A 139,376-nucleotide genomic window follows, 5' to 3' on the forward strand; every position below is an offset into this window, starting at 1 on the left:
TGATCATACACCCTTATCCCACCCCCTAGATACTTAAGAACTGCCTAGGGGAAACTGGGGCACCCCCACACTATTCAGAGGAAACATTAAGAACAGTCCCACTTCATCACAGGGGGTGAGCTTGTGAGGGAACAAACACTGTGCAGGACTTTGAGCCACGCTTAGCCCTTCCCAGCAGAAATTCTAGCAAGGGGTCACTGCCAGAGTGGGGGGTTGCCTGTGGTGTTTAGAGCCAGTTCAGCTAATAGCACAGGCTTTATCGCTGCAAACCCAAACATCTGCAGGGTGCAGTGGAACAGGCAGAGTCCTCGTGGGGAGCCAGGTGCAGGGCAGGTGGGGAGCGTGGCCTCTGGCAGGACAGGGATCCATTGCTCTTAGTCAAGGAGGGCAGAACAAGGCATCAGAGGCTGCCCTGGCAGCAGGGAAGTTTAGGTTTGGGGATGGGGCAGGCCTCTGGTTCTAGGAGCTGCTCCATGACAGATGGGACAAGCTGCTGGGTTCTGGTTTCGTCCTGGGCTGCCTCCATCAGGGAATTTAGGGACACTGGGAATCGTCCCTGCTTGGGTTGAGGGGGTGAAGTGATGTGGCATGTTGGGGAAGGGGTGGCCCTCTCCTCATGCTAATGACCCAGTGTTTGGGTGGCTTTGCTGGGTCTTTGGACCCTGCTCACTTGGCTAGGGCAGGCAGCAGCAGTGGGTTTGCTTGGCAGCTGTTCTGCCAAGCCCTCTGCCACACCAGAAAGCCCATGATATCCCGTCCTGGAGGTGCTTGACTGTGCCCCTAAGGCTGGTCCAGGCACCATCCAGGCACGTCCGTGCAGCTCTGAGCATGGCAGGCTCCCTGGGGGGTTAGCCTGGAGATCAGAAGCCAGCGTCCATGACCCGCGGGGCCCAGGCTCTTTCTCTTACTAGCTGGAGGAGTCTTCCTAGCAAGCAGCTCTACGGCTTCCTTGGGTGCCAGGGAGCAGAGTCTGAAAGGCCCGTGTCTGCCGCTGCCACTCTTTGGATAGGAGCTGGAACAGCATTTGTCCCACTCTTCGATGTGACAGTGTGGGGTTTGCTGGCCTCGTGAGCCAGTGAGGGGAAAGGGGCTTCAGTTCTCATCGGCACCAGAAGCCTGCTTCCCTGGCTTATTGTTATCTGGCGTTTGCCAGCAGCCTCCAGGAGTCCCAGGCACCTTCTAGCAGCGAGCACCTTTCAGCTGCCACCTCCTAGGCAAACAGTGGCCATGGAGCTACACAGCCTGGCCTGTACCTGCCCTGGTCTGTAATGCAGTGGAGCAGCCTACAAGTCCAGCTTGCAATGCTTCGGCTGGGAAGTGGCATTGAAGGCTGTGGCTTTTGCATTGGGCTCCTTTGTGCTAATTAAGAGTGGTCCTCGGGCTGCCAACATGACCTCTTGGCTGGACAAAATTTGGCCTAGAAATGGCCACTGGCCTAGAAACTGAGCAAACAGCCAGTGCTTTGAGTTATTGACCTGTAACTTCTTAAGGGTTGGGAGTAAAGGGGGGAATATTTGGGGTTGGTGCCCTCTCTGCCAAAGGGCACTGCCTCGTCCCTCATGTGATTCCTGCTGCTCAGCACAGAGTTCTCGTTTAGCTCATAGACTCTTCTAGAGGTTGTGCTGGAGGGTTGTGCTTGGTTGTCATGTACCTGCTGTTCTTAAGTCTCCTTGCCATCTATGTTGCTTCACCTGGCCTGGTCATGGGAATAGCTTCTTTGTTCTTTGGACACGCAGTCGTATAGTAAACAACGTGCTCTATTTGTGTTATCTCTGTCCGGTTTCCTCTTGACAGTGATTCCCATTTTCCTAAGCAGCTGCTGACACACCACCTGAAAGCTGTTTGGAGCAAAATCCTGCCAATGTAACACATCTCGGTGCACACATCACACCTGCATTGCTGTGTTTCCAGTGATGTATAATAACCTGAAACTACCAGCAAATTTCTTCCGCTTCTCTTACAATGTGTCTGTAGAGCAACTAGCACAATGGGGCCCCGATTGCAGCTGGGGCTGTTAGGCGCGACTGTAATACTAATGAATAAGAGAGTGCATGGTCTTGTCTGGAGGGGAACCCCGACCCATTCCTGCTGAGTTTGAATTTCTGAGGTGGCCTGGCTAGAGAATTATTAGCTCAGAGAAGTCTATAAAAGAAGATAAAGAAATAAATCCACACGGGAAAGTAGGCAGTTAGCCAGGGTTATCCAAGGCCTCGTCACTTTAATAATCCATATTAAACAGTTTCTTCAGCGGCGGCGTACCAGCCGCGGAGGGGCTGGGCAGGAAAATTCCCCTTCGGTTTCGGGCAGGTATGCTGCAGTCTCTCCTCTGCTTGGCGCATCAGTGGCACTGGGGCATTGTGGGAGGTGTAGCCTTGCTGTTAGCGGAGGGCACTGGAAGAGCGGCCTGGGCCCAGGTGAGGAGCAGGCATGTCTCCCATTGGCTCCCGGGGGAGTTCTGGGTGCTTGGGACTTTGGAAAACCCCAGCTGGTAAGGTGGGACCTGGCACGTCTCTGGGCTGCACCTCTGAGTCTGTCCCCACCTGGCTGCGCAGCAAACCTGGGTGACCCCCAGGCTCCCCGCCTTGACTGAGCAGAGTTCAGATGTCCCGGCTGCTGGGGAAATCCGTTGTGGCCTCGGGGCGCTCTGGAGGCCAGTGGTTAGTGCTATATGGGGAGCAGGAAGCCAGTTGCTAGGTCACATGGACTGCGTGATCAAGGGATTCCACATTAAGGAGCACTAATTGCCATGCAACCACTTGACAGCTAATCAGCTGCTCTTCGCCATGGCAACCGTCGTGTACACAGCAACATTGGAGCAGTGGCATTTGCAGGCCCTTGGAATTCCACCCTGGGTCCCGTCAGGCCCCAGAAGGGAGGGTATCCATGGTGCTGCCCTGACCGTGACAGACAGGGCTGGGGTCCCAGTGCTGGCCAACGGGGTCCCTGGCCCTGGGAAGCTCTCACCAGCTGGCTGAGACCTTGGCTCTAAGGAGCAGGCTGAAAGCAGCAAGTTAGCTTAGCATAGCGTGGTCTTCTCCCTAGCCAGATGTCCGCAGGGCGGGAGAGAGGGGCAGAGGGAGCAGGAGGCCCCTGGCCCCAAGGAGGTTTCTAAGAACCCTGCAGGGGTAAAGCAGATGGTGACTTCTCTCTTCCTTGGGTCTGTGGCCTGGACAGCTGAACCCTCCTTGGTCTGAGTTTTAGCAGCAGCTTAATAACTGGTGGTGCTGGCAAAGACTAGCGCAGGGCCATTGCTAACTGTGTCCTGTGCCCTAACCCTAACCCCCCAAGGCTTTGCACAGAATGCCTGCAATTCAAAGAGCTGATGGCTGGGTGTAGGATCCAGCTCCTTGGACCGCAGAGGGGCAGCTGCCTGTACCAGCTGGGGGCAGAGCATGTGAGTGCTCCTGCAAAATGCCCCCATGTTCCCTGTCGTGCTCTCTCCACGTTCAGGACTTACTAGCCTTCCCCCCCGGGAGGCTGGTACCAACAGCAAGTCCCCGTGGGAAGCTCCTCTTTGCCGAAAGGAAGCGGCTGGCCAAGCACTGAGTGACGCTGTCCTTTTAAGCAGGACTGAGGGGAGATGCAGCCGTCCTGCTGCTGCAAGTGAGATCTGTGCCCCGGGTGACTGGCCCCCAGCATGAACTGTGGGGTGAAGTCTCTTCCCTGGCACTAGGCTCCCAGCTGCACTTGCAGAGCCCATCTCCCCGGGCCAGAATGCTCTGCCTGGAATCCACCGGGCAGCTGGCCTGGCTGCGTGTCTGCTGCAGCAGGGAGGAGACCCGCCCTGCATCACGCAGCTCCTTGGAGCACGCTGATGTGGCGCTCTCCGAAGGGCTCCTCGGGGAAGCCCTCGATCAAGCCAACAAGGATGTTACTGATCTGAAAGCGGCTTTGCCTGCTCGTGGGAGAGTTCCGGCCCGGCCATTCACAGTTGTCCTTGGAACGCAGCTGCCTGGGGAATCTATCTCCAGCCGACACCTCCACCCCCAGTGCTAAACACTTGGCAGAATCCACCTGCAGGCTCCTCGCCCCTTCCAAATGAGAGACCATCGGCCCGGCAGCCAGCGCCCAACCGCTGATCCCAGAAGCAGAGTGTGAGTGGGCATCTCCAGACAGCCAGTGGGGCCTTGTCCCTCCTCTCCACTCCCAACCCTCGGTGCCCAGGATGGGACCAGGACTCCTGCAAACCATTCGTATCCTGCATGCTGCTCACCACCTGTTGCAGAGTGTGGTGCGCTGCCCTGGCATGGGGTCAGCTCCAGGGAGCAGCTAGGATCGCTTTTCCGGAGGCTTTAGAAATAATGGGCCGGATGACTGCCAGGAAAGGCTGGGGGCATTTATTGTTAGTTCCGGTTTGGCTGGTTCAGCAAAGCTACTTTGTTCCTGTCCTGTTTGGTGCCACAGCAAAGTCCTGCTCCAGTGTCCCCCTCTGGCACTCTGAGCTATCCCTGTAGCCCTGGTTTGCTGCCTGGCTGTCTCTTAGCTTACCTCAGCTAATAACTCAGCTGCTGTGCGTGTCCGCGAGGGGAATAATGTCCCGATACTCTGCATTAAAAGCTGAGTGGGATAAAACTGCCCCTAGCAGCCACCCTGCACTTCCCATCACAGATGGCTTTGCTCCTTTGGATTTCCTCTTTGGTGGAAAACAGATGAGTTTCCTCAATATCCCAGGGCTCAAGGATGAACTCTTCAGCACACCACAAATGCTAACTGGGAAGCTATGGCGTCCACTGTTCCCCCAGCTCCTGAAACCACATTGGAGCAGAGAGATGGGGGACTCTTTTTCCAGACAGAGTGTCTACCATGCACAGCCCCATTGGCTGGGAACAGAGGGAGGCGAATTAGCGTAGCAGCAGAAGCTGGTGTAATTCCTGCATGGTATTTACTGCCAGGCGTGGGGTTGCTCCGCTGCCCAGTTCCAGCTCTCTGACATTTGGCCTATTCATGCATGAGGAAGTGAATTGATTATGGCAGGAAGTTCTGCTGGACCAACTCCCTAGAGGACTTGGTGAAACATGGGTCCTCTGGGGCCTTTGGCTAGGAGTCTGCAGACAAGACCCCGGGATTCTGTCAAGCAGCATTGTAGCGGGGTCCTGGCTTCCTGTTGGCTCAGCTTGACGTAACTGGACCTTTAGATGGCAGCTGGTCAACGGTGGAGATTGTTATTGGCTGACAACCAGCCCTGAGCAGCCGGAATGAATGCTGATGTCAGATCCCCACTGGGATTACTTCATAAGTGCAGGGCATGTGTGCGTGCCTATGGAAAGAAAGAGTCCATAGAAACCCTTCAGTGATCCTGAAGGCTCCCCAAAGCTCATTCCTTTTCCGTGCTTTAAGGAATTTGCCTTGTTTCTGCACGCAGTTGTAACCGCGAATTGGCTTGTGAGCAGAGTGGGGGCGGGAGAACTTTTGCAAAATTTCTGGAAAACTTACAGGGGTCTCCTGGGGCGGGCAGGGAAGGGGTTGGCTGGGAGCTCCCAGCTGTGCGGGACCCAGGTGTGAAGTGAGCATGGCGGGATGGGTTCTTGGTCTAGTCCTTCCTGTTGATGTCACAGCTGGCATTGACTCACCCCTGGTTTGCAGACTCAGTGGCAAGGCCAAGGACTGACTGGGCCATGATGTTTGAGCCCCCTTGGGGCTGTCGAGGGCAGGACGAGGCCTGCTGGTGGGACAGGGACATGCTGTACCTGTACAAAGGCCAACCCCCTCCCAAAGGCTACATGGCAGCTGGCGCTTTAGGCATCAGACGTGCCAGCCCTGTGCAGCACCCTGCAGGGCAGAGTGGGAGAGAAAGGAATGGTGCCTTTCTGGGTAGTGGTATGCAATGCCGTTCGAGTTGCCTGGCCCTGATGCTCTCAGGCTCCTAGGGCAAGTTCCAAGGTACTTGCTCTGTGTCTGCAGCCAGTAGTTGGGCCCAGGAGCTGCCGGGCGATAGCACTGGAGTCTCGCAGGCGCAGCTCTGCGGGTGGCTGCTCTGTCTGGGGCGGGTGTCTCAGGCCAGGGTCCTGCAAAGAGCACTGCAGGTAGGGAACTCCAACAGCTGCTCCTCGCTCGCTCTCCCTGGGGGCCGGGGCAAGGCCAGGCTCGGCTGCCCTCCTGCGAGGGAATAGCCAGCAGACCCATCCTATTGCCGTAGCTTTGGGAACCTTAAAGGCACCCGTGATAGGATGGGACTGGGCCACTGCCCATGGCACGCCGTCCAGTAACTCCATAACGAACAAATCCCAAATGCTGCTGTTTGAAAACTTCTCCCTGCCGAGGAGGGCCCCATGGTGAATGTGGATGCACTCCGCCCAGGCATGGTGGGTGCTGCGTCGGGCTGGGAACATGTCTTAGGGCTGTGTCTGCAGGGTTCTCCCCACTTGGGGCGCTTGCAGTGGGGTGATCCTGCAGCGTTCCCTGTGGTCCCCCCATGTTCCCCCTCCCCCCTTTCTGTTTTAAATGCCAGGAATTCCCAACAACAGATGTTGCAGCGCCACTGCCTTGACACTGTAGGAAGGGATTTCGCAGCACTTTACACTTTCTGCATGGATCATTTGTGTCTCCCTCCCTGGCAAGTTGAGAGCTCTGCTCTGGATCTTGAGGACTTACTATTTATTTGCACCAGGGAGACCCTGTGCTAGGGGCTGTACATTTGTAGAGTAAAAAGACCACACGTCCCCACTGAATACACTCCCAGGTTCCCGGTACTCTTCTCCAGAGCCCCTGCTTGATCTGCAGAACTGGGACAGAGAGGGGATGCCAGTGGGGCGAGGAACACATGGCTTGTGGCAGACAGGCAGCTGCCAGGGAGGCTGAGCATGTTGTCTGTCCCCTGGGGAAGCATGCCAGGCCATGAGCTCATTCCTCCAGAGTCAGGCCTGCATCCTCTGCACACAGATGAGGGCAGATAGCAGCCAGCAAGTCCCGGCCGGGCAGGGAATGGCGTGTGGAACAATAAACCAGCCCAAGAGATAAGGAAACCAGATGGTTATTAACAAGCTAGCGCAGAGGACCGGCATTGTTCTTGGAGGAAGCGTAAACCCTCTCTGGTTTCTAGGCTCAGCTCCTGTGAAGAAAACCCATGTTGCGTCAGAACTGGAAGCGGGGCTGCTCCTCTCCTGCCTGGACCTGCAGTCAGGGAACGGTCTGCACTGCGATATTAATGCTGCTGGATGAGGAAGAGCCAAACATGTGTGTGACTGTCGGGGAAAGCCAGTTGCTGGTTGGTGCATTCAGACACAGCAGAGCTGAGGGGGACAGCGCACTCCATCTTGGGAGGCCAGGCTGAGCAGAGCTCGGCAGGCTGAGGGACTTGGTTCCTCTGCAACTGCAGCCATAAGCAGCACCATGCGGCTGCTGGGCGCTTGGAAACTGGGACTCTTTCCTGCCGAATCCTGCAAGGTGCCAAGCCCCTGGGAGAGGAGCTGCGCTCCCCACGATGCTCAGCAGCTCCTGGGTGCACTCAGTACCATGCACAACTGGACCCGGCAGGATTGGTGTCTTTGGGTCAGGCAGGTGGATCAGGCACAGGGCTGGGAGCCAGGAGTGCAACCGCTTGTGCGTTAACACACAGAAGTGTGGCGCTTTCCCTTCCAGCCACGGCAGGGCTGTGACTTCTTGGGCTGAATCCTCCTCTACTCCACCTGTAGCACAGGGTGACAGTAGCTGCCTGCCTGTGTGGGGCAGGGAATAACCCGTTAACAGCTTGTGAAGCACCCTGAGGCCAGGCCACGCACCGGAGTGGGCGCCTCCTGTTGACGGGCATGGGGCCTGGGAGCTGCTCTTTGTGGGGCCCGTCAGGCTCTCCCCTGTGCTTGGGAGCAGGAAGCTCCTCTCCACGTCGAGAGGCTCCAAGCCCCATAGAAGTCAAGGGGAGTCTCTTTCCCTTTGGCTTTGGATCAGCCCTGTTCTGCAGCGTGAAAAGGAGGCCGTGTGCTCCCTGATTCTGTGTTACTCCCGCCTTGGCCTGGGTGCCTGGTGTGAGCTGGGGCCTTTTGGAGTAAAATTGATCCCGTCCTCCCAAATTCCAATGCTCCAGGGATGGCGGGGAGCGGGGGAGGCAGGGAGGGAAACCTGCAGATCTAACTGTGGAAGCGGGGAAGTCCTGTAGAAACTGCTGAGAACGGGCATCACCTGCACTCTCTCTCCTTCTCCCACAGTGTCTGAAGCTGGGTTCAGGGCCAAGGTGAGGCTCAGAACTGGACCAAGCCCCTTCCCCTCTCTGCACCTCAGTTTCCCCTGGGGCAGAGTCTTCTCCCCCACATCTCCAGGGGGGTTTTGAGGACTGGGTTAAGGATGCATTGAGGACCTTGGCTGGTGGATGAAGCATCGCTGTCCTGATGCCATGAGTGCTGTTCCTCCTGCGTGAGCACTCGGGGCCAGTCCCTCCCTTCGGTGTCCAGGCTCTAATGACAATGGTCAGTGTCTCCGGATTAATTTCTCCTTCCCCTGCCCCTGCCCCCTTCTCTGTCCCTTGCAGGAGGTGGAGGGAAGCGGAAAGGGAGGAGTAAGAAATGGAAAGAGATCCTCAGATTCCCACACATCAGCCAGTGTGACGACCTCCGGAAAGGCCTGGGTAAGCAGCGAGCCGCAGCCCGGCTGCTCCCCGGAGCCGGCCAGCGAGATGAGCCTCGTGCAGGGACGTGCAGGGATTGTGTTGCAAGAACTGGCCAAACCTGCTTGCCGCAGAGCCTGGGTGCCTGCAGCGAACGAGCAGGTACAAGCCAGCGGGGAAGGAGGGGAGCGTGTGGGGAGAGCAGGCTGGCACACCAAGCTGCACTGTGCCCCATGGCCTCCTGCTCAGCAGAGAGGCCAAGAGCACCAGTGTGGCGCTGTAATGGGTACAGAGAGAGCAATGGGAAATGCCAGGGGCCAATGGGAAGCTCCATGCTAGGGCTCTTGCGCTTGACAACAAAGAATGTGATCATTTCCTGCCAATGCAGAGGAGAGATGCTTATCGGCAGCCTGAGGAGGGTGGGGCAGGGAGTCAGGAAAAGGGTCAAGGCTGGAGCTGGTAACCACTGCTGGAAAGCGGGTGTGCTCCCTGCATGCAGCTGGGGACACCTGCGCCACCTGTGAGAAGCCAGGCACTACCCCCCCCTATGCACGCCCACATCCCATGTGAGCGGGGAGTGGGGTGTGAGCAGTGCAGGTGGAAGGAAAGCGGCACCTCCCGCAGGGCAGGCCCAGACGCAGCTGCAGCACTCCCTGACTCTGTGTCACCCCCACCTTGCCCTGTGCAGGTCCCAGACCCGGCTCTCCACTCTAGCATCCTGGTGCACAAATGAGTAACCTGGCCTTCCTGGGCAGGGGTTGGGGCAATACATGTGGGTTTAGGGGGAGCTGTACTTGGGCACAGGGAATGAACTCCCCGGGTACAGCCAGCCTCAGTGGGGTGCAACCTCTCTGGAGCTTCCTTCCTACATCTGCAGCGGGGGTTTGGCCTTTCCCTCGGGTCTCCTGCTGACCTCAGGGTCCCGCATGACTCTAGGTGTCGGGGAGCCATTAGCTGCACAGTGCTCATCCAGCCACCTGCAGCAGCAGGCAGGCAGGCAGGCGGGTGTCAGTGTAACGGCGTACAGTTCTGTATACTAGAGCACCATATCTGCCCAGAGAGACACATCTCCTGCACCAAGGAGCTGGCGCTTCCGGGGCACCTGAGAGACCTGAGCAGGGTGGCTCAGGAGGGGCTGGGATGTGGCTCTTGCTGTGGAGGGGGAATGGTTGGTGCGAGAGGGGGCACGTGGGGAGGGGGCTGTTCTGGGGAGGGGGCTGTGCTCCAGGACCAGGGTGACGGAAGCTTCACGGCCATGAAAATGTGTCCCGGACCGTGAAAACTGATCTTTATGTGCTTTTATACAGATTTCATGGGGGAGACCAGTGTTTCTCAAATTGGGGGGCTTGACCCAAAAGGGAGTTGCGGGGGGGGGTCACCAGGTTATTTTAGGGGGGTCGCGGTATTGCCACCTTGACTTCTGCGTTGCATTCAGAGCTGGGCTGCTGGAGAGTGGTGGCTGTTGGCCAGGCACCCAGCTCTGAAGGCAGCACCCCGCTGCCAGCAGCAGGGCAGAAGTAAGGGTAGCAGTACTGCGACACCCCCCACACACACACACACACACACACACACCTTTTGACCTTTTTGGGTCAGGACTCCTACAATTACAACACCATGAAATATCAGATTTAAATAATTGATATAATGAAATTAACGATTTTTAAATTCTTATGACTGTGAAATTGACCAAAATGGACCATGAATTTGGTAGGGCCCTAAGGGGGAGGGAGCAGGGCAGCGAGGGCAGGACAGCCGTATGCAGGACCTTGGGAGGGACAATGCACTGCGGGTGTTCAGTCGGGGGATGACGGAGTCCCGAAGGCTCAGTGCCCACAGCCAGGCTGCAGCTTTCTTGGGAGAGTCGGCACAGCACATGCCAAAGAGCTGCCTGGAGCCTGGCCCTCGATGCTCTGCTGGGAGCCGGGAGGGTAGAGTGCAAGAGGGGTTAGGGGAGGACGTGCAGGTTGGAACTGGGAAGCAGAAGCATATCCTGTGTTTGCTGCAGAAGAAGTCGTTCTCCCCTGCTGTTTTTTGCAAAAGTGCAATCTGCAAGTAATCCTGCGTTCCCAGCATCGGCCCCCCTGCACACTCCCCTTCTGTCACATGGTCCCGTGTGCTGGCGTCGCCCGCCCTGCATGCCCCACTGCCATCACATGGCCCTGTGTTCCCGCCGTCAGCCCCTCTGCATGCTCCCCTGCCATCGAACGGCCCTGCATTCCCAGCATCGCCCCTTACCCCTCCTGCGCACTCCCCTGCCGTCACATGGCCCTGTGAGCCAGCATCCCCCCCCCCCCGCATGGCCCTCTGCTACCCCACGGCCCTGCGTTCCCGGCATCGGCCCCCCGCACGCTCCCTGCTATCACACAGCCCTGTGTGTCTGGCATCGTCCACTCTCCCCTCGCACACGCCCCTGCCATGGCATGCCCCACCCCCAGCCACGCTCTCCTGCCATTGCACAGCCCTGTGTGTCCGGCATTGCTCCCCCTGCCCCCCCCCCATGGCCCCTGCCATCGCACAGCCCTGGGTTCAAACCTGCTGGTAGTCCAAGGGGGAAGCTGGGTGATAAGCCCTTGGTGGAAGAGCTGGGTCTCTTTGTCTCTGTGAGGTGCCTGTCCCGGCTGCCGGCTCTGAGTCAGCTCCACTCTGGAGACATTTGCTCCAGGGAACATGCAGCCTTAGTGAATCTTCCCTTCCTGGCCCACCCCGCAAGTGCAAGCCTAGCCTTGTGGGGAGTGCCCTGGGAACTGGGTGCTGGGATGCCCTGGGTTCTGTCCCCAGAGGTGGAAGAGGAGCGGGGTCTAATGGCTAGAACAGGGAGGTGAGGCATTTCTCTCACTCCATTAGTAATCTCTGGGTCCCCAATGAAACCTCATGGTCAGCAGTATCCAAGGCAGGCGATGGGATGTAATAGCCAGGGCAGACCTGGTCCTCGTCCCTGGCTGGGATGATCCGTGCATGGCACCATTTCTACTCCTAGCCCAGCTCTGAATAATGACTGGGCAGGGCTCAGGAAGCCTGGCCCCAACTCCCCTGGGACCTTCCCCCAAAGCAGAAAGAGTGACTTGAGAAGGTAGATGGTGAGTGTCCACATTGAGGGCACTTTCCCTTCATAGAATCCTAGAATATCAGGGTTGGAAGGGACCTCAGGAGGTCATCAAGTCCAACCCCCTGCTCAAAGCAGGACCAATCCCCAATTTTTGCCCCAGATCCCTAAATGGCCCCCTCAAGGATTGAACTCACAACCCTGGGTTAAGCAGGCCAATGCTCAAACCACTGAGCTATCCCTCCCCTCCTCAGGGCTCAGACCAGACCCTCTATTAATGGGGATTTGATGGGGGAGTGACATCAGCAGTCCCCGTTTGGAGCAGACCTGGTACTTCCCTGTTCGGAGATTCCCTGGCTCCCCCAGAAGCTGGACTGAGCCCAAGAGGAGAAAACTAGCCCTGGCCCCCCTCCAGCCTCTGGAAAGCACTTACATCTCACAGAGCTGTTGAAACCCCGGGCAGATCTGCTGCTGCCCTCTTTGAGGGTGAGCGTAGGAGCCATTGTCCCCTCAGCACCCAGCAGAGTTTGGTGGAACTAAGGTTCTTGGGAAGCCCACACTGGGGCAGGCGCACTCAGAATCCAAGATAAGTGTGTCCTTCTCCCATGCTCCCTTGGAGATGTCAGTGACTCTTCCCATAATGCATGCTTTGCTCCTTCCCCTGGGACTCAGGATGCAACACCACTGAGCGGGTGTGTTATATGGCCTGGGAATGTGGTTAGGCAGAGGCCAGGGGCGGTTTCCAGCTCAGAGAAAGGAGAGAGCAGCGGGAAAAGACATTTGCAATATTTTAGTCTTGCTAGAACACACAACTGCAGCTGCTGGGGCTTTGGCCTGGAATTCATTGTGTGCAGCTGGGCCCAGCATGGAGCTGGGGCCCCTGTCACGCTACGCAGGGGAGATGCATGAGAACCCTCTGCCCTGGGGAGTCTCATGCATTCTCTGGAGAGAGAATTGCAGCAAGGCCTGGCCTAGGGTCCAGACGCACTCAAGCCTCTGGGAGGTCAGAGGCCACAATCTTGAGCCATCGAGGTGTTTGGGGAAAAGGGGCTGCCTGAGGGGGGCACATGCTGTCTTGAGGAGCTGGTCCCCTAGAAATCCCGGCCATGCTGTGCAGTGTCAGCTCCAGTGACTTCAGTGAAGGCGACAGGTGCAGTTTGTGCAAGCCAGCGTTTAACCCTTGCCTGCCTGTTTCTTGAACCAAGGCAGTGATATGCAGGTGCTCTGAGCCCTGCTGGCTGGGGGAGCAGCTTCCTGCCTTGGGGCTGCTTTCAGAGCCTTCACAGCGGGAGGCTGCGCAGTGGCCAACAGACGACATTGTTCATGAGGCAAGTCCGGTGACTCGGTGCATGGATCCTCGGGCCAGGGAAGAGCCCCATGGACATCCCTATGGCTCTGCCTCAGCACAGGGGCTCACCTGCACAGTTACCTGCTGGATCAGGGCTGAAATCACTGCTGGACTGCATGACTCACCAGCTGCAGCAATGCTCCCTTCTCCCGCTCCACCACCCAGTCTCCACCAGCTCAAAAGATAATCCAGGTGTGTGCAGGAAAGTGGCCAGTAGCTCTCATCCCACAGCCGGGTTGCACTATTGCCTGATGCAGCAGCGCTCTAAAGAAGCTCTTCTCTCCAGAGCTGCGTGTCTCGTTCGTCAGTGAGCTGCAGAACTCAGTCGTTTGGGAACAGAGCTGTGGAGGGTTACAGACTGGGAGGGCTCGTCTATCCGCAAGATGATCTTTGGGGCGCAGCATCTGTGGAATGGGCCAGTACGGACCATCGTGCACCATGCTTCTGTCCCATCTCCTCCTTCATTTTCTTTTCCAGAAAGGGACTACAGCAGCCTGTGTGACAAGCAGCCCATCGGCAGGCTGCTCTTCCGCCAGTTCTGTGAGAGGAGGCCGGAGCTGCAGCGCTGCATCCACTTCCTGGATGCTGTGGTAAGAGCCCCCACTAGTCGCCAGCAGCCCAGGGACTTTAGTGCTCCTGGGGTCGGTGCAGTTTGAAGCCAGGGCACCCTGCTGGTGTTCCTGGCCTACGTTGGGTTTTGGGAGGATCACGGCAGGAGGGATGTCTGTCGTGTATGGATTGCAGGGGGGATGACACTGTAATATATGGAGTGTAGGAAGTCCTGGGTTTGCTGTGTCGGGGGATGAGACAGGATGCAGCAAATGGAAAGCAATGGGATTCCGAAGGGAAGGGGAAAGTGGATGTAGGGGTGTGGGCCCCGGATCTGTGGGAATTCCCATGTAGCATTGGCTTTGCCAATAACGGATCTGTCTGGGAGCTGGAAGTCTCTCGGGAACATGTGCAGTGAAACCAAAAACCCACCCTGCACTGCGCACATAGCTCCTGATTGGAACAGTCCTCTGGAAACGTCCCACACTGCTTCACAGGGACTGGCAATTGCTCTTAAAGCCTCCTAGGGATGTAAGATCGAATGAGGATCTTTTGCACCATCCTATTGAATTCTACAGCAGAGCTGTGAGGGCCCAGTTGTGCAGGACTTTGGTACGAGGCATGTGCTTTAGTTAGACACATATGGTTGAACTGGGGCCATAGAGAATATCTCTGCCACTGAATTCTGTAGGAGGGTTCAAAGCTTCTTTCTGGCTATTCAAATGGCTTTGTAAATACCAGCCTACATAGAGGTGTGATTTCCTATGGCATTCTCTAGGATTTTTCCATGAGGGAGAAAAGGTCACTCGCCTTCCGTCTACGTTCTTTCCCTGTTGTTGACTTGTTAGGTGGTTGTGATGGACAGGTAGCTTCTTAGATGCCGGAGAAAATGAAATTGCTAAAGTGCACCCCTAGCACCAGTGTTGTGGGGGCAGTGCATTTCACAGCCCTTTCTAAGGCAGCCATGCAAAAATTCCATCCCGATAATGTGTAACTTCAGTCAGGCCTTCTAGTGAAATAATATCTTCGTGTTCTCAAGGGCTTTTTGTTTTTCCCCTCGAAGGTTTCCTGGTTCTGGAAGCATAGTCTGTCCAGCAGGGCTTGGTTTCACTCTGGGTCACACCAGAGGATTTGGGCTTTTTTCACTAGCTAACTTGAAGTTCTGATCTGAAATCCGTGTGCATCTGCTGTTACTCTCCTGATGCCAGGAGGCAATTTTAGATGCTGTTTAATAGAAAACGTAAGCCTCCTAGAATGATCTGTGTTTCCCATTACCAAATTGTTTATGTAACTGAGGGAGCTTTTGCCCTTCAGACTGAGAGGAGCTTGCTGAGTCCCATTTGGTTTGGGTCAGGGGAAAATCTCACTCTGTGTTGAAGGAAGCAGCCAGTCCTGCCAGCAATTCAAACTGGTGTATGAAAACTTAAGCATTTTTCTTTTTTTGCATAGTCTTGATGCATATGAGCGGCAGAAAGGCCGATCCAGTCATATGGGTGTTTAATGGGAAACACATGCCTGAAAAACAACCCTGGGTTTGTGTGAGGCTCTTTGAGCTTATGGAAGATTTAATAATTTAAAGAAAAATAATAAAAAAAATTTCTTGCCCATCTAAGTCAATTAAATAAAACTCCTCCAACCAAAGTTGGTCTGGTGGTTGCTGTAAGTGCAGGTATGTAACAAAGCCACAGGCTGTCTGTACCTTCTGGGACTCGCCATGTCTCCAGATACAAACCCTTTTGTTTCCAGCTAGTAAAATTCTGCAGGATGTTCCAGCTCCTCTTTCCACCACTGTCCTTCCCTTTAATTCCCTCCTGCCTCTCCTGTGGGCTGAAAGAGCAACACTACCCTTCCTCCTGACCAACCTCACGCATATGTGCGCCGCCTTCCACACCTAGCGTCTGTCTTAGCCCCTCATTCGTTGCAATTCAAGGTGTTGATTTAGATTTTGCGACGTGAAGCATGTAGCTTCTGATGTTTCAGTGAAATTTCTCATCCAAATTTCACCTGGAAAAATGGGGAGAACATTTTTCCTGAAGTCTTGGTGAAATATGTCCCTGTTCTTGACCCAGCTGTGATGTCAGTTTCTAAAGCTCCAGACTGTTGGAGTCTGGGGTGCTTTAGAAGCAGTCTCTCCTCTTTCACACCGCGAGCAGTCCCTGCATTTCAACACCAGCGGCTGACAATGGTTAAGCATCGCTGTGCACCAGGGTGATCGCCACGTTATCAGACCATTCTCTTGCATACCTAGAAAGGAAAAATGTTCCTGCGCTATCATGCTGGAGAACTAGGTCTCTAAGCTAAGACCAAGCCTCTGCCCTGGTTCAAATGCACATCTTTACCACTTAGCTATGGACAGGGAAGGCCCCTCTGCTTGGGGAGTCCATCTCCCACACAGCTGATAGAATGGGGGTCTTGTAGGGCATTGTAGGCAGGTCATATATTGCTTTATGCTGTTGTCTGAGCTGGCAGAGTGGGGAATGCTTGGCTCAGTTAGCAAGTAGAGTCCCTTTGAGCCTCATGTGGGGTCACTCTGAGTCTCGGCACATTGTAGAAACTGTGAACTGGAGAATACAGACGAACACAGCTGCTACTCTGAAACCTGTGAACTGGAGAAGTTTCACAGACTCTGGCCCGCCCCATCCATTCTCTATGGATTGGGAGAGACAGTCTCTGGGATAACTCTAGACTGGTTCAGGACTCCAATCCTGGCTCTGGAATCTCCTCCTGAACTTGGGAGCTCTGCCTGGGAATGGCTGCATCCGGATACCCCTGGTCTCTGGCTCTCTGCCCCTGATCTGGCGGGTGTTGGTGGGTGGGCTACAGTTCTCTGGCGTTGGGTGGGCTCTGACTCCTGTGTGCTCTCTCCCAGCTGCTGTTTGGTGCAATCATGAGGTCAGATTCGGTTTGGCACGGCCCGGGGAAGGCAGCTTTGAGTACAGCATCATAGAGCTGTCCCCTAAGCTTCTGCACTTGGGAAAATTCTCTTCTGGCCTCTTCCAGGGCCTGGTGTGCTGCCAGAGCAGTGTCTAAGGCTGGGTTGGGGCAGAGCGTCTCCATTGGCCCAAGTGTCTGTGCATACGCTGGTCTCATTTCACTTGGAAATGTCCCTGCCCGGCCCTGGCTGTGATTTGCAAAGGGCAGTGTGGCTTCCTGGCTGGGATTACGGGCACCCCAGCCCTTTGTGGTGTGCATGCCATTGTTCAGACCGCGCGCAGGGCCCTCCGGGCATGTTGGAAATTACAGAGAAGCTAATAACAGGAGGACTTGTGGCACCTTAGAGACTAACACATTTATTTGAGCATAAGCTTTCGTGAGCTACAGCTCACTTCATTGGATGCATTCAGTGGAAAATACAGTGGGGAGATTTATACACACACAGAGACATGAAACAATGGGTGTTACCATACACACTGTAAGCAGAGTGATCAGGTAAGGTGAGCTATTACCAACTGGAGAGCGGGGAGGGAAGAACCTTTTGTGGTGATAATCAAGGTGGGCCATTTCCAGCAGTTGACAAGAACGTCTGAGGAACAGTGGGGGGAGGGAAACATGGGGAAATAGTTTTACTTTGTGTAATGACCCATCCATTCCCAGTCTCTATTCAAGCCAAAGTTAATTCTATCCAGTTTGCAAATTAATTCCAATTCAGCAGTCTCTCGTTGGAGTCTGTTTTTGAAGTTTTTTTGTTGAAGGATAGCCACTCTCAAGTCTGTAATCGAGTGACCAGAGAGATTTGAAGTATTCTCCAACTAGTTTTTGAATGTTATAATTCTTGACGTCTGATTTGTGTCCATTTATTCTTTTGTGTAGAGACTGTCCAGTTTGACCAATGTACATGGCAGAGGGGCATTGCTGGCACATGATGGCATATATCACATTGGTAGATGTGCAGGTGAACGAGCCTCTGATAGTGTGGCTGATGTGCTTAGAGAAACTAATGACCGCGGCAACTGCTAACAGTTCGGTAAAGCCTCCCCAATGCCCTTCTTGTCTGTGAGAAGCCTGTGAACAGGGGCTAACCCCTCCGCACAGCTGTGGGTTTTCTCTTCCTGGTAGGGCTCCAGGTCTGTTCCGCTGTTGCATACCTCCCAAGCCAGGCAGCCTGGCATCATACCAGGGGCAGTGTGGCTCTACGTGCATGGTGTTCTGTCGTGAGCCCCAGGAGGGTACTCAACGCGCCGTCTCCCTGCTGACGGTCCCAGTAAAGAAACCAGTTTCCACTCTTGAGTAGTGTTTGTGATGTGGTGGGGCCCAGTTGCGCTGGGGAGCGGCGCACACAGGCAGTTCCTGCCCTACAGCGCCTACGATCTAACCAGGTGACAAGGGACCACGGGGGAAGCACAAGGTGACACAGAGGTGGGTGCTATTGGTGTCACGGGCAGCAGACCCAGCACAGCAGTTGCCTAGCCATTGTCGAGTGTGGTGTAGGCCTCATGGTGGAAGGGAGCTGTAAGGAGGGATTGGGCCAGCAGTGATTACTCCAGAGAAGCCAGGTGAGCAAGGCAGTGCATTAAAGACACTGGTTAGGTTGTCCCCCACTCACACCTACCTGCCTTTTGGTTTTTTCTTTCCAGTGGTTCAAGAACAAATTTTTTTTTTTTTTTTTTTTTGGAGTCATTGCTGGTGGGTTTCAAGTGACCCCCCCATGACAGTCGGGTGTGGTGTAAAGTCCCACCTGGCTTACAAGGTCTCTGTCACACTGGAAGAGAGTAACTCTGCCAGTGCGTTGCACCCATTGGGTGGAGGAGATGGGTGGGCGGAAAAATTGCAACCCCAAATCTCAGCCCAGCACGAAGGAGTGGGGATGTAGAGCACGCTGAGGGGGTTTTAATGCCCAGTGTGTGTAGTTTGCTTGCTCTACTGGTGGATTTACAATTGTGGGGGCTCTGTCAAACAGGCATGGTGCCTGGGGTAAAACTCAGGTCCATTTAAAAGCCAGTTTAGTGAAACCTGGGCAAGCCCCAGTGTAGACACACTGAGATTCACTTAAAACTGGGTATTTCAGTTTAGCTTGTGCCTGGAAATTTACCACTTCAGGCTAAATTGTTGAAAACAGGATTAAATTAACATTTTGGTCCACACAGGGTTTGGCACCAGATTCCCTTGCTTGGCTTGCAATTGTTCTGTGAGGTAAACCTTAGCAGCTGTGTGTGTCGCCTAGGCCTGAGTTGGGTTTCTGAGCCCCTCTTCCTGGCCCCAAGGTAGAGGCTGGACTCTCCCGCTGCAGCATTTGAGCTAGTGCAGTCAGTTTAGTTGCTGAGGGAAGTTCCATGTGAGGCTATTCTCTAAAATGTGCTTGGGAGCCCTGATGAAATGGGTTTGGTCTAGCCATGAAACTGCTCTTCTAGCTGTCCGTCCACACGCTCCCCTCTTGGCACTGACAGCCTGGCTGGAATACGGGCTCTGCAGCCCAGATTTTGCCCCTGCTGCACCTGTGCAACCCCGTTGTCTTTGCTCTTGTCAAAGACCAGGCACCCCTGGTTTGCAAACTGGTCAGGTTCCACAGCAGTTGCTGAGGGCCTGACCTAGCCTGGCCGGCAGAGCCTCTGTTGCTGGTGGTATTGAGTGGGATGAAGGAGCCCGTCAGACCCCAGGGATGTGGAGATCAGGAAAGCATTTTCACTCCCTGCTCACTCCTTGCACAGGTGGAAGGGTGAGGTTTCACCTGCCTAGGAAGGCAACAGGGATTGGGCACTATGGGATGCTCCAATGATCTAGCTTGACATACTGCAAAGGGGAAAAGACGTACAATGTGTAACACTGCAGTGTGTATGAGGCTGTCTTGTGGAAATGCTGTAGGACAGGGCCTGTGCCTGCCTGGTGCTGCGTGGGGGTCCTGGTCCCGGGGCGTGCGTCTCTTAATTCTGAAGGAAAGATAAACTGCACTGCTTTGGTCTCATCCGGCCTCCTGCAGCGTGCTGCCATCCGGCTCCAATTGTGAGCCATCCCCACAGCCCCTTTGCACGGCGGGCTGGTGGCACTCACGCTGGCAGAGCTGGCTTGTCGTGTTGTGTTATCTCCCCTTGTGACATTCCTGAGGGCACATGTGATCCACCCTGCAGCACCCCTGGGACTTGCTCTGGGATTACTAGCAGTCTCTGGGCACATCCTTGCCGGGTGCCAATGGGCTGGTGCCTCTTCACGGAGTGTGTTTTTCTTGGCACGTTGGCTCACAGAGGCTGCATGCCTGGGGGCCCTTGCAGGCTGTGCTGGCTTGTTGCTGGTGCTGGGGTTTGTTGCGGGAGGGAAATGTCACACATAGGGAGGGGAGGGAAATCGCCAGGGGCCACGAGGAGGCCCACGAGGAGTGCCATGCCTGCAGTGCACCAGGTCACATGTGGCACTGATGCCAGAGAGTTGCTGAATTTGCCTTCTATCCATGGATGAATCGCTGACCTTGCGGGTTGTCCTCCCGAGTGAGGGGCGGGAGGTGGGGTCCTAGTGGATTAAAGCAGTGGAGGTTGGGAGTCAGGACTCCTGGGTTCTGTCCCTAGCTCTGGGAAGGGAGTGGAGTCTAGTGGGTTAGAGCGGAGAGGAAGGGGGCTGGATGCTGTCCCCAGCTGTAGGAGCAGACATGGGGTCTAGCAGGTTAGAGCAGGAGGCGGGGAGTCCAGACTCTTGGGTTCTATTTCCTGCTCTGGGAGGAAATGTGGCCCTGTGGCTAGCGCATAGACTCTGCCACTCACTGTGTGATCCTGGGTCCTGTCACTTAACAAATCAGTGCCTCAGTTCCCCATCTGTAAAGTGGGGCTATGGACAGCACCCTGGGTCATGGGAGCTCTGTCTTGGCAAAGTGGACTGGTAACAGCTTGGTCCCTTTACAGCCCCCTCCCTTTCCCTAGCTTCTTGGGGCCTCGGTGTCCAGCCGGAGCTGCCCTCCAAGGAGACCCCCCCCCAGCGCTGTAGTTCAGGGCTGGCTCGGAGAGGCTTATGCAGCTCTCAAGGGACATTCCAGCCTGTTTGTTTCTCATGGCTGTCATCCAGTGGTCTTTTTATTAAGGAAAACACAGATGTCACTTGAGCCTTGAGAATGAGGGCGACCCGGGAGCCATCCCCGCTATGCTGGCCCTCCAGAGCCTATTTCCGTCCTTCCTGTTTAAGGCAGCCGAAACCTGGGACAGTTTTGAGAGCACCTGCTCCATTTTATTCCCCTGGTTGGCTCTCTTTGCAGCCCCCCTTTATTAGGGGACCGGGAGCTTAGCCTGCTTCACACCTGATCTGCTGCACTGTGGGAGAGGTGAGTTCTGACCAAACCCTTCGCCCGCGGCTCATCCCTGCCTCTGGGGGTCATTCCTGTGTCCTCCGTCTCCTAGCGCCCGGCCGAGTTCCCAAAACACTGGCCGAGGGAGCGGCAGGTCGGATTTTAATAGCCGCAGAGCGTGGCTCTTGGAGGAAGGCAAACCGCCAACACCCAGTGGGGAGGCGTGGGTGGGGAGGTGGAAATCGGGGAGGAATGCTGGGAGGGGCTTGCAGGGGCCCCATGTCGACAAGAGCAAAGTGGGAAGGAGACACCAGGGAGGTTGTCTGGGCGCTTGGCCCAGGGTAGGTTTTCCTGGTGTGGTTGGCTTTTTAATGAGGGTTTGGCTGCTCCCGTGTCTGGGAGCTCGTCCCCTGCTCTCTGCCGGTTCAGGCCCTGCAGGCCCGTTAGTGTTGGCGTTAGCGCCAGGTGGGCCACCGGAAGAACGAGCGGCTCTCGGGCAGAGTTGGCAGAGTCCGTTGCTGCCTAACAAGCACCGTCGTGGGGGTGACTGGGGTGTTTGAGCTCTGGCGGGGTCCATGCCCGCTTGCCAGGGGGAAGCCGAGCAAAGCCAGCTCTCCTCTGCTCCTCCACCTGGACCTGTGTCTAGGAGGCCTAGCAGCGAGTGCTTAGCAGAGCTCTGGGGTCCCCGAAGGTGGGTGAATCCCCCTGAGCAATGTCATGTTAGCTCTCCCCAAGGCAGTGTGCGAATCCAGGCTGTTCCGGCTGGTGGCTCCCCCGCCTTCGCAGTTGCTCGTTGTTTGGTTATAAATGGCTCCCACTGTCCGCACAGCTGTTCTTTTGTTGGGCTGGTGGTTGGGAACATTTGGCTGTACGCCCCCCGCCACGTTGGCTTCCTGCCTGTCCCAGGAGCCGTACTGCAGGGAGGGGATTGTTAGCCCAGTGCCAGTCACCCTGAGCGTGGGGCAGAGACCCACGAACATCGACACTCGCCAACAATAATGTCACGCAAGTAAATGCAGTCAGGCCCTGTAGGGGTGCCCAGGTTGCCCGGGAGCCGTCCGGGGCACCGGCCACGATGCCATGGCAAGCAAATTGGTGCTGATCCCATGAGCTGCAGCCTCAGCCCCAGTGGTGCCCAGCACAGGGGCAGGGTCTGTACCTGGGGAGCGTGAGCACCACACAGAGCCTGTCCCAAGACCTTGGCAGGCAGGCCTGAGCTGGCAGGGGATGTCATGGCCAGGCAGGGGGGAGAGCGTCTTGGCAGAGCTCCAGCACAAAGGGTGAGAAAAGTCAGGTCAGGCCAGGCCTGCTGGCCCTGGGACAACTGGGGCCAGGGCCTGGTGCTGAAATCCCTTCGCAGTCCGGTTCTGTAATGCTGCCGGCCACTTCAGCTGCGGAGCCCATGCTTGGTGCCAGAGCCCCCTGGATCCAGGGCAGCATGTGGCCCATAGGGTGGAGAGCGGCGAGGGCTGGCGCTGTGGGGTTTGGGAGGAGCCCTAGAGCATCCAGTCTGGTCTCCAAGGCCAGGTCTTGATGTAAGGGCTGGAGGGGGAACCATGGCGCCTCCGAATACTCGGCAGCGTTCCCTCTGTCAGGAGGCTCCCTGGCAGTGCCAGGCAGCGAGAGGCAGAGGTGTGGAACCAACCCGGTGTCTGCCTTGGTGGCACCCTCGCCCTTTGGCATTGGTGCCATGGTGAAATGGCAACGCCGTGCCTTGCCCATTGCTGGGGGGTGGACCCTGGGGGCCGGCTTCACAGCTATGGGCTGTACCTGTTTGGGTCTGGGGTTTTGGTTTGAGCCAGGCAAACCCTGGTGTGGTTCCAGCCAAGGCTGGAGCGGTGCTGAAATGCACCAGGCCTTGCAGAACAACAACGGCTGGACTGTCCAGCCCGGCTCAGTCTGACACCCCTTTTTGCCCCGTCCAGATCGATTACGAGCTCTCTCCGGATGAGCGGCGCAAGGAGATGGGCGACGAGATCATCCGAAGGTTCTTTAAAAGGGAGGTGAGTGTGTGCCCGGTCCCCCTCGCCCCCAGCGTGAGCACAAGGGGAAGGAGGCAGGCAGAGGCTGGCCAGAGGGAAGTGTATCTCTGCCGAGCAGCATGCTCGCTCTGTGAGGGGAGGGTGCCCCTTGCTGGCAGCATGGAGAAGATGCAGGTCTGCGTCCCTGCCGGAGAGTGGGGTCTCAGCTGCACTTTCTCTCATGCTGCTCTTGCTGGGCTAGACAAGGTGTGAGGAGCCTCGCTGTAAGTCCCTGGGCTGCCTCGGGCTGGACACGGCAGCTTGGTGTCTCCCATGCTTCCTAGCCAAGAATTGATCAGGTCGGTGGAAAATACCCAGGTGGGGAGCTGGCTGGGCTTGGGGACGTCAGCCGGGACTCAGACCTGCCGTGCTCTCCTTTCACCTCAGTCTTCAGACTACATGCCGGAAATCAGCCAGGCCCTCATGAAGCAGTGCATGGAGAACCTGGAGAAAAGTGCCTGTAAAGACCTCTTCAGCAGCTGTCTGGCGTAAGTACTGGGCCCGGCCTTTAGCGGCGCTGTGCGTGATACGGCGCGGCCATGATCCGTGGGGCTGGAGAGGGGTCCTCCAACGGGCAGCCAGGAGAGCAGAGCTAATGTCCCCTTTTCTCCCCCAGTCCTATGCACGGGTACCTGAGTGAAGTGCCCTTCGCCGACTATCGGGACAGCATGTACTTCGAGCGGTTCCTGCAGTGGAAGTACTTGGAGAGGTGAGTGAGGGCTGCTGTCTCCGGGCTGCATTCGACTGAGCTGAGCTGGGATCTTACGGGCCTTAAACATGCCTCGCGGCTTTGTCGTTTCAGGCAGTCGGTGACCAAGGACACCTTCCGGCAGTACCGGATTTTGGGCAAGGGGGGCTTTGGAGAGGTAAGGCTGTGCCTCCAGAGTGGGGGGCTCAGGGGCTGGGCAAGGGCTGGTTTCCCTGGGCGTGGCACAGGCTCTCTAGCCTCTGTGTAAAATAATCCCCTTTGATGGCAGCACTGGCCCGGCAGGCACTGGTGCCTGGGAGATGCTGCCAGCTGGTGAGGCCCTGGCCTCCAAGCACTGCTAGCCGCAGGAGCACTGGGTAGGGGCCTTTCTGCCAGGCTGAGGGGGCCTAGCCCAGAAATGAGGTGATTCAAGCTCTGAGAGGCCAGTATGTGGGCACAGCCCCATGGTGAGGGGCATGGGCACAAGGGCATTGTCTGTCCCTGTCCACCACAGGGGAGTCTGGGGCTAGCCGATGGGATCGTGCAGCTGGGCCCTGCTGGCTGGCCCCTGGGCTGGCTTTGTGTGGCGGGGGGGCTGCTTGGGGCTGGCTGAGTTGAGTGGCCTGCACTTGGCGCATTGCCCCAGACTCAGAGGAGCTTTGTAAAGACAATTGGAGCAGATAAGTCAGTTTGCTGCCGGCCAGGAAACCCCACGATCCCCTCGGGGAAGGCCCCTTGCCTTTCGCCCAGATGGGATCAGGAAGCTGAGTCGTTGCCCGAGAATCTGTTCTCCTGGTGGCTCTGGACAGAGACGCGGCTTTGGTCGGGCCTGGAAGGATAATGCCAGGCCTGTGGCCCAGGGGTCTCTTCCAGCTAGTCCAGTCCCATCTCCCAAGCACCAGGCGCTGCCCTTCCCGGCCTCCTCACGCTGCACTGTGTCTGTGCCTCCAGGTCTGCGCCTGCCAGGTACGAGCCACAGGCAAGATGTATGCCTGCAAGAAGCTGGAGAAGAAGCGGATCAAGAAGCGGAAAGGTGAGGCCATGGCCCTGAACGAGAAGCAGATGCTGGAGAAAGTCAACAGCAGGTTTGTGGTGAGTGTCGCTCTCCCGAGTGCTGGGCTCCCAGCCCCTCCTGGTGCTGCTGCTTGCTCCCTCCTCTGGTTCCGGGATGGTTCAGGAGCCCTCCTCCCGGGAGCTGGCCATCGGGGGGACCCCGCTGGGTGTCAGTGGGATGGAGGTGCCCCCACTCTTCGTCACATGGGTTGGGACTGGCGGTGTTTGTAAAGGGGTGGCTGGGTTTGAAGTGAAGCACGCAGAATGGGGGTGCCATGGGGACCCAGCCGGCATGCACCCCTGTGCCCTCCGGTCCGTACAAGCCAGCGACTGCCCCCACCCGTAACCCTGATGCTGCCATGGCGACAGGCAGCTGTTGGAGGCCTGCCTGTGGCGAGGGTGCCAGCTTTGACTCTGCTGGGGTGTTCTCGCAGGTCAGCCTGGCCTACGCCTACGAGACGAAGGACGCGCTCTGCTTGGTGCTGACCATCATGAATGGGGGCGACCTCAAGTTCCACATCTACAACATGGGCAACCCTGGCTTTGAGGACGAACGCGTCATCTTCTATGCGGCCGAGATCTGCTGCGGGCTGCAGCACCTGCACCAGGAGGGCATTGTCTACAGGTGAACGGGCCAGGGGCCTGACTCAAGCCGGCCATGGCTCCCCGCGAGAGCTGCTGGGGAGGAGCTATGCAGCAGCAGTGCCTGAGCTGTGGGGTTAGGAGCATGCCCTGTCCCGCTACTGAGTACTTGCTCAACCAGGGAGGAGATGGTCCCTGAGTCCCTCTCTTTCTCTCTCTCTGTCCCCGTGCCAGGGGCTGGGCAGGATCGCTCCCTACAGGACTCCTCCTGATCAGCTGGGCATTCGCAGAGTTCTGCGTGCTGGCCCCAGGCCTCCCCTTCCCTGCGCTGCTCTGTGCCTGTCCTTTCAGGCTCTGCACACTGTCAGGCCACAGCTTTCCCCAGGCCTCGGGTCTGTGCTCCTGGCACGAGATGCTGGGCCATGCCCTCCCTCTTCTCTGACTAGGATCTAGCCCATCCTCACAGCCTGGGCCGTGAGACCCAGCTCCCACGAGTTAGTGGCACCAAGCTGGCCAGCAGCGTCCAAGTGGCTCTCTTGGTCCCCCAGTGCACTCAGGTGAGCTAACGAGCCCCAGCTGGCATGCACTGCCTGTGCAAACGTAGCCGTCCCTGGGCTGCCCCGGTTGTCTCATTCTGAGCTGGGCCTGTCTCTCCTCCCCAGGGATCTGAAGCCAGAGAACATCCTGCTGGATGATGATGGTGAGTGGGAAACGTCCGGGGGGAGCTGCTGCGGTCTACACGGCCCCTTCCCAGGCTGGTGGGAGCGTGAGCCCAGCTGGCCCCTCCTGGCCGTTCCTTGGCTCTGGCTCTCTTCATTGCGTCGGCTTGCACTGCGTATTCCACCCTGGCCGGCCCCCAGCCCTGAGCCACCTCCGGGGCGGGGGACGGGCTCCCTCCTGCCCCGGCTGGTACGGCTCACCCCACAAGCTGGGAGTGACGGTGCTGGCGTGGGCTCAGCAGAGCACTAGCTGGAAGCAGTGCCTGAAACAGCAGCCCCCCGATCCACATTCATGTCAGGGTGAAGGAGGCAGACAGGCCTGCTGGGGGGGGAGCAGCTTCAGGCTCTAGGCATTAGGCCTGAGATGCCCCCCTGGGAGCAGTGTCTGGGCCCACGTGGGGGCAGGGGCAGTGACTCCCAGGTCAGACTAAAGGTGGAGGCTCTGTCTGCTCCGCACTAGGGGGTGCTGAGCTGGAATTCCCCACCCAGCTCCGTGCTGCTGCGCTCACCCATTCGCCGCATTTTGCAGTTGCTGGGGGTAGAGGTGGTGCCATGCTCTGGGATGGGAGGGGACGATTGTCATGTTTAATCAAGCTGGCATCAAGCGCTCTGCCCCCTTTGGGAGTGACGTTGCATGCATTGCTTTGCTCCTGAGGTCAGTGTCTCCCTCTGTTCCCCTCTGGGACTATCTTCCCGAAACCCATCTCCTTGGAATAGCCCAAGCAGCAGATGCCTCAGTCCCCGAAGGGCTGCCTGCTGAAGGGAGGAGCAGCCCATGGAGCTGGGAACGCCGGATGGAGTGGGAGTGGTGGGCAGTCCCACCACTGAGCCTTCTGATTTCCCTCCCGCGGCAGGACACATCCGGATCTCGGACCTGGGGCTGGCCATTAAGATTCCGGAGGGTGAGATGATCCGTGGCCGCGTCGGGACCGTCGGCTACATGGGTAGGTGGTGGGGCTGCCCTCGCCGGGGGTAGAGCAGTGGGAGGCGGCTGGAAGCCAGAGCTCTGGGCCAGGTGCTGGTGTCAAGGGGGAAGCCGCTAGGCAGGACGGCTGTGCTCTGTGGCGGGGCCCTTCTCCCACCTGTGGGCAGCCTGGCCTCGGGGCCTGGCTGAGAGCTGGCGAGTGATTCCGAATGGGGTTTGTTTGAGGGCTGTCCCCTGCTCTCGCCCTGCCAGCTCCAGAGGTGATTAACAACGAGCGCTACACCTTCAGCCCGGACTGGTGGGGGCTGGGCTGCCTGATCTACGAGATGATCGAGGGGCAGTCGCCGTTCCGCGCCCGCAAGGAGAGGGTGAAGCGGGAGGAGGTGGAGAAGCGGGTGCAGGACGAGCAGGAGCTGTACTCCGACAAGTTCACCGAGAACACCCAGGCCATCTGCAAGATGGTGAGCTGGCAGCTGGAGCCACCGTGCTTTGTGCCCATCCCTCAAGGCCTGTGTGTCCGCAGCGGGGGCCAGCGCCCTGCAGCAGGGGTGTCCAGGCCTGCTCTGCTGGGGGCCCTGCCGGCAGGGCCAGATTTGTGTGTATGTGGCCCCTCCCTGACCCCACGCGCCCGCTGTCTAGAGCCTGCTGCTGCTGTCAGCCGCAGACACTACCCAGCTTCCAGCTCTGGTGAAGAGGGGAAGCGCTGAGAGGAAATCCCCCGCCCCCGAGACACAGCTCTGCCAACCCACCCCCCGGGGTAAACGGTGTTGGGTCGAATTCTTCCCTCGACCGGGCTGCCGCCTCTTGGGGAGGTGGGTTAGCTCCAGCCGCGGGAGGACGTCGCTGCCACATTCGATGTGTGGACACCGCCCCAGCCGCTCTGTGAATGGCGGGTGATGAGACTCTTGTTGATGCAGCGTGAGCTCGCCAGGCAGGGACCGTATCACTGGGGTCAGCACCTGACGCACTGGGGCTCTGGGCTCATTGGGGTCTGGAGGTGCCACTGTCCATACACAGGCTCCTCCCCAGGCCGGGTGCCAGTGCTCTCCTGTGCGCCAGGCTGTGGGGGCAGCGCCTGCCCGCTCTATCTAGCCCGCTGCGCCGCGTTCAGTCCACATCGCCCCCCCCCCCGTGTGACCACTGGGCCTTGGTCCGTCTCCCCAGCTCCTGACCAAGGACCCGAAGCAGCGACTGGGCTGCGGGGAGGACGGGGCCGCCCAGGTGACACAGCATCCATTCTTCAGGACCATCAACTTCAAGCGCCTGGAGGCCGGGGTCATAAAGCCATCATTTGTGCCAGATGTAAGAGCCCAGGAGGGGCAGGATGGGGGCGGAAGGGCGGGCAACATGGCACAGGCCAAGCACCGGCGGGGAGGGCCACGAGTCTGTGCTAGGCCAGTGGTGATGGGCTGATCCTCCTGTGGGTGCACGTTGAGTCTGAGGGGGCTGCCTCCCCAGCCCAGGGGCCTCTAGCACCAGGGGAGTGGGCCCTGGAGCATGCTGGGGGCGGTCAGTCCCCTGCCCCATGCTGAGCACTCTCTGTGAGTCGTTCAGCTCTGGGGTATGGGTCCTGGGGCGGTCAGTCCCCTGCCCCGCACTGAGTGCTCTCTCTGGGTTGTGCAGCGCTGGGGTATGGGCCTGGGGCGGTCAGTCCCCTGCCCCACGCTGAGCGCTTTCCATGGGCCTGGCAGTGCCCTGGGGCAGTCAGTCCCCTGCCCCACATTGAGCGCTCTTCGTGGGCCCTGCAGCCTCGGGCCGTGTACTGCAAGGACGTACTGGACATCGAGCAGTTCTCCACCGTCAAGGGCGTTAACCTGGACCAAACGGACAGCGACTTCTACGCCAAATTCGCCACGGGCAGCGTCTCCATTCCCTGGCAGAATGAGGTACGGGGGCAGGGGGAGGGATTCAGCCATAATGACCGAACTCCCCCCTTATCCCACTGTGTGTCCCTGCAGACAGTGCCCCCATGGCTCTCTCTGGCACAGCAGCTGGCAAGGAGGGAGGCTGAGTCCATGTTGCTGGCCAGGGGGCTCTGGCCTGTCTGCTTTCTCCATAAGAAGATTGATGCCCTGATTCCCGACCCCTCTGCCTCCGTGCCAGGGCTGTGGGGCGCACCAGGGTGTGCAAACTCCTCTCAGGCAGGATGGGTGGTGGGCTTCCCCCTTGGGCAGCTGGTTCCCACGGCAAGGTCTGGGAGGACCCCACCCCTCCAGAAACCATGCTGGGGCAGAGCCTGGGGGAGCTGGGATCCAAGCCTCTGCCCTGCAGCTGCAAGCCCTGAGGAGGGTGGGTGGGAATGGAGCCTGGGTGACCCAGCAGGAAGGAGCTGCCCTGGGAGGAGGGGCAGGAGCCCCATGGCTTATACTGAGGAATACAAAGAGCCTGATCCTGCCGTAGCCCCATGGGGCTGTCCCTCCTCTTGCTGGCTCCCAGGGATGGTAGCACCAGTGTGCTGTCACCCCAATGCATCCAGCTTGGCCAGCCCCCTGCTCCCAGACACACAGGGAGCCTGCCTCTGATGGCCTGGGGGACAGTCCCATCTCTGGGCTGCCTGTGGCCCCAGGCCCCTCCCGCTGAGCTTTCACCTGTGCGCCTCTCCCCAGATGATCGAGACCGAGTGCTTTAAAGACCTGAATGTGTTTGGACCAAATGGGATGCGCTCCCCAGATCTGGACTGGAAGCAGCTCCCTGAGCCCCCCAAGCGCAGCCTGCTTCAGCGGCTCTTCCGGCGGCACGTAAGGCCCGTTGTGTCTACTGCCCACGGCCCCTGAGGCGTTTGCCCCGGTCTGGGACCCTGGCCTTGCTGGGGTTCCCCCATGCACTGCAGCAGGTGCTCGAGACTGCCCCGCTCCACACCTGCTTTCAGCCAGCACCTACAGCCAAGGCTGGCTCGACGTTGACCTGCTCCGGCCCAGGGGAAGCCAACGCCCCTTCAGACCAGCAGAAGGCATCCCATGGCTGAGACTGGCCCGGTAACCCCACGTAGGCTGTGTGGACGCCTTTGGCCCATGCCGGCCCTGGCTGGCTTCTGTGCCGTTGGTATGAAGAGCTCAGGTGCCTGGCCAGCCCTGAGACCTCCCTCCCTGGGTGGGTATCTCTGCCCTGCTGGGCTGCTGCCCTTGCAGACGTCCTGGCACTGAGGGAAGGTTCCTGGGGTCTCTCTAGTAGCCCCTCCCTTGTCCCTTGCCTTCCTGGCCAGGCTTATCATGGGGAGCCCATGGCTCGCAGGCGGGAGTGGCTGAGCCCTATCTGACACTCTCGTCCCTGTCTCCCCTGCAGCCGTCGGACTACACCATCAGCACCAACACACACTCCAACCTCACAGTGGGCGTGAACTCGCATCCTCCCACGGCCAACTCCGCCGGCCAAGGCCGAGCCATGGCGCAGACGCCTTCCTGACCCCCCCTGCTCCCATGGAGACCCTGCTCCGTTAGAGCCAGCACGGGCAGGCCCAGAGCCCGCCCGTGGAGCTGCCATCCTTGCCTTCTCAGGGTTACCGTGGATGTGAAGCTGAGGCGGTTGGCGCCAGAGCTGGGGTGAGGGGCTGTTCCATCACCCTGCCCCGCTGGGCTGAGTCACTCCTTGAGGCCGGATGGGAAGATGCAGCCCCCTGCCCAGGACCGCGTGCCAGATACTCTCGCTGCACTTCACCCCATCCGCCTTGCCTCTGGGCAACCAGAGCCCACTCAGCCCTGCTCCCGGGGCCCATCGCGCTGCAGGACCTGGCATGGCCGCATGCCAGACACAGACTGCTCAAGGAGCCTGGATCGGGGGGGGGGTGTGCGTGTGCGTGCGCACGCGAGAGGGTGGAGTCGGTGTTCGTTGTTGACCAATAGCTTCCTCGCCCAGCTGCTCCCGCTGTGTCCCCCTCACCCCCCACGCAGTTCCTGTGGCAACCCTGCCCTGGGAGGTACTGTCGGTGCTGTGCCCACCTGCATCTGTCGGGGAGAGGGAACTCCCCTGGTGTCGCACCCCTGCCTGTGGGGTCTGGATGAGAGGAGGGGTGGGGCTCACAGCCCAGGTGGGAGCCCCTAGCTGCTCAGGCTGAATAGGGGCAGGCCATAGCCAGCTGGCTGCAGAGACCTGGGGGCAGGTGTGCAGTGTGTATTGTCGCTCCTCTGCTCCTCTCAGTCCAGGCTGCGGGTCAGGATTGAGGGGCACCAGTGGAGCTCTGGGCTGAGGGGTCCCAAGGCTGGGGTAGCTGGGGGGGGCTTCAGGTTGGGATTGAGGGGCACCAGCAAGGTTGGGGAAGCCCATGCCGGGGTAGCAAGGAGGCTGTTTGAGTGGAGTAGGACCCAAGGGCCCTTGAATTTGGGCCACGAAGGCCATCAGTTAGTTGCACCCACGCTCCCTTGCTGGAGAAAATTGGTGAAGGGAGCGATGAGCAAACCCCTTCTCCTCTCACTCTCCCCGCAAACCAGGCACCTCTGGCTTCCCGCACCGCTTCTGTAATCTAAGCAAGCGTCCCAAAGAGTCAGTCAGTCCCTCTCCGACTCCTGCCCCTGCCCTCGGCCCAGCGGGAGGTCGCTCCTGTTTCCTCGGCTGCCACCTACCCAGGGTCGAGCAGCCTACGACGATAGCTCATAGCCTGGCCCAAAGGGTGAGACTAAGACCCCCTGACCCTGCATGGGAGAGTCTTGCTATGGGACTGGCCACGGCCCCTGGGCTGCCACTTGCCTAGAAGTGAGCCATGGCATGGGAGTCATCTTGGTTCGGGCTGGAACGCAGGTGGCTGGGAGGTGCTGTGGGCTCAGGTGGGACCTGAGTGCTGTTGCTGAGTGGGTGGCGCGGGGGGGGCAATCTGTTTTCATAGCACCTGAGCCCCAGTGCTTGTTGTCTCATGGTGAACATTTGTGTGACGTTGGGGGCCCGGCAGCGTGCAGACATGGGCCGTGTTTTTATCTTTAGGGCCTCTGCTGGCCTTGTCCCTGGGAATCTGTCACTCTTAACACATTTGGTGCTAAAGCAAGAGCTGCTCTCAGCGGAAGAAAACTCAGGCTCTAAGCAGGGGAGTGAAAGAGTTTCCAAGGAACCATCCCCTAGCATGAACTGCTGAATGTGCACACAGCATTCGCTCAGACTTCAGCGTGACTCGGATGTCTTCATACAGCCCTGGGTGCCTCTTTGCTCCCTTGCAGAGGCCAGAGTAAAGACCCTCTCTCTTGTCCCAGTGGCTGGTGTCCCTACCCCCTAGGGCTGGGTAGGGAAGGAAGCCCCCAGCTCTGCCTGGTGCTAGCGACGTCATGAGCTGTGACAAGGGAAACGCGTTTCAATTCTTCTTTATGTGAAACAATTCCTTCCTCTCCACCCCCCAGGTCAGTAGTTGCCAAAAGAGCTCCTTTGCAAAGGCTCCTCTCTCGAGATTGGCCCGTGAGGCTTTGTTGTCCCAAGAGCCGGGGCTGGCAATAACAGACTCCTGATCCGGCCCAGATCTGCCAGGCTGAGAGTGGCAGACTCGTTGCACTTTGTGGCTTTGCCGATTCCAAGTCCAATCCCCATTCTGTTCTCTGGCCTCACCGCTCCTTGGGGAGCTCGATGGCAGGAGTGGGCCACGAGGTCCAGAGGGGGACACAGCCCGAGCCGCTGGCTGTCGAGGGAGCTGCATGTTCTGCCCCGCTGCTTGGCTCATTGGAATCCAAACAAGACGCTCCGTGCAGACAATCTGCCCCATGGGACTCGTGTCCCAAGGGAGGGGCTCTCTGATGTGGGGACCAAGATTAAAGGCAGGCGGTGCCGTGCAGTCCCACTCAAGCTCTCCCTCTCGTCATGCCAGGAGCAGCGGGTAAAGCTGGCCACCCAGCTGACCCCTGCCATGGTCCTCTAGGCCTGACCAGAGCGCACCTTGTGAGCTGTGCCCCAAAGATTAGCCATTTCTGTCGGACTGACACCTGCCCCCGTGGTAAGAAAGGGTATTACAGCCTCATGCCTCTCCCCTTTCTCAGCTGGCGCGTGAGCCATGCCTGTGGTGACCTCCGCAGGTCCCGCATTCGAATTACTTCCAGCCTGAGCATGTCTCCTCTGGGGAGGGGAAATCTCTGGGAGCACCGCAGGGCGATGGGGTTCCAGGCCTGGCTGGACTCCTGATTGCTTGGTGGCTGTGCGGGAGGAATCTTCACCTCCCCAGTCTGGTTTGCACTGGTGGAACTGGGAGCTGAGTCCCTACTGGTGGCAGCTGCTGTGTAGGCTGGGCTGGGGCCCATCTCTCACCTGGCTTTGAGACCGGCCCACACGACAGCTCTCGCCAGCAAGGCTGTGGCGCTGGAGACTTGTGGGTCCCATCTTTGCCAGTGCAGATAGAGCTGTCGGTGCTGGTGAAATAGAGGGTAATGGCACATGGGTAAGGCTGCTCCCAGGGAGCATTGCTGGAGCTAAGCAGTTGGAGTCTGGATTTGGTCTCTGGAAGTGTCTGTGTCCCAGGCATTGGTTTGCCTGGACTGGCGTGAATCTCGCTTTACCCTGGTCTCGGCAACCTGCTTGGCTAGAAGTGCAAAAGATCAGGGGGAAAACAGTGCAATGTTGCGGGAGGTTTAGATGCATCAATGGAAGATGTGTCTAAATCCTCTAGACTGTTTAACAGCCTCAACCCAAATTAAAAAAACATTGATCCCTCTGCACTCATGTTACCAACAGGAACCGAAACAGAAAGTGGTTCCAAAAAGTTGTGTTCTTGTTTCCTTCATGCATTTCGCTCAGCTTGGAGGCAGAAATTAGGTAGGTTGGTGTCAGTGGGTTTCACTTCCTGGTTCTCCAGAACCAGCCCAAGATTGCAGAATGTGAATTGCAAATGCTGCAGGAGGAGGTGTAAAACCAGACTAGGTGGTGGTCATTGACACTTTCAGGTTGATCCAAACAATTGTTAAATTCTGTGAAACACTTCATTTAGGAAAAAGTAACTCTTGGGCCTAGATGACATGACTGTCCCTCTGAAAAATACAAACTGATGGCTTTGGTGTAAATGAACTGGGAAAGATTGTTTCAGATGCCATGTCTCTTATCCATGCAGTCTCAGCAGACATCCTGAAATAATCCCTGCTTGGTTTTTTGAATTCTGTTTTGGGGGCTGGGCAGAGAAAGTTTCATGAACATGATTGTATCCTGTTCCATCTCATCGGAGAGGAAAGTGTGTTCTGATACCATTGAAAACGGGGCGTGTGAGGGAGAAAAATAGGTGTGTTTGTTAAACAGACTGAGAACTGCCTTTTGCTGAAAAGATGCTCTGTGACCCACGGACCTTGTCCAGAGAGAGACTGTGTGCCACATGGACAGTGTCTGTTTCTATGCAAGGACAGGGTGCTGGTCTCATGCCAGTTTCTCCAGTGGGCAGCCCTGGGGATTCCAAACAAGACTGAATTTCCCCCTTGCAAAAGGACATCTGTATTTTTGTATTTTCCTTTCTCTCAGCATCCATGGGCTTTGGATTGGTTTTTTACACTGTAAATTCCTGGTTCTGGTGTATTCGGTTTGGTTTTTGTACATTTGTAAACATTTGTAAATACTTATATGGTGAGTGCCTGGATGTACATTTTAAAGCTAAAAGCAGCAAACCAAGCCATGTGGTGACTTGTACACTTCTATGTTTCAGGGATATTTTTATAGGGAATTTAAAACAAAACAAACCCAAGCTCTCAGAGGAAAAAGAGGATGTCGCTTCACCCCAGTCGAGGAGAAGCCCTCTTACTCCGCTGTATTTTTGTAGTAAGCTTTTACAACTTTCTAATTTGTAATTTAATTACAGGACTATATTTTAGGTTGGTTTTCTTTTTTTCCGCTTCCATTTTGTAAAGCACTGAAATTACATGCATGGTCATTTTTATTTTTTGGATTGTGCCCTTGTAACTTTCGGATATACAGGTATTTTTGGTTTTCCTGCCCCCCACCAGTAACAATATACACACCTTCCCCTAGAAACATGAGCGCTGTGTGTGTATGTGATGCTTTCCATTTCACTGATCAGCCACGCAAGTTTGTCAAAGCCATTCAGTAGGAAGTGCAAAGAAAGGGCTGGGTCCTGCAACCATATCCGTGCAGCTGGACTCTTTGGGCTTCATGTGGGTGCTGGGGCCAACCCAGGCAGGTACGATCGCAGGATTGAGGCCATAACCTGCAGCAGCTGCATCTGTCCGGCTGGCTGTCCAGTGCTGCTCCATGGAGTGTAGACTGCAGGCTTCCGGCCTAGCGCCGGGTTAACTTCAACACACAAGAATCTTCTGAATAATGAGGGGAGAGAGCTCCTTCCGAGGGATGTTTTCCTGCAGTGATAACACTCCTTAGCTCCTCAGCCATGGCTCCCAAAGCATTTAACAGAGGTAGGTGCCATCATCTTTCTCACAGATATGGGGAAACTGAGGCACAGAGCAGGAACATTCCTTAAGGTGTCTTTAATTTTCCTGATATCTGCTGGGAGAGCAATACAGCGGTGCATAGACAATCCAGGAAGTTTTTGGAAAAGCGTAGGGGACAATTTCCTGGTGCAAGTGCTAGGGGAGCCAACTAGGGGGAGCGCTTTTCTTGACCTGCTGCTCACAAACCGGGTAGAATTAGTGGGGGAAGCAAAAGTGGATGGGAATCTGGGAGGCAGTGACCATGAGTTGGTTGAGTTCAGGATCCTGACGCAGGGAAGAAAGGTAAGCAGCAGGATACGGACCCTGGACTTCAGGAAAGCAGACTTTGACTCCCTCAGGGAACAGATGGCCAGGATCCCCTGGGGGACTAACATGAAAGGGAAGGGAGTCCAGGAGAGCTGGCTGTATTTCAAGGAATCCCTGTTGAGGTTACAGGGACAAACCATCCCGATGAGTCGAAAGAATAGTAAATATGGCAGGCGACCAGCTTGGCTTAATGGTGAAATCCTAGCGGATCTTAAACATAAAAAAGAAGCTTACAAGAAGTGGAAGGTTGGACATATGACCAGGGAAGAGTATAAAAATATTGCTCGGGCATGTAGGAAAGATATCAGGAGGGCCAAATCGCACCCTGGAGCTGCAGCTAGCAAGAGATGTCAAGAGTAACAAGAAGGGTTTCTTCAGGTATGTTGGCAACAAGAAGAAAGCCAAGGAAAGTGTGGGCCCCTTACTGAATGAGGGAGGCAAGCTAGTGACAGAGGATGTGGAAAAAGCTAATGTACTCAATGCTTTTTTTGCCTCTGTTTTCACTAACAAGGTCAGCTCCCAGACTGCTGTGCTGGGCAACACAAAATGGGGAAGAGATGGCCAGCCCTCTGTAGAGATAGAGGTGGTTAGGGACTATTTAGAAAAGCTGGACGTGCACAAGTCCATGGGGCCGGACGAATTGCATCCGAGAGTGCTGAAGGAATTGGCGGCTGTGATTGCAGAGCCCTTGGCCATTATCTTTGAAAACTCGTGGCGAACGGGGGAAGTCCCGGATGACTGGAAAAAGGCTAATGTAGTGCCCATCTTTAAAAAAGGGAAGAAGGAGGATCCTGGGAACTACAGGCCAGTCAGCCTCACCTCAGTCCCTGGAAAAATCATGGAGCAGGTCCTCAAAGAATCAATCCTGAAGCACTTAGAGGAGAGGAAAGTGATCAGGAACAGTCAGCATGGATTCACCAAGGGAAGGTCATGCCTGACTAATCTAATCGCCTTTTATGATGAGATTACTGGTTCTGTGGATGAAGGGAAAGCAGTGGATGTATTGTTTCTTGACTTTAGCAAAGCTTTTGACACGGTCTCCCACAGCATTCTTGTCAGCAAGTTAAGGAAGTATGGCCGGATGAATGCACTATAAGGTGGGTAGAAAGCTGGCTAGATTGTCGGGCTCAACGGGTAGTGATCAATGGCTCCATGTCTAGTTGGCAGCCGGTGTCAAGTGGAGTGCCCCAGGGGTCGGTCCTGGGGCCCGTTTTGTTCAATATCTTCATAAATGATCTGGAGGATGGTGTGGATTGCACTCTCAGCAAATTTGCGGATGATACTAAACTGGGAGGAGTGGTAGATACGCTGGAGGGGAGGGATAGGATACAGAAGGACCTAGACAAATTGGAGGATTGGGCCAAAAGAAATCTAATGAGGTTCAATAAGGATAAGTGCAGGGTCCTGCACTTAGGATGGAAGAATCCAATGCACCGCTACAGACTAGGGACCGAATGGCTCGGCAGCAGTTCTGCGGAAAAGGACCTAGGGGTGACAGTGGACGAGAAGCTGGATATGAGTCAGCAGTGTGCCCTTGTTGCCAAGAAGGCCAATGGCATTTTGGGATGTATAAGTAGGGGCATAGCGAGCAGATCAAGGGACGTGATCGTTCCCCTCTATTCGACACTGGTGAGGCCTCATCTGGAGTACTGTGTCCAGTTTTGGGCCCCACACTACAAGAAGGATGTGGATAAATTGGAAAGAGTACAGCGAAGGGCAACAAAATGATTAGGGGTCTAGAGCACATGACTTATGAGGAGAGGCTGAGGGAGCTGGGATTGTTTAGTCTGCAGAAGAGAAGAATGAGGGGGGATTTGATAGCTGCTTTCAACTACCTGAAAGGGGGTTTCAAAGAGGATGGCTCTAGACTGTTCTCAATGGTAGCAGATGACAGACCGAGGAGTAATGGTCTCAAGTTGCAATGGGGGAGGTTTAGATTGGATATTAGGAAAAACTTTTTCACTAAGAGGGTGGTGAACACTGGAATGCGTTACCTAGGGAGGTGGTAGAATCTCCTTCCTTAGAGGTTTTTAAGGTCAGGCTTGACAAAGCCCTGGCTAGGATGATTTAACTGGGACTTGGTCCTGCTTTGAGCAGGGGGTTGGACTAGATGACCTTCTGGGGTCCCTTCCAACCCTGATATTCTAAGATTCTATGATTCTTGGGGACACAGTGACCGCATCCACTGCTGTGCTCTCAGCACTGGCCCATGCTGCCGCTCTAGAAACAGGCTGTTGGTTGTCTGCCAGGCCCCCGTGTGCCCTAGCAACCCGTCACTGGTGCGAGGGGGACGTGGCGACTGCATAGCTAGGACTCTGCTGACCTCCCCGCCAAATAAGATGAGTCCCATAAGCCCTGAGCCCCTTCATCTTCCGTGCGGTTCCTGAGTGCTTCCCCTGTAGCCCATTAGAGGGGTAAAACGGTCTTTGAAATAACCCACTCGGCTTTACACTTCCTTTTTTCAATGAATTGTCACAGACCCCTGAGCTGCAGGGAGCTCTCTTGGCCACTGGGTGGCCCCAGCGGGAAGCAATGCAGGGCTGTGTGTTCAGGGTCAGATTTTCAGCTCCGCACCCAACGTGGGGTGTGCGCCCCGCTAGCTGGGTCTCCTCAGAGTCTGGCCCGAGGCCCTGCAAGCAGGCCAGGAGAGGTTGAGTAGGGGGTGAATGCCAGTGCAAGCGGGCAAGGAGAGGCCGGGCGGGGGGGAATGCCAGTGCAAGCGGGGACCCTGGCAGGGAGATGGGTTCTGGTGAACTTGGCCCTTGCTAGGGGACACAGGTGTGTCCATGCACACAGGCAATGCACACAGGCTGCTGCTGTAGCCCAACTGTGTCTGCTGGAAACGAGACACCAGGCCCAGCTTCTGCTCTGGCCCTTTTACCCCCTCAATGCCGGACAGCCTGCTGCCGTCTGCAGAACTCCATGAGCCGCCCCTCCGGGTGCTACTGCCCCCAGCTCTCGGGGCCCCCAAACTGACCACGCTGAAGACAAGTCCCCCTCTCTACTGGACAGGAGGAGCAGCAGGGCAAGCGTCCCCCTGCTGCATCTCACAAGGGGGTAGCGGGGCCCCCTTGGTAGCAGTGCCCATTGCAGCCCGCAGTGGGGCGGTTGCGGCGCTCCTGGAGTGCGGTGCCATTTCCCCCATTGTTGGCCAGCTCAGGCAGGTGGTTACTCTTCTCGCCGCTTGGCCAGGCAGGGAAAGGAAAGCGCCTTGTAGTGCAGACCCCTCACCTACACCCCCCTGGGGCCAGTCCTGCAACCTACGGTGTTGAGGGTAGCGCCCCAAGGGAGCGTTTCCACCCCTGCCATGGGAGCAGGTGCTGGCTGGGGCGGAAGGCTCTGTGGTGGGGAGGGGGAGCTGACGGGGGCCCAGCTGCCTGGTGGGGAGGGGGAGCTGCATTCTAGCATCTCCACACCCCTCCCTAGCTGCAGGGCCATTGGCAGCTCCCCGCCTTGTGCTACAGCGTAGGCTGGTGGCAGGTCCTTGCTGCCTCGCCCTTGGGAGCGGTCTGTGCTCCCTCCAGGCGCTCTCACCCTCTGCACTGTTACCCACATGGCTCCCATGCAGCGCTGTGTGGGGAGGAAAACCAAATGGCAGTGCCAGAGCCCCTGCCCACCCTTGGTGAGTGGGTGGGGCAGGCCAGTGGAGAGCTAGTCCATGGATCAACCTGTATCAGAGCCTGGCACAGGTTTCAGACTGAAGCCAAAGCACTGTCTGCTAAAGCCCCTCACACACCTGCAAGCTGCTGCCTTCCCGCTAATGATCAATTAGCACCAGCCTCCTCCCACAGGTGCCACCAATGGGGCCCTGGTGCAGAGAGGGCTGGGCTCTTCTGCTTGTTCCTGTGGGAAGGAGAAGCTCCCAGGCCTACTTGCAAGGGGGATTTTTCCTGCAGGCTGTCTGCCTTTGCCCTTGGCTAAAAGCCCCTGTCTGGAGCCCGGGGGAAGACTCGATCCCCAGCTCCTGGAGAACAAGGTAAACCACTGTAGTGACTGCAACTTAAAAAGCTTCCAGTACCTGTACCTGGGTCGGGGATGGAGGCTACCCGCAGGGAGCGGGTGTGCAGGGTTTGGATCCTGGAGGCTGTTTCGGTGGCACTCAAGGCCCCTTGGTGCTATACATAGCAAGGATGGTCCCTGCCCAAGAGAGCTCACAGCCTGACTAGCCAAGCCAGACCAAGGGAGGTCCTTATCCCCATCGACTGCTGCAGTGGCCCAGAGTAACCGAGGCAGCGTGTGGCAGAGCTGGGACTTGACCCTGTGTCTCCCGCATCCCCGCCCAGTGCCCCATGCACAAGCCTGTCCTGCTCACCACGTGTGCTGTGTTCATGGAGGGGAGCGTTGTGCACTGGGGCTCTCCAGGGAAAAGGCCTGATGCCAGCCCCACGAGCCAGGTCCTGCACCATGCCCATGGGCTAAGCAGCACTCGTTCCCCCAAGGTTGCAGGGTGGCTTTCCCCTTGGATTTCAGACTGCCTGCTCCACCCTATGCTGTCTGGGGGGTGACACAGCTTTTGCGCTGCCTCCTATGGCGAGAGGCCCCCAGCAGTACCAGGTGCAGGGAGGGGGGCAGGCATGGGCAGTGGAACGGTCTGCCCCACAAGGACTGGTCGAGCTGGTGAATGAGCTTGGTCCTTTGTCCCACGCAGAGACCCTGCTGGGCCTGGGGAGAGCTCCCTCGGGGCTGGCCTGCCTGCAGCTGCCAGCTATCAGTGTCGCCAGCCATTGGTGTCCCGGACTGGTGCTGCAGTCCCCTAGCAAAGACGCAGTAGGCTGCTAGAAGCCACGATTTAACCCCCTCTGTGTCACACTGGTGTAAACAGTGGCTGGGCCCTTACAGCATGTCCTCCAGCCGGTGAGCCACTTGGGCCGGATCCCTAGTGGAAGCAAATCAGCTTTGCTCCATTGAAATCAGCAGCTTCCCTGACCTACATCAGCCTCAGTGCTGGCGTCGGCGGTGTCTTGGCTTCACCCTCTTGCTGCTCTCAGGAGGGGTTGGCCCTGGCTGGCGTATTGGTGGCAGAGGGGGACGGCTGGAAGGTGGCAATCTCGTTCTCCTCGTAGACACCGGGGCTGGCAAGGCGGGGGGCTGGCCTGGAGTGGCCCTGGATCTGGAAGCAGGTGGTGTACAGGAAAGCAGATAAGTGCAGCAAGCACACGCAGCAGAAGATAGCCACCACAACGATGGTGTGGGACTCCCATGGGGACGGCTCTGGGGCCAACGGAGACAGTGTTGTGTTCTCGTTGAGCTGGGGACCGCTCCCCAGCCCTTCTGTGCGGTTCATGGTAACCCGGGCCTTTCCTAAGGGAACACACATTCTGGTATCTTCTCAGCACTGTCTGGTTGGTAGCATGGTCTCATGGGCAGGGATTTCCAGGCACCTGCGAAGAGAGAATGCAGCAGCTCTGGGCTCCCTGTGACTAGCCCGCCCCGCCCCGCCCCTCCCTCCGAGTCTGAGGGAATGGGCTGGTTGCACCATGCCAGGCTGAGCTGAGAGGAGCCAGCCCAGCTGGGGATCCCGTTCTCTCAGTGTATGTCCTGCGAGAGCCCTCTAGACATGCAGCCAGTGCGGGGCTGGCAGCCAGATGTCCAGAGCGAACGCTGCACAGTGGGCTGGGGAGAGGACAGCTTGGCCAAGGACCCTGGGGGGCAGTGACCTGCGTTACTTAGGGTCTGCGAAGCAGGCAGGACCTTGGGATTTGAGGGCTGCGCGCATGGCAAAAGGCCCTGGCTACTTGATATATCTGCCTTGGAAGGAGACGGGGCTGGGATCCCTCCATCACCATCCCAGCCTGGGGTGCCGGGATTACAGGGATGTCAGGCCTGAGTTGCCTTCCCTCCCTGGGAAGCTCAGAGGGGTCAGGCCTGGTTTGCAGGCTCACTACAGCCCCTGCACACCGTTCTGGCAGGGGAAAGGGGTTTTAATATGGGAGCAGGTTATCTTCCCCCTCCCCTTGCCAGGGTGAGAGTGGGGTGAAGTGGGAATCAGGCCCATTGTTTCCAAATTCCTTCCTGCACCCTGCATTGGGGAGCCTGTGTTTGCAGCCCCACCTGGCTGGATTCCCCCAGCTGGGGGCTAGAATCAATCCCCTCTGTCCCTGCTGGGCCCCCCGTTCCTGGGGAAGGGTGCCCTGTATCTCCCTGAGATGGCTGCTTGCCACCTGAGCCCCAGGAGCAATACGGGCTGTGGCAGAGCTCTGCCGTGGGGTACCTTGACTGACAGGCTCTTGTTTGGGTACCAGACCTCTTTCCCTGCGGGCCTATTGCTGGCGGCTGAGCCGTGAGACTAGCGAGGCGAGTCACAGAAGCCCCAAGTGCAATGAGGATTGTGTGCCGTGGGTGTGGAGTGGATGTAGATTGCAGTGACACCGGGCTCACTTGGGAACCGAAGTACAGAGCCCTTAAATGAGGGCTGCCCATGGGCTGCAGACCCCCACTGGCAGCTAGACAGCATGTCTTTCTTTAGGAGAAGGGCCTAATTCTTTGCTGGTGGTGTCACCGTCTGGGCAGCAGGGGGTGCTTTTTATGATCTGTGTTTTAATACATGGCTGAGGGCACAGTATGCACGATTTCAATCCGTTTGCCAGGAGCTTGAGGCCTGTGTCCACAAGGCAAGAGTCTAAATGCAACTGGTTGAAAACGTTGCATCCAAACAGTTTTCGGCCAGAAAATGCAGTTTCAACTAAACCAATTGTTTTTGCAAAACGATATCGACGTGGATAAAATCTCCCACAAAAACAAACGTTTTGAAACATTTCTTTTGTTTGTTTTGGACACAAAAAGGAGGAAATTTCATTTTGAAAAATTTCCAAGGCAAAATCGTCCAAACCCAAGGATTTGAAGTGTCCCGTGAAAGGCGAGTGTCCTTCCTATTGGAACAAACCCCCTAACTTCTGATTTTGCCATTTCCACCTTGTTTGGAGCAGGGACTGTCTCTTTCTTCTGATGGAGTAGCGCTTTGTACAAGGCTCCTACGTACTGTGTACAGAGCACACGCAAGACTTTGCCCTGTGGAGACGACAGGGCCCAGTGTGCAATGCTCCAGCTTGATCCCAATGCCCTGCCGGGGTCCTATTGTCCATCACTGTGGAGGGTGAGCTGCATTGTAAAATGCTGGGGGGGGAGGCTGCCTTTTGAAATGGCCAGAGTGCTAGTGACCAACTCTGGGGGCCCCGGCAGGGGCCCAGAACGTGCCCCTGTTTTTATTCCTGCACATGCCCCTGCTCCGGGGCGAAGCTGGGCCTGGGATGGCTGGGAAAGGCGACGTCAGCCAGGCTAACGAGAGACTTGTCAACATCCGTCATAGGAAATGGGCCTTTTCTCAACCCCAGCAGCCGGTTGAGCTCCCTGCTCCCAGCTGCAGGAGAGAAGGTGAGGACCCTCCAGGATGTTGCTGCTGCAGTTTCATCTCTCTATGCAGGAGCACGTAGAGGTGACCAGGCTGGGAGCCATCACGCTGGCCGGGGGCAGATATGGAGTAAAGACTGGCCTGGCCCCAAAGAGCTCAGAGCCTACAAGCAAAGTTGTGCTGAAGGCTACGGCTGGATGGGAGATGGGAAACTATCTGTTCCAGACAGTTCTTTCTGGGCCTTTCATACTGGGAGCCTGGGGCCCGACTAGCACATCCCACCTTTCCATGCCAGCATCCGCTAGATGATCCCGTAACGAAAATGACAGCCTCCCCTACCCTGCATAACCAGCCAGCCTGGGTGTCCGACTGCCCGTCCCCGAGCAAGTCCTGAGGAAACTAGCTGCATCCCCTAGCCGGGAGATCATTACCCCAGTGGTGGTGGGACAGCTCTAGGCATCGGCACCTACCTCTCCCTCTCTGGTGCAGGAATTGAGCATCTGGTGCTTCCAGCCATGAGTAGCTTCTGTCCAGGCAGCCCTGCCTCCCACGTCTCTGTCTCTCCACCGTCCGGCTGCTCGGAGGCTCCCTGCAAACGGTGAGGAGAGCAGGGGAAATCGCCTCCGTTCCTGTTGCTCTGGAAACTGAATGAGCCAAAGAGCCCTCGGCTCTGTGTGAGGGTGGGCTCGGGCTGGGCTCGCGGCGTCCCCCTGCAGCTGTGAGCCGAGCATGAGAGCCCCTGCTCTGCTCCCTGGGGCCGGTGCTGGATCCTCAGCACTTTGCCACTTCATCCCACCTTCCAGGCTTTACCCTGTTCTCCAGCAGCAGTGTGTCTGCTGTCAGGAGCTGACTGAAACCCCTGTTTACTTCAGTACATTGGCGGCTCGGCTCAGTTTTAGGGGAACCCACTCTCCCCTCTTGGCCCCAGTGGCTAATAGAAGGGGTAGGTGATTGCTGCCCCCTAGGGTAACCCTGGTCTATTGGCCCTACTCTGCCACAGGTTTCCTATGTGACCCTGGGCGAGTCATTGAGCTCTCTGTGCCCCAGCTCCCTCTCTGTACACAAGGGATCATAGCACTGCCGTCCCTCCCGGGGGTGAGGAGAAAACTGTCGGAGCCAGGCATTGTTATGATAATGAGCGAATAACCTGTCTTAGGTCACTCCTCTTTCCCTGCCCAGGAGAGTGTAGGCCTCTAACATTAGTGCCCCCAAGCTCCCCCGATTCAGAGCCCGACGTCCTGGCTCCAGACAAACCTGGCAGCTCGACGCTGTGGGCAGCCTGTTCCATCCTGGCTCTGAATTCGTTTCTAGGGTGGCATTTCTCCCTGCACCTGACAGCTGGGCTGTGGCACTTCACCCCGGCATCTAGAGCCAATCTGCCTTTGTGTGAGGAGCCAGCCAGCACACACAACCCCTCCAGTTGCAATTGCCCCAGTCCCGGGAGAGTCTTGGGTGAAACAAAGGACCTTGCTGAGCAGGTCACGCTGCAGCAAAGGCCTCCGGGGCCCCATGGTGGGATTGTTCGAGTCGTGGCTGCTTTTTGTAAAATGGACCCTGTCGCTATGTTCTGAGCGCTGAGCGCCCACGTGGTCGCTTCCCGGGACTCGACTGCTCCAGTCAGAAGGTCTGGCTGGAGCTGAGGGCTCCGGGAATCCGAACCCTGCCGCTCCGAGACCCAGACTCGCACCACTTTGGGAGGCGAGAACATTGATTTGAAATCGTGGTTGTTGGTGCCGCGCGCAGCGAGGGGGCCTGTCCACATTCAGCCAGCTCTCCTGTCTTAGCAATCCTCCTGCTGCAGGCCCCCGTGCATGGGGCTCTCCGGCACGTGTCACACGGGGGCAGCCCACCATCCCTTCTGGTCTTACAACTGACACTAGCGTCTGGGACCAGGAACTGCAGAGGTGGCTCTGTCCTGAGCTCTTAGGGGTGGTTTTGGTTTTGGATACTTTTCAAAACAAAAAGAACAAGAGTACTTGTGGCACCTTAGAGACTAACAAATTTATTTGAGCATAAGCTTTCATGAGCTACAGCTCACGTCGTTGGATGCATCCACTGAATGAAGTGAGCTGTAGCTCACAAAAGCTTATGCTCAAATAAATGTTAGTCTCTAAGGTGCCACAAGTCCTCCTGTTCTTTTTGCGGATACAGACTAACACGGCTGCTACTCTGAAACTTTTCAAAACAAAACCGTGTCCTTGGACAGAGGCCTTGCCTTCGGGAGCGACTGCTTTGTGTGGCTACGTGCAGCCTGCACAACCACAGGGGCTCTGGGCTACCTCGTCTGACCAGCACCTCTGGGGAAGATGAAACCTGAGGGGTTCAGGGTACCCCTGTCTGGGATGGTTTCCTTGTTACCCATTGTCACAGTGGTCTGCTCCCTGTGCCTATGCACATGGAGACTCTCTCCCCTGCAAACCGCTGCTCCCTGGCCAGGCCTAGAATTTCTGTCCCTCTGCTGCTGCTGTTATTCTGCAGCTCTGCATCCGGCTCTGGAGTTCTGGGGATGCGGTTCCTGCGAAAGACGCAACGCAAACAATTGCATTTAGACTCTTTATCCGCCAGCTGCAATGCGGGCGTCCAGCTGGCTGTCCCACTGCAGCAGAAGCTGCAAAACAAGCCCTGTTACCAACCAAGTAAGCCACAGACCAGCCATGCTAAGAGAGCCACAGTCTTGGGGTGAGGTGTGTGTTCTCTACTAGCATCTATTTCCCAGGGCAGTGCTGGGCAGCCCCATGTCTGGAGGCATGCTCTCACACGCTGGCTTTCCCCAGTACAGCTGGAGCTAGGTGTTAGATGTTTTTTGCAAGAGTTAAAGGAATTGAATATGATCTGTCTGCTCTGGGAGGAGGTGAGGCAGGGTCTGTAGCAGCACTGGCCACTGCAAGCTAACTGTGGAGAGGGGGCGCTGCTAGCCAGTGCTGGTCAGCATGCAGAGCTGCACTCACAGGTCTGGCTCAGCTTCTCTCTCAGGCTAGACTAGCCTTTGCTGTGGCCACCACCAGGGATGGGCCTTGAACTGGGATCCCCGACTGGAACGTTCTGAGCTGTGCGCCTCCGTAGGGGGAGGCGTTGGGAAAGCTGGGCTGAGCCGAGTGCCCATCTCTAGGGCAGCTTAGGGGTAGAGTGTGCCAGGGGCTGCCAGGCTGAACTCAGGGCTGTTTGGGAGATGTCGGGCATGGTGATGGGAGCCATAAAGTAAGCCAGATAGATGTCTGGCATGGGCCTTATAATTCTGGTTCTCTTGGAAAATCTTTCAAACTCCTGCGAATGGCAGGGTACATAAAAACAGCCACATTGGTCCATCTAGCCCAGGATCCTGTCTTCTGACAGTGGCAGGTGCCAGATGTATCAGAGGGACTGAACAGAACAGGGCAATTTATCGAGGGATCCATCCCATCATTCCAGCTTTTGCTCCCGTGCCTATGTTGTCAGCTGAGCTGCGAATTCCAGCAAAGAGCTGGCTGGGAACTTTTTTTTTTTTTAATTTAAAAAAATTCTTAATTTTCACCAAAAAATTGCACTTTTCCCCCTGCATGTTTCTATCCACTCTAAACAAAAAAAGAACCAGCCAAGCAATACATCTGAGGTGAGTCTTCGATATTTGGGATAGGAGGGAAAAAAAATCTTCCTGAATGAAATGTGACCACCTTACATACTGGTTTTTCCTTCTAGGGACTGTTGCTGACTTTATCTGGTCCCTGTAAATATAGATCTGCATCCCTCTCAGGTTCCACATCTTTCTGCTTGGTGGCTGCATCACAAAATGGTGAGTCCTTTCTGTGCAAATACTTTGAAAGAGAAAAAGACCCTTTTCTTTGTATGCAGGGGAGGGGGAGCGGAAAATGGACAGAAATATCCCTATTGTTTGAAAAGCCACTTTCCCCCCAAAGCTTTTTGCTCAGAGATGTTCGATTGGAGCTGAGCGTGGCAGGGGACTGGAATTGACCCATGTTGTGAGGAAAGCAGACTCCAGGCCGTGCTTCAGTTGTTGTGTAATTTTCAGCCAGGACTGATAGTTTCTGTCTGTATTAAAACACTTTATCCGAATCCTACCAGGCAGCACTAGCTAATTGATTTTGTTACTCACTTAAATGCTAGATATCTCTTATCTAGCATGACAGAAAAGGCTGTTTCTATGCAGTGTCCTTCAGGCGCACAATCGTTGCATGATTTAGAGAGGGGGGAAGCGCATGCTAGCCAGGGTGAGGATGGGGGTGGAGGTAAACCAGCTCGTTATACACCCTGCTGGGAGGTGTGGTGGGTGAATTGGTGATATGATAGCCCCATGGTTGTCAGAAATTCAGCTGTCCGCTTGTCCGTCTTCCCTGAGCCCATTCCACGGCCCGAGCAGCATCCCCCAGCAGCTCCTTGGTTTTTAAATTGATCTGCCAGACAGAAACGTTTCCCTCATGTGGAACTGGCACCTGACTTTACCCTTGCCCGAGGCCTCCGCTCACACCTGGGCCAGCTGCAGGCTTCCAAGCTGTGATGCTGCCCTGGTGGAGCCTGACAGCTCGAACTGTGTCGGGCTGAGGAACTGGAGGCTCCTGGCAGATGAGGTGCATGTTCTTGCTCTCAGTAGCAGCAGCAGTTTGTATTATGGTAGCAGGTAGAGGCTGGAACCCCGTGCTGGGTGCTGCACAGGATCATAACTGGAGACAGTCCCTGCCTCAAAGAGCTCGCAAGACAAAGGGTCGGAGGGAAAATGGGGGAAGTCACTTGGCTGGGGTTGCCCGGTAGGTCTGGGGAACAAAGCCCAGCTTTCCTGAGTCCCAGCCTGGTGCCCTGGTCATGGGCCCCCCAACCCCATATGCTGGCTTTGAGACTGGACTGTGGGGTTAATGGCACAGAGGGGGCTGGCCTCATCCATTCTTGCAACATCAAGTGGGAAGGTCAGGCTCCCCGCACAAGGGTACGAACGCTGACGTCAAGGGAAGCAGCTGGTGATTCACTAGCTCTTCTGAGCCTTTGTCTCTCTGGCTGTAACTCATCTGGGAAATGTCATACCATCCTTGAGTGTTATCGTTTTGCTGTCAGTTTGCCCACCCTGCTGGGAGATAATCCAGCCTCTGAAGGAGATATTGGCCCTGCCAATACAGGCTTTTTGAAAACCTCAGCTACGGGGGACTTCCCTTTCCCTTGGATGACTGCATCTGTACTGCACTGCAGAGCAGTGCTTATGGGGAGACGTGGGCTTTGTCCCCTGGTATATTCAGAGATTCCCATTCCAGAAGGGAATCTGGGGGGGAGGGAGAGCTCAGTGGTTTAAGCATTGGCCTGCTAAACCCAGGGTTGTGAGTTCAATCCTTGAGGGGGCCATTTAGGGATCTGGGGCAAAAACTGGGGATTGGTCCTGTTTTGAGCAGGGGGTTGGACTAGATGACCTCCTGAGGTCCCTTCCAACCCTGATATTCTAGGATTCTATGACCGCTGTGATCAGCTAGTCAGGCCTCCAGTATAACAGAGGCTGGAGACCCTCCCGAAAATCATCCTTAGAGCAGATCTCTGTGGTCAGTGATGGAGAATCCACCACGCCCCTTGGCAAATTGTTCCTGTGGTTAATGACCCTCCGTGATTCATCTCCCAGCCATTGGATTGTTGAGCATGTCCCCCTGTATGCCTCAGTTTCCCCCTCTGTAAAATGGGATGATGCTCTTCGAGCTCTATGGATGGAGGGGCCCATAAAAGCCAAGTGCTACTGCTGTTCATTAAGGTTGCTTCAGTTAGTACATGTCCTGCAGGGTTTGAATCCTGCACCGTGCCCTGGGGAGTGGATGACCAAGGAACCAGACAACCTTCTCCGTCTCGAGGGGCAGATGTGCCGGGAGAACGCCCAAAACCAATGGTTCTGTTCATTTCCAGGAGACTCTGGGGGCGGCTGAGTTCAGAAGACTACTCAAGGCACTGGGGGGTGTGGGGCTTCTGAGGGTGCAGGTATGTACATAATGGGTCAGCACCGTGCTCAGAGATGCCTGTGTAGCACCAAGCCATGGTTCCAGCCTACTTTCCCCCATCCTCACTCACACAGGGTGGGACTGCTGCCACCCCCTCCCCCTGCAGTGGCGTCTTTCCTCAGCCAAAAGAAAAGGAGTACTTGTGGCACCTTAGAGACTCACAAATGTATTAGAGCATAAGCTTTCGTGAGCTACAGCTCACTTCATCCGATGCAGTGAGCTGTAGCTCACGAAAGCTTATGCTCTAATAAATTTGTTAGTCTCTAAGGTGCCACAAGTACTCCTTTTCTTTTTGTGACTACAGACTAACACAGCTGCTACTCTGAAACCTTTCCTCAGCCAGGTCTGCTCCCGTCGCTGGGAGGCTCTGCTAACTCTCCAGGGGCTGGATCCTCTCCCGCCCAGCGTCCAAACTGAATCCGCAGGGAGTTGCGCTGACAGACCAGCCCTCATCATGGGATCTGCCCCTTGTAAGGGGTGCACGCAAGGGGTGCACGCAGCTGGCCCGGGTACGAGCAGCACACAGGGTCTCTGTTTTGCTAATGCTCTGCCCAAGGCTAGTGACTCCACTGGCTTTCTGAGGCTGCTTCTCCCCCCCCCCCCGCCCCTTCTTTAAAAATCATGTTTTCAAAGTTAAAGGACACGTCCACCAGCCCTGCCTGTTACAACTAGATCTGTGTTTGCAAATCCATGCAACTCGTTCCTTAGGGCACCAGTGCTCCATTCAGTTACACTGGCCTGGCACTCCCGGGCCCCTCTACAATAGCCAGCCAGTGCCTGTGAGCTACTCTTCACCTGTCCTAGGTGAAAGCAGATTCCATTGCCAACCCCCTGAGCCATCCAGTGCCCTTCCCTGTGACACCCCCCCACTGATCCAGGGCTAGGGAGCAGCTCATGCCGTGTATGACAGTCTCTGGGTCCTACCTGGCCAATCATGGGGGAGAAAAACAACCCTGCTTGGGGCGAACTGCAGTGTAAGTCGTGGTGACCATGTCTAACTATCACCGTGCTGTTTGATCCCTCCCTGGGGTCACTCTCATGGTGTGCTGGACACCTGCATTGGTATGGCACCAGGCTACGTGCCTGACCATCAGTACTCGTAGTTCAGCAAGAACTCCAAGCACTGGCCTGCTGGCGGCCTTTGCTTTGGGACTAGGTCTGGCTAACTGTGCTCAGCCGTCGCTCTGGAGAGAGAACGTCTGGTTGGCTGCAGAGAGTTAATGTAGCCAAGGGAGGATATGCCAGTTTCCTTAATCAGCTTTGCCTCTTGTAACGCTGCCCACATGACAGATGCATGAGAAGGGTTTGGCCTTGGCCCCCCGCAGGCCTGGGTAAGTGATGTCTTTTCTTATCTCTCTGCTGACTAACCAGCATCCTTCAGCTGGAGTATTTAAGGCTGCAAGTGAGGAGAGCTGCAGCAGAGAAGCGCTAGTCCAGCAGAGGCAGCCCCGGAGACATTGACGCTGGAAGACTGAGCTGCAACCAGAAAAGAAAAATGCTGCCAGCAACTTTCAAACTGTGTGCCGGGATCTCCTACAGGCATCTGCGCAACATGACTGGTGAGGGGGACATGCAGCTGTCACTGGGGCAGCAGCTGCCTTAGGAGCTGGGCTGGGGGCGGCTGGCTTGAAGGCCCCATTGCTGTGGATTTGACTGTCATATTCAAAGTGCCTCGTTTCTTGCTCCTTAGTAGTGATTTTTATTTCTATTACGGTTATTCTGTCTGTGACCCCTGATTGCCCCAAGCACTGGGCAGCAAGAGGCACCCCTGCTCTATGCCCTGCTTACCACCCAGGAAGCCAGCAGGGATCACTGGGGGAATTCTCTGCTGTGTGTTATGCAGCTCAGACCCTCAGCTGGTGTAAATTGTCATCGTTCCCTTGGAGTTAAAGGTCAGTCCCATGTCCCCAGTGGTTCCAGCTGGCCTTAAAATCTGTTCACCTCTCCCCTTTTTGCTGCCAGGAGACTCTTTCTAGCTCGACAGGGGAAGGGTATGCCTGTTTCTGAATGCAGAACAGTCCTGTTTCAGGGAGGCTGTTGTTTATAGTGCCATAAATGTACCTATGTACAGATAAAACATTCTCCCTGCCTTGAAGAGCTCACATGGAAAGGACTTAGATTATCCACTCTAATGGCTTTCTTTTCCAAACTACTGGAGAGAGAGAGAAACTTCCAACAGACTCTTCTTGGCTTCTGGATGTCTTGGTTTCTGCTGGATCTAGGGATCAGTTTGAGGTCTAGATTACACATTGCACCATGTTTATGACAAAGACCATTTCTTTGGCAAAAGTCATTCTGCAGGCTTGGAAGAAGTCTGCCTCCCTTCTGCTTGGTGTGGTGTTGCACACACTGGAGCACACAGCTCTCCAATCCCAGCGTGTTGTATAGGCAGAGTTTCTAAAACAGCTTCTAGTCTCAGTGTAAGGTGAATTTTCCACTATTGTGAATTGCTGGATTTTAGAGCCCCCCGCCCCCCAGGGTGTGGCTAGTCCCCATTCCCCATGTTTTGCACATCCTAGGCTCCACATATGGTCCCCAAATACAATTGTGACTCTGCTGGGGAAGGGCCTACATTGATTTTCCTTTAAAAGACCACCACTCTTGCAGAAATCCAAAGCAAACCAAATGTAGCTGCTGTATACACATGCTGCTGCTTCAACCGTGTGTGGATGATGATAAATCCTGTTTCTGTAGATGTACTGACACAGCTGGTGATGATGGAAGGTAAATAAAACTAAAAGAAAAATCAGCGTGGGCCTGATGGGAGGAAATTGGCCAGGAACAGCTTTATCTTCAGGCAGGGTCACAAACAGTGAAGCATGCAAAGTCAACTGTGAAGTTTGTAGCTCTTTTCACTTCAATCTTACCCTCTCATTTCCAGGCTTGAGAAGGCAGGCTGCTGTTGCCATCAGCCAGGAACTGAATAAACTCGCCTTTGCTGGCCCTGGTCCCAGTAAATGGATCAACCAAGTTCGCAGGAGGAGCTCCTTACTTAGTAAGTACCATAGTCTGCCAAGTGACAAGCAAAGGGGGTGATCCAAGCCTGATAGACTTGCACCTGGCTCCAGTGGGAGCAGGATTGGGGCCCAAGTCCTTTAAGAGGGTGCAGCTGTGATATAGACTCAGACCTGCTGATGCATATAGAAATGCATAGCCTATGCTGCAAAATATAAATACAGAAAGATAGCAGGAAATTAGCATCACTCTTAAGCCCACCGGCACTGGTGCTGAACTGGAAAGCTTACTGAGTTCAGCTAAGTTATTCGGTCCTGTGTAATGCAATGGTGATTCGGTGAGAGGACAGAACTGCATAAATGCCCACTACTCCCCTTTCAGGCTCCAGGTTGGAGGAGAAGCCCTTCAGTGAAGTGGAGATGTCCTACATTAAACAGGGAGAGGAAGCCCTTCAGAAATCTCTCAGCATCCTTGGGGACCAGGATGGCTGGAAAACTGAGACCATAGCGGTACGATTTCTGACTTGTGGTGATTTCTAACTTGTCCTTTCTCAAATGCACCTATTGGGAATACTAACTCTTCAGGGCTTTCTGACTTCTTGTAGGGAAATGGGGACAAAGTGCTGAGCAAGACGCTCCCAGACATTGGGAAGGTATTCCGGCTAGAGGTGGTTGTGGACCAGCCCTTGAACTCTGTGTATGATGAGTTGGTGGAAAGAATGGAGCAGATGGGAGACTGGAATCCAAGCATCAAGGAAATCAAGGTGAGAGACTCAACTGCATTTGTTCTCCCAAGAGGGAGGAATGCTTGCTTTGGCCCTGATGCAGCCTAGGACTTAAGCACATGCTTTGCTGAAGAGGGGCCTTTATGATTAAGCAGTAAAATTAAAGGGCTTTCCTACTATATATTTTAAAGAGAGAAACGTCTAATGTGCCCAAAGGGGTAAATACAGCTGGACCGAAGGGTGTTCCAGCCTTTGAATGCCAGCTCCAAGCTTAAGCCGTTATCTTGGCTCTGCGTTGCAGCTGATATGGAGCTTGTTTGGCAATAGCCACGAGGTGTCGGCAAAGGGGAGAAGTCCATTTCTTTATCTCAGCAGCCTGTTTCCAGGTGGAGGTTATGGAATCTTTGCAAGTGGGTGGATGTAGTTTATACACTGAACAGTTGCCTGACTGACCGCCACATCTCACACTGGGTTAAATGTTCTCCCGCACAGCACAGCCTGCTCCTAGAGCACTGTATATCAAAATCCATTTCCCTCCTCTATAACACAGCCCCCCCTCAGTGTTGCAGGACTACAGAGCCAATGAGGTAGACACAGCAGGCTGGGGTTGTGGCAGGCACAGAACTTATTAAATGCATTGCACGATTCCTAGTACAGGGAGCCCTAGAGAGAAGTGTGGCATAGACATAGTAACGGAGAGACATACACCACGACCCATGGGCTATTAAATGGAATGGTTTTGTAAACAGCCATGTTACGGTGGCTCTGCCTAATGTTATGTAAACTGTCACCTTCCAGATTCTACAGAAGATTGGGAAAGATACCGTGATAACCCATGAGACTGCTGCGGCCACGCCTGGCAATGTGGTGGGACCACGGGACTTCGTCAGCGTGCGGTGTTCTAGAAGACGTGGCTCAACGTGTGTCCTGGCAGGGATGGCCACAAACTATGGAGCAATGCCAGAACAGAAGGGATTTATAAGGTAGGGAACCCTCCAGCTGTTGTCTTGCTTTACAAACCTTGAGCCAAAGCTACAGTAGTTGGACAGCCAGGAAAGGGCACATCTTCACAGCGTGGGGGAGGCGCTATTCTTGGCTCGAGTGCACATAGCAGTGTGGCCGCAGCTGCCCGAGTTCAGAGTCGGGGGTTGGCTAACCCAAGAGGCCATGGCCTTGCTGCTATTTGGAAGTAACAGCTTGAGCAGAGCTAGCACATGTATGTCTACCAGTCTGGGAGCTGCTGATGTACCGAAGTACAGAGGCTCCTGCTACCAGCCTGGAGTGGGAGGAGGGCTGTAAAAGAGGCGAGTATGTTAGTTTGGAGTTCTGCCTATTTTATACATTTCAAGCTTGCTTGAGTTGTTATCTTGTCCCATTAGCAAGTCCCTGCTATCACTGGGGCCTCAGGCAGTGGTCAAACCTCAATTTCTCCCCAAGGACTGAAATCCTGTAGGCTGTAGCATGCCATTTCTCAGTCCTCCCTTAACTGGCTCTTGGCATTCACCAAACAACCAGGACTCAAGGGCTAGAAGCTGGCAATCTCTCCTGTGGCCACCAGACAGCACTTCTTTTCCCATTCTCTGGTTTATCCCACTTAGACCAGCTAAACCAGGTTCTACTGTACAGGTATCTAGGTGATGCTCTAGCCTGCCCTCCTACGTACCACAAACCATCTCCTGGGACCTCCTGGCATATCTAGTAAATGCACCCTTACTTCTCAACCCTCATTTTAGGCTGTAGGAAACTATAGCTAGGCAACTTTTAAATTTAACTCCAGGAAGGAGCATGGGCTGCACCCCCACTAGTGAATAGCATGGGGGTAGCAGCCAGGCTTGGCACAGGCACTCATTACAGTACTGATTTTACACCTTCATTAAGCAAATATATTCTTCAAAGTCCTTTTATTTAACCTGAATTTTAAAAAAATTGGGGTCAAGGGCTAGAGAGACTTAAATCAGCAGAAAGACTTGTGGCCAAGTCCTGCTGGAACAAAGCCACTACCTGGATAGCAGTGACTTGTGCCATGGGAAATTTCTGGCTGCTGGGAGCATGCTGAAGCATCTTCTAGAGCTCTGTAGCAAACCCTAGCTTGAGAGGTGAGGTATTGCCACTCTCCTGCCTTTAAAACTGACTCTATAGAAAACACATACACTGGGATGGTAAATCATTGTCCCTGGTTTCCTAATGCACTGTTTTCCTGCCCTTCTCCAGAGCTGAGAACGGTCCCACCTGTATGGTTCTCCATCCACTGCCTGAAAATCCTTCACAGACCAAATTAACTTGGCTACTCAGCATTGACCTAAAGGTAAGTGCTCATATGGAATCTCATTCAAACAGTATAAATGAATCCTCTCGGAGTCTGCCTTGGAAGGGGGTGGTTGTCTAAGGTTAGGAAATTATGAGCAGCTGCTTAACTTCTTCAAATGAAATTCTCCTGATTTGAAGTAATTCCCAGTGTGGGTCAGGTGAAAACTATTTCATAGTTCCAACTCTTTCCAACCAGAAAGAAGTGGTTCATGTTTCATCCCAACCCACTTGTCAATCTCATTGCAAGTTAAGGTGCAAGGTTGGCTCCCTCCAAACCCCTATTCCTTAGGCCCAGTAAAGCGGAAGTATTTAACACACGCCTGCTCTCTCCTTTTTCAGGGCTGGCTGCCTAAGACGATAATCAACCAAGTACTTTCCCAGACCCAGGTAGACTTTGCCAACCACCTACGCAAGCGCTTGGCTACCACAACCACTCCAATTGCTGTCAGCTGCTGAAGCAGTTGCTGCTGCACCCTCAAGAACTATTAACCTTCAGCAGCATTTGCATCTTCAGGGACAGCCAGAAGCCTACCTGATGTTTAGACTTCACCTCAGAGGTGATTATCCTGTGTAGTGTGTTATCTGAGACATGCTTTGGGGCTTTTTATGGGTAAGTGAATGAGTTCAGGTTTCTAATGCTGCACTGAGTTCGCTGGGCTCCCTTCTTAGCTGAACATATCAGACCCGTTTGGTGTAGGCAACGCTTCAAAATCCCCCAGAAGGTATGTTTGACTGAAAAGGCTACTGCTCTGTGTGATTACACGTAGTAGGATTCAGTGTTCCTGGCTGTGTGCTCTTCAACAGCTTTTGACAGTTTCACAGCGAAACTACTTCTGATCAAACAGGGGGCTTGATGTCAAGGCACACAGTAGAACACTCAGCGAGAGCTCCAGGTTAACCCTCACTTTTCTGTTTCCATCATAAGTACTTACAGCAGTTTGCTGTATAGGAACACACTCTTTAGCTTTAAGATCAGAAGTGAGTTATAGGTTTAATATATAGCTCAAGGCATCTTGCAATATCCAAAAAATCAATCCCTGTGCAGATTCTATTACTGAATTGTTAGTTCAAAGGGATATTTGCCAATTTACACCAAGCTAGCTTTCTTTTTAATTTAAATGTGCCAATGTAAGTTACTTTGCTGCTCTTTTCTGTCAGCAAAGGATGCAACTCTGGTCTGTTGGGTACAACAGTATCTGAGGCAGTAACTCTGGGACCTGACTGGCTGAAATTTAGCATGTACTTATTCCTGCCCTCTTTCAGAGGGGGCTGTGTAACTTGACTTAATTTTGAATAGGCTGGATAGTGTCTGACTTGATTTCTCATAAGACATTTTATAGTAGGACAGTGCATCTTTGTAAGCTTACACTTTTACCTAAGAACCCAATATACCAGCATTAGTTTTGCACTCAGTGGATTCAGCTGTAGGAAGTTAATTTATAAAGCCAGTTTGCAGGTATTTATTTTGTGTATAGACATGTATAATGGACTATTTAATATTTATTCTCTGTGATCATGGAGCTCTAAGCAAGTTTATTTTAGAGGGTGGGGGTTCCTTATCCAGTAGGGAAATCTTACCTTGTAGTGTAAAGCAATGATTGACTTCCCTAGAACCAACCAGTTCCTGTGCCCTGCTGAGACAGGACTGTTGCTATGCAGAACTCTGCAAATATTTTAATGTAATTCTGTAGTAGCCTAACGTACTGACTGAGTTTAAATAATCCATTTTGATGTAATATGTATAGATACTTTTAAAATATATAGCTGAAAAAGATTAAAATTCTTGCCTGGCTCTCTTTATTCAGACCATAGAGTACAAATGTAACAACTTCATAAAAATCCTTACTCTCCATTATTAGTAGTGTTACCTGTGAGGGGGAAGAAGAGACTTGTCTTACAATCTATGTTCTGCTGCATGGCACCAAGACACGCTCCTCCAGGACAAGGTAGTGTTTTACACTGGATAATTATCTTATCTAAATATGCTTGAAAGCCTGGGCCTTGGAATTTGATCTTGGCTTGGCTTGGCTTAATTTAACTCTACACTCACCCACAACAAAATAAACCTTTAGATGGTTTGTTAGTGCCATAAGGCCTGAAACGTAGCTTACAGCTGCTGTTGGTCTCTGCAAGTCAAACCTTAACTTACATCAGGTGGGCACAGTTCTAGTGAATAGCCCTTGCAGTATGCATTTAAACTCAGCAGAAGTGAACTGTGACTCACTCCTACACAGGACTATGCTGTTGCACTGTTTCCTACAATGGCTGGAGAAAGGGGGGGTCAAGCTAAGAGCACATCACAAACCTCCTTAGCCAGAGTAGCATAGGTGGTGTGCTAGATCAAGGATGTTAAGTCTTTAGCCATAAAACAGACAAAAGCTGTAACAAGCTTGGGGAAAAGGTTTATTTTAAACTGGTTGCCAGTTAATATAAAAATCACAATCTCTCCCCCATAACTTCAGTTTTACATAGTAGTAGTTTTGGTACAACACTATCCCTTTGTATGGAAGCTGCTTATACTAAACTCTGTTAAGGTATTTGGCAACAACTGCTCAATTGAAATGTATGATGAAGCAGGGCTGTATGGCTATTGCCCACTCCTTGTGCAGTGACTAATCTGGATATTAAATGAAGTTGTGATACAATCAAATACTCACTCCAGAAGACACCATTGAGTAGCACAATACATGTAACATGGTGGAGGTTGGGTTTTCAAAATATAGCGTACACCCACCACCAATAACCCAAGCCCTCTATAAATACCTGCCAGTTAGGTAGCAGCTGAGCCTGGTTCATCCTTTACAAAGTAGTGATGTTGCAATTCTCTAGAAATAAACCATGTCTGTCCAGTGTTTAAGAAATCTGTGTATACAGCAGCTCCTCTAGGGCTCCCACGGCGGGCTTCGTCTTCCATCAACTTCGGTCTCCACGTGATACAGGACATCTGCCAATGTGTGTTCTACCACAGCACCCCAGCCCATGTCACTCAGCTGTAGGGAAGAGGTTACAGCAGCCCTGCTTTAATTACTTGGGGTGCAGGGCACAGCTTAGCACTGTGCTGTTTTCTATCACTTCTCTGATGGGAAATGGGTTAACTTCAGTATAAAAACACCTTACTTCTGTCACACAACTCTTTGCATATATAGCAATGGGCATAACTGCCTTCAAGGAACGTTTTCTGCTAAATATACCCTATGGAAAAGGCAATCCTTAAACTACCAGTGTCTTACACTAAGCAATGAAATCCACATATAGGGCTTTCATCCACTCTAATCTAGCTCATCTCTCTATTTTAATACTTGTTAAGAGTTCTTTAGACTAACTCCTTAAGATTTATTGGAAAAAGCACTTAAATCCCCCACCACACAATAAGGTTGGCAAGCATACACTCTTTTCAAAGTAGAGAGCTGGTGGACAAAGGAAAGTTCAAGGAATACCTGATGCAATACCTTCCATTTGCGACTGGGGTCATACTTTTACGGATGGAACACTGGAGTTGACATGCTCTCTGAAGCATCACCTGAGACTGCTCTAGAGGCAAAATGTTTTTCTACCCTCCCCAATATTTTTAGATGCAACCTTAACATTTGAAGACATCGGTCTGGCAATTCCTAGGGCAGTTTAGTCTAGATGCTTCAATATAAGGGACTGGAGGCAGATGTGGGATAATGTGACCATGTTTTTTGGAAGATGTACTCCAGTTCAAAAGAGCTAGTTCATGTTAACCAAGTAAATGTCCAATCCCTCTTTGGATTTTTCTAACTTGCTCTCAATAGAGTCAGACGTAGGAGTCTGCAATACAGGGTAATGGGAAAAATTTTAGATTTTTTTCCCCTAATTTTTACTTCCAGTAAATATATTGGAGGTGAAGAATGCCTTGTTTTAGGAACTGCACTTCGATCACATTACATGATAGAAACATAGTCTAAGGTTGCACATGTAAACTAAAGGGAAATAATTAGCAGGATCCATCAAGTACCTCAAATTAAGATAGACTGGGTTTTAAAAGTCCAAAAGCACTATTTTTCCCCTCAACAAAATGTTGCTCAAATATACACCTTGGTAATGTAGCTGTCCTAATTAAGTTAGCAGAAAGTTACTATTAATGCCTCCTTGCCACCCTCCAAAAGAGAACCAGGTGACAACTGAGTGGTCCACTCATAATCTTGAGCTCTCTTGCTGACAGAATGGAGGTACAAAAGTTGAATTTAAAACCTGTACCATGTTAACAGCACAAGAAAAAGCAGATGTAGTTATAAACTAGTACTTACGGGACGGTAAGTGATGTCTCTTGGAGGGTATTTGAAGTACGGTCCAAAGTTTACTGAAACCTGTGACAGGGAGATAGATCTATTTAGCATCAGATGGATGTGCACAACACGAAGCAAAGTAATACTAAAAAACAGGTAGCAAGGAAAATTGCTCACTCAGCATTTAACAGGCTGGGTGGTTTTAGGTGACATGGAAAGCTATGATCTCACTCACCACTGGTAAATGCTTTGCCTCAGCTTTATGGAGATTAGTGATGCAACAGAACTAAAGTTAAGAGCAGCTTCAAGTGGAGTCTCTTTATACATCTACTTGCAGCCCACAGTAGGCAGATAAGCTAGTGCAAGAGTGCTCTGAAAGCACTATCCCACATCACTGGAATAATCTTAGTTCTGGTTGACTCCTCCCCGAAGGCACATTCAGATGGTACACTGGTATAGGCCGGGACCCTTTTTGTTGTGTTTGCACATTGCCTAGTTCAATGCGGTTCTGCTCCATGACTGGGCTTCCTACGCACTACTGCAACACAAATAATACACTTTCTGCCCCCCGAGCACCACAAGCTGTACCTTTGCCTCAGTATGTACCTACCGTGCAGCCCTTATACAAAGAAATGGCAGGGAAATAAACACCTTCAAAAATCTCTTTAAAGGCAACTCCTTGGCTGACACCATTTTTATAGAAGATTATCTGCAAAACGGAAACAAGAGGCGTTCATGCTTTACTCACTAGCCCTAGATTATTTGTAGCCGCCCTCCCCCAATTTGTTGTCTTTTGCATTTAGGCTTTATGCTCTGTTAGCAACTCTCTCTGCTTGATTTTGCAAGATGCCTTGTCCATTTGTGACTGAAAAATAAGTCAGTCTAAAGTCTTGATTTCCACAAAACGTAACTAGCTGCAGTGTTATTACAGGTCAAAGAAGGTATAACCCAAGCTGCATTGCTTGTTTATTCAAGTCTGTGTAAGCCTAACAGAGACCATCCAACTTGACATCCTTGTAAAATTGTGTGATGAGATTCAAATAAATGAACACCAAGAATCTTAAGTGAAAATCTGTCAAGGACTGTACAGTGAACCTGTTCAAGAGATTGGTGGTGCTCTATGGATTTCTAAAGTGTCTGGGCTCAAGTTTCCACCCCACTCTGGACATCCAACTTACTTGGCTTCCAGGAGTTTGCTTTAGGCTCTTCTCTGCTTTATCCACAAAGTCCTTCTCTTCAAAATACAAGTAACTTTTGAACTTGATCAAAGCCTAAAAAAGGTAAGCAACAGAGCCAGGTCTGCAAGACATTCACACCATTACTTTTAGTAATATTCTAAACAGATGCGATAGGACTGGTTAGTACACAAGCCCCTGACGACAGAAGACCCAGATATAACAAATGTCAGGTCACCAATGACAAATGAGGCTCCATTAAGTATGGAATAAGAATTCTGAACTAGTCCCCTTGACAGCATTTCTGTAGATTGACACATTCATGGAACCAAGACATTGATGTGCCTTACTGAGTAACTGGGAGGTAGTCAAGCTCTTCCTCTCCCCGTCTCTTGCTCATCTGACCCTCGCTTGTAGTGTCTGGAATTGAGGTAAGGACTGTTGTAAGGTATTTGGGGCTTTTAAGACTAGTCCTCTAGACCTTCACACCATGCTACTTCCTTAGTCAGTGATGAGAGTTAACAAGTCATTATTTGCCTCCCATTCAGTTAGAGGGATGCCGCTTCATCATAGAGCCTGGGCAACTGCAAGACTGAGGTTTGGACAAGCCCATTTTCCACTGTGGGTTACTGCATATTCAAGTGTCGGGCCCCGTTTAGCGTAGCCAAGGTCTGGTATAGTTAAACAAATTGAGACCAGCTAGGCACAGCCTAGAGGAATCCAGCTTACCTTATCTTTATAGGTATCAGGCAGTGACTTTGCGGTCTCTGTGTCTTCAGGAAGACTGATATAAAAACCCAGTACATCTCCTTGCCCATAGCCAGCTGAATAGTGTTTGCCTATGGACTGATGAAACTTTGTTCCCTTCTTGCTGCGCCAGGAGTAACTGAACTTGTCATAGCCTAGGGGAGCCTGAAGGTTCCCTGTAGAAAACCAGAGGTCAGCCCTGGAAGCACCAGACCCTTTCCTTCAGGACCTTGCATGAAAGTACTGTTTCTAAAAGCAGCTAGGGTTACTAGGCATTAACATCTAATCGTACATGACATTCTTTCCATCCAGGCTACATATTTCTATGGGTTTCAGTGCAAAGTTTTCCACTTAATACTGAAAATATTTACTTCATAAATATTCATGACATACCCGCTGTTGGCTCTTAAAATTATGGCATGGAGTGTTGAACTGGATTAGAAGGAGTTAATAAACCCATAATGATTAGCGAGGCCCAGCAAGCAACAGTGAAGCCAAGAATCTGCACTCAAGCAGAAAACTAAGTGCTCGGGCACTATGACTCACTACACAATATTCCAAAGGGTTTGCAGCAGTCCTGCTCCAATCACATTCTCAGAAAAATACACTTAAGGGTTCTAGCACTTCTGTAACCAATCAACATAGATTTTTCTCTCTCTCATTAGTACTTGAGCTTATTGTTCAGGGGTCTGAGCTACTCAAAATGCAGGAAATGAGAACAGGAGCAGGAAGTTTTGCTTTGCTAAGGGGTCTTCAGCAGTTACTTTACCTAGTGGCTGCGACCAGCCAAGTCTGGCAGCTGTGTCTGGAGGCATCTCATCCACAGATATCTCAAAGTACCAGTCTCCCTTCCGCACCCCATGTGAGGCTCGTACCATAGAGTATCCTTTCTCTCCGATAACGGTCAGTCTGTCATCGGAGATCTTTAGCTGAGGTGCTACAGCAGTTAGAAAGACAGATGCAATTTGTGATTAACAAGCGGTGAGTGAACCGATCAAAGGTTGCGAAGCTCAGTTTAACATCCAGGTCTGTTTCCCAGCACAATTATGTCTTGAAGCTTTACTAACCAAGACAGTGAGGTTACAGAGAAGATCCCTCATGTGGGGAGCTGGCTATCCAGCTTACCTCGGTCATGCAACGCTAGGAGGACTCGTTCATATAAGCATGCTCTGTAGAGATCTCCAGGAATAGGTTTTCCTGCCCAGCAGTCTAGCTCCAGTTTCTCTGGATCAGGCGCATGGGGGTCAGGCTCAGCCAGAATGTAACGATATCCATCTTTATTAAAGGGGTGCTCCAGAGGGTAACCGTGAGGTGGCAGGCGCTGAGCAGAAAACAAGGGGTCACTGGAAGAAGCATAAGGAAAAATGTTAGCATTGACTTCAGCATAATTGCCAGGAACCACACACCCATAAATGCTAGAGACACGAACAACATTCTAACAATTTCCTTAAGCAAAGCCACCCTTCAAATACTTCCCCCTTCACTGCCTTTTACAGACATGCAGATGACTACAGCATCCCACTGGTGATGGATAAGGATAAATAAATAAATAAAATAAGGATAAATGCAGGGTCCTGCACTTAGGATGGAAGAATCCAATGCACCGCTACAGACTAGGGACCGAATGGCTCGGCAGCAGTTCTGCGGAAAAGGACCTAGGGGTGACAGTGGACGAGAAGCTGGATATGAGTCAGCAGTGTGCCCTTGTTGCCAAGAAGGCCAATGGCATTTTGGGTTGTATAAGTAGGGGCATAGCGAGCAGATCGAGGGACGTGATCGTTCCCCTCTATTCGACACTGGTGAGGCCTCATCTGGAGTACTGTGTCCAGTTTTGGGCCCCACACTACAGGAAGGATGTGGATAAATTGGAAAGAGTACAACGAAGGGCAACGAAAATGATTAGGGGTCTAGAGCACATGACTTATGAGGAGAGGCTGAGGGAGCTGGGATTGTTTAGTCTGCAGAAGAGAAGAATGAGGGGGGATTTGATAGCTGCTTTCAACTACCTGAAAGGGGGTTTCAAAGAGGATGGCTCTAGACTGTTCTCAATGGTAGCAGATGACAGAACGAGGAGTAATGGTCTCAAGTTGCAATGGGGGAGGTTTAGATTGGATATTAGGAAAAACTTTTTCACTAAGAGGGTGGTGAAACACTGGAATGCGTTACCTAGGGAGGTGGTAGAATCTCCTTCCTTAGAGGTTTTTAAGGTCAGGCTTGACAAAGCCCTAGCTGGGATGATTTAACTGGGACTTGGTCCTGCTTTGAGCAGGGGGTTGGACTAGATGACCTTCTGGGGTCCCTTCCAACCCTGATATTCTATGATTCTATGATTCTATGAGCTTAAGTGGTGCTCAAAGTAAGAGTTTCTAAACAAGGTGGGCATATATTTACATACAGGAAGCTTATAATATATGATGGTCTATATCTTAGTGTGAGGATAGATTACATCAAAATGTTAGTTTGAATTGTGGGAGATTAAAGTTTATAACAAGGTTGCACCCTCTTAATTTCCAAATAGCATGTGCAGAACTGCGTCAAAGATGGGAGGCACTTAGTCTGTCATTAAGACAGACTATCCCCACAACCCTGACCGATACAAGAGTGATTCCCTATATTTTCCTGTACTTTGTCCGTCTGCCACTGTTAAGTTATTTCACTTAGCCTGTGTCTTTCTATTTACCTTCTGGTTTTCTTGGCTGTTCCTGTGGTCCCTCCATCTTGCTGTTTGCGTTTTGCTCCTCTTCCTTTCCCACTACCTCCTGCTGGAATGCCCCCTTTGGAGAGAAATTACCACAAATCTACATCAGCTAGCGCTTTATATGCAACGGTTGGTGATAGAAGGCATCTGTGAGTGCAGAAACTCCATGTGTGTCACTATCAAATGGCTTCATTAAACAAAAAAAACAACTTTTATATAGAAGTTTGACATTGACACCATTTAGAGAAAATAATCTAGCAAAAGATAAAATTTATCTTCAGTCTCTAATCGGTTTTAAGAGAAATGTGTGGATAATAAAAAGTCAGTTGATCAAAACGCATTTAACAGGAGGAAACTCAACAATTTTATTACATGAATTACAAATCTTTACTTGCCCATAGTTTTCTTTTCAAATGGTATCATTTGTATATTTAGTTTGAGAGCAAATGTTGACATACTTTCATGGAATTTCCAAACACACAAGGACAACAAAGGATTTAATTTGTTTTTGCAGATTTGACTCCCAAAGTTGACTTTTTTTCCCATTTTAAGCAGATTGTCACTTGTCTCAATGATTTATAATATGCCTGCAATACACTTTGACACACAATATCTGCTTCAGCAATAAGCATTTAACATTAAGTTCAATATAGAAAATGAAACACACCAAAATGGGGAAAATAAAAAGCAATAAAAGGTGCTTCTCTGCAGTGTTTCCAAAATTGTTATTGTTTGCAATGTAAATACTAAGAGCAAGGCATTTCATGTTGATATTAATGTCTTCAACACTAGTTTCATCAAACTGCAGGGTAAGACATAACATTGAACAATACCAGAATTATGCCAAATAGCGTCTAACTCCTTTAATGTATTTTATAAACCAAATTACTTTGAACCTGTATTGAATATATTATTAAAGTGGTAAAATAAATCACATGCTCTGAGGAAAAATATAGCTTACTGACCTAAAAAATGAAAGAATACACAATTTTGCTCTACTGCAGTGAAACACGTTTAACAACTGCGTAGTGTACTGTAAAAAGTAGCAAGCTTTTAAATTATCAGCATACCTGTTGCAGTGTAAGGGATTGAGACCTTTGAGGGATATCATATTCTGCACAAACATGAACTGATTTAAACTGCACTTGTTTGTAGCTATACTGCAGATTATTAACAGCTTACTTTGTCATAGTAGGTTTATAAATTGCAAAACTAAAGCTACCCCAGCATGTCTGAATTTTATCTGATCAATAGCACAGTGTAAATTTTGTGCTTGTATTTAATACACCAATTCTTTAGAAGCCAGTTATTATATTCTGAACTTCAGTTTAGTATCAAATCAAAATTGAATCCTACACGAGAGAAAAAATTCAAGTGAAAGGGACACTTTATATCAGTCATGTGACGCAGAATATGACAATTTAAAAGCTGTAACTGCTAAACATTAAAAACTGGAATTACAATTTCATATTAAATATTACTGCAATCATTTTTAGGACACGCTTTAGATTTTTAATTCACTTTAGCTTCTAAGACAATTGAGCAAAAAGCTTTTCCAAACCACAACAATACTTAAGTTTTAGAAGCTGAAAGGTAAATATTCACCTCCCAAAGAGGCTCCACCTGTAAGGACAGAAGTGGCACCATGTATTTCTCAAATTTTAATAACTAAAGTAAAACATAACCAGTGCATGAAATGGAGACAATATACATTGTAGAGATCTGCAATGATGGACAGGTGCACAATTTCTTTTTTTTGGTTTAAAAAGAGAACCACCTCAGGTTAGGCACTAGATAATGCATGTAGGGTTACTGAGAAACGGTTTAACACCATGCACAACCAGCAATTTTTTTGTGGCTAGTTTATATTAGGTAACAGTAAAAAGTCTGCCTCACACACCAAACACTACGTCTACACTTTGAGCAAGGGGAATGACTCCCAGCACAGACATTCTCACCCTAGCTGGGAGGAGAGCTAGTGTGGGTATAAATAGTTGTGTAGTCATGGCAACATGGGATGCAGCAGTGGAATACAAACCCACCTGAACCCAGTGGACAGCTGAGCCATGCTGCCACAGCCACGAGTACATGTTGGCAAGCAGGAGATCACTCCTCTAGCTCATAGTATGGACAGAGCCAAAGAGATTACTCCATCAGTGTGGTCATTCCACTAAGAGGGAGAACGCTAAGCTGCAAGTGATCATTACATGGAAATGTATAATGGAATAAAGCTTCCCAAGTGCTCTTGAAATCTCAGAATGAGGAAAATGGGAAGTTTGTGGGATAATGTTCTGTCACAATCAATCATCAACATTTTGGGGTTGAACAGGGAAAAAGGAAGGCACACTTTGTTTTCAGTGATGATATCAGGTTTTAAAACAGCTGTTTTACAAGCATACGTGTACTACTATGGTATGACCAGCTGTCTAAAAGTGTGATCATCTTACGCATCTGTGATAGGGTAAAGACTAATTGATATCACGACAGAAAAACAAGACTGAGATTTAAGTTGGCTCAATAAACTCTGGAAATAGCAATTACAAGACTATTTACATACAGGCTAGTAGATGTTTAAGTTTACTAAACGAAAGTGTGCTGAATATTTGGGAATATTTCACATTTCTCTAAGTCCTACAGCTGAACACACCTTCGATTATATTAACTTGAACATTTAGAGCTTAATAAAAATTAAAGAACTTGCCATTTAAGCTTCCACTAGCAGATACAGCATTGCTCTGCTTCTGGTTATCGTATGCTGGACCAATATTAGCAAGGTCCTGAAAAAGAAAAACTCAGTTTAACAATATTACAGATTTATGGGCAGGTTAGTACTCACCACTTGTTCTGAGAGCGTGTGTCTGGTTCAAATTCTGAGCAAGAAGTTTTTGCTCTTCAGGATTTCCAAGAACTGAAGTGCTACTGAAACTTTAGCAGCACGGCATAAAACCACAAGTTCAGAGCAGAAGTCTTGCATCTTATACCTTGGGATGATTATGTTTTTTCTAGTTTTATAAAAAGGACCCAAACTACACAGCCACAGCCCCCAGTGGGTCAAGCTCTTGCCATTTTTATTTGTGCTAAGAAACTGTCACACAGCATGAGGAAGTTACCAGTCTCCGGGACTGTGCACCACATAGCTCATATAAACAGCTAGGCATAAAAGTTAGTAGAGATTTTAAGCCTTCCTATATACATGCTGGCTGAGGGACATGCCTTTTAAAAACAGAGGCAAGATTCCTGTATGCATTTTGAGTGAGTCATAACAAAAAGGATGAGGAAAACAACAGGACAGTCTCCATTGCTAAAGGCAGGACTCTTTTCAATTACACCATAATGTTACCAGACAGCATTACGAAAGGGTATTTTTGATGCCATCAGAGAGTTCAACAAGGGCCATAAAAACAGAGATACCTTTTAAAAGCCCTTGCACACACTAGAAAATAAAGCATTAGCACCCAACAATAGTAGACTATCATGCATCCTTTCTGGAATTATTGCCAAATCATGCAGTTGAATCTGGCCAGGCAGCTGGTGGGTAGAACTCCCAACATTCCCGTATTCTTTCCACTTGAGTGTTCCTCCAGCAGAGCTGGAACAGCAGCACAACTGCACAGAATGTGCTAGAGGACATACAATTGGAATTTGTATCAGAAAAGTTAACTAGGTCCCTGGGATTAAATTCCTGGTTGGACTCCAGTTCTTATTGTAAATAGATTGTCAAACAGCAGGCAACATGCATACATTCCAAATGTGTGTAACTAAATGTGCCTTTTTACATTTATAAACACACCTTTCATTCAATGCAAATTCACGTACCACAATCTTTGGCAATGCAATATGAAGTCCTAATGCCCAAATGCTCTTAATATTAGTTACATCGAGTCATGAGAACCATGGTGCAGAAGGGAGAACTTTCGCCCTGCCTCAATCACGTACCTGATCTAGTAGCCCAAACTTTGGATAATCGTCCTCTGGATCTTTACTACCTGGGTCTGGATGCTCTTTCACCAAGAACACATCCCTTTCTTTACACTGAAATATGGGAGTTAAAAACACCTTCAGAAGACCAAGTCATGCCCAAGAATAACTGTGTAAAATTTACAGTAGATACACACCACAAAAATAAGAAGTCACAGGGACAGTATTAATGTCTGGACTATTTTTCTAGTTCAATTCTAATTATTAGCAAATAAGACTATCAGAAAGCAGCTCAATCATTAACAAAGATCCTCTGCAAATTTAAACTTTTAGTTACTTACCATTGTTTTTACAATGTTATTTGGCCAAGTCATTTTTCCAGGTCTCTGTCTAGTTGTCATACACTCCCAGTACTTGTCAATAAATGGTATAATATCCTATTTAAAAAAAAAAAAGTTATAAAATGAGGCCTTAAAACAGTTATGTTGGCTTAATAAAGTAATTTTAACTCTTATCATATATCTTTCAACTCCAGATCATACACATTATAACTGACCTATCAGAGATGGTGAAACTGACAGCTCATATGTCAATTTTTGTCTGAACTTGTGGATCTAAGCAATTCCCTTTTTGTCAAGTCATAACTCACGTTCAGGTGTAACTGTCTAATTATATCTGTACCTTGTCTTTTGAGAACATAGTTTTTGGGTGCTCATCTTGTGTCCTTGACTGCCACGTCAAGTTGGCAAGAGCACTAAGGCACATTTCCTTCAGATCTTAAAAACAAAACAAAAATATACCAAAACCACAGTTACATTCTTGATGAAGGTCAAGTGTATTTATATACAACAATAAGGTTGGTAATACTAAGAACACAGCAGCTCTAATCTTAGATGAACTTCCATTAGTTGGCCTCACATCTACAATATCCTGAGTTTTGGAAATGTGGGTGCTAGAGTGAGTTATATGCTCATAAAGAAAAGGAACCTGGGCTGAAGGCAAGAATTCTACCAGCCTAAGAAATTCATTTGCACAATGGCATCCTCCAGGTCTAGAGAAGTCAGCTCTCCAGCAGATTGTGTTGCAATCAGCACCGCAAATCTTCACCAGACCCACAGACATACTTTCATCAGCTACAGGACAAAGGACCATTCCATCCCCAACAAAGATTTAAAGAGGGGAAGAAAATCAAGCTTTTGCAGTAAGTGTTTGTTTTTACTTACTTGCTTGTTTTCTTAGAAAGTATGTGTTCCCGCTGTGATGACAGACATTGCAATGGAAACTGTAGTTGGTCATGAAAGGCAGACATGACCTGTGAAACAGCAAAATCATTTGACACTATCCACAGCTTTTCCATTACATCAGAAAAAGAAAATGATTACTCTCTTTCTTCATTAAAAAAAATCACCCACGCACATTCACAGATGTTTTCATCAGATTTGGTTCTCATTGTTGCTGACACTGAGTTACTATTAAATTCTGGAAAATGTGAATGTGGACTAAATGTCATTTTTCTGTTTTAAGAAGCAGTCCTGAAATTCGGCTACCAAGGTAAGCTGAAAGCAACTCAGGGCCTTTAACAATGAACCATGGATTAGTCAAGGTACATCTATAGCTATAGAACACTTCCCTCTAAAACACTAACCAAGCCCATTTTAAAACTAATTTTTATTTAACACACATTAAAGTTACCTTTAAAAAGAAGATTCCTTAGACACCTCAAATATCAAATTGAACTTACTTTCCATTTAGTGTCTCTACCTTTTTGCTCTTCAGTCAGCAAGTATAAACTAGCCGACTCTCTCCTCCCTCCCCTGACCCCTTTTTTAAGTCAGTTTCACATTTGTCTCATGCAGTAGCCCAAGGCTGCAAATACTTCAAGAGAATGTCTAAATGCAAACAAAGATTGTTCATAGAACTGTAAGAAATACTTTGTGTTATGTAAAACTGTTGTTTTATTATTGTTTACATAGCTCTCAGTGTGCTAGACTGTACACAAACAAAATAGAAAGACAAGGTCTTTTCCCCAGGGAATTTACATTCTAAATATTTCCGTTTCTGTTTAAACAAAAACAAAACAAAACTTAGATTTAGCACTTCGTCTACCGGGCAGCATCTTTTCAAAATGTATTGATTTGACTGAGTTTAGGATCTGAATTTTTTAATAAAGAAAATTCTTCACTCCATCGCCTTTGCGTCGTTAACAAAAATGTTCAGAATCTCATGTAATGCCGTACAGTAGAACCCCAGATTTATGAACTCCTTGAGAATAGTGATTGTTCATAAATCTGAAATGTTCACAACTCTCAACAAAACGTGAGGTTGTTCTTTCAAAAGTTTATAACTTTGAAACTTTCCTGCAGAAGAAAAATGCTGCTTTTAACCATCTTAAATTTAAGAGTACAGAAACAGTTTCCTTGCCTTGTCAAGTCTTAAAAGGGGAAAGTTTTTTAGTAGTTTATATTTAACACAGTACTATACAGTATTTGCTTTTTTCTTTCTGGTCTCTGCTGTCAGATTGTGTACGTCTGGTTCCAAATGAGGCGTGTGGTTGACTGGTCAGTTTGTAACTCTGATGTTCATCTGTATGTGTTATTTTCCTTAGCTCTGCTTCACTGAGCTTTTTAACTTTTTGGAGTCTGTGAGTGCACATGGTTGTTACGTTTGCCATAACTGGGAATTTCCTTGATTTTTAGTGATTGCACTGATACAAAAATTAGTCCTGAACAACCCTAGCTCTAAGTTAACTGTGCTTTTTGGAGGCCTCCCTCAGCTGGAATCAGAAGCATTTCACAAGCAAGTATACCATTCCTGGGTTGGAGTTTGTTCTTAAAAAACAAACTGCTATTTTACAGAGAAGTTCAATAGAATTTAGATTTCAGAGTAGCAGCCGTGTTAGTCTGTATTCGCAAAAAGAAAAGGAGTACTTGTGGCACCTTAGAGACTAACAAATTTATTAGAGCATAAGCTTTCGTGAGCTACAGCTCACTGCATCCGATGAAGTGAGCTGTAGCTCACGAAATCTTATGCTCTAATAAATTTGTGAGTCTCTAAGGTGCCACAAGTACTCCTTTTCTTAATAGAATTTAGAGTAAATTCTGGAAGATACAAAAATACTATGGTGCTGGGGGGCCATAAGTACCTAGATATGAAGAGAAGAACAGATTATATGCAGAGTACTAAATAGAGTTATTACATACGTAGTATCAATGCCAAAGGTGTCCGCTGTGAACCACTTTGTACAAATCCCGCACTGCAGCTCTATCTCTCCAAGCTGTCGCCCATTCTCTTCATCCACTGAACCCGTCTGAGTGTCCAAGACTTCAGAATTGTCCCCAGCACCTTCCTGCAATCACTGCAGCATTAACAGATCTGGACTTGATTAAACAGAGCGCCAAGAACAATCCCATGTCAATCAAGTCACGTTTTGTCCCTTACAGTCCCCTGTAGAGATTGCTAAAGTTAAAAGGATCGAAAGATTCTTCCTCATTTCTTCAAAATGCCAATAGTTGAGGTACAACTCTGCTGTGAATGGGTCTGAACTATTGAATGGCATCAGACAACAGAGACAGCCACACAAGCTTCTCCATGGAAGCAGGTGACAATTTTAGCTGCTGAATCAAGGATTGGCTTTTGCATAGGTGAGCAATATAGCATGGTAAGTTAAGGGAGGGGAGATTTAGAGGTGAATAAAAGCCCAAATGAGAAAATCTCTCTCTCTGGACTCAAGGAGTACATGTTTAATTTTTCATATACAGCAATGGCTTTTAAAAAGTAACTTTTTGAAATTTCAGTCTGAGTTTCTTTACATTGTTCACAGATCCAGCATTTTCATTCTATCACTAGTCTGAATGCAAACCCCGAGCAAATATGTAACTTTAGTCTTTCAAGACCTCCGACATTTCATACTTTGCCAGGCCACTGATAGCGAACTAGTAACATTTTACTGGTGCCTCAGGGAAAATATTTTCTATTTTTAATTACATTTCCCCTTCTCTTGTGCTAATCATCAGCAAATAATACTGGTAAAGACAAAAAAAGTTTTCTGCAAGCATCTTTATGACAGTTTCCTCCCAAAGTAATAAGTGAATCAGGCCAGGGGTACTAAGCTTTTTCTGTTGTTAAGTATCAAAAGAACATTTAAAAAAACAAGTTTTAGGTTTGACCACAAAAGAAAATACATTGGGCAGGATTCTCTGCCACCAGCCACTTTGTGTATCCATTTACATCTGGGCAGAGACTGTAAGATGCTACCAAATAAGAATGCACCACACACACAGGAAATTTATGCCTGCAAACAACTGCAGACATTTTTAATATTTTTTTGCACTGGCTCACTCAACATTGGACTCTATAGATAGGGCCCTACCAAATTCACGGCCATGAAAAACACATCATGGACTGTGAAATCTTATCTTTTGTGTGCTTTTACCCTATACTATACAGATTTGCTGAGGGAGACCTGCGTTTCTCAAATTGGGGGTCCTGACCCAAAAGGTAGTTGCAGGACGGTAGCAGGATTATTTTTGGGGGGGGGTGGGGGGTGGGAAGAGAGTCGCAGTATTGCCACCCTTACTTCTGCACTGCCTTCAGAGCTGGGTGTCCAGAGAGCGGCGGCTGTTAGCTGGGTGCCCAGCTCTGAAGGCAGCATCCCGCCAGCAGCAGCAGCAGCACAGAAATAAGGGTGGCGATACCATATCATGACACCCTTACTTCTGCGCTGCTGGCTTCAGAGCTAGGCAGCCAGAGAGTGGCGGCTGCTGACTGAGGGCCCAGCTCTGCAGGCAGCAGTGCCATACCATGCCATCCTTACCTCTGCGCCGCTGATGCTGGTGGCGGCTCTGCCTTCAGAGCTGGGCTCCTGGCCAGCAGCCTCTGCTCTCTGGCCGCCCAGCTCTGAAGGCAGCACCACCACCTGCAGCAGTGCAGAAGTAAGGTTAGCAGTACTGCAACATGCTCCTACAATAACCTTGTGACACCCCCCTCCCCGAACTCCTTTTTGGGTCAGGACCCCTACAATTACAACACCATGAAATTTCAGATTTAAATAGCTGAAATAATGAAATGTATTATTCTTAAAATTCTATCACTGTGAAATTGACCAAAATGAACTGTGAATTTGGTAGGGCCCTATCTATAGGCAAGGCACCTACTAAATTCTCTATTCTTATTCTGAGCAACCACACAGAAAAATACATACAAATTTCCTTTGGTAGGCCAGCTCTTACACCAGTTGTATAACTTTACTCCCGCTTTGCATAGGTGTTAATGACTCCACAACCTGCCCGGCCTATGTCCAGCCCACGGAAATATTTTGTACTTTAAGTCCAATTGATTCAGTTCATTCGTGAGGCAATCCCACTGCAGTTAATGAAAACACCTCAGGGATAAGTCTAACGTAGCGCATCGGTGTCTGCTCATAGGTGACCCATCTGCATGATCGGACAGGTCACACACACAAGCTTTCTGGCACAGAGGCAGGACAGCTGGAAGGCAGTAGTGAGCCAGATCCAGACTGCAGGGCACACACACGAGCAATGTGCCACGGGAACCACACGGCTACGCCTGCTTTGTAACGTGTCAATGTCTAACGGCCCCATCAGGGATCAGACTCTCCTTGTGCCAGCTGCTGCACAGACATAGGAAACAATGGCCCCTGCCCCGAAGGGATCCCCCCAACCCACTGGGGACTTGGTGCTGGCACCCCACGGTGCTGCCCTCCCGGGCCCCGCAGAGACCCAGGTCAGCAGCACTCACGTACTAGGGGATCCTTCCCATTAGAGGACTCGGTCTCCAGGCCGGCAGTGACATCAACGAGGGTGGTGTCCCCCCTGCACGGGCAGCAGGGAGAGAAGGTCAGAAGCCCCAGGGGTAACTGGGGGGCCCCGCTCCCTCCCCCCAGGGGAAGCGAAGGGCCCCACTCCAGGGGGGCAGCGCCCCGCCCCCTCCCCATGGGGTAACCGGGGCCCCCCCCGCTCCTGGGGGGCAGCGCCGCGCCCCCTCCCCACTAGGGTAACCGGGCCCCCCCCGCTCCAGGGGGGGCAGCGCCCCGCCCCCTCCCCACTAGGGTAACCGGGCCCCCCCCGCTCCAGGGGGGGCAGCGCCCCGCCCCCTCCCCACTAGGGTAACCGGGCCCCCCCCCGCTCCAGGGGGGGCAGCGCCCCGCCCCCTCCCCACTAGGGTAACCGGGCCCCCCCCCGCTCCAGGGGGGGCAGCGCCCCGCCCCCTCCCCACTAGGGTAACCGGGCCCCCCCCCGCTCCAGGGGGGGCAACGCCCCGCTAGGGTAACCGGGCCCCCCCCCCGCTCCAGGGGGGGCAGCGCCCCGCCCCCTCCCCACTAGGGTAACCGGGCCCCCCCCGCTCCAGGGGGGGCAGCGCCCCGCCCCCGGCCTCACCCGGTCTCGGAGTCCCCGGCGCCCTGCTCGGGGGGTCCTGGGGGGTCCCCGGCCGCGGCCTCCGCCGCCACCTCCCCCTCGTCCGGCGCCGCCGCCGCGGTAGCCGCCGCCGCCGCCATCTTCCTCCCGCGCAGTCGCGCCAAACTCTCGCCTGGGCTCTCGCGAGATTTCCCTTGATGGCAGCGCAGCGTCCCACCGTGGACGGGCAGTGACGTCACCTTGCCACACCATGACATCACCCACTGCAACGCAGTGACATCACCGTGCCGCGCTGCCCCAGGAGGCTGATGTCATACTGCTAGGCTGCGACTTCAGCAGGCTCCCGGAGCCTAGGAAAGGCAGGACTCTAGCCCTCTCTGAAGATAAGCAGTTCTGCCAAAAGGCCAGCTGGTGACTTGAGATTGCTGCAGCTCAGCGGTTTGTTTTGTCTCCCTTAAAATGCATCAGTATCATATTACTTTGTCCTTTTACTTCCTCTCCACCCGCCCCAATTGCGCCTTTCTTCAAACTAAAGCTTTTAAACTCTGAAGAAGGGATGTGACTGTCTCTCCCGACCTACCACAATGGGGCTTTGATCCTCCAGGGGTTCTCTAGCCGAGCTTCCACAACATAGTATAAAACTCCATAGTCCAGCTGTGCCACAACAACTGGTTTTCTGCATATAAAAGCCAGGACTGGTGTTAGGGGTTAGCAAATGGGGCAATTACCCAGAGACCCACACCACAGGGGACCCTGCAAAACTAACTTGTTCAGGCTTCAGCCTCAGGGGATGGGGCTGAAGTTTGGGGCCCTGAACCCCATGTGGTGGGGCTTCAGCTTTCTGCCCTGGGCCTCAACAGGTCTAATATGCTGTGAAACCTGCTTGTGGCCCTCCCAGGGGGCCCCCAGACTCCTGGTTGAGAGCCACTAGCTTATAGGAACTACTTTAATACAGGTAAGATTTATCTCAGATCATAATCTAATAGAGGGAAGTGGTTCACAGATGCACTAGCCCGTCTCTTGCAGTGTAATTACTACTTCTAAAGTGACTTTCATCTTCAAAGCACTGCACAAACATTAAACTGCTTCAAACATCACAGACAATAGGGCTCTCATTGAAGTCAATGTCAATACTCCCATTAACATTAAAGGCCTTGACCATCCCAGCATCCGTGTGAAATACTATCCCTATCTTACAGGGGGAGAAACGGAGGAATAGAGAGGCAAAGTGACTTGCCCAGGGTCACATAATGATTCACTGACAGACCCAAAAGAAGAACTCTGCTGTTCTTGGCTCCTGGTCCTGTGCCCAGATCCCCAGCCTGTCAGAAATCTCCAAAAGGAATATGAATCTTTTCTCAAAAGTTTGCAATATTTCCACCAGAGAAGGAAGAGCCTTGTGATTGAATGAGCCTGAGACATCAAAAGGAGAATTCCCATCTGTTCAGTGAGGCCCTTTGAAGTGCTATGTGATTGGTTTAAAACATGGAACATCAAAGGACGAAATAACAGCATCAACCTTGCCCTTAGCAGTACATCCACCTTTGTACCAACTGGGCAAGAGTGGGACAAATGCCTTCCCCAACTCAGTATGCCCAGACCCCGTCCTACACCAGTGCCTTCTAATGACCCATCTCTATGCCCAGGTACACTGCCAAGTGATCCTGGATAGGTGTGTGGCCAAGTAGTAATTCATTAATATTCTATCCTATTCATGTCCTTACGCTGCACCCAACACCATGGTCTCTTCAGAATTGGTCTTATTTAGATATTTAAAACCTCCAAATGTCATGCTGAGCTAATTGACTATGCAACCTTGCATTCCTGTTTCTGTCAGCATTGTCTATGCCATGTTGTCCTGCTGCCTCTTGTCCCTTTTCCGGTTGTAAAGTACTTGGGGCCTGGACTGTCCTTTTCTTTTATGTTTGGATTTTCCTCTGTACAATAACATCCCCTCCCCCTCCAGTCATGATGGGCGCCTCGGATTGCTACAAATGTCCAATTTACCAAAGATGAATGTCCAGTTTACCAAAGAAACCAAGGTTTCCCTGGTATTAGGACCCATCTGCTCCCCTCTATTATATAGTGGTTTGGGGCTCAGACAGACAAAAAGCAGGAAGAAATAGGCCTGTACAGAAGCAAATGCGGTCTTATCATCCCATATGCTTTCTGTTATTTAGAGTCTCAAATCAGCTCTTCTATTAATTTGCTTGGTCTCTTTCTCAATTTAATAAAAAGAAAAGGAGTACTTGTGGCACCTTAGAGACTAACAAATTTATTAGAGCATAAGCTTTCGTGAGCTACAGCTTATGCTCTAATAAATTTGTTAGTCTCTAAGGTGCCACAAGTACTCCTTTTCTTTTTGCGAATACAGACTAACACGGCTGCTACTCTGAAACCTGTCAATTTAATAGTATCACTGAGGTACTTAATCACCTTGGTATCTGAACACTGATAGCAAAGATAAGATTGTCACATATAGTAACTGACAAATAGGAATGGCACAATCCGGATAAAGGTTGAGGCAAATACGCTCATTTATTAAAAGGTGTGTGTGGGGGGGGAAAAGGATCATCTAGAGGGATCTTACCCAAATTTAGGGAAAGATCTTTAAAAATGGGTTACTCCAGTTAGACTCCTAAATCCAGACTTAGGTACCAAACTCAATTAGCGGGAGCTGACCTGTATAATCAAGTTATTTCTGTGGGTGCCTAGATATGGACTCAGAAGCTTTACTTTGGGCACCCATTATTGCAAATCTTAGCCTCCTTCTCTAACTACTCTAAGGTGCCGCAAGTCCTCCTTTTATTTTTGCGAATACAGACTAACACAGCTGCTACTCTGAAACATATCGTTGTCCAGTGACACCTATATATTTCAATGAGGAGAGCTGTAAGAAGCCGTAAAATGAGGGCAGAGTTGTGGAGAGCAGTCCCTGGTGGGATGCTAGTGGACCCTTCCCTCTGAAGTGTAGAGTGGATGTCCCTTTCAACGGAGTGCACTAGTTCCAGTGCAAAATGCTGGGCTCAGTAGGAATCACTGGGTGAAATACTATGGCCGGGGTTATGTTGGATGCCTAGATGATTGTGAATTTTGGAAGTCACTGCAATCTACATAAATAGTAACTAAATGACAGAAGGCAAAGCAAAGGCCCACCTTGGCCAGGGAGGAAATAGAAGGGATTGTAACAATGCCCAGGAGCTGCCTTCTTGCCCTAGAGTTCTCAGCCGGGGGAGCTGCTGTCCAGCCTGTTGGTGCTGAAAGTCTCTCCCTTAATTTACCACTAATGGCATCCTTCCATCTCTCTCACCCCCAGACACTGACCACCCCCAGGCCCCTCCTGCCCTTCCTTCCTCAGGCACCTGTCCAGCTTCCTGATCTTCTTTCAGCCCCCCACCCCCTTCCCATCCATCTCCTGCATCACCACACTGCGTGCTCACTGCTAGTCCAGTCATCTCCCTTGGTCACTCAGGGCCTGTCAACACTGCACCTGGGGAGGCCTCCAGGCCTGGGTTGGTGGTAGCAGAGATTGTGTAGATGTTATGGCTCGGGCTGGAGCGGTAGCTCTCAAGCCTGGGGAGGGGACATCCCACATTGCCAAGTGCTGAGCGTGACAGCAGAGGAGTGGAACTAGACAGGGAAATCCTTCTGCCTCACCCACAGGGAATCAATTCTGTCCCATAAGAGGCTGTGAAGTTGAAGTTGTGGGTTTCAGATGGGGCAATCTTGTGGGCTTGAGTCTCTCCAAGTCCTTCTGGCTCAAGTGCTGCAGGAGCATACACAATTCTTCTTACCCACATCTCTGCTCACACCAGAAACTCTCCATCTGGGTGGGTTATTCCATTATTGTCCAAAAGGGGGTTTCTTGCATGCACCTTCCTTTGAAGTATCTGGTACCGGTGGCTGTTGGAGATGAGATGTCAGACTGAAAGGACCATTCCTATGATCCCCTCTCTGACTGAGTTCTGTGCATGCACTAGGAATCAAGGTACGTTGCCTGCATCAGAGTGTAGCATTGTGCCCTAGTTGAGTTTAAATGAGTGTGTTTTCCTCAGAGCGAAAGCAGACTTTCACGATCAGTCTGTTTGAAGTCTCTTGGCTTTAAATGCCTTTAAAAGCCATCAATATTTTGAACACTTCAGAAGGAAGAAACAAAAATGTTCTTTTCATTTTCTTAAGTGGCTGTGGGACCATAAATGGACTCTTTGATCCTGAACTAGACACAGAGCAGATCCTTGACGTTCTGAGCATGTGCAGAGTTGAGGGGGGAGGGGGAGAATGTGCATTTGGTACTGTGGTATGCTTCCATCCCCACCCAGAGCCATTTCAATCAGTGCTGGATCAGATACCAATCAAAATCATGCGTCAAGAAATCAGTTGCATTTTCATCCTAAAATGGCAATATGGATCATCTGTTTGAAGTAACTGATTTATAACAAACTCCTGCTAGCAAGACTAACAGGAGCGTTTAAGAGATATCAGTCTCCTCCTTTACTGTATCTTACAGCTCCCTATGCTTTCCTGTTTGTTGCTTTTCCTGCTACAACCCTACCCTTTTGCCCCTTTGCTGGGTAAGTTACAACAGTTTACCCTCCCATTAAATTCATATTCACACCAACTTACTCATATGCAACTTACAGTACCTCTAAATTCAGTGCTATGAGCCATATACTATCATTAACATAGATCAAACTACTTCTTTTTTAATACTAACTTCTAGTTTAAACTACTATTTTAATAGGCAGCAGTTTTAAAACAAACAAAAGGAAGTATTTATTCACACAATGCAGTCAGTCAGTTAGTGGAACTCTTTGCCAGAGGATGTTGTGAAGGCCAAGACTATAACAGGGTCCAAAAAAGAACTAGATAAGTTCATGGAGGATAGGTCCATCAATGGCTATTAGCCAGGATGGGCAGGGATGGAGTCCCTAGCCTCTGTTTGCCAGAAGCTGGAAAGGAGCAACAGGGGATGGATCACTTGATGGTTACCTCTTCTGTTCATTCCCTCTGGGGCACCTGGCATTGGCCACTGTCAGAAGACAGGATACTGGACTAGATGGACCTTTGGTCTGACCCAGTATGGCCATTCTTATGTTCTTCTGAGCTTTATACATAGCTGAATATATTTTAAGCCTGTATAAGAAAAGGCCATCGAATTTCAGCGATTCCAGTATCAAGCCCATAACTTGTAGTTGAACTACAGCATATTTTTTGAAAGACATCCAGTCTTGACTTAGAGACTTTTAAGTGATAAAGAATCCAACCATTCCAGTAATGGTCTCGCCAATGCTGTATACAAAGCTAATACTCCTTCCCTACTCCTATTTGATATTCCCCAGCTTATGTTGCATTAGCACTGTTAGCAACAGCATGACGCTGGGAGATCATGTACCATGACCCCCCAAATCCTTTTCAAAGTCACTGCTTTCCAGAATACTTCCCCACACCATCCTTTAATCGAGACCTACATTCTTTGTTCCTCGATATAGGACTTTGCATTTGCCCCCTGTATTAAAACACCTGTTGTTCACGTGAGCCCAGTTTACCAAGCAATCCAAGTCGGTCTGTATAGCTGACCTAGCATCATTAGTTGCCACTCTACCAATTTGTGTGTCATCTGAAAACTTTACCAGCAATGATTTTATATTTCCTTCCAGATCATGGATAAAGATATTGAATAGCATTGCGCCAAGAACAGATCCCGGTGGGGCTGTACCGCAAACCCCTCCTTTGGATGAGGATCCCTCACATACAATTGCCTTATAAAAATCAGCCAGTTAGCTGGATTTTAATCTATATAATATGAGCTATACTGATTTTATATAGTGCTCATACTGAGCAGGTCTAAATTAAATGCTTTAGTCACATTTTTCCACGTCAACACAATTACCTTTATCAATTAAACTTGTAATCTCATAAAAATTATATTGAGTTTAGCTGACCAAACAGCTGTGCTGATTGGCATTAATTATGCTACCACCTTTTAATTCTTTACTGACCGAGTCCTGTATCAGCCTTTCCATGATTTTGCTAAAGATCAATGTCAGGTTAGCTAACTAACGTCAGTTACCAGGGGTTCCTCTCGGCAGGCCAGAACAACTGTGGTGATAATATGGACAGTGTGTTTCACAAGATGGGGGAAATATAGCTCCACTTCATTCCAGATAATGCATGCTGGGGAAAAGTTAATAGCAGTGGAGAGCGCTGGAATCTTGTATGTTAACTGTGTGCTGCGGAGAAATGGAAAATAGATCTAAAAAGACAATAAGGAAAAGAGAAGATTTACTTCTCTGGCCGCTGGGTGGCAGTAGGAACCCACGTCAGAGACCAGCTCATGGGGACTTGCCTGGAAAGAGAAAGATGAATGCTAGAAAGCAATGTAATACAATACATTCCCAGAGACAACATCCCTGCATTTGCATTAGGGAAGAATGAATCCATGAATAATAACAACTCTGCTTAAGTAAAGGGAAACATGCAAACAATACTGCCACAAAATGTCCAAGCTTAATATGTCTGTAGCAGACAGACATCTTTTTACGGCTCCATAGTGTCAGTGGACCCCAGAAATACTTTACTTTTGCAATTTTAGACCCAGAGTAACATTTTCAAAAGCACGTAGAGTGACTTAGGAGCCTAACCCCCACTGAATTTAAAGTAAGCTCCTACGGCCCAGAGCCACAAGGGTATTTAGGCTCCTAACTCCTATTGCTTTTCATTGGGGCGTAAGTGCCCATGTCACTTTTGAAAATAAGACCTAGGTGCTTTTGAAAACATTCACACCTGGCTATATTTGAGGCTGCTCCTTGAACAGCCTTGAAACCCGCAAAGTTGTACCTGCTTATGTCAGGGCTGAATGTTTCGGTATATATGCACTCAGGGATAAGCAAGAGGGATAGAATTTTTAAAAAAAAGTTTGTTTCAATAGATCCACTGATCTGTGTTAGACAAGTTCTACCATTTCTTTCAAACCTTATGCCTGGCTGATCTTACAGTTGGTTGGACAGCTGTGCGCTGCATAAAACAAACTAAAAGCAAAACATAACAAGTGACAGAACTTGCTTTCCAGGCACTCACTGATTTCCAGCACTCTCTCAGAGCAGAGGTTTTCCAGTCTATTCTGCATTATCTGATCATCAAGATAGCAGCTTCCCTTTTAATTACTACTAATTCTTCTCTACAACACCTAAGACCCATTTTTTAAAAAATGGATTTACTTCATTTTGCATTTAGATTTACTTCTATTCCATTCGAGTCAGTTTAACTATCGCCAATCCTGCCTCAAACATACATTCTTTCCTATATGCAGACACAACATCTGGCCCAAAGAGCGGACACTCTGAAAGTGATTCCAAAATCTTCCTCTGTGAGAAACCCCAGAGGGCAGCACAGGGCAATTGCTCTCTCATGAAGGGATAGGTTTCCTCTCCCCTTCTATTCAATGAGTGCAGCGTGTGAAGACACCGGGAGAGATGGTGAATCAGCCTGGACTGCACTGATACACTAATAAGGAGTGTCATCATCAAAGCTGAATGAAACTGTAGACTCTAATGCCTTGCATAATGACAGGTTTCAGAGTAGCAGCTGTGTTAGTCTGTATTCGCAAAAAGAAAAGGAGGACTTGTGGCACCTTAGAGACTAACAAATTTATTAGAGCATAAGCTTTCGTGAGCTACAGCTCACTTCATCGGATGCATTTTGAGCATTCTCTAAGGTGCCACAAGTACTCCTTTTCTTTTTGTAGAATCTAAGTGTGTGGCTGACAGACCTGGGTGCCAGCAAGCCAGCTGCTGCAAAAGCAAAAGGAGGTTGCCGTGGTAGTGGCAGCAAAAGGAGGTACTGGGAATGTTTGCCTGCCTTTCAGGAAGGTGGACTCCAGTTGGATCCATCACAGCTCGTGGGCACAAGGACCTTTCCCCATCTGTGGCTGGCCAAGAGATGGTGGCCTCACAATGGACATCCATGCCTTTGCCATGCAATGCAATGCAGCAATCTGCCTTCTGACAGAGCCATAAAGTTTGGTCCCTTTTGGCCTTACTGGACCATATCGTCTGGCCTCCTGTATACCACAGGCCACTAAGCCCCACCCAGCCACAGCACACCAAGCACAGCCACCTGAAATTAGACCAAAATATTACAGCCCTCAGGAGACTAAACTGTTGTATGCCCCAGACAGAGAGTAGGAGGGACTGGGATGATGCCTACAATGGCAGGGAATTGGTTAAATTAGATATACCCAGATGATCTAAGCAGGAAGGTCACTATGGTCTTATTGCACCCGTGTTCAGGTCTTGGTACTGGCTTCCTGTTCATTTGTGGGTGCCATGAAGCTGCTGGTGACAATCTGCACTAAGCCGTCTGGGACCCACTAACCCACAGATGCCTCTTACTTTATATCCCATTCCAACAGCTAAGGTCAGCTGGGAGGCTCCCGGTCCCAGTACCAGCGGCTGAACTCTCCAGGGCCACTGGCAGGGAGGTCTTATTAGGAGACCCTCTGCCTTTGTAACCCACTCTCCTTGGTGGTCCACTGAAGCTGCATTCAACAGCCTTCAGAGCTTAGCATAATGGATGAAGTTGACCTCTGGTGTAACTCCATGGGAGTAAAGGGGATTGTGCCAGGGATGAATCTGGCCCATTTTTTGGGTTAGCCTCCAATGAGCTTTTAGCAGTCTTGCCTTAACTTGCAATCGGATGGGTGGGGCATCATTGCCTTTAGTAGCGGCAGCTGCGGCTCCTCCGCCACCTGTGGCGGACACCAGGTCAGATGCCAGTTCCAGACACGTGGTGTCACGTTGCCAAGGCACGAGGAACTATGAAAGGAAACAAACCCGAGTGGATTGTGGATCAATACTGGAATGTCCCTTCAAAATCGAGAAGATGAAGGGATTTGCTTTGAAGTTGATTGGACATTCAAGTGAGATCTGAAGCATCAGAACAAGGATGGATTCTTTCATGTAGGGTGGGGGTGTATTGGCAGGGCTGCTGCCAGTGACTGGCTGGGAGAACAGAGAGTGCTCAGAGGTGTTCTCCACGGCACCAGAGAGGCTGGTGCCCTTCTTCCTAGAGGAACAGCTTCCTCCCCTCTGTCGGGAGGGATTAGCGTTTGGTGGCTGGTCTTGCTGCTGCAGATCTCATTATGGTAGCTGGCTGGAGAGTCCTTGAGGGTTATTAAATGAGGAGAAGGAAGCCAGGACACTGGTCTGTTTCTTTGGGGAGAGGTGGGTTTCCAACGGCATAGATTTGTTTAGAGCAGTGGCAGACGTTGGTTTCAGGGGGCAAGCTTGGTGGTGACTCAGGACATACGCTTCTTCTCCCATTAAGGATGGGCTGTCTCCATTTATTTATGTTAGGTATGACCCACCTCATAATCTAGTGCATTTATCCTCACCACACCTCTGTCAGGAAGGAAGCGGTCTTGTCCCCATCATATGGATAGAGCTGAGGCAAGACAGACTCAGTGACTTCCCAAGATCACACGGGGAGTCTGTGGTGGAGCAGGAATCGAAACATTCCCTCATGGCCCTTCCAGCTGGAGAGCTGCAAGGCAAAGAACACTCCTCACCTACAGCAGCAGCTTGCGTCAATGTACAACTGGATTATGGAATAAAAACATTTGTTTGCCTAGATTTTTATCCAGTTTATGCCCATCACAGATGGGGGAGAAAAAAAAAAAAAAAAAAAAAGACACAAGACCAGATCCTGCACTCAAATTTCCTCTATAAGCTTCCACACAGGCAACCACTGGGTCCTTAAATTGATACAGGATTGCTGGCCTATGGGCCCAAAATCCTTCAGGGAGTGGCAAATCCACAAATGCCAGAGCTCACCTTTGGAACTCTGTGTTAGCTGAAACATCCATTGAATCACATGGAGCCAGACAGTTCCCTACAGACCTTACACATCTATTATTCCATCAAGGTTGGGGACTAAATTACACTCATTATTATCCTCTAATATACCTGCTTCAGATGGCACGTATAATAAATAAAAATTGCACAGTAGATAGACAGGATATAAAGATGTAGGAGCCTGCTTTAGTTTTGGATATAAGGCAATAGACTAGGACTTGGGAGATTGCTGTTCAATTCCTGCCTTTTCCCCACAAACACCTGGTATGTCCTGACTCTCCCCAGGCCAGGTTCTGATCCCCCTTCTCATGCGGAGTAGCATCTTACCCAATAAATAACCCTATTGTTAGCAGGAGAATATTCTTTCTGACTGAAAATGCTGGGGGTGGAATTTAGGGAGCCAGAATGTAATTATCCTAATTGGAATTTGGCCAGGACTCGATCAGCACCCCTACTCTTTATGAAAAGATGCCATAAAAATGAAGTGGCCACATCGGATGCCTCATGTGACAGGAGCACTCCCAGTGGCACAGCACTCTCCCAGCACTGCGATGGGTACCAGGGAAATGCTCCGCAATGTGACAGTGCTGCTGTAAAAAGCATTACCCAGGAGGACTCTGCTGATTTATGGAATAGTACGGCACAACGTAAACCAGACTGAACACATGACCAACCTTTGATCTCAGGGCATGTTACTGATGTGAATTTCTCTGACTGGTTGAAGAAGAGACAAAATTCTGCTTTGAAATGGGAGGTTTTCAAAAAAAAGCATTTTGCTTCCTGTTATTTATAAAATTCAGTTATTGTCTAACTTCACTCCAGAATGGGCATACAGAGAGAATTTGATTTTCTAATGGGACTCTCAGTAAAAAGGAGCTGGTAGGTTCTTTACAAAAAACTAAAGAAACAAGCAAAATCAGGGAGTCAAATTCCATGGTCTTCTCTCTCCTCTTTTTTTTTCCCCCCCACCAAATGCATCCGATGAAGTGAGCTGTAGCTCACGAAAGCTTATGCTCTAATAAATTTGTTAGTCTCTAAGGTGCCACAAGTACTCCTTTTCTTTTTGCGAATACAAACTAACACGGCTGCTACTCTGAAATCTCTCTTCTTTGTTCTTCTGGTACTGCAATCTTGGTGCTTTCCTGATCATAAAAAGATTGAGCTTTATACTGTCTCTCATGACACTTCACTTCCAATTTGTTGCTGTTAAAATCAGCCAGCCTGTTTCCATGCTCCAAATAACTTGATTTTGCACTTATTGCACTGCAAAGTGTCCCAGATAAAACAATTCACCCTTCACCTCCACAGTCCCTTTTTCACAAGTGTCACAGGGCAATCACCCAGACTAAAACCCATGAGCATTTAACAACCAGAGACATTGCCACCCAAATCCGGATTCCCTCACTCTGGGCAAAGTGTAAAAGCAGAAGCCACCAGCAAATGCACCAGGATGAAGGGGAATTTCAGGATCTGACCATTCTCAGGCCCTTGGGAAATGATCACTCAGGCCACATTCCAGTTTGGGCCAATGCATAATGGGGAAGAGTTTTGAGAGGTAATTAATCACCTGCTCTGTGTGTCTTCCCATCACTTCCTCATTAGAGGGAGGGGTTGCATAAGAATAGGGACCATGTGGAGACTGTAGAAGGCTTGACAGCTCTGGACTCAGGATGGAGGGAGTGTTGACATCAAAGGATTGCAGGCTAGAGCCTGCTCAGGGAGCCTCAGGTATATAGTGTCAATAGGCAGCAGTGAAGAGGAAAGACTCAGAGAGCCAGACAGCTCCGGGTGTTGAAAAGAGCCAGAGGGAAGTGTAAGAAGCTTAGTTCAGAGAGAAGCAGCAGCTATGCCACCCAGGAACACATGCGGCTTGGAGCTGGTGTGTTGGGCTCTCATCCTCATGCAGCTGGGCATGTCAGAGTCGACCGGTCTCTCCCAGCAGAAGGATGAGCAGCAGTTGCATACAGCAGAATCTAGCCCAGGGCTAAAGAGTTTGTCTACAGTCCATGGCTTACGGCACCCACACCCTGCTCTCCGGTACCCCTTGTACATGATGCAGCTGTATAGATCTCTCGTCATTGGGAATCACCTGGGACAGCCCACCATGGAGGCATCAGCACTGCAGGAATCTGACTCAGTCTTAAGCCTCGTAGCTAGAAGTAGGTGATGTTCATTTATTCTTTTTCTTTCTTTCTTCCTTCCTTCCCACCCTGTGTTTCTAGCTTTCCCTAGGACCTGGCTCAGCAGCAGCAACACTGTGATGGGGGTTGAGCCCTCAGGTTTGTCAGGACCTCATTGACTGATTGCTGCTTATCAGACTCTCCCCTGTTGGGCCTTGGCTATTCCAGTGCTTCTCTTGCCATTGCTTTTGTGGATTGGGACCCCAGACGTCTGTGAAGAAGGGACCCCATGGGGACCCAATCCACATCTGTACTGTTTTGACATCTGGCAGGAACAAGCTTGGGCAATAGCCAGTTGCTGTTTTGTTAAGGGGTGGCATGTGGGGAGAGAGGGAGAGAAATGTGGAGGGGGAAAAGTGTGTGTGTGGGAGGGTGTCTTGCTCTGAAGGGGTCAGCCTGAGCCTAGATCCTGAACTCTGCACTGGGAGAACGCTTGCCCTAGCTTCCCCTGCCAGTGGTTGAAAAAAGCTAAGATTTTACCCTTGGTATCCAAGCTTTGGCTAGCAGGTTATTTGGAAAGGCAAATCTTTGTACAGAGGAGTAGGTCCCTTCCTCAGCCTGCCACCGACCAGCATGGGATCAGGGAGATTGGCTAGTGCCCTTAAACACGCCAGTGGCCTGTCTCAGGCTGTAGAATCTGGGTGCTATTGCAGTATTTAGGGGCACAGTGCAGTGATTTTAATGAACTGCTTATTGGATGCAAAGGAGAACATGGATACAACAAGGAGAACAGCCCCTTGGGACTGTGAAGGGAGCAGACTGTCTAATTCGCCAGGCAGTTTTCAAAGCCTTAAGGCATTGCATTTCTAACTCCATTCATGGGAGCCCTGGGTCTGCCGACTGCAGCGGTGGCCTCAGATTCTGAACAATGACTGTATAATGACAAGCAAACATTGAAATAGCTGCAGAAGCAAGCATGGCCAGATCCAGGAAAGTTTGAAATAACCAACCGCCTAGCAAAGTCCCTAGAAGGAAGGAAACAGATACCCTGGCAAATCTTATTCTAGTGCTTTGGAATAAGGGTGGGGCTTCTTCCCATCAGCATAATTCCTGTTTTCTCCACTCTAAGTCGCATGACTTTATTTAATTAATGCTGTAAATAACTGACAACAGGGAGCATTTTCAAAGGCACCTACCCTAAGTCACAACAGCATGAACAGCATTAATGAACGATTCTAGCGGGAGGCAGTGTGGGATAGGAGCTAGACCCCTGGGCAAGGACTCAGCTCTATTCCCAGCTCTGCCACTGCTGCTGAGTGACCTTGAGCAAGTCACTTTACCACTCTGTCTCGGTTTCCCCATCCCCTTTGCAAAGGGCTTTGAGGACAACTGATGAAAAGCACTAGGTGAGAAGTAGGTATTTACGCAGCACTCTGATCCTATGGGAATGAATGGAATATCAAAGCCTAGTCTGGCTGATTTGTTGGGTTGTTTGAAAATGTAAAGCACCATAGCATCCACCAAAGGAAACTACTTAGGCTGGGATTTTCAAAGGCGTCTAAGTGAATTAGAAGCCACAATCCCATTGATTTTTAATGAGATTTTGATCACTCATTCCCTTAGTGGTTCCTTGAACCCCCCCAGCCCTCATTAACTGCAGGACTGTGATAATCAGTGCTTGGTAAGACTGGGGCATGGTCAGGGCAAGCTGGCTGCAGCTCAGTCTGGGTAAGGTGGAAGGGATGCTAGGAGAAGCAGCTGGTGGATATGGGGAGGAGTCGCAGTTTGACCTCCTGTAGAACAGAGGACATAGGATTAGATCTGCCCCTCTTGCTGGGGGTGTGACCAGCATTTAGTACTAGACTGCACTACTGGGGTGCATTAAAGCCGCTGCTGCTGCGGGGCTGGTATTGGTGGGGGAAAGCAGGGAGAAGTTTGAGGTTCACTCCTGCTGTACTTCCTGGCTCTGGGGAAGCTGCTGCATCACTACGTAGCTCATTCGGCCCAGGAAGGGATGGCTTTGTGCCTTTAGAGAACGGGACACTTAAATACATACTATAGAAAAGGCCTGGCCAGGGCCACCAAGGCCCAGCCCACAGTGAGGCCAGGACAGGGTGGTAATGTAGTGCCCCAGAGCCAGCACTGGGAGGCAGAATACTTGTAGGAGGCAGATGCATCCTGGAGCCGCAGGGGGGTGCAGATGCTGTGGGTCTATTCCTACCTCCCCTGGTGAGGGGCAGCATGCTCGCCTGTGTGAAGGCCAGGCAAGGCCTCCGGGGCGAAGAATGGAGCTGGGGCTGGGGTGTAGGGAGCAATGCATAGAGCGGCAGTTCTCCTTATGGGATCCATGTAAAGAAGGTGGAGAAGGCGCCTTGCCCCCTCGGCCCCTACCTGCTGTACCACCCTAGGAGGCCAGGCAGAACCCAGCGAATTAAACCAATAAACAAGATACGACTCTACGTGTGGGAAGTAATCTGGGTCCTGGCTGGGGGAGATCCATCGGAACGGGGCAGAGCATCCCACACCCAGGGTAAAGGGACCATTGTGACAGCGAGAGGACTGCTCCCCCAGGCCTGGCCCATTGCTCTGCTTCACCATGCGCCAACCAGCAGGCCTGGCCTTCATGGGCATGGGTGGGGGGTGAGGGTGTTAGCAGGCACACAGCAGCTGCACCCCCAGAAGCTCCAAGAGGCATTGTACCACCCCCTCCCCTCCAGTGCTTTGCCCGCCCCTCACTGCAGTACCGGTGCCCCGTGGGCAACCCCTGGATTCTTTACAGTCCTCAGAAGGGGCTGTGGGGCAAATGCTTTGTGCTGGGCAGGTCCCTCACCTCTGGCGCTGTGTTGGTTTCTTGCAGGTTCTCTCCAGGCTGGGGATCACTGGACTCTCTCTTTCGACATGACCTCCATCTCCAGCAGCCATGAGGTGAGGCTGGCCGAACTGCGGGTCCGCCTGCCGTCCTTCCCCCAGTCCCACAATGTGACGGTGGACATCTATCACAGCCACGAGCGCAAGCGCCAGGGCAACCAGACCTGCGTGGACAGGCTTTTCCTGGGAACCTTCACCAGCAGTCCTGCTGTCAGCCACTCCTCCTGGAGAGTGTTCAACATCACCAACTTGCTTCAGGCCTGGCTCCACCAAGGGGTGGCCTCTGGCAACGGGAAGCATGCAGATGCTCAGGGTTCCCAGGGGCAGGAGAGGACTGGGTCAGACAGCAATGCCACTGGATTGACGGGTGTGCAGAATTCCAGTGGCTCCAGCCAAGCGGAGCCAGCTGTGTCCCATGGTGTGACAGACAAAGTCCTGCTGGTCGTCTTCTCCAAAGATAAACCTTCAGCAGAGACCTCCTGGGCATCCACCCTCATCAGAACTGCGGAGGCCTCCAAGCATGTCATGACTGACAACGCCTCCAAAGAGCTGGGGAACCGCCGGCACCGCCGGAACAAGCAGGAGAGGCAAAGGATTAAAATGGCAGACCTCTCCACCCCGGGCCTGGGGGAGGAAGGCAGGTCTCTGTGCAAGAGGGTGGATATGATTGTGAACTTTGAGCAGACTGGCTGGGGAAGCTGGATTGTCTACCCCAAGAAGTACAACGCCTACCGGTGTGCGGGAGAGTGCCCAGCGCCCGTGGACGAGACCTTCAAACCAACTAACCATGCGTATATCCAGGTAAATGAGGCCTTTTCCTCTCTGCTAGAGCAGAGGTTTCCCGCAGAGGTTCCCTAAACTGCCCCCCAGCACTTCGGGATGAGCAGTCCCCTGGCTCTGTGCAGGGTGTGGTCAGCTGAGCATGGAGATTATAGTGAAACACAAAGAATACTGGGGAATTTCCCAAGTTTCATCTCACGTAAAATGCTATGCCAACCACAGCATCCTAGAACCAGAGACATTCGAAATGGGAAGGACCCATTAAGTCCACAGTCCATGTCCTCTTTCCCATCCTAAAGCCATTGCAGGATTGGCCACTGTGCTTTTTAGTGTATTGTCTAGTCTAGTTTTAAAATGTCTCAGCGCACAGGGCTGCCACCCAAACACACTGGGGTGAATTAAGACTGGGGTGGCGGGGAGGTTCTCAAGCAGTCGCTATCCGCTAGCCTAAACGTCACCCTGAAAGCAGCTCCTCCATGCTATAGGAATCTCAGTCAGGCCCTGCAGCCAGCTGGAGCCAATGGGGTTCTTGGCTCCTTTACCTGCAGCAGGTCCTATCCTGGAAACATTGGTACATCCAGGCTATTTAAGGGCCACCTATTCTGCTGTTGAGTGGGTACTGTGCTCTAGGAGCGACCTCACCGATTTCAGTAGGGCTACACACAGAGCAAGGACTATTTGGGGGCAAGGGCAGCTTTTGTTCTGTTTGTACAGTGCCTTGCACAATGGGGTCCTGGTTCACAGCTGGGGCTTGTGTGCACTACCAGGATACAGATAACAACAACACTTTTTGTGGGAGCAAAATCTGGCCCAAATCCTGACTGGTGATTTTCCAAAGGGACTAGTGATTTTGGGTGCACAGCTAGAGCGGACTTGCCAGGGCTGGGTTCCCAGAGAGTGGGTGCTCAGCACTTTCCGAGAATCAGGCCTCTGTAAGGGGTCTCAAGTGGGGCACCCAGAGTCACTAGACTTGTTGGCCAGCCTTGGCCACAGGCTGCATTGGTACAAGCCAGATGACTAACGCCTTCCCCTTTCCCAACAGAGTTTGCTTAAGCTGTACCAGCCCAACCGGGTCCCCTGTCCAGCCTGTGCTCCGGTCAAGATGAGCCCCCTCTCCATGCTGTACTATGAGAAAGGGGAAGTTGTCCTCCGCCACCATGAAGACATGATCATCGAGGAATGTGGCTGCAATTGAAGCAAGCTCTTCTCCTCTAGGTGACAGAGATCCTGCAGCTCAGTGATGAGCACGGGCAGGCTACCAACATGAGACTCGAGGCTCTACCTGCCCTGGGGGTGGCAGGGAATAAGCCCTGTGCAGCCAGGAACCGATCCACAAGGATCTGAAGTCTAAGTGCTTATAAAAGACAAAGGCTCAGGTCATCACCCACCCACAGATTAATGCATGACGGGGATCAAGCTGCCCTCTGTGGTGCTGTCCTCTCGGGATTCCGACCTGGCCTTTCCATGCAGCCCTCGCTAGAGAAGGCTGGGAAGAAGACTGAGGAGGATAAAGGCAGGGCTGTGGGAAATGCACAACACCCCCCTTGACATTAGACCCCACCCCCGATGGGAGAATCTGGGAAGGCAAGCTCTGCTCAGGGGGAATTTCATGGACGTTTCCTTCCCCTAGCAACCCCTGCTGCAGCTTTGCCTGAACTGGGCCAATGCTGGCCAGCAAAACGTACTCACTCAGGTGTAAATAGCTCTTCATAATGTTCTGTGAATGTTGTAAATAGATAGATCTATATTTCGTGCATATAGGCCAAGAGATTTTTATTGCTACTTTCATCGTAGTACATAGGGAGTTTGTTCTGTGCACGTTCACCAAGAGAACCATGTAATTCACAAAGAGGGGGAGGTCAGAGCACCTAGAAGGGAGGCAGAACTGGGACTAAAGCTGGGACTTCTCCCCCCCCCCCCCCAAAAAAAAGAGTTTTCCGGGGGGGGGGAATGCAGCGTGCTAGTTACTTTCCTTTGTATGGGCTTCCCCTTATCTACATGCTGTGTTATTCGTCAAAACCAAACCAATAGGCGTTATCTGCTCTGCCGTTGTCCTCCGGGGCTGTGAAGGCATGGTTTCCTTTCGGTGTCTGTATTTCTAGACACTGCACTGGGAAAACCTTCTCATCTGCAGGATTTTTGATGTGAAGCATCTCTTACAAAAATGTTAGGAGCCAAATGCTGCTCCCAGCCGAGGCACCTAGGAGGCAGAGAGCAGCATTTGACCTTGGAATGGACAGAGCCATTGAGAATGCAACTAGCTCGGTCTCCTTTGTTACTGTTCACTATTGTTAAACATGGCAAATAGTGTTTGTTTTTCTTCCATGTGTGATAAATGTTCTCGCCTGTTACAGTCTGGCTGAGAGGAGAGGCATAGGTGTTTGTCTTAATATTTAATCACACTAATGGTTGAGATTTTCAAAGCAGTCTCGGGAATTTAGACTTTCTATTACAATGAACACATGGCATTCTTTTTAGAATTAGTATTACACTGGGTAACTGGGTACACAGATTGGAACCCCATCGTGGGAGGTGCTGTACATACACAGACAGTCCCTGCCCTGAAGAGTTTACAGTCTAAACAGACCAGGGTGGCAGAAAGGAACTATTGTTATCCTCATTGTACAGATGGGGAACTGAGGAACAGAGCAATTCACTGGCTTGTCCAAAGTCACACGGGGATTCTGTAACAGTCTCAGGATTTAAGCCCAGGCCTCCTTAGCCCTAGCCAACAGCTTAACCACAAGACTATCCTTCCTCTCAACCCCTGCAGGGCTCACTAGTAACCAGAAACAACAAGAGGGTTGCTATTGGCAAGCAAACTTGTGAGCATCATGGATGTACAGAGGTCTGGATTGGCACATACTGGACTCCTCTGGACTGAAAATCTCAGCTCAGCTAATGCTTCCAGCTTCTTCAGTACCCCTCTACCTCTAAAATCTAACTCACGGTGTTAAAGCCATGATAACTACACTATGATTAAATAACTAGATCCACAATAAAAGGTCTTTTGTTGTATTATTGACTAATAAACAAACTGACATATTTAAATAAAATGGTGCCTGGCATATTCCAGTATCATGCTTTGTTTTCACCGTTGCAATTACTTCTTTGGTTTTAATCTCCATGGGACCCCCACCCCAAACACACACACTCCCTGTACTTCCTTTGTGCATCGAGGCCCCCTGGGGAGGGAGCTACTGTGGCAGAGGGAATCCCTTACAGCTCAGCAACACTGAGCATGGGGCACTGATCCTGTCCCTGGTGGCAAGGGAGTAAACACTGGCTGCTGCAAAGACACTGAGCATTCCTTAGCAGCAGTAGGGGGCCCTCAGCACCATGCAGGATCAAGTCACCACACAGGCCAAACCAATGGAAAAAAAAAATAACCAAAGACAGAAATTGGGCTGGTTTTTGGTTTAATTGGCTTGTAAGTTGCTTGGCTAGTTTCTGGCTTGTAGCAAGCAGGGGCAAGCGGGGGGAGAGAGTCCAAGGTGCACAGTGGGCCCACTATAGTCCCAGACTGCATGCCAGGGGGATCTAGACACAGAGTGCTGGGGTTTTTAGGGATTTACTTGTTTTGAAATGGGATTAGCTTGTTTTTTGGCTTATTGTGAAAGTCGGGGTGCTTATTTACCCTGTGAAAGTTGGCAACTGTGCAAGCCACAAAGTGCCAGGGGCTGACTCCCCACAGCAGAATACAAGGAGATCTAATTTCCCCCCAGTGGGATCCTGGGGAGGGTGGATTGTCTCTTGTGTGGCTGGGCTGAGCGCTCACCAGAGGCAGGTTGGCTCTGCAAGCCACTCATGCTCTCAAACATACCCAAACTAATGAACTCCAAAGCCAAGCAGTGAGTGCAGCCAGGTATTGTCCACACAAAGACAGCTCCTCTGAAATCATGCCTTGGGAACAGCCAAACCAGGGTTCCGCCCACCCTGCTAGCTCCCCAGCTGCTGGCCCTTGGGCTACCGGCAGCCACTGGGAACTAGAACAGTCCACAGACTGCTCTAATTTATGACAGGGAACCAGCTTAGCCCAGGGAAAGAAAAGGATCAAGAAAGGCAAGCCGGCTGAGGGTAGGGCCACTGTGTCCATGCTGCGATCATTCGATCCATCAGCAGCCTGCAATACCATGGAGCTGGGCAAAATTTTTCCAACAGCACAGTTTTATTTTTGGAACAGAAAACAGCTTTTGCAATAAAATGGAAACTTTTGTAGAAAAAATTATTTTGGTTGTCATGTTGGGGAGGAAAAAACAAACCAAAACTACCCAAAATTTCTGTTGTCAAACACTGCAGAAAAAAAGTTTCCATTTTTTGATGAAAACCCCCAAAAATTCAAAGACAATTTTTGACATAAAGAAAAATGTTTTGTTTTCATCATACATTTTCCATGGGAAAAATATCAACTTCCAAACAAGCTCCCAAAAGCCCTGCTTAGGGGTGCGATTGGTTTGCTTGAGACTCCAGGGGGAGTGAATGGTGGTAATGATAGGGGGTTTTCACTGCCTTCCTTCTTACTTCTCAAGTCCCAGAAGATGGTGCGGTGGCATCTGGGCCCCTTTGATTAAACAAATAATGTGTGCATGTGTGCACAAGCATGCATTTGAGCAGGACACTCCGATACACGAGGCATGATGTAGTTAAATGGGTTTTATGAAAGACGACCAAGCTGCCCAATGAACGGAACATGCACATAGTAGTATGAGAATGAATCCAGAGAATGTTCACTGGCTGATTCATAGATTTCCTTGCATTGGAGGACAAAGCTTATGAAACACCTTCACCCTGGGAAGGGAAGAGCTAAATGGATTTTTCTCTCTCTCTTTCTTTTCTCCCCATCTTAAAAACAAGGAAGAGATTCCCCCAGTTACACATTTTAGCCATGTCCTTCGCTCTCACATCTGGGACCTTTTTGGTTATGGGGAGGTGGATGTTTGTGTAACAAGAGAAAGCCCCACTCCACTCCCAAGGAGTGCTGGAGCTGCAGCCAGACTCTCAGCCATGGCACCACTCCTTCACTGCACAACCTGGACACATCCCTCCCTGAGCAGGTCCATCCTGTGCACTGATTGTGGCTGGGGACCAAGGGAAAGCATAGCATGCAATTATGTAATTAAAGACTGTACCATCATGCATACATACAAGGGGCTGAACTGCATGTTGCAGGTCCTCGGGCGAGTCACTGCCTCTCTCTCTGGGTAAGGTATGGAAAATGACACCTTCTGTGAGTTATTTGCTAGAGAAGGGCACAGCATTCTGATTGCAGAGAGTGGAAGGGAGAGGTTTCTGCCTCCCTCCACAGCCCGGTCCTGACCCGAGTCTGGAGGTGGGGGTGGGTATCTGTTTTCTTTGCCCAATGATTTTTCTTTCCTCAGACATTTGTTGGTGGCAGTCAGCTTTACTGCCCAGCATTCCTCAAGCCCATCTGTCCCTTGCCAATAAGTCTCCAGCGACATTGCTCCAGGGCCAGGGACTCCCCCCATTTTAAGAATCAGGGAAGTAAGAGATAACAGAAGCCACATCACTACCAGGAGAAGGTCATGTTTCCAACAGGCTCAGCCAGTGCACACTGGCGAAGCCCGACTGCATTTCCTAGCTGTCCAGCCCCATTTCTCCTTGCTCAGGGTCCCGTCTGTTACTGAATGGCTGTCTGACTCTGGGCAAGGTTCCTACCCATGGGACTCATGCATCCCTCACCATCTGCACAGGACCCAGGGGACCCCTCCACCCCGCCCCGAGAGCCTGGCCTGGCCCGGCCCCGTCATGCATTCCCTCCGAGAGCTGGACACCCTCTCTGGGGGCGCAAATCATGCCACCCACATCGTAATGGTGATGAGCCCACAGGGGTTCCTGTCCCCTTGCTGCTCGTCATGCTCAGAGCACCCCTCTCCCCCACACCGCAGAGCCAGTGCTCATGGCGCCCCCAAAGAGCAAGCCCAAAGGATTCTGGGATGGCTCCCAGGAGAGGCTGAGCATGGCTCGCATTGGGACAGAGGTCAAGAAGCCCTTCCTGAGTCCCCTCCCTGCTGCAGGGCCCCAGCAGCGGGAGGATCCCACATCCCCCCAGCCGCCAGTATGGGCTTTGGCCTGATTAACTCCAATCCACATCCAAGCCCAGGGATAAACAAAGCGCGTCTGGTTCTCACAGCAGAGGCCCTCCTCTCGGCATTGATCACCAGCGCTGCTTACATATTCAGCTGGCATGTCCTGCTGAGACCTGCCAGTAATTAACAAGCCACTTGAGGGTCATTTGCAGGAGCCATTAAACTGCTCTGAAAAGGGGGAAAGCCTTGCACTGTGCTAATGCCAAGCATGAGTCAGATGCCCCCAAAATTATAAGGCTGGTTGAAAAAACAAACCAGGAACCTGGGGGCTCTTTTTGCCTCCTTGGTGTTGAGTCTTTATGGGCTGCATTTCCAAGGTTTTGAGTAAAAAGAAAAGGAGTACTTGTGGCACCTTAGAGACTAACAAATTTATTAGAGCATAAGCTTTCGTGAGCTACAGTACTTTGAAAGCTAAGACTCTTCTACAACTCCAGGAGCCAGGGCTTTAAGAAGAACATCAAACACCAGGAGACTCAGGATAAAAATCTCATTGATCTTGCTATGCATGGTACCTACTTAAGGGCATAGAGCTCTGGGGCTTGCGCTATGAATGGGGACCTAATCTTTGTTAGCAAAAAGCTTTGCAGCCCCTGTGAGCATCAGCCCTTCTGACAGCCCAATATACATTCGCTGTATTAAGAAGAAACAGGGACGAGGCTTTTGTTGGGAAGAACAGCAGTGCAGCGAGACCAGGCACTTTCTGGCCTCTGGATCCTAAGTGCCCAGGCAGTTTCCACTGGCAGTGCCAGTTATTGTGTTCCCTGCCTTTCATGCAGTAGCCACAGCTCTCTGTGTTCTGAGGTCAGTGCCACTTGTGAAGGGAAAGTCCTGCCTCTGGGTGCCCGACCAGGGCTCTCGCTGAAGTCAATGCAAAGCGCAGGTCCATCACCCATAAGAGGCAGGGCAGGCGAGTGGGTAAGGCCCTGGGCTAGAAGCCAGGAGGCTTGTGTTCTGTTCCTTGTTCTGCCAGTGACCTGCTGTGTAACCTTGGGCAAGTCACTTCCCTGCTCTCTGCCTCAGGTTCCCCTCCCTCCCTGTCTTCTCTATTTATTATGCTCAAATAAATTTGTTAGTCTCTAAGGTGCCACAAGTACTCCTCATTCTTTTTGCTGATACAGCCTAACACAGCTACCCCTCTGAAATCTATTTAGACAGCAAGTTCATCAGCGCAGGGACTGTTTCTCATGCTGTGTACGTACTGCACCTGGCGCCGTGGCACCTCATGGTGCTACTCTAAGTATCTGAGGGTAGAATTGGGGCCTGAAACGAATAAATCAATCAATCAACCAAAATGTGCTGAAGTTGGGGGAGAAGGGGAATGACTCCTTTAGAGTCTCTTCACCAGCCCAGTGAAATCTGCCTTGAGCGCCCATCCAGGGATCTGCAGAATGGCCAGAAGGTCTTTAACTGAAAGAGGAACAAAACTGCGCTGGAAACCACATGGCCGCTTTCGACTGGGGTTAGAACAGGGGGATGGTGCATGGCACAGGTTCCACAGTGTTTGATTCCTGAAGAGGAGAGCGCCCCTGCTTGGCTCTATCCCCCACTGAGTGTGGGTGCAGCTCAGGGTCAGGCTGAAGCTGAACTTTGCTCCAACCTGCAGTATTCTCAGCCTCAGCTCCTAGCCTGCAGTTCTCCATCCTGACCGTAATGCAAGCTCTGCAGAGGCTCAGGCTGCTAGCCTGGGGCGTGCACGGTTAATCCTCTGCTCTAAATCACACAATCCAAGGGACACGGAGATTTGCAGCTAAACCAGGTCTGGGGTACAGTTCTAATTTCCCTCCGGGACGTGGTGTGTGTGTCTGTGTAGATTCCTCATCAACGCACTGAGTGAAATCCTGGCCCTACTGAAGTCAGTGCAGGGTTTGCCAGTTGACTGAGTGTGCAGACACTGCAGCATAGCGTCTAACTCACTGACAAGGTGATTGGGGTGAAGTCCTTTTAGGAATGGGGTGAGCATCCTGCCATTTGGAGCAGTTTGTTCCCTTCTAGAGGCAGGGAATTTGCCCTTCAGAAACATCTTTACAAGTTGGCCTGGGCAGGGATGAATGGTGTCCAGGGAGAGAGGAATCATCCCAACCTTCCCCCCGCTGGGTGGCAGGTTAGAACAGGAGACTCCAGCTCCAAAGCAAGGGGACTTGGAAGAGCAAATCCCACATAATCAAGAGATGCAGCTCTTGCATCACCTCCGACCTGGCTGGAATCAGGAAGCAAATCTCACAGGAAAACATATCCTCACTGCATTTGCAAAGTAGAGACGTAGCCAGTGCTTTGGTTGCTAGTCAAGTTGATAAATTGGAGATAGTTCAGAGAAGAGCCATGAGGATGATTAAAGGACAAAAAAACATGCCTTATAGTGATAGGCTCAAGGAGCTCAATCCATTTAGCTTACCAAAGAGAAGGTTCAGGGTGACTTGATCACAGCCCGAGAGTAGCTACCTGGGGAACAAACATTTGATAATGGACTCTTCTATGTGGCAGACAAAGATAGAACAATGGCTGGAAGTTGAAGCTAGACAAATTCAGACTGGACACAAGGTGCCCATTTTTAACAGTGAGTGTAATTAACCAGTGGAACAATTTACCAAGGTCTGTCGTGGATTCTCCACCACTGGCAATTTTTAAATCAAGACTGGTTTCTTTTAAGCTATGCGCTAGTGGACCAGGAATGATTACGGGGGAGCCCTAGGGCCGGTGTCGTGCAGGAGGTCAGACTAGATCATCACAGTGGTCCCTTCCGTCCTGGGGATCTATAAACACTGAACCTCAGAATCTTTTTAGCTTCCTCTCTCAATGCATGAGGCCAGATTCCTGAGAGACTGTCTGAGTCATTGCTCCAGTCTGCTGTCCTTGACCTGACGGCAGTGTAAGTTTGCAGATAGCATTAGCCTGATCATTCTGCAGCTCAGGGCCTGCAAGGGTCTCTGTCAGCAATGGAAACCTGTGGGACTTACCACTTGCCTGTTTGCTTAACAATATCCACCCTCAGGAAGGCCGAGCTGGAGTTCAAGGAGGGGAAGATAAGGGGAGTTTGCTTTGGATCCATATGAAAAGGAGCGAGTGGAGTAAACAGTCTGAAGGGCTGTTTATGGGAAAATTGCTTATCAGAGGAACAGGAGTAATGGTAAAGCAAACTGTTGATTAGGCCCTGCCTGGGCAGCACCTGGGCCAGAGGGGAGCACTGGTTCCACCTCCCCTGCCTGATCCTTTCACCCACTGGCTCAGCTGGAGACGGCCCCTTTGAAGAGTGTGGATAAGGCACTGGCTCAGAGGAAGGATGGCCCAATGGCCAGGGCACTGACTAGCTGGGACTCAGATTAGTTCCCTGCTCTACCACAGACTGCAGGGGGGACCAGAGGAAGTCACTTGGGCTTTACAAAGTGTTACCCCAAGTGAGTAGGGAGCCTAGGTCCCATTTAGACTCTAGACACGAATGGAAGTTAGGCACCTAAATACCTGTTCAGGGTCTGCACTAAATGGGCCATCTTGATTATCACTTTATTATTATTATAAGTTTTTTTTCCTCCTGCTGATAATAGCTCATCTTAATTAGCTAGCCTCTTATTCCACCTTTTCATGTTCTCTGTATGCATGTGTATTGTATATATCTCTTCTTACTATATGTTCCATTCTATGCATCCAATGAAGTGAGCTGTAGCCCACGAAAGCTTATGCTCAAATAAATGTGTTAGTCTCTAAGGTGCCACAAGTACTCCTGTTCTTTTTATGAGCCTCAGTCTCAGTGGAAGTCCTTGGAATGTAGGCGACTGTGTGCCTAAGTTAGCTTTAGAAATGGGACTTGGTCCCCTTACTCATCTAGTAGCTTCTGACATTTTTATCCTCAGTTCCACATTTGTGAAATGGGCCTAGCAGCCCTGCCCTCCCTCACAGGGGTTGTGAGAAGAGAGACATTAAGGGACAGCATCTGAGCATCTCACAAATTCCTAAGATAGTGAGATAAAGTAAAATCCTCCCTGAACCTTCATACCAAATTCAGACTAAGAGCACAGCTGCACTTCTGTAGCCCTTCAGCACAGACCCTCAGGACAGCGAGAGGAGGGGTTGTCCTGCCATTACAGGGAATCCGCATCCCCAAGAAGTGGTAGCTAGGTCAACGCAGGAATTCTTCCATCGACCTAGCGCTGCCTACACTGGGAGTCAGGTCAGCTGACGATGTCTCACAGGGGTGTGGATTTTTCACACCCAGAAGAGAAACAGCTATGCCAATGTAAGTTTCTGGTGTAGACCAGCCCTCAGACTGACCCTGAAGTTAAGTGGAGATTTTCATTCTCCAGGAAAGGTTAACTCATCGACCCAGCTCTGTCACTCAGTGGTTTGAAAAAATCCATACCCCTGAGCAACATAGTTAGACTGACCTACCCCCCCAGTGTAGACAGCGCTAGGTTGAGGGACGAATTCTTCCATTGACCTAGCTACCGCAGCTCTGGGAGGTGGACGAATACAGCAACAGGAGAACCCTGCCCATCAGTGTCCTGAGCGTCTACACTGAAGTGCTACCATGGCACAACTGCAGCTGTGCTGCTGGAGCAGTTTAAGTGTAGACAATGACAAAGCCTTTGTAGTCTGCTTTTCCCTCCCCTTTACTTCTCAGTTTTATCCCCTTATGGAAAATCCCCATAGAACTTAATGGTAACAGTGTTAGAGGTTTGAGCAACTACCCTGAAGAACTGAATAGAGGATTCATCCACTATGGATTAGATGCAAAACCCAACAGAAGGAACTGAAGAGAGAGGGAAATCCGGTTGGTCTTTAAAGAGTCTCCTCCCTATTCACTTTGACAAGGTTTTGCCATAAGGTCCTACAGTCTCTGCACTTCCCAGCATTGGCTAGCACTGAAAGCACTCGTGCCAGAAATAAAACACAATGCATAAAAATTATTAACAGGGCTTGATCCTTTAAATGGATCAGATTGCAGGCGTGTCTGCGGGGGGAGACAAGACCCGCTAGAACCTGTGCAGAAAGAACACCACTGATGAAGGAGACTTGGCAGAGGTGCAAGTGTCTCCCTACGGAAGTTGGGCTGCAGGCTCGGGGGGATAGTATACTGGGGGCACACTCTGCTCTGTTTCACAGGGGGCAGGAGAAGGAACAGTGTGTTCAGTGGAGTCTCATACTGGTGCAACGGAAAGCAAGGCTGGCCTTGTGCCTTGGGCCTCCTGCCTGCTCAGTTCCTGGGGTGCTCCGCTCCGTGGACAGCGTGCCCCTATTATGGTTATTATTTGTATTGCAGCAGCCCCTAGGGGCCCCAGTGAGGGAGCAGGGCCACACTGGGCTAGGTTCTGTACAAACACAAGCAGATGAGACCATCGCACCCTGAAGGGGTAGATGAGGGCAGGGTGTGGGGGGTTGTTTCTGATGGGGTTCCACTGATCCCTGACTTCCTAAGGGCCCCGAGTCCCCTGCGCTGAAGGATTCTTCTAGCTCAGACAGTTCCTGTGTTGCATATAATGGGAACAAAACCTGAATCCTTGAGGGGCCAGGCTGCTTGGAGATGGCCATGGAGAGCGATCCTTAGTGCTGATTGTGGTGATGCAGATGCCTGTGTGGTAGGAAATGGACCCAGGCCCCTAGAAAGCCCACCAGCGGTAATGACAGGCAGTCACTGGTTTGCAACCCAACCAGAGGATAAAGGCTCTCATTCACTATCACACACCTGCGTGTAACACCAACCTCTCTTTCCTATCTGTTTTTCAAGGCACTGGGTTAACTAAAGGCACAATTTTAAACCCATTTAGTTAAACTACAACTGCAAACCCCTGTGTGGAGAGTCTGATTTTGGTTTAAATCAGGCTTATTTCAGGTTAGCATCAATCAGTCAGGAACAGGTTGAAGCTGAACCAGATTAAGCCACGATTACCTAGAAATAAAAGTGCCCACCCAGGGGTCTGCGATGGGTTGGTGTGCATACAAAACCCAAGAGGCAGGCTCTGCTAGCCATGTTTATCACCTCCGCTTGCTGAGAAATGGGAAGTGAATTGGGAGGAGGTTTGCCCTGTGCTTGACATGTCACCCCAACACAAATGCAGCAGCTAGACTTCCAAAGCTGCAGAGTGCATTTAGCAGCTAGTGACAGATTTGCACTGATCATTTTCAGACAGCTTTGCATTCCAATGCCTGCAGGGTGGTCACTCTCACTGGGATTAAAGGTGTGCTAAGGAGAAGGCTACTAACCACGTGAGAAAGAAGCAAACAGCTGATGTCAAATGCATTCCTACCTGTTAACCCCCCAGGAGAAGAGCTAATGTCTAGAAAGTTTGGAGACACACAGGTGGATTTTCTGCAGTGCTACTTCCCTCACAATCCACAGCTTAGCAGCACCATTTCTGGTTCCCCAGGAGCTGGTACACAGCCCTCTTTGTCCCATTGGGGAACATACCTCTTGGGGAGTGACCCCTCTCAGTGAGCCTGAGGCTATCCAGAGGAAAGCAGTTAGATTTGCTGTGTAAACTCTAGGTTTGCTTGCTTTGGGACATAGCTAAGCTGGGTCTCCCTTGAACACAGGAAAGTTAGTTTTATCCGTACCAGTTAGGAAACCTATATGCATTGTCGAGCCATTGTGTATTTCCACCCGACTAGAACAGGAAAACACATTGTGTCATGCTGTTGTTTAAAGGAGACTCCATTTCCTCCTTAGTGAGGTTTCAGTCATTTACTGTTTGGAAATGCATCCGATGAAGTGAGCTGTAGCTCACGAAAGCTTATGCTCAAATAAATTTGTTAGTCTCTAAGGTGCCACAAGTACTCCTTTTCTGTTTGGCCCTGCGTTAGCAGTCTGAGCAAAGAGATCAAGGGTTACCTTCCCAGCCCCAGAGATGGCTCCTGCAGGCTCATGGCTGTTAGGAAGTTTGTTCCGCTGTGGCCTTGCTTTATCAAGCAATAGGTTTCAATTTTTTCACCAAACAAAAAAATAAAAACTGCAGCACCCACCCAGCACTCCTGAGCAATGCTACGAAACAAACCAGCCTTTCAATAACAAAGCAACATACGCAGCCCAGCACTCACATGCTATCCTGTAACAAACCAGCAGGCAAAGCCCAGCACCAAGGAGCAAATCAGTGTATGCAGCCCAGTACAAAAAAGTGACCCTACAACAACAAACCAACATACACAGCCCAGCATTTATGAAGGGTTCTGCAACAACAAGCCAGTGGGCGCTCATGTTATAAAACTGTTTTTCCAAGGAATCAATGCACACATGCAACAAAGAAAACACAATCTGTGTAAGAAAAGGGGTTTGATTTCCAGGCTTAGAAAGGAGTGAGCCGAAAAACAGTCAGCAAGGAATAATAGGGATTTTTAAACCATGCAAAATACCTGGGGACTGGGCTTCCACATAAAGATGAGGCAACGTGACAAGAGACAGGAAATCTAATGCGAATGCTGTCACTCAGACCATTATGTTAAAAAATCCCAGCTGTGCTATTTCAACCCAATCAACAATTCCATTAATCACCTGCCATTAAACATGTGGCAGGTCTGTGGGTACTAATGATAGGGGCAACACTTGCACTAGGCTGGCAGCTAAGCCTGTATTTTAGCACATGGTTTACAGACAAGTAATGAACCCCAGAAAACACAGAGATCTGTATTGGAAGGGCTTAGCTGCTCTTTGCACATCTTATGCAAAAAGAGAGGAAAATTAAGGTTCCTCAGGGCTTGGGGATGCAGTGTTACCTAGTAGTTAGAACAAAGGAGTGGGAGGCAATCTCCCACTCTTGTACCTTGCCCTGGAAAGGAGGGCTACAGAGTGGTCAGAGCAGAGGGCTATAAGGCAGCACCACTCTCCAGAGCTCTTCCAGAATCTCCCTTGTAATCTTTGGGGGGCAAGATCTGGGCCAACGTTGCTCCATCTGTAAATTGAGACTCCTACTGCTTACAAACTCAGAGGACTGGTGTAAGGATTAATGAATGCAATGGAGAATCACTGTCAGGGGACCAGCCAGGTGAATACACAATAAATCAACATGTATTTTTAAAATAGCATGTAGTTCCAATAAACTATTCATGAATATACAGTAGGACTCCTATTTTATGAACTAATTGGGGGGGGGTTAATAAAATTGAACATCGCAAAACTACATAATGAATGGCGACAGATGTATACAGTACAGCATGCCCTATTTTTCTTGATTTGAGAGAAGCTGCGTCTCTTCTTTGGTTCATGTAAGAAGTCATTCATAAGATAAATGTTCATAAAATCAGGGTACTATTGTATTTATTAAATTATCAGCCCAGCTTTATAACTGGATGGGGGATAATAACGAACATCAAATAGCTTATTTAAAAGATATTGTGGAATCTACCAAAAAGTTATTCAGTGATTTATTTGATCAATTGTAGTTTTCTGTGCATGCTTTGGATATGACCAAGCTCTTTGGAACTTGCAAAACACAATTTCTAAGCAATTTAGGATAAGGAAAATATATAGGTAATCAAATCTCAGGCTTCAGGGCCGATCGCTCCAGGAGTCAGGAAGGAATTCTGCCTTCCACTAGAGCATTTCACACTTGACTAGGTGCTTCATGGTGATACTTTGCCTTTCTTTGAAGCATCAAGTATGAATCACCTGTGGAGGCTACACTGGCTTTGATGAAGCAAGGGCCAAGGCCCAGATCCACAAAGATATTTAGGCTCCTTTCATTTGTTTATTTCAGTGGAAGTTAGGAGCCTAAATACCTTTGTGGCTCTGGGGCCAAGTGTCTGATTCATATCCGATGAAGTGAGCTGTAGCTCACGAAAGCTTATGCTCTAATAAATTTGTTAGTCTCTAAGGTGCCACGGGTACTCCTTTTCTTTTTGCGAATACAGACTAACACGGCTGCTACTCTGAAACCAGAATATAAATCCTGGAAGGACCATTGCGATCATCTACTATGATCTCCTGTATAACAGGCCATAATACTTCCTTCGTTTGACATGTGAGCTCTTATGACCAAGATTTTTAAAAGTGAACAGTGATTTTGGGTGTCCAACATGAGAACCTTAAAAAGTTTGGATCGCAGGGGAGCTCAGTGCTTTCTAAAACGTAGGGCCTGTTAAGATGTCTCAAATTAGACACCTAAGTCACTGGGCACTTTTGAAAATCTTTGACCTAAGCTCATAAATGACGTATCTGCCTATGCGTAATTGCAAAAAGGATTAATGATATTTGGAAGTATTTGCAATATGTTCAATGTGTCTATTGTAGATGATGTGGGAAACAGAATCAGTGAAGTTAATTTACCGTGATTACTTCTAGCAAGAGGCAGTGCTCATCTGAAGAGTCCAACTGGGAGCACATAAAGATTTTAATGGGAATAAATGTCCAGCCACTTTTGCACCAAAACAAACACCTACAGTGTCAAACATCCCTTCCTAGCTGAGCTTTGTTAAAGAATCCCATGGGCTGAGAAACTCTCACAAAAATGAGACTATCTTTCCAGAGACAAATCAGCTGGACATGCCTTTTTATTTTTGTAGCAGCTTATTGCAGGCTGTCCTATAAACTGTGCAACATTTCCTGTAACAGATCTATTGTCACCCCTTGGAAAGGGGAAGGAACATCACGTATGACTCCTGTAGCCGGTATTCCTACAACAGAGCTGCTTTTGATAGTTCAGATTAGATACACTTAGGTTGCATGAAATCCATAATAACTTTGCTCCTTATTGTAACCTGATGCTGGATAAACATCACAGCATGCTCTCTAATAGAGAAAAATCTGTTTAGAATGGGCTTATCCTGCAGTCTATGCAAAACCCTGAAGCGTCAAATATGTAACAGTTGTTTTGTAAATGGCTCATCTTGTCATTTGCCTGCCAGTGTCCCTCAGCTGTTTTGAAAAAACCCTGTTTTTAAAATGTGACCTGAGCATCCTGGAGTATGGAAACTCATGTAATCTAGTTCTCTGCAGAGCCAAACTTAACTGGTCTCTCAAGATAATGAGTGCACAGCATAGGCTTGTCTACACACAGAAGTTGTATTGCTTTAACTATACCAGTGCTGTTAAAACAGTACAGCCTCCCCTCGTGTGGATGCAGTTTTAGATCAGTATAGATTTGGGAAAGGGAAAACGCTATAATGCTCCAAGACACCTTTGTACTGAGAGAACTGTCCCCCCGCCGGGTTGTACCAGTATAACTATTTCAATTTAAAAACAAACAAACAAAAAAAACCCCCCCACCACTCCCTTACCAAAATAGTTACATTGGTTGAGAAACTGCATGGAGCAGGCCTGAAAGATACTGTTTACGGGTGTTTATTTAGAGCAAATAGTCCATGTCATGTGCTAATCCCTCTGGTTTCTCTCTACAACATCCGTAATTTTGATAAGATAGTTGAAATGTTAAGTTCTGCTCTGGTGGTTCAGATATTTGTGCCGGTATCTTTAACGCCCAATCTGGATACTGCTCCAGAAAAGCCATCTCAGCACAGACACAAAGCACCTAAGCTGTTACCCCCAATTCTGTGCTGGTTATATCAGTGACTGCAAGATTGGATTCCTTTTGGAAAACGTGAATACGATCAACTCTTGTGCATAGCTTCCAGCACTTTAACGAAACAAAGAAAACTCAACCAAGCGAGGTGCATATGGATTTACCAATTAACAAAGAGAAGCAGTAAGTTCCAGTAGTAACTTGCTCTATTGTACACATTCTGCTAATGGTAGGAAAAGCTCCCTGGATACAGATCACAGTAAAACCCTACACACGTGCTCAGCACTAGTGTCAAGATAGGGATGGAGTGACTGCTGAAATACCCGTTCCTGTCAGATTGCAAGTGTTTCATTTCAAACCTTATCTTCAATGCAGTTTGATTGGTGTCATTTCTTTTGTCTTTGTTTCCTTTGTAATTCTCAGAGTAATAGAGTAATTTAATGACAGGTTTCAGAGTAGTTTAATGTGATGTGTCCTTAATGTAATTCATTAGCAGACTTTTCAACAGTAAAAAGCAGATGAAGACACATGATCTGCCTTCTCCCCCCCCCCCCCCCCCCCCGGATAGTCTTGTGGAAAGCCCCACTTCCAATCCACATCCCAATGCTTTACACTGTGTTCACGCCCTCCCTGGAGCACCCAGTCAGACAACACCAGCAGCCTATTGTGCCTTCAATAGCATTGAAAACTAAACATCAGGTCAAAGCTGGTATTTATCGTCAAGCTATAAATAATCCCAGCCTAATAAAAGCAGAGAATTATAAAGGAAACTCAGAATTTAAAAATTCTGTGAATTTTTGCATTTTGAATTTTGTATTTTTGCAAATACAGACTAACACAGCTGCTACTCTGAAATCTGTCAGAATTTAAAGACAGTATCTAGCTAGCAAGACACTAATATGCTGTCTGCAACCTGCTACCAAGCATTGCTCTGATCCAGTTGTCCTGACTCCAGCAAAATTATTGATTTTAATTAGCTTTGTCAGTACAGAAACGCTGGATTGGGCCTGGTGCCCTGTACTAAAGTGATCTGGTGAAAGACAAGCTCTAAGCAAGAATTTTAACATAGGTCAGAGAGAAGAGACACTCGAGAGAGAACTAGGGTAAGTAGTCATCATTTATATGATGAAAGGGTTTAGTGGTTTGGCTGAAGAGGGATTGCAGGGAGTCCCTAATCAATACACTTGAACTGGAGGCTCAGACTTACCTACCTTGAAGGAGATGCTAGGTATAGTGGGGGACAGATGTTGGGGTCCTTTCTACTGCAGGTAGGAGACTTGCTGCAGGCTCCACTCTAGGAGCTAAGGGCAGCTGAATTGCTCCTCTTAATCAGACATAACTACAGGTGTCTCCTTTTAGGGCTACAGAGAGCTTCCACCTGTGGGCTTGCTGAGGCTTGCCCTGCTATAGAAGGAAGCTATTAAATCCTCTTTTGAGGGAGGAGGGGAGGTGATTGTATGCAAGAGGGGTGTTTTGGGGTGCTTCGAAAGGATGAACCACCAGAGGAGCTGGCTACAGAGCCTCTATTGACACAGGGCTTGAGAACTCATTCTGGAAGCACGCTGGGAAGACATGTTTCAATCTCTTGCAAGTGACTAGACATTGGAGTGTTGTGGATTTCTAGGAGTCCTTGGAAGCATTAAAGGTGACCTCAGTCTTAAAAGGCTATCTGGGCTTTGGGGCATTCTACATGTTTTGTAATGGGGATTATCAGCATGTGCTATTTGCAGGATTAAAGGCCCAGCAGGTCTAGGTCCTTCCTCAAAACCTAAAGGCCTGCCCCTCCCAATTAACAGGGAGGAACCATTAAGCCCAGGACACAATGGCATCCATGGGACAAGGAAGGAGAAAACAGGAACAGGAGTGAGGTCACAGGTTAAAAATGAGGACTCCAGAGGAGGACATTGTGCAGAGAACCCTCAGCAAGGCCTACCACTCCTCAGAGTTGTCTAAGGAGTCAATGGATACTGCCCAGAGACACGACTGGAAATAATCCCCAAGTTGCAGAGCACCCGCCCCTCCTGGAGTGATTGATAGCTGTCTTGGCCTGTGCCAGGAAGAGGCTGACAAGGTTGTCCTGTGAATGTGGAGTCCTGGATTGGGTGTCCATAAATCAGTAGGTGTGGGGAAAAGTGCAGCCAGAACCTCAGGAAGAGGTTTGGGAAGAGCTAGCAGAGGGGCTGCAACCTGATGCGCTACACGGGTGTATGCCAGGGTCTCCCTCTCATGGCATAAGGGATAAGTGTCAGGGAATTTGTGAACCATGCCACATACACGCCTGTGCTCATGGTTCCACAGAGGAGCCACCAATATCCCTGGTGGGCCCAGAGTGTATACTCTGGCCCACTAGAGTTCCTCATCCTCCCCATGCACTAACAGGTCCTGCCACCCTGTGTGGGACATAAGAGCAAGGAAATGGATGCTATGGGGCATGAGTGTGTACAGATGTGCTGCGAATGCAGTCTGAAGCCAGACTGGCTGGATGTCATTCAGTGGGCTGAGGTGGTGTGGGGGGGAGGGGTGGAGAGGCTCTGGGGGTAGAGGCCCAATGACACATTGTGGAAGAGGGGTGGGAACACCCACCCACAGGACCAGCTCAAGGAAAGCAAGAGAAGCAGGAGACTAGGCTGCCCTCACCTCCCAAAGCACATGACAGGGGACACACAGGGTAGGCAGCCCCATTCACTGGTCAAGTGCTGCAGGATGCACCCAGCCCCTCTGATCATAGTGCAGGTGGTCTCTGATTCTGGTGGCCCCAGCCAGATCCATCCTCTAGCACACCAAGGGGGAACTCCATCACCTGCACTCTAAGGTACATCAGTGGGGGCTGCCCCGTGTCTCTTTTTGGAGCACTTATGGCCAGGCCCTTGTATGAAAGACTCTGGCCTCCATCTAGTGTGTGGGATTGCCCTAGTATATCTATCTTTCCAGCACAGTAATAGGTAGCAGTTTGCTTGCTATATTCAACAAAGACCAAATACCCACATTATGGCATTAATAGCCAAACCTGGAGACCCCAAATGATTTTATTTCTCCCCTGATATTACATTTCTGTCACCTTTACAGTACTGATATATATCAATTAACAAAGGCATAGAAATGTGAAACAAAAAATCAGAGAGCTTTCCTCCTCTCACTGTTGCCCATTGCCAGCAGGAGCCATACTCATGGATTTATACCCATATGAATCAGTTGATGCTTTCAGTCCTCACGTAATAGGATGTGTTCTGCTCTCAGTCAAAGCGAATGGACTGCCCTTTGCAGGAAAGAGCAAGTCACTCAGAAAAGCACGGCTATTCTAAAAGCCTAGCTGGTGGGAACCCTCACACTGAGGTCCCATTCTTCACCAGACAAGCACTCTCAGGACACATACTTTAGATGTCCATGTCAAATTGAGCTTCCTCGCCTGTTGAAAAGAAATGACAAAAATGCAGGTGAGTACTTGAAGTCCTATGTTAAATATCAAACACTACACGGATGTGACACTCAGATCAGCAGCCTCACAAGAGCATAGAAGTTTGGATGTGGCAGTGAAGATTGGGGAAACTCTCAGCCTGCTGTGTACAGGGACTAAGTCTTGCTGGAGAACTGTTGTGAGAGATGGCGGTTTGCTCTGTCTTAAGAGGAATGGTTTTCCCCCTATGTGGTCTGATGTTCTGCTCTTCTTCTACATAAAGAACATCTACTCTGTGAGCAGGCACTCTGCCAGTGCAGATCGCACAGAGCCTCAGAAACATGATGCATCTGAGAGGAGAATTCCGTTTTTCATTTGGAACCCTTCTCAAAAAAATCCACAACAGAAGTATTTTCTACCTTTTCCCTATGACACGTTTGACCATGAATGTGGGTTTCTATTTGCAACAAGAGGCAAATGTAATTTTTAGTCAGCACAGCGTGATGCAATTACTGTTGCATGTATGATTGCTCTTGATAAGATGCCAGTATAAGCAATGACGCTACTACTCAGCTGATCTATAAAAGATATCACCTCACCCACCCTGTCTCTAACATCCTGGGACCAACACAGCTACAACACTGCACACTACATAAATGGTCAGCTCTGTTACACTCCTTATTGCCAGTGATAAAGAAGAAACTTTTCAGGTACCAAACTGAGCCAGAAGAGGAAAAAAATCTTACTTTGACTTGTAAGCTGATCAGTTTTGATATTTGGAGCCAGGGGAGTGAGACAGTGACCAAAAGTTGCCAGCCAAATCTTGCTCAGTGGTTGATGTGAGCTAAGTTAGAAAATTCAACCTACTTAGTTTTCAGTGGACATATGCCCACATCACAATACTGATAGTGCAATTTACAGTAATTGGTCCTTGAGACTAGACATATCTGCAGAGAGATCAAGAACTGTATGGGCCACAAACTCAATTCCCCTTTCATCCCCATACCTTTCTGGTGTAAGGAAGAAGCATATTAGCAAAGGACGCAACAGGCAAAGTTGGGCTGCACCTGTTCTATAGACAGAGGATTCACTCTCCAGGGCTGTTAATCCAGAAATATGTTTCACCGCTGCTAAATTAATATGAATGAGACAGAGGGAACCACGCGTGATAGATGTTAATGCATTACTGGAAGGTGCTCATACTACAGCGATGAGGTCAGTATAAGAACAATGTCAGACCCAGAGATATCTTGATTTAGCCTGTATCCACATATAGCCTCAATTCCTCACGAGCTGTTATAACAATATTCTGGCTCCAGTCCGGGTGTGCTCTTGTGTATTTTCCAAGGAAAAAAGGTGCAAGTTATTTTCAGGCTTTGCCTGGGGGGGGGGGGGGGGGGGAAGGGGGCACTCACCTACGCCCACCTTTTCCTCATAATTGTGGACATGGTTGTTTTCAATCTTCAACTCCTCCACATTTGGACTGGTAACACCTGGAATATCTGGAAGGTCACAAGGTGAGGTTTTGGCAACTGGGGAATTGCGGCATTCCATCAAAAACTTCCGGTCATAAATAATTCTTGTACCTAGAGGGGAAAAATGTGAAATACTGTCAGCTTTTAGCATATCTCAAAGTGCTTTACAAGGAAAGCAAGTAATATTAGCCCTAACTTACATAAAACTGAGCCACAGAGAGGCCAGTAGCAGAGCTGGGAACAGAATGCAGGACCCAGTCCAGTGCTCAACGCACTAGGACACACTGCCTCCCAGTGAACACCTAGTTACAAAGTCTACATGAAAATAATATTTAGGCTCCTCCAAAACCGGGAAAAAAAATCAGTCAAATTAAGATTTAAACTGCTTCTGTTAGTCTCATCCCATCTCCCTTGTGGCTGCAGTATATAAATTTCACATGCTTTTCTGAGACTACCTATAATTCTGAAAGCCCACATGTTTAAGCAGCTAGATCAGGAAATTTGTAGTGGAAATTGCCTCTCCTTGTTAAGTCAGATGTTTAATGTTATTGGAGCAGAGTTTTCTGCATGGAGGTATTGCCTTTATGCGGTCTGGGCTGGCTGTCCAGCTCAGAAAACTTCATTTACATTTGTCAGGATTACAGAACTAAAATCAAGACATCACTCCCATTTTATTTGCTGTTTATTTTAGTGGTGAACGGGACCCCACCCTATTGTTGCTGGTTTGTTAGAGCAGAATAAAATTACATCTTTATTAGCGGGCAGAAAGCAAATCTTGAGGTGATGGCAGAGTTCAGGCTCCCTGCAAGGATTTAAAAGGAACATTGTGTGGGCCGAGCCGCCCATTCCCCTACCGAGGCATCTGATGTTGGAAAAATATCAAACCAGAGTAAAAAGATCCCTCCAAAGATACAACGTCCATAATATAGAAAGAATTCAAAACAGCATTCCGAGGAGAGGGCTGCAACATCTCATTTCAGGATTGGACATTTAATACGTTACCCACATCCAACCAAACAGGACAAAGGAATCCCTTCCCTCCCTCCAGCCCCCCATGTTCTCAGCTGGTGGTATGCATGTGGACAAGAAGAAATCAGAGATAACATCTCTCCTGGAATGCTAGGCACACTCATATAGTCCATATCATGGCTGTAAAGTCATGTAACTAGATATTAAATTTCGAGGAAATTATGCTAATGATTTTCCAAGACATTGGAACCTTTTCAAAATTGAAGATAATTGTGACTAATTTCTACAGATCAAGGAAGTAGAATTATACTAGCAATGTCGCCAATTCAAATCTATGCTCCAGTACAAGTGCAATTAATCAGGATTCGGATAAAGAAACAACCCTAGCCTGCAGTTATAGCCTTTGGTAGCTGGAAGACTTACAAAATAAGGACGAGTTCCTAGAACTGCAGTTAGTATACTAGGTACTAGGAGTACATTTCGTAACAGGCTGAAGAACTGCAATTCCTGGTTTACATTCATTCATGCAGAGTCACATGTCTTGAGCTATTACTTATGAAACTAAATAACCTGTATACCCTACTTTGATTTGTTACAACAGTTGTCAACACCAGGGGATGGATGGATGTTCAAGGTTCATAAATAGGGCCCCTTCCATCAGAGAAGCATGCAAATCTATTAACAAAAAATCTCAGTTTCAATTCACCCTATTATAAGAACCATTTGGTGAAACAACCTGCAACAGCTTTACTCCCTGTCCCAGGACAGCTGATTCATGGGTTTGCTCCCTCATTTCCAATAGAGCCCCAGATATGCACAGGGGGTTCTGAATAGCAAAAGTTGCTCTCTTCTATAAGCTTCTGGTTGGTCTTCCTCTCTATGTGGGTTTTGTACTGGCATCCAAGAGGTAGTATCTGAGCACATCCCTGAACTATGTAACTGGAGGAGGGGCATCTGGTCCTTGTTGATAACGTTCCCATCAAAACTAAATTCATTAGAAGTATGAAGTGTATCAGTAATAGCTGTGATACTTTGATCAAAGATCTCAGGAAACAGGAGGAACAAAGAAAGCTCCTTGAAACCCTAGCAAACTTAGACTAGTGCTCTATAGACTCCCAATTAAGAGAGAGGTTTTTTCCAGAATTTGACATCCTGACCCACCAGTTTCCTTCTTAAAGACACTGATATACCTCTTGGAAGTGATGCACAAGTTACTAAATCCTAGTCATGCTAACATGCTAACATGTTTCTGGCTCAGCAGTTATTGTCTTCAAAAGTTTAATGGCTCTAACCTGTTAACTGTATGGTCCCTGAGCCCAACCTCGCATTCCCTGTGTGCCCCAGGCTCCCACTGACTCTCAGAGAGTGTAGGGTGAACAAGGAATGCAGGCTCAGGCCCTTACAGTGACAACCTGCTGCAGCTCCCCAGCTGCTGAACTCATTAAAAAGCCATGCGTGACTTCAGCTGCTGCCTTTGGTTCATTTTAGGGGTCATTCAGCATTCTCGCGGCATGGCCAAGCATACTTTATTCTCTCAACTGCCTTCTGGTCAAGATGGACAAGATAACCAGCCTCCCCCTAGCCACAAAAATTGTATGGTATGGTGTGGGTATATTGAGCTGGAAGCATACACAGCACAGAGAAGCCTTCCCAACCCAGAGCACTACACACACCCCCAAAAACGTAGAAACATTCTTCTCACTGACAAATCCCTCTGCCAGCAATCAGAGTGCTACACTCAAAATCACCCACTCTCCACTGCTCATTTCAATCCACGGACAATAACATTCTACATGATGTGTCTTTACATCAAGGAACTGAGTGCCGAAGCTGAGCTGGCCATAGCTCCCAAGCAATTAGCTGATGTGGATTTTACTTAGTAGAAAGAAGGTAAATACCCATGTGCCCTGGAGGGTTAGACAAGGATCCAGGACAAGCCCTGAGTGGAATATTAAAAAGAACTGTCTCCGTAGGTTTAAAGGTTATGACTGTTTCTTCCCCACAACCCTCCCACTCTCACTTCTTGGTGCTGAGGTCTGATTTAATTTTATTAATTTTTTTGTTTCTGACTGCTGCAAATGAAAACCACTTTTCACCTCCTGTGCTGCCACAGGGTAGCGGGTCCTTTCCCCTGCTCTCTGATCCCGTTCTGATGGGCTCTTGGAACATAGAAGGATCAGGTAACAATTCCGAGATGGTGCATCTGAATCCTGAGCTCAGTTTTGTGGCACCATGACTATTAGACCCACAGTGAACCACAATTCAAAGGTTTTAAATCTACTTCAGCTGCTGAATTTTACAGACCCAGGAATTACTCTAGCCCCATGTGAACATCTCTGCCCACATGTTCCTGCGAATGGAGGATCCTGGCTTTCCAGAGGGCCCAAATTAGTGCTCAGATGTTCTCCCAGGAGGAACATTTCCATTCACTAAGTACATTCTGGGGACTCACTAACTCCTTTGGGTGACTGGAGGGTGTTTTCCTGATGCCACTGAAAACAGCAAGTTAGATAAAGGGAACTCCACTTCCAACAGTGTACGTGAGGGACGCTGGCAGTACATCTGAGGGTTACAGCTCTCCCAGGGTCACCTCAGGACACGTTAGTCAAGGAAGAGCTCAACTTTGTTAGACTCTATGCAGTGGAGACATCCTAAAGCCAGAACTAGGGGTCAAGAAGTAAAGGATAGCTAACTCACACATGTCCAATGACTCAAAAAGCAAATTATTTCCCTTTCTTTCTGCAGAATGGAGTTTAGCCTATTGCCACAGAGCCTGCAGAAGTTGGTAGCTGTGAAGCGTTTTCTAATCAGTGGCCTTAAATAAATCATTTAAGAACTAAAAGCCCACTCATTCTATAATATTGACATGAGACTAAAGTGACTATTTCAGGAACACAAAATGGTCAAGCTCTCATGTGGTTTTCTCTGAGAAATCACATTCCAATATCATCCCATAATGACTCAACATGACATCTGGGGGTTGATATTTGGATTTTTCCAATTCATTCATTCATTTTCACCCAAGGTAAAGAAAGAAAACACGTACTGAGTTTGCTTGGAACGTATCAGAATCAGGCAGATCATAAATAGTCAAACCAATTTTAAATCTCATGGTAATTCTCTCCAAAAGCCACAGAGAACATATTTGCCCTTCCAAACTTCCTCAGAACCGACTACGGGTCTGTCCGTCCTACAAGCGCTATAGCACAGCAGTGGAGCTGCAGCTATGTTGCTGCAAGGCAGACACTTGCTAAAGAGACAGAAGGGGTTTTTCTGTCAGTGTAGTAAATCCACCCTCTCAAAAGGGGTAGCTAGGTTGATGGAAGAATTCTTCATCCAACCTAGCAGTGTCTACACCAGTGCTTAGGTTGGTTTAACTATGTCCCTCAGTCTGAGGGCTTGTCTACACTACCCGCCGGATTGGTGGGCAGTGATTGATCCAGCAGGGGTCGATTTATCGCGGTTTAGTATAGTCGCGATAAATTGATCACTGAGCACTCTTCTGTCGACTCCGATACTCCATCAGAAAGAGGAGTGCAAGTGGAGTCGACGGGAGAGCGTTAGCTGTTGACTTACCACAGTAAGTAGATCTAAGTACGTCGACTTCAGCTACACAATTTACGTAGCTCAAGCTGCGTATTTTAGATTGACCCCGCGTGGTAGCGTAGACAAGCAATAAGTGACACTGCTAGGTCAACTTAAGTTTTAGGTGTAGACCAGGCCTCTAAGACCAACAGAACCAAACTGTGATAATTTGCACCAACGGCCAGGACGGTTACTGGGGATTTCTGATTTGGCACTAAATCCTGTTTGCCTCAATGGAACTACTTGGGAGATTAAAGTGGAGAACATTTGGCTCTGTAAAATTAGTCATGGGTGTTCCATGGCTAATTAAATTTGCTCCTCTATTCTGAATAGTGCAACTTGATGTATTGTTTACAATACTTTACAGTACACCTGTAAAGGGATGGTAACATTTTGTTAAAGGTTTTTAATTAAACCTTCCAAAGGAACAAGTATTTATGTAAAACAGGACTGCACTTGAGAACTGTCTCTGCTACTGAACAGTGCAATGGTCTTTTCATAAGAATTACTGGGTTTATGGATCAGCACAAGGAAGATCAGTGAGACTGTACTAGATTAAGAACTATTAGTAATTTCTTAATTCAAGCTGGTCTACAGATCAGTACATTTAAAGTGAAGTTTGAAGGAATTTTATTTTAGACTATTGACAGTACTTTTGGAAAGAGAGATTAAAAGTCCATTGTTAATAATTACAGGGGAGCAGGCATGAGAACATAAACATATGGTAACTACCCAGCAGCAATAAAATGCAAGTTAACAGATAACAAGCAGAACCAAAGTGCATTATTACAGAGCTTTTTAACCTCACCCTACATTTTTCAATCCATAAACAGGCACACATTAAAATATTAATTCTCTGGATTATCCAGATCACTGAGAAATTAAATAGAATTCTTGAAAATAAAGGATACTACTAGTGACTAGATATTTAGAAAAATTTCCCCATCCCTTTGCTATTTTTTAAACATCTGTCCTATTCTAAACTGATTATCTTTCAGCCTTCTGAGTATTTAACTTCTTCTTCTAGTCAAAACAGTGTTTTCATTTAAGAATTTGTTCAATTTTTTTTGCCTCTCCTACCCTCCTTACATCGCATTCACGATCCCCCATCGATGGAATGTTTCCAAGTAGCAGCCCTGTTAGTCTGTATCCCCAAAAAGAAAAGGAGTACTTGTGGCACCTTAGAGGCCAACAAATTTATTAGAGCATAAGCTTTCCTGAGCTACAGCTCACTTGAATGAAACATGTGAGAGCTACAACTGTAACTTATCACAGCATAGGAACACCTACTGAGAAATCACCAGTGGCTCCTAATTCTCCTACACTTGTGGCACAATTATTGGAAGAGGCACCTAAGGTTTAAGAATTCCTATTGATTGTGCTCTCAGAACAGCACAGATGCTTCGTACAAAAGACACAGAGACCTTCAGTTTCCGCGTCCAAACTTTCTTAGACTAGCCCAATTGTTGTGGTGTTATTTGTTTTTAAAAAAAAAAAAAAAAAAAAAAAAAAGACACCCATTTAAGCTTCAGGCTGCTCTCTGAATTTTATTTTAATTTTAAAACGACTACCGTTACATGCAACTCCTAAGGTCACTGGCATGTAAGATTAATTTAAAAAACAAACAAACAACCCTCCCACCTAGTTATTTACGTTGTGCGTTTGGCAGCGCTTCCCATACAGTCAGTTTCACGGGGCTGCTGGGCGGGGGGGCCTTTCCCACAGCGGCAGGGGGCGAAACCCGTTTTTAAGCGGCGGAAAAGGGGCCACCAATCCACAGCCCGGCAGGGCCCGGCAGCTGCAAGGCACTGGCAAGACAGGAGCGTTTCCCAGGGGCCGCCCCGCGCTCAGGCGCGCCTACCCCGGGGGGGGACGGGCGGAGGCGCCGTTGCTGCGGCTCAGAGGGCCCCGATGTCGAGCGGCCCGGGTCGCTGAAGAGCCCCGGCGGCGGCGCAACCGAGCTGGGCCCCGGGCGGTGCGGGGAGGCCGGTTTCTATCGCCACAGGCCGGCGCCCGACGCCAGCCTGGCTCCCGCGACGGCAGCCGGGGGGGGGGGCGCAGAGTTCGCCGCTCGCCCCGTGAGGGGGGGCTCCCCGGCCGCGGCCGTGCGGGGCAAACGCCGCCCCGAAAGCGCGACGGCCCCGGCCCCGCTCACCGCCCGGCGTGGTCCCGAACACCGTGCCCCCCGGCGTGGTGCTGTAGTCGCCGGGCGGCAGCGCGGCCCCGTCGGGCAGGCTGAGGCGCTTGGCGGGGATGGCCCGGCTCGCCGTGTGGCCCTGGCGGCAGCTCCCGGACATGGCGACTGGCGGCCCCGGAACCAGCCGGCGGGCCACGCCCCTTCCGCTCAGCCAGGGCGGGAGCCCGCTGACCCCGCCCCCTGCCCCGCCCCGCCCCGCCCCTCCCCCGGGCCTGACTCCTCCCTTCCCCCCTCCCACTGCCCCCTGCCCCTCCCCATAGCCCGACTCCTCCCCTCCTCTCCCTATGCCCCGACTCCCAGCCCCCTCCCCATCCCACTGCCCCCCAGCCCCCATCCCCATTCACTCCCCCATCCCACTGCTCCCTGCCCCCTCCCCATAGCCCGACTCCCAGCCCCCTTCCCATCCCACTGCCCCCATCCCCAGCCCCTCCCCATCCCACTGACCCCCATCCCCCATCCCCATTCGCTCCCCCACCCCACTGCTCCCTGCCCCCTCCCCATACCCCGACCCCTCCCACTGCCCCCCCAGCCCCTCCCCATCCCACTGCCCCCCAGCCCCCATCCCCATTCACTCCCCCATCCCACTGCTCCCTGCCCCCTCCCCATAGCCCGACTCCCAGCCCCCTTCCCATCCCACTGCCCCCATCCCCAGCCCCTCCCCATCCCACTGACCCCCATCCCCCATCCCCATTCGCTCCCCCACCCCACTGCTCCCTGCCCCCTCCCCATACCCCGACCCCTCCCACTGCCCCCCCAGCCCCTCCCCATCCCACTGCCCCCTGCCCCCTCCCCATACCCTGACCCCTGCCCCCTCCTATACCCTGCCCCCTCCCACTGCCCCCTAGCCCCTCCCCAGCCCACTGCTCCCTGCCCCCTCCCCATACCTGCCCCCGACCCCTCCCACTGCCCCCCAGACCCTCTCCAGACCCCGACCCCTCCCACTGTCCCCAGCCCCTCCCCATCCCACTGCTCCCTGCCCCCTCCCCATACCCTGACCCCTCCCACTGCCCCTAGCCCCTCCCCATAGCCCGACTCCTCCCCTCCTCTCCCTATGCCCCGACTCCCAGCCCCCTCCCCATCCCACTGCCCCCTGCCCCCTCCCCATACCCTGACCCCTGCCCCCTCCTATACCCTGCCCCCTCCCACTGCCCCCTAGCCCCTCCCCAGCCCACTGCTCCCTGCCCCCTCCCCATACCTGCCCCCGACCCCTCCCACTGCCCCCCAGACCCTCTCCAGACCCCGACCCCTCCCACTGCCCCCAGCCCCTCCCCATCCCACTGCCCCCTGCCCCCTCCCCATACCCTGACCCCTGCCCCCTCCCATACCCTGCCCCCTCCCACTGCCCCCTAGCCCCTCCCCAGCCCACTGCTCCCTGCCCCCTCCCCATACCCTGACCCCGACCCCTCCCACTGCCCCCCAGCCCCTCCCTATCCCACTGCTCCCTGCCCCCTCCCCATACCCTGACCCCGACCCCTCCCACTGCCCCCCAGCCCTTCCCCATCCCACTGCTCCCTGCCCCCTCCCCATACCTCGACCCCTTCCACTGCCCCCAGCTTCTCCCCATCCCATTGCTCCCTGCCCCCTCTCCATACCCTGCCCCCTCCCACTGCCACCCCTAGCCCCCTCCCCAAAGTCGGACCCCTCCCCATCCCAGTCCCACTGCCCCCCAGCTCCCATCCCATGCACTGACCCCTCCCCTCCCCCATGCCACTGCTTCCACCAATCCCCTTCATGTACCCACCTCACACCCTGGATCGCCCCTCCCTATTCACTCGCCCCACTGCTCCCTCACCACGTGCAACAGAGATGTATAACAACCTACAACTCTCCTACACTTTACACCCAGTCCCCGCCTCAAGGAGTTTTGTAATCCAGACTGACAAGGCAGACAAAGTGGGGGAAGGAAGGAAGGAAGTACCTTCGAATGATACACTTAGGGAGCAACCCTTAGCATCCCTGTCATTCCCATGGCCATAGGCTGGGTTGGTGGCAGGGGGGTTAATGAAGTATTTCTGGGGCACAGGTTCTCCACATGTCTCATACTATGCTCCCTTGCAACAAACGAAACATGGCTGGGGACACGCTTCCCATCTAGCCATAAGGAACAGGAGGCAGTTGTGCCCCTGTGCCAAGTTCAGGCTCTTGCTACCCAGCTTCTCCATGCAGCTAAGCTCTTCATGCCCCACTTGCCTCCTGAGAAGGCAGCCAGTGCAAGGGTAGCCCTTCTGGGTGGCCTTCAGCACCACTCGTGAAACTTGTGCAGTGACAGATTTCATAGCCTGCTCCTCCTCTGGGCGCCTGGCTAGTAATGAGGGTCACAAACGTGTGAACCTGCACTCATGCTGAATGTTCACCTGTAGAGTTGACAGGGGAGAGAGAGAGGCTGAAACAATGCACCACAAATGGCCCTTTCTGGGGTCCCTGGTTCAATATCAGGATCATATGGAGCCAAGCAAATGCCCCAATGAACAGAAGACAGCACCCGGATAGCATAGAAGAGATCTACTCTCTCTCTCTCTCTCTCTCTCTCTCTGTCTACCTAGGCATTTTATACTGCACTCACCACCATGGTGTATGATTGCTCAGCTTCAAAGTCATTCTAACTATCTTTGATTCTAGAGATAGGCTTGCATCAAGGAAGAGCGGAGAGGTTATTTTACCTCTGTATTTGGCACTGGTGTGACAGCTACTGGGATACTGGGTCCAGTTCTGGTGCCCACAGTTCAAGACAGATGTTGATAAATTGGAGAGGGCTCAGAGAAGAGCCACAGGAAGATTAAAGGATTAGAAAGCATGCCTTACAGTGATAGACTCAAGGAGCTCCATCGATTTAGTTTTAACAAAGAGAAGGTTCAGGGATGGCTTTATTACAGTCTATAAATACCTACATTGATTTAACCTGGGGAGGTTCTCTGTGCCTGTGTTTTCTGGCACTTCCATTATGGTACAAGAAAAGGTGGTGGTGGTGGGGAGAGCGGACGGGGGGAAAATTGAAAATGTTTAATGGAAAAATTTGAAAAAATATTGACAAAAAAAGGAAAAAAAAAGTTAATTTCCTTCAAAAACTATTACAATTTTTCCTGCCCTCACTGTTCCTTTGCTGTGTCAGGAACTGTGTGTCTCATGACATGGATGGTAGCGCACACCCCTCTTGAGTGTTTACTATTAAAAGCTGATTAGATTGCGACAGCCCGTGCCTCTATGGTCTTTGCAGCTGAAGGATGGGAACTGGTGCTGTGGGTATGTGCTTTATCTGCTGGGGAGGAGGAGCTGTGTAAAATAATTAATTGTGCCATACGCGGGTGGGGAATCCTATAAAATGCTAAATTCTATATAAAGAAGAATGCCTAGCTCTTAGACAGTGCTTTTCAGCAGTTGATCTCCAAGTGCTTTACAGAGCAGGTCAGTATCATTAGCCCCATTTTACAGATGGGGAAGCTGAGGCACAGAGAAGTGAAGAGACTTGATGACTGTCACTCAGCAGACCAGTAGCAGAGCCAGGAACAGAATCCAGCTCTCCTGACTTCCAATCCACTGCTCTAACCACTAGGCCACACTGCCTCCTCTAATATTACTCCATTAAAAAAAGAATTATCACAGGTTTATTTAGGAATAAAGGGATGGATCATTTCTCCCCCCCTCTTTTATATATATTTATTTGTAAGGCACCTGACATGGGAATGTTGTCTCGCTGTCCTCTGGTTGGATAATAATATGAGCTCTCAGGGGAGGGGCTGTGTTGGTAAAGCACTGAATACATGTACAGGGCTGGATAGATGTTTTGTAATAATCATAACTATCAGGAACCCAGGGGGTGTGAATTCAGCTTTAGTTTGACAGGCAATGAATAAAAAGGTAAAAAAGGAGAGCGAGCTATGGTAAGCAAATTTAACCTTTGAAATGTGGTTTCTCTCCTGGGTGCAGTTGGCAGCTGCTCTGTTGGACTCGTCTCATTTTATAGTTTGTTTGTTGTGTTTGATATATGTGTGTATGCATGTGTGTTAGCATGCAGGCATGTTAGAGTGTGTGGGTATGCATGTGTGTTAGTATGTATGTTAGCATTCAGGCATGTTACTCTGTGTACATAGGTGTTCTAGCATGTGTATGAGCATGAGTACCTGTGTGTGAGTGTACTCATATGTGCATTTTGGGTGGAACTGCATTATTATGAAGAGTTTCGTCCATTACTATATACAGATGTGCACACCTAAGCCCCAGCTAGCTGCTGGGAATAGCCATGTGTAAGTCCAGTTTTACTTGGTGGCTGAGTATTTCTATGGATTAAAGCTTTCTTGGAGCCACCCAGGTGGCTAAGATGAGCAGCATTTGTCCCTTGGAGCAAAGTTCCTCATCTTTGTGGTGAGTCATTTGGCAGCACGCAGTCTGCAAGACCACCCTGCCACTCTAGTTCCAGTGCGGTCCATTCTCACCCCACAGCATTTCCATCTGCATGCCCCCTGGTGGGCTGCTGGCACTTTAGCAGGCTGATGAAAGGTTGGCCACATGTTTGCATTAATGCAAACGAGGTAATTTGTTAAATCTATGGGACACAGCTGGCCTGGCACCCTATTACAACTCTCCCTGCTGGCTTTGTGGAAGGCAGCTGTGGGGTACAAATGCCATTAGGAAGTATGGAGATGAAGATGCTCAAATGATAGGCTGACCTAGGACAGGGGAAAGGTGTCAGCTACTGTCTGTCACCCTTGGAAATGGCTTTGCATTTATGTCCTGACTGAGATTGTTTTAAAGGGAATGTACATAAATATTAGTAGACGCTGTCCTAAAGCATTTACCAAAAAACTGTAATAGGCAAACTGACCTAGAGAATAAATCTGGAAATAAAAGTTCTTTCTTTCTTTGGTTTTGTCTGCACTACAAAGTTGTGCAGCTTTATTTAGACCACTATAGCTAAAGCAGTACAATCCTCTCCTGTGCACACAGTTGTGTTGGTATATTTATACTTGTAGAGGTAATTCTGTAGAAGTACTGGAATAACTATACTGGTATAAGCCACTTTTTTATCACTATCACTGTGTTCACTGTTGTGGCTTTATGTGGTAAACTATTTTGGTAAAAAGCACCCCCTAATCGACAAACTCTACCAGGCAAACTTTCAAGTATAGACCAGGCCTCAAAGGGAACAGGGCTAGGGGGCTGACTATACCTCAGGGTCTGCATCTCATTCTTGCATACACAGAGATGACCTGAGAAGTGTCTTCGCCAGGCAGCACATTTGTGAGATTTGGCTGTGATACACAACATGCAGGAATGTGGGCCGGTCTAACACTGGCTGGGCAGCAGTGTTTATCTAAGGCATATGTGTTTTTTCTTAAAAACACTTTTTAAAAAGGAAATAAAAGGTATAAAAGAAATAATCTGAACCTGCAAAGTCTCCCACACCATAGCCAGGTCGAGCCTGAACCAATTATAGTGCAGCACTAAAATTTATCGTCTACAGCATAGCCTTGTTAGCGTTTGGATTTGTGCTCTCACAAGAGATGGAAGGGCAAGATCCCCCTGGCAATCCCTTCTCAACTTGGTTGCTTTCTGTGCCTATGGTTGCCTGTAAGCATTGGGTCAGAGGGCAGTTGTACCCAGAGGTATCTGGTACCCTGTTGTACAGTGGTCCTGGTAAACTCATTATTGCAAAGAAACGGGAGATTGCCAGAGCATTTTTATGATTGTTTTTTATAGTGCACCCACAGTGTGCCAGGTGCTTTATAGACAAGCAAGAAGGCAGGTCCCTGCGTCAAAGAGCTTACAGTCTAAGGGCTCAATCCTGCAACCCCCTGCTCATTTTGGGCTGATTCACTCTTGCCCTGCGGCTTGTTGACTCATCTAAACCAATGGAAAGTGGGTGTAACTGCTACCTAGAGAGAATGGCAGCATTTTACCCCACTCTGAACTGGTGGCAATGGCTGCAGGGGTGAATCAGGCCCTTCAGGTGACATTCACCCCTGTGCAGAGGGCTAGTGCACAGTCCAGGCACCATTTCAGCCCTCCTTGGAGGACTTTGGGGGGGGTTTCAGTGTTCCATAGGCCTTGCACAGAATGATTGTTTTATTGATTGTAATGGGGCTCCCATTGGAACATGGGGATCTTCTTTACTTTGCATCTGCAATGGCTCATCACGGCCCAGTTCCCTTTGTGTGGTGCAAGAGTGCCCCCAACTGACCACGCAGCCACATGTCTTCTGCACACTCATCTTCTGCACCACAAAGGAAAAGAACAAATTTTAAATACACGAACCTCTTCCTCTGCAGATGCAAATACCTAACACCACCTCAGTGCCTGTGAAATGCCATGACCCAGACCAGGCAGCTTCAGAAAGCCCCACTCCTCCCCTTCACACCTGAGTAGCTGGGCTTGGTGCAGAGACACAGAGTCTGCTTGCTGTCACCAGTGCTGCTCCAGGGAGTAAGATGGGGGAGGGTGAGAGGACACTGCATTATTCCTGGAGAAAAAAGAGGCTTTCCTTTTTTAACCCCGCTCCCACACGTCAGCTGAGTGTCATTCTGTGCTCTGAAATTGTTCCACTCTGCGGAATGGACAAGAGATGGTGCTGGAGAGTCGGCAGGAGCATGTTCTAATCCAGTCTCTCCCTCCAGCCGGGATTCGCTGGACCAGAACCCCAGCTGGCAGAAATCAGCGTAACTACCCAGAAGTCAATGGAACTCCGCACCAGCCGGGGATCTGGCCCTCTGTCTCAATGGGAGGGTGTAGCACGCAGGAGAAGGCGGCATGTTTGATTACGATTTGTTTTACAATAAAACAGGCAGGCCCCATGTGTGATCAATGGCTCATTGTGCTATGCACATGGTAAGAAACAGACCAGACAAACGAAGTGGAAGAAGAAAGTATCATTATCCCCATATTACAGATGGGAAACCAAGGCACAGGGAGTTCAAGTGACTTGCCCAAGGTCACAGAAAGTCTGCGGCACAGTCAAGGACTGAATGCAGGTCTCCTGAGTCCCAAGCCATTGCCTTCTCCACAAGCGTGTCCTTCCCCTCTCAGGCAGAAGCTCATGCCCTGCTCCAAGTGGCCACTTCTCCTTCCTGAGAACACACTTCCCACCTCCTCTCTCTGCCCAAAGGGCGCTCATAATTCAGGTGCACAACAGCCCACATGGCTCCTGCCTGCACCTGCAGCTCTCGTCTCCCAAGGAGCTCACTGCACATTGCTCGATGCTGCTGCTATGAGTTGTGTTCCCTGGGGGGCCGTAGGAGGGAACTCTGGCTGAGCCGGTCAGAATTCCTCCTTGTGTCTCCCACTGCAGCCCAGCCCTTCTACAGCCCTGCCTATGGCCGCAAACCTCAGCCGGTTACCCATGGTTTACATCCCATTCATGCCTGTGGTGGATTGTTTCTGGGACAGATTTTCAGAAGAGCTCAGCGCTCACAACTCCCATTTAGGCATCCAAATGAGTGCCAGGTAGTCAAGAAAGTGCTCAGTGGCCTTCGAACACCGGGAGCTGGAGATCTCTTGAAAATCCAGCCTTGTCTGTATCATGGGGGGCTGATTTTACAGACGTGCTGGCCCATGGCCTCCCCTCTCCAAGGTCACTGGGGGTTAGGAGAGCTCACTGCCACTGATGATCAGGTCCTGTATGCATATATTTTTGTTCTGAGCAATAAAAAGTGAGTCCTTTTAAAGCCATTCCTTGGTCAGCATTTGCAGCGCTAGATCCTCTCTGTTCCTATGCAGAGATGAATAAGTAAAAAGCAGAAGTGCCTGCCGTCAAACTGACCAACCCTGGACGCAATGCTCAGCGAGTTCTGAATGCTAATCGGGGGGGAGCCCCTCAGAACCTACAGATCACCCCCCCTTACCTGAACCACGCGAGAAGAGAACTGCCTCAGTTAGCAGGTGTCCAGGAAGAATTAGTCTGGTGTTTACACAGTGTAGACTAGCAGGGAGTTCGCAGGTGCCAGTGAGAGGATGAGCCTTCAAGCTCCTATTCTCTTCCATTTTTTAAATGCTCCCTGTGGATTCTGAGCCTCTGTGCCTCCTGAAAATCAATGAGTAGGGATGCTGGGAGAGGCAGGGAACAGAGCAGACTGGTCTGTTCTGTTCTATATGGGTACTTGTTCTGTGCTCATCACCATGGGATCTGAATGCCTTCCAGACACGCAGTAAGCGACAGGACTGTTCCCCTTCTGCTCTCACCAGGGGGAGAAGTTTGTGCAGGGGAGTATCTAGTTCTGGATTTCTTTCTTTTGTATCTATATGCATAGGCTGCTAGGTATGTGTTAGAGATGGCAGCTTAAAGACATGCCTTGCACTTGGCATGGAAGGTAGGGAGAGCTGGGATGGTCCTTAGTTCCTGGGGGGAGTTCATGCCACGGAGAGCTTTGAAGATACTGACCTTGAACTTGTCTCCACGTTCTATGGGAAGGCAGTGTAGGGCATGGAGGACAGGTGTGATGTGCTCGTGGTAGCCAGTGCCGTTGAGATGTGCTGCAGCGCTCTGTCCCAGGACGTACTCACACATGCGGGTGCTCTCTGCTCTGTCTTTGCCAGGGAATTCTCTGTCAAGTGTTCAGTCTGCTCAGTAACCTTCTCTTGGCCCCAGCAGGGGGAATCCCTCTGTACAATTCTCAGTGCAGGAAGTAGTTGGTTAAATCCAGGCCTCTGGATGCTGGTATGGATGATATTCTGGTACATGAACTTCTCAGCCTGTCACATGTCTCCTCTTTGGTCTTGGAGGCCTGGAGGAATTTGGGAACGTACAGAGGGTGCTTAAAGGGCAACACAGGCCAGTAGGGAATGCGGGGTGGACTCTGTTCCATGGAATACCCTGGAAGAGGTGGGAATCTGCAGGGCTGATACTGGTGTGAGTTGGGCCCATTGATTCAGTACACAGAAGTTCAAAAGCCATTGAATTCTAGGGCCATGATTCGCCATTGCCTTGCACCCTGTGCGGTCATTTGCAGCAATCCAGTGTGAATGTAAAATGCTATGAAATCAGATGTCTCCACTCCCATTGGAGGGAGCCTTTTACTCTCACATTGCACAGAGGTAAATGGTGACGTAAGAGTGACAAATCAGGCCCAAAGTCTGAAAAAGCAAAGCAAGGTGATAAAACTTCCCCCACCCCGAGTCTGCTTCAAACTAAACAGATTCATGGATGGAAGAGCCTAAGTCCAGTGAGTCAGAAAGCGACTTTCCTAAGGGTGGGTTATCCCATTACTGCTAGTGCAGGGGTCTGGCACCTTCCTCCGAGGAATCTGGTGCTTCCTGCTGCGGGAGACAGGGTACTAGCTAGACAGACCTGGTCTGATCCCATCTGGCAATTCCTGTCTTCTTGCTATTTTGATATGGAATTGATCCTTTAGATGGAATAGGTTTAAAAAAGAATCTTGGAATGTCTTTTAGGTTTCTACGCTTTGAAGCATAACAGCAATTTTCATTCCGATTACCAATTCAGTGCTAAGAGTCTTTACATAAAACAAGCCTATTGCATCAGCTGTGGGCCTGTGCACTGCATCTGAAACAGGGAAATTCCACATGCAGCATTGGGAAACCATCTCCACTGTTTACTGCAGGGTTCTCTGTTCGCACTAGATCAAACGTACCAAACTTCTGTTTTCATTAAACCTGTCGTGCGGTTTGTAAACTACGCCCGTGCTGCCATGTGGCAGAAAACGCATAAGTCATTAAGAACCAGTCCTTTTGAAAGAGAGAATGCTGCAGAAGATAAAGTGTACTGTACAGAGCTTCTGCCTGCCCTCAACTGTAAGGGTCGAGTCATGGCTAAGTAGAGAACAAATCTCACAGGTGGCACTTCGGGCTCGACAGTCAGACAGCAAGAAAAACAAGACCCTAGGCAGGAACACATCAATAGCTCTTTGTAAATAAAGCTCACTGCCCAGAGAGGGGATTCCTGACCCCATCCAGTATGGCACAGCCACATGTCACCTGCCAATTTTTAGAGAGAACTGCTGGAGACAGGCCTTACAGGCCAAACATTTATCCGATGAAGTGAGCTGTAGCTCTCAAAAGTTTATGGTCAAATAAATCTGTTAGTCTCTAAGGTGCCACAAGTCCTCCTTTTCTTTTTGCGGATACAGACTAACACGGCTGCTACTCTGAAACCTATGATTATATCTGTGTTCCGCGAGCACATTAACACTCCAGCCAACACCAGGACCCTGTTGTGTAAGGTGCTGTATGAACACATAGTGACAGACAGTCCTTGCCCCAGAGCTTGCAGGCTAAACAGACAAAGGGTGAGAGGAAGGAGGAATTGTTTCCCCCATTTTACAGATGGAGCACAAAGGCAGTAAGTGACTTGCCCGAGGTCACAAAGGCAACTTGGGGCTGAGCTGGGAACAGAACCCACATCTCCTGAGTCACAGACCAGTGCCTTAGCCACAAGTCAATCCTTCCTCCTTTTTTAAGTCATATGCTCAGGTAACATTGGCTTTGTTTTTATAATGAGAAGATAGGAATTGCTGTCCTTGAACAGATCAATGATCCATCTAATATGGTAACTGTTACCAGATGCTTCACTAGAAACAAAACCCCAGTGCACTTGAACAACAGAACAATAAGAGGAATTCCTTTCTGACCCTCATGGTGACCAGCCTATTCTGTGAAACATGAAGATTGATCAACCCTTGTAGCAGTCACTGGAGCTTTAGGTGCCATTCTTAACCATGTATGTGTCTAATCCTTTTTGAATCTTAGTAAGCTATTTAGTAATATCCTGTGTCAGTGAGTTCCACAGATTAACTATGTACCATGCCTAAAGAAGCTTTTCCGCTTAGTGATCTAAACTTGTTGCATCTTAATTTCATCTTGCGCCCTCTGGCACTAGCATCAAGAATCACACTTTGCCCTTGTCTAGTACTTTTTGTCTGGGGCTATTAAGATGTGTTACAATTTACAGTGGAATTAATCCTTGACAAGCACTTCTCTTGCGAAGTAGGTAAGTATCATCCTCTTTGTACAGATGGGGAAAACTGAGCCAGAGAGGTGAAGTGCTTTGTTCAAGGTGACACAGAGATTTGGTCAGGGAGGCCAGGTTAAGAATCCAGGAGTCTCAGTCCTATTTCATTACCACAAAGTCCCATGCGGTGAAGGGAACAGAAGCAGCCGACTGGCTTTCTCTAGCCCGGTAATTAACTCAGACATTTTTATTCCCTTTTATTCTTTTCATTTCCAGACTCAAGAATCCAAGTTTTTCATTCTGTTTTCCTTTCCCACAAACACTCCTCTCCCCATCAATTTTGCAGCCTGTCCCTGGGTTTTGTTTTGCACAAATACTGTATCAGCACCCAACAATACTCCTTTGTAGGAGGCTGTAATCACAGGAAATTATCTGTGTGGGTGGGTTAATCAGCCATCTACTTCCATACGAGAGAAAGTGAGGCAAGGCTCTAACAAATCACTGTTTACTTAGCTTTCTGCTTTTAATTAGATCACATTTGTCATTAGGAAATTATGACAGTTTATATAAATTGACTCTGCTTATTCAGACAGCCCCAAAATCCCAATGTTATAAAAGGTTTCCCCTCCCCATAGCCAAACAAGCATATTTCCTTGGGAGCATTAACACTCTACTGATTTCATATGTTAAGATTAATGAGTACAAGGAACAAGAAATACTTGGGTGCCAGGCTTCATTTCCAAAGCTTTGATATGGGAGGAAACTATGGGTGCAAATGAAAATTAGCCAGGAATTAACAGATATATATTTAGCCTGTCTCTGGTAACTAAACCTGCAAAATAATAAATGATGAAGTGAAAGCCTCAAGTTCTGCCATCTAACTGTCTCTTACAGTCCCGAATAATCCAGATAGACAATCAAAATTCTAAAAAAAAAGCTAAGCAATCTTTATATATAGGTCAGAGGTGCAAAGTACTTCACCTACATAAAGCCCAAGTAATCAGGCTTCAGGAGGGTGAAGTTTGGTGGGATCCTGGGGAGGCAAAGGCTGTATGTAATGTCATGATAGGTGTAATCACTGTCCATTTTAAGCAGGACAAATTTATTAAAGACAACCACAAAGTACAGACCCATATGCAGCTCCAGCTTTGTGTCTCTTGCTTATCAGGGACCACATGCTGTTTGAAACTCCATATAGCACAGAGACATCTAGTAGTGAATTATGTAATGCAAGCAAACCTATTATTATACACTTGGTCTGGAACCCTGGTGGACCGAAATCAACAAGCAGTATAGAAGTTGCCTTCTGGTGAGCCAAGAAGAGCCATGCTGAGCTGGGTTCAGTGGGAAGTTACCTTCCCCTGGTGGAGCTGGTCTCAGTGGAGAGTGCAGCTTTCCCCATGCCAGAACATGGGGAAGAAGAGAATGGAGCTGCGCCAGGCATCTTTTGAAGGGGATATTAAACCAAGGTCATTAAAGATGCAATGGCCCTTTTCATAGAGAAAGGTGTTAACCTAGATCACTTAGTAAGCAGGGCACAAGCAAACAATATGTATTTTAAAATGGCTAAATGTAATGTTATATATCCAGGAACAAAGACTGTAGGCCATACTTATAGGATGGGGGACTCTACCCAGTGAAGTAAGACTCTGAAAAAGACTTGGAGATCCTGGTCGGTAATCAGCTGAACATGAGCTCCCAGAGCAATGCTGCAAAGAGTCCTGTGGCACGTTATAGACTAACAGACTTATTGGAGCATAAGCTTTCGTGCGTGAATACCCACTTCGTCAGAGCAACGCTGTGGCCAAAAGGGCTAATGTGAGCCTTAGACTCATAAACAGGGGAATCTCAAGTAGGAGTAGGGGAGTTATATACCTCTGTATTTGGCACAGATCTGATAGCTACTGGAATGCTGCGTCCTGTTCTGGTGTCAACAATTCAGGAAGGATGTTGATAAATTGGAAACGGTCCAGAGAAAAGCCAAGAGAATGATTGAAGGAGGATTGGAAAACATGTCTTATAGAGATAGATCCAAAGAGCTTACAAAGGAGAAGGTTAAGGGGTGTCTTGATCACAACCTGTCAGTGCCTACATGGGGAACAGAAATTTGATAATAGAGGGCTCTTCAGTGTGGCAGACAAATGTATAACATGTTCCAATGGCTGGAAATTGAAGCTACCAGGCTGGAAATAAGGTGTACATTATTTTTAACAGTGAAGGTAATTAACCATTTGGACTGCTTACCAAGGGCTGTGGTGAATTCTCCATCACTGGACATTTTAAAATCAAGATAGGATATTTTTCTAAAAGATCTGCCGTAATTCAAACGGGAAATATTTTGGGGAAGTTCTATGGCCTGGGTTATGCAGGTCAGGCTGGATAATCACAGTGGTCCCTTCTGGCCTAAAATCTATGATTCTGGCCAAATTCAGCTCAGTTAATTGCAGGCCAGCACATGCTCCCTGCACTGTCAATTGGAGATGAGATTCTTCTTTACATCTTGCCCCAACCCATTGTGCAGAGTTGCTGTATACTGTTCACTAGTTATGGTATTCCACCCCAGGTGGGGCTGCACTTCATTAATAAGAGAAGTGACATTTGCATCCAGGTATAAAGCACATTGGAGTTATTCTGGGGGCACAGCCCTAGGGAAATGTAAAATCTTATTAACTGTTAGAAAATGTAGGATAAATACTCAAGGCCTGGTGGGTTCAGAAGACCTTTCATGACCTAATGGAATGTGTGTCTATGGCCTGATTTAAGTAAGAGGTCTCTGCTATGAGAACCCAAGTTTGTGCCTTCAGATCATTTCAGGAACATTTTATAACTCCCTGAGTGGGAGCTGAGCAGAGTATAACATGCTGCAATTCTTTGCACTCAGAAAAGCAGGCATCAGACTGGAAGCTAAGCTGGGCCGCTTCTGAAGAATCAGGGCCTCAGCGTGCTCTGCCAGGGAACGTCCATTAAGGACACTAGCACTGAGACAAGGGAACAGAACCCACAAGGTTCTGTGGACGGAAAGGGGTCATGTCAGCAAATTACACCTCCCGGGCTGTGGCATAGGCACAAACAGGCCTAGTGTTATGTCCCCAGCAGGCTACTTCTCTCTTGGTTTGATTGTTCCGAGAAGCCCATTCATATTTTGCCTGGCCGCGGTAGTAAATCCTTCTGTCAGTGCAGCGAGGCGTCTCCTTTGCACTCTCCAAAGCTCACACTCTGTGGTCCTGTCAAAGGGGATTCTGAATTAAGCAGCTTCAGATTGAAGGGGGCTGCATGGGAGAGATGCACGTTATTGGGAGATCACACAAGCACACAGGTATCTTGCAGGTAGCTGCTCTTCCTCGGCAAATAGTGGCCTCGGGGGGGGGGGGGGAGATAGGCCTATGAGACACGGTGCTTAAGAGCACATGGCCTGCTGCACTGACCGGGAACAGACTGAGTCATTGTCACCTGCTTCTGGGCCCTCGTCTCTGAAGTGCCGCGTGAGCTCTGGACAGCCATTCCCATGAGCTCTTCTAGAGCCAGCGTTAGCAGCGTTAGCTGCCCCAGTTATGATGTGAGGCCTGTCAAAGGCATCCCCCTGCCCTTTGTTCTCACTGAGAGGCAGTGAGGGAAGCTTTGCACTGTGCTGTCTGGCCTGTGACTATGGAGAGGCCTTCTGTCTCCATGGCTGTCAGGCTGGCACCTTCCCGCCAGCACTAACACCCCCACGTAGAATTGCAGCTGAAGGAGTCCTGCTAACCGCTGCAGGGAGCAGTGGACTGGACCCACTGGTGGCACCAGGCCTCACTCTGTGTCTGTAACGTAATGCAAACGGGCTGTTTTGGCTTGACCAGTTTTGGATTTTGCAAGGAATTTGTTTGCCCCTCTCTCGTACATATCCACAGACCCTTGGGGAAGCCGAGACTGGCCGGGAGCAGCACCATTTTATAAGCAAGGATTTAGCAGAAGATCTGGCTCCTTACTCAGGCAGGGAAAGACACTAATGAACACTCAATCTCATAATTCTTGAAGGTGGTCTTGGAATGACTGACTGTATGGGTCTCATTTAACTGTAGCTCTTTAAGATGAGGCTGGCTATGTGGCTGATTGCTTAAGCCTCCATAAAAGGCTGGTGCAATGTGCATTCAATGGAATACTTCCTGGCTTGTTCTGGTTTTGCATTGCATCCGTTCCTTTCCGCTGCCACCCATTCTCCTAGAATATAACCGTACCTTTCACTTAAACAAGAAACTCATGGGATGCTTGATTACTAGGAAAATTAGCCCCTTGAAATGACAGGCTGAGAACGCTGGAGGTATTGCAGCAATTTAGGTGAGGCAAGATGTCAGGCTTGATGAAGGGAATGACAAATGCTAAATGGAAACTGTAGCAGAAGCACTCACAATTAAGGTGAGAGATGTAATCAGCAAGGAAATTACAGATCAGCGCTCTGTATTCCTGAACAGGCTGAGAAAATAGCAAGAGGGAGAGGAGAGAGGAGGAGAAAAGTTCACCAGGAGGGATTTTGCCATGCCTGGAAACAGAACTGCTCATTGGAGCAGACTCTCATCATTTGTATGCTACGCAGAACAGTCAGGAGCATGAGACTGGAATTAGCAACAGATTGCTGGAAGGAAATTGTATTCGTCTTCAGGCTTAGGTGGATATTGCTGCGCCAGGGAGGTCTGTGGACTATGGGGATCGTACATCTGAACTGGCAGAGAAAGGCACACAGGGAAATGAATCCAGCCCCAGGATGGGATTTCCTCTTCTGGGGATTCTCCTTGGGAATGTTTGGGAAGCCCCTGTCACCACTGCCTCTGCTTGACCCTGACAATGCCCATGGGAGGGCAGGACAGTAGCATGCAGCACTCTCGCACCAGCCTTTAAGATTTTTACTGACGCGCAGCCTGTGCTGAAGTGACTCTGAAGGTCTTTCTCTCTAGCTCAGCCCAGCAGCACTCCTCTCACCCCCCTGCCTGGGGGCATCTTAGTGGTTTGGCAGGGAGAGTAAGGGTTGCATTTCTGTTCTTGTCGCTGTCAGGGCCGGAGGTGGGGGGGCGTGAAGAGGTTTGGTGCTTGGGCCTCACACATTTGCATGAAAATTTTGTAACTCTGTGACTACCCTGTCATATCGGACCAGGGGCCAGTGGTATTATCTGACAGTAGTGCCTAGAAGCCACAGCTGATCTCAGGGCTCAGTTGTGCTGGGCACTGCTTAGACTCACGCTGAGAAAGAGCCGCTACCTCAAAGGGCTTACCCCTAAACAGACAAGGCACAAAGGGTAGCAAGGAAAATGACTTGCCCAAACTCACATTGCAGGTCAGTGGGCAGAACTAGAACCCAGGTCTCCTGAGTCCCAATGTAGCCCCCTATCCTCTATCCCACCCCACCCCCCAGGCCTCTCATAAGCGCTTTAGGGACGTGGACGCTTTCTGATTGAAATAGTCTCATAATGATTCTACTATCTCTCTCTTGCAGATTTCAAAGCCCATGATATAAGGTGAGACATAATAAACCACTGTCAAGAGCTCTCTGGAATGCCTCCCCTGCCATGCTGCCAGGATGGTACATCGACTCTAACTCGTTTCCCTGTGACCGCCATGGATTGATTTGGCAGAGCTGTTTGCTGTCCGAACTCTAACCAGGGCTCAGGAGGGAGATAATTTACTGGGTTGGGAATTGAGGCCGGTGAGCCACATGCATTTATATGCGTGCAGCTGCTCACCTGCTTTGCATGTGCATGATCCAGTTGGCCATTTACCCATGCAATGGGTATCTAGCCCAGCTCGTGCGTGCAGATGCCAAACGGGCACACAGTAATCGGAATAGGAGACAATTCTGCTCCCTCTCACCTGCAATGGAGCTGGTGTCCTATAGCTAATCTGAAAAAGACACTTTAGTGAAAGTCTCACCTTCCAGTCTCTTTTAAAGGTTCAAACAACTCTTCATCCCCTGGACTCTCAATGGCGTAAGGAGCCTGAGGTGTAACTAACTTCGGGTTTCGCTACACTGCAGCTGGGAGGGTGCTTCTCAGCACGAGCAGACAGACATAGGCTAGCTCTGTTCAAGCAAGCATGCTAAAAATAGCAATGTAGTTGTGTCCACCTGCATAGGTACTCGGGGGTCCGGGTGGACTTGTCGCTCCAGCCACTGCCCAGGCTGCTGTAGCCCACTACACTTCTATTTTTAGCACGCTAGCCCGAGCAGAGCTGGCATGTGTCATTCTACCTGTGCTGTCGCACGGTCCCACCTGCAGCGTAGACATATCCCAAAAGGGGTTAACGCTGAGGTCACAAAGCTCCAGACTACAAGGGTTCTCCAGTCCCTGCATACCCCTCCCTCCAAGTCTGATCCCAGCAGGACACCTCCCCTATGGTCTGAGTTATGTGGGGCAAACCCCCATCTGTGCTTGAGGGACTGCATCTCCCCTATGCTCTGGCATACCAACACAGCACCTCTTTGCTAAATAAATGACACCTGTGCAACACAAAGCAGGATAGAGCATGTAGACAAGGGAGAGATGCCTCTGAAATGCTGCACAGTGCTCTTCCTTCTGAGCAGCGCCAGCCCGCCTGGCACAGGACCTGCCTGAATAGCTGAGAGCAATTTAAAGGGTGTATGTGTGTGTGTGTGTGTGTGTGTGTGTGTGTGTGTATAGAGATATATTTGGAGAGGCTATAAAGCTGAGGAACAGTGTTTAGTCCCTTTAATTATAGCACGGGTGGTCCTATTCAAATCTGAGCCTGAAGAAATCCTCTAAGAGCTGGCAATCAGGAGAAGGCCAGATGGCTGACCTTCCCTCTCTATGCCAGGAGCTAGAGCTTTCATTGTCTCCCCATGTTCGCTGCCTTCTCCCCAGAGACCACGTCTCTACCAGCTCTCCCCACACTCCACATTATTCGGCTGCTGGGATAGTGCTGGCTGATGGTGGGTATCAATGTTCAGCAAGTAGCAGCCTTTCCCTGGATTGTGAGCTCCGGGCTACCCCCTGGGACACACATACCTATCCCAGGGCAATATGCAATGCTGTGCTTGTTGGAAGGGAGGACACACAGTCAGCGAGGCTGGCCCAGGGATGAGACATTAAAATAAATCCTACACTCCTACTTTACCCTGCCAGAGCAGTGGACAGGGGCTGTAGTGTGACTGCGTGCCAGGCCCAAGGTCCCCATTGGCTGTGCAAGTGGAAGTTTGTGATTCCCATAGTTTGGAAATGGTGGGAGAAGACAGACCTGGAACCTGGTGTTTCACTCTGCAGGATGTAACTTCCACTGATTTTTTGGTCTAGCAGTCGGGGCACACGCCGGGATGTCAGAACTCCTGAGTCCCAGTCCCGGCTCCGACATGGACTGCTCTGCTATAACCTTGAGCAAGTCACGTAACCTCTCTGCCTCTATAACAGGGAGATAATTCTAGTGACCTACTTCATGGCTGAGCTGCAAAGATTCATTGATCGTCTACTTTCCACTGAGAACATTGCGCCATTCAAAGAGCAGGTGCAGACTGGCTGTGCTGATGATTCTGTGATGTGGAGTTCATGTGTCCCCTGGTGCAGCTGGGCATCTGCTCTGCTTCAGAAACATCCTCAATCTCTTGCTACTGTTGTGTACCTAGAATGTAAAATACCACACTCAACCTTGGCATGGGTTTTTAGTTCTAGCCTTTACTAGGAAAAGTGTGGGTAGACCCCTGAGTTTATTAACATTTCAGATGCATTAGTAATAGCATTGGATTAGTCTCGCTGCCCTGAAATTAGGAGATAAACTGGTACTGAGACCAGCTATAGGATTTGCTGCTTCCTGAGTCCACTTCCCCCACTGCACTGTGTGTGCTAAAACAGAGATGTGTGCCTGAGGAAAATACCAAGAGTGGTAAGAGAAGAGTGAAGTGCCTGAGGGCACCTACAATAAATTTGAGATTTTTCTGTGACTTTCTCTCTCAATGTCTGTGCCTAAGATCCAGGAGAAATTGCTTTTCATAATCTTTACCTGGTTTTGCAAAATGCAAAAAGAGTGCACCCTGCAATACAGATGTGTATGAATGATAAAGATAGCAGCCCTACCTTGCAGTGTACAAAGCCTTCCATCTGAGGATCTCAAAGCCCATTACAAACCCTGGCCCCCACCCTACAGTTAGATTCACTAGTTCTCTGCACAAGGGCAAGGGCGTGATTGCAGGATCAAGGCCATTGATTATAAGCTCTTTGGAACAGGCACTATATGTTTATATATGTTTGGACAGTGCTTAGCAGGAACACAGGAATACAAGTAATAAGTAGAACAAATAAATTAATTTTAGATTCCTGGCCCTCCTGTGAAGTAGGCCAAAATTGTCCCCATTTTACAGATAAGGAAGAAGAAAAGTTAAGTGCCTTGTCCAAGTGAGTCAGCGCTTAGAATACTACCCAGTTCTCCTGATCTGCAGTCCTGTGCATTAGGCCCAATGCCTCTTCTCCCCACTCTTAAACATATGACAATCTGAACTCTATGGACCTGCCAACCTTTTCAAAAGCAGCTGATGTCTTCAGACCCAACCACAGTGTCATGTAACTTCTGAAACAAGCAGAAATACAGCAAGGTGTAATAAAATCAAGAGTCTCATTCCCAAAACCCCAGGACTCTCACCGGAGAGATTTTCTATTAAATACATATATACAGATTGCGACACAAAGATTTGTCCTTGCAATTCTTTGCACAAGTCCTGACATGAAAAAAAAATATGGAAAAGCTCTTTTCTTTTTAATGATCACTAAGAGGTCCTTAAAGCAAAGAAAAAAGTCTGAGACCAAGTGAATGAGTTCTGCCCTATGTGTCCCAAAGGAGCAAATCCAAAGCAACTGCCCTCCAGATTGGAAATAACTTCTCATGTTCTAAGTGTAAATTCCCTGTGTAATCCGTTTCTATGTGCTGGAAATGTCACCCAAACATGTATTTATTCCTGTCAGACAATAGCAGACATGGGGAAGATGCATTAGCTGAAGAGAATTAGTTTGATGAGAGAAGGTTGGAAGAGGGAGCTGAGACAGGGCACCAGGAGCTGAAGAGACAGACAAGACTTCAGATTTCCACAGGGATGAATGCTAAGAATGGACTGTGACAAACAGAAAGACGACAGCATCCTGGGGAGATTTTGCCCAGTGCAAGGTGGAAAATTGGGTCCCCCGAATCTTACATTCAGCAATCAGGGAGCAGTTTTAATTGGCTTGGTGAGATTTTTCAGGCTTGATATGTCTAAAAAGTGTTTAATGCACTCTCTCAATGCACCAGGGAGGTGGATTCTGGAACAGCATCAATGAGGATCCATCTTGATCCATGCTACAAAGATTGATCAATGAAAGTGGATACAGTGAGATGCACAGTCTGTTGGCAAACTTGGGGGACCCAATTTTCCACCTTGCACTGGGCAAAATCTCCCCAGTGTGCTGTAGCCTTTCTGTTTGTCACAGTCCATTCTTAGCATTCATCCCTGTGGAAATCTGAAGTCTTGTCTGTCTCTTCAGCTCCTGGTGCCCTGTCTCAGCTCCCTCTGTCTTCTCTCCTGACTTTCTCTAACACTAAGCTCATGGAAGCTGGAAGATCAAAACTTACAACTTCATTTCCCAGGGTGTCTCTGAAGAACCCCCAACTCTCTCCCCCATTGGGGATGATTCATGTGGCTTCAGTCGATTTCAGGGCTCTCAGTGTAGCCAGAAAACAAGATCCTGTATCCACTCAGAATCACAGAAGATCAGGGCTGGAAGGGGCCTCAGGGGGTGGCTAGTTCAACCCCCTGCTCAAAGCCGGACCAACCCCAACTAAATCATCCCAGCCAGGGCTTTGTCAAGCTGGGCCTTAAAAACTTCTAGGGATGAAGATTCCACCACCTCCCTAGGGAACCATTCCAGTGCTTCACCACCCACCTCGTGAAATAATTTTCCCTAATATCCAACCTAGACCTCCCCCACTGCAACTTGAGACCATCGCTCCTTGTTCTGTCATCTGCTACCACTGAGAACAGCTGAGCTCCACCCTCTTTGGAACCCCCCTTCAGGTAGTGGAAGGCTGCTATCAAATCCCCCCTCATGCTTCTCTTCTGCAGACTAAACAATCCCAGTTCCCTCAGCCTCTCCTTGTAAGTCATGTTCCCCAGCCCCCTGATCATTTTCGTTGCTCTCCACTGGACTCTCTCCAATTTGTCCACATCCTTTCTGTTGTGGGGGGCCCAAAACTGGACGCAATACTCCAGGTGTGGCCTGATCAGTGCCGAATAGAGGAGAATGATCACTTCCCTTGAGCTGTTGGCAATGCTCCTACTAATGCAGCCCAATATGTCATTAGCCTTCTTGGCAACAAGGGCACACTGTTGACTCATATCCAGCTTCTCATCCACTGTAATCCCCAGGTCCTTTTTTGCAGAAGAATCAGTGCTAGCAAGTGTGATGGAAGGAAAGAGTTTTGAAGTCTCTGTTCAGCTGGTATTGTGTCTTACTGACGCAAGGAAAATGGTCCTCAGATATAATGGTCCACATCTGAAAGTAACTATTAACTGCCTTCGTTGTTGTTTATGGTCCCACTGGAATGTGCCCAGCTGAGGAGGGCCTTTGTTTTAGGGTAACACAAAGGGTAATACTCCGGCAGCAAGTCGAGAGAGCATCAGCAAGATGGAGTCACTGCTATGTGTGTGTGGGGGGGAGGGGGGTGTCTGATGTAAGAGATTCAATAATTGATTCTGCTCCCTCAGAAAGTCCCTGAGTCACACATTGATTATTCTTTTTTTAACATTAATTATTCTGTTTCATGCAACAGTGCTGTCCTGCTGTTGTCCAGGTAGTGCAGAGAGGGAACTCTTGCACTGCCTGGACCAAGGGGTTCAGACAGAGCGGCAAATAGTGGAGTTACAGCAAACCCCCATCAGCAGATAACTGCCAGGAATGCTGTTGTGCTGGGAATTTTCCACCTGGCCTGAT

At 50.2% G+C, this 139,376-nt stretch overlaps 5 protein-coding genes and 1 long non-coding RNA gene across 13 annotated transcripts in view; 4 read left to right on the forward strand and 2 right to left on the reverse strand.

Annotated features, from left to right (window-relative positions):
- The window catches only part of LOC122457527, a 22,085-nt gene extending 15,426 nt beyond the window's left edge, over window positions 1–6,659 (forward strand). Inside the window, exon 3 of the long non-coding RNA XR_006277083.1 lies at window positions 6,650–6,659. This is a non-coding gene — a long non-coding RNA (uncharacterized LOC122457527). The remainder of the gene's footprint in view (window positions 1–6,649) is intronic.
- The window catches only part of LOC119848808 (G protein-coupled receptor kinase 5-like), a 65,245-nt gene extending 30,669 nt beyond the window's left edge, over window positions 1–34,576 (forward strand). Inside the window, exons 2-17 of one of the 4 annotated variants that reach the window (XM_043502940.1) lie at window positions 8,462–8,557; window positions 13,405–13,517; window positions 22,603–22,680; window positions 23,086–23,186; window positions 23,315–23,407; window positions 23,501–23,564; window positions 24,338–24,478; window positions 24,874–25,064; window positions 25,684–25,721; window positions 26,595–26,684; window positions 26,918–27,126; window positions 27,830–27,967; window positions 28,414–28,551; window positions 29,272–29,403; window positions 29,948–30,811; window positions 30,886–34,576. In XM_043502940.1, coding sequence (XP_043358875.1) covers window positions 8,462–8,557; window positions 13,405–13,517; window positions 22,603–22,680; window positions 23,086–23,186; window positions 23,315–23,407; window positions 23,501–23,564; window positions 24,338–24,478; window positions 24,874–25,064; window positions 25,684–25,721; window positions 26,595–26,684; window positions 26,918–27,126; window positions 27,830–27,967; window positions 28,414–28,551; window positions 29,272–29,403; window positions 29,948–30,067 — 1,742 coding nt within the window. In that variant the 3' untranslated portion in view covers window positions 30,068–30,811; window positions 30,886–34,576. Of the gene's footprint in view, window positions 1–8,461; window positions 8,699–13,404; window positions 13,518–21,637; window positions 21,687–22,602; window positions 22,681–23,085; window positions 23,187–23,314; window positions 23,408–23,500; window positions 23,565–24,337; window positions 24,479–24,873; window positions 25,065–25,683; window positions 25,722–26,594; window positions 26,685–26,917; window positions 27,127–27,829; window positions 27,968–28,413; window positions 28,552–29,271; window positions 29,404–29,947; window positions 30,812–30,885 lie in introns of those variants that run through there. The other 3 variants (XM_043502939.1, XM_043502942.1, XM_043502941.1) reach the window with 3 other exon arrangements.
- A 4,544-nt stretch (window positions 34,577–39,120) lies between these two features.
- Window positions 39,121–55,388, forward strand: STAR (steroidogenic acute regulatory protein). 2 transcript variants are annotated; one of them, XM_038385052.2, is made up of 10 exons: window positions 39,121–39,292; window positions 46,340–46,433; window positions 48,409–48,601; window positions 49,993–50,180; window positions 51,503–51,616; window positions 51,958–52,085; window positions 52,181–52,339; window positions 53,099–53,283; window positions 54,512–54,605; window positions 54,947–55,388. In XM_038385052.2, exons 4-10 carry the CDS (start codon window positions 50,117–50,119, stop codon window positions 55,061–55,063), a joined length of 861 nt encoding a protein of 286 aa, XP_038240980.1. In that variant the 5' UTR covers window positions 39,121–39,292; window positions 46,340–46,433; window positions 48,409–48,601; window positions 49,993–50,116; the 3' UTR covers window positions 55,064–55,388. The 2 variants fall into 2 exon arrangements, with proteins under 2 accessions (XP_038240980.1, XP_038240979.1); XM_038385051.2 differs by lacking the exon at window positions 48,409–48,601.
- A 1,605-nt stretch (window positions 55,389–56,993) lies between these two features.
- ASH2L (ASH2 like, histone lysine methyltransferase complex subunit) lies at window positions 56,994–107,158 on the reverse strand. 4 transcript variants are annotated; one of them, XM_043502985.1, is made up of 17 exons: window positions 107,139–107,158; window positions 77,427–77,672; window positions 73,157–73,226; window positions 70,596–70,741; window positions 68,619–68,707; window positions 68,077–68,171; window positions 67,737–67,832; window positions 67,414–67,509; window positions 66,179–66,254; window positions 63,460–63,553; window positions 61,905–62,122; window positions 61,549–61,716; window positions 60,762–60,955; window positions 60,036–60,128; window positions 59,468–59,566; window positions 58,879–58,938; window positions 56,994–57,597 (listed from the first exon to the last, which is right to left on the reverse strand). In XM_043502985.1, exons 2-17 carry the CDS (start codon window positions 77,567–77,569, stop codon window positions 57,490–57,492), a joined length of 1,845 nt encoding a protein of 614 aa, XP_043358920.1. In that variant the 5' UTR covers window positions 77,570–77,672; window positions 107,139–107,158; the 3' UTR covers window positions 56,994–57,489. The 4 variants fall into 4 exon arrangements, with proteins under 4 accessions (XP_043358920.1, XP_038240967.2, XP_038240968.2 ...); XM_038385039.2 differs by lacking the exons at window positions 77,427–77,672; window positions 107,139–107,158 and adding exons at window positions 65,083–65,100; window positions 73,791–73,945; XM_038385040.2 differs by lacking the exons at window positions 77,427–77,672; window positions 107,139–107,158 and adding an exon at window positions 73,791–73,945.
- NODAL (nodal growth differentiation factor) lies at window positions 85,313–90,709 on the forward strand. The gene is made up of 3 exons (XM_038385049.2): window positions 85,313–85,779; window positions 88,598–89,409; window positions 90,431–90,709. Exons 1-3 carry the CDS (start codon window positions 85,467–85,469, stop codon window positions 90,581–90,583), a joined length of 1,278 nt encoding a protein of 425 aa, XP_038240977.1. The 5' UTR covers window positions 85,313–85,466; the 3' UTR covers window positions 90,584–90,709.
- Window positions 107,159–108,939: 1,781 nt separating the features above from the next.
- Window positions 108,940–117,692, reverse strand: LOC119848811 (eukaryotic translation initiation factor 4E-binding protein 1-like). The gene is made up of 3 exons (XM_038385053.2): window positions 117,510–117,692; window positions 110,741–110,911; window positions 108,940–109,337 (listed from the first exon to the last, which is right to left on the reverse strand). Exons 1-3 carry the CDS (start codon window positions 117,649–117,651, stop codon window positions 109,306–109,308), a joined length of 345 nt encoding a protein of 114 aa, XP_038240981.1. The 5' UTR covers window positions 117,652–117,692; the 3' UTR covers window positions 108,940–109,305.
- Between the last annotated feature and the right edge of the window lie 21,684 nt (window positions 117,693–139,376).

This window comes from Dermochelys coriacea, chromosome 26, assembly GCF_009764565.3.
Source record: "Dermochelys coriacea isolate rDerCor1 chromosome 26, rDerCor1.pri.v4, whole genome shotgun sequence".
Taxonomy (NCBI): Eukaryota; Metazoa; Chordata; order Testudines; family Dermochelyidae; genus Dermochelys; species Dermochelys coriacea.

Bases quoted from the DNA above. Each gene is read 5' to 3' on its own strand.
- LOC119848811 (XM_038385053.2), bottom strand. From the start codon at position 117,651: ATGTCCGGGAGCTGCCGCCAGGGCCACACGGCGAGCCGGGCCATCCCC. The intron at 110,912-117,509 runs GTGAGCGGGGCC...TTTCCCCTCTAG, and splicing joins GTTCGGGACCACGCCGGGCG to GTACAAGAATTATTTATGAC. The intron at 109,338-110,740 runs GTGAGTGCCCCC...TCTTTTCAACAG, and splicing joins TGAGGAAAAGGTGGGCGTAG to GCGAGGAAGCTCAATTTGAC.
- NODAL (XM_038385049.2), top strand. From the start codon at position 85,467: ATGCCACCCAGGAACACATGCGGCTTGGAGCTGGTGTGTTGGGCTCTC. The intron at 85,780-88,597 runs GTAGGTGATGTT...GGTTTCTTGCAG, and splicing joins CTTAAGCCTCGTAGCTAGAA to GTTCTCTCCAGGCTGGGGAT. The intron at 89,410-90,430 runs GTAAATGAGGCC...CTTTCCCAACAG, and splicing joins CTAACCATGCGTATATCCAG to AGTTTGCTTAAGCTGTACCA.
- STAR (XM_038385052.2), top strand. From the start codon at position 50,117: ATGCTGCCAGCAACTTTCAAACTGTGTGCCGGGATCTCCTACAGGCAT. The intron at 52,086-52,180 runs GTACGATTTCTG...GACTTCTTGTAG, and splicing joins GGAAAACTGAGACCATAGCG to GGAAATGGGGACAAAGTGCT. The intron at 52,340-53,098 runs GTGAGAGACTCA...GTCACCTTCCAG, and splicing joins CAAGCATCAAGGAAATCAAG to ATTCTACAGAAGATTGGGAA.
- ASH2L (XM_043502985.1), bottom strand. From the start codon at position 77,569: ATGTGGGTAAGAAGAATTGTGTATGCTCCTGCAGCACTTGAGCCAGAA. The intron at 62,123-63,459 runs GTAAATAGAAAG...TGCTTCTTCCAG, and splicing joins ACAGCCAAGAAAACCAGAAG to TGACCCCTTGTTTTCTGCTC. The intron at 60,956-61,548 runs GTAAAGTAACTG...GGTTTTCTACAG, and splicing joins TGGCTGGTCGCAGCCACTAG to GGAACCTTCAGGCTCCCCTA.